The sequence below is a fragment of the Amphibalanus amphitrite genome, unplaced genomic scaffold, assembly GCF_019059575.1.
Source record: "Amphibalanus amphitrite isolate SeventyFive unplaced genomic scaffold, NRLGWU_Aamphi_draft 000748F_arrow, whole genome shotgun sequence".
Classification (NCBI taxonomy): domain Eukaryota; kingdom Metazoa; phylum Arthropoda; class Thecostraca; order Balanomorpha; family Balanidae; genus Amphibalanus; species Amphibalanus amphitrite.
In genome coordinates this window covers 109148-233803 of record NW_024882242.1, presented here as the reverse complement: position 1 = coordinate 233803, position 124656 = coordinate 109148, and the positions used below count along the sequence as shown (strand labels likewise).

General features: G+C 49.4%; 4 protein-coding genes across 8 annotated transcripts; 1 reads left to right on the top strand and 3 right to left on the bottom strand.

Annotated features, from left to right (window-relative positions):
• The first annotated feature begins 19327 nt into the window (after positions 1-19327).
• On the top strand, positions 19328-89205 carry LOC122365552 (adenylate cyclase type 2-like). The gene is made up of 19 exons (XM_043336842.1): positions 19328-19491; positions 27996-28195; positions 33378-33710; positions 34552-34701; positions 35044-35192; positions 52141-52252; positions 54974-55101; positions 57452-57610; positions 63275-63407; positions 63617-63748; positions 66217-66275; positions 68651-68821; positions 83230-83431; positions 84737-84838; positions 85028-85390; positions 85709-85855; positions 86510-86720; positions 87055-87179; positions 87556-89205. Exons 2-19 carry the CDS (start codon positions 28076-28078, stop codon positions 88222-88224), a joined length of 3465 nt encoding a protein of 1154 aa, XP_043192777.1. The 5' UTR covers positions 19328-19491; positions 27996-28075; the 3' UTR covers positions 88225-89205.
• LOC122365553 (leukocyte elastase inhibitor A-like) lies at positions 77285-79790 on the bottom strand. Of its 2 annotated transcripts, none has more exons than XM_043336845.1 (3): positions 79557-79790; positions 78930-79198; positions 77285-78666 (listed from the first exon to the last, which is right to left on the bottom strand). In XM_043336845.1, the coding sequence occupies exons 1-3, from the start codon at positions 79573-79575 to the stop codon at positions 77551-77553; spliced, it is 1404 nt and encodes a 467-aa protein (XP_043192780.1). In that variant the 5' UTR covers positions 79576-79790; the 3' UTR covers positions 77285-77550. The 2 variants fall into 2 exon arrangements, with proteins under 2 accessions (XP_043192780.1, XP_043192779.1); XM_043336844.1 differs by having other exon boundaries at positions 78930-79201; positions 79557-79732.
• A 73-nt stretch (positions 89206-89278) lies between the features above and the next one.
• On the bottom strand, positions 89279-107285 carry LOC122365551 (proline-rich protein 36-like). Of its 3 annotated transcripts, none has more exons than XM_043336839.1 (9): positions 106974-107285; positions 98761-99357; positions 98090-98341; positions 97414-97638; positions 95467-95626; positions 94661-95040; positions 94263-94373; positions 93341-93546; positions 89279-93040 (listed from the first exon to the last, which is right to left on the bottom strand). In XM_043336839.1, exons 1-9 carry the CDS (start codon positions 106974-106976, stop codon positions 89569-89571), a joined length of 5406 nt encoding a protein of 1801 aa, XP_043192774.1. In that variant the 5' UTR covers positions 106977-107285; the 3' UTR covers positions 89279-89568. The 3 variants fall into 3 exon arrangements, with proteins under 3 accessions (XP_043192774.1, XP_043192775.1, XP_043192776.1); XM_043336840.1 differs by lacking the exon at positions 106974-107285 and adding an exon at positions 102603-102717; XM_043336841.1 differs by lacking the exon at positions 97414-97638 and having other exon boundaries at positions 106974-107237.
• Positions 107286-108572: 1287 nt separating this feature from the next.
• LOC122365555 (AN1-type zinc finger protein 5-like) lies at positions 108573-120090 on the bottom strand. 2 transcript variants are annotated; one of them, XM_043336847.1, is made up of 5 exons: positions 119852-120090; positions 116207-116523; positions 112276-112436; positions 111566-111680; positions 108573-109454 (listed from the first exon to the last, which is right to left on the bottom strand). In XM_043336847.1, exons 2-5 carry the CDS (start codon positions 116349-116351, stop codon positions 109306-109308), a joined length of 570 nt encoding a protein of 189 aa, XP_043192782.1. In that variant the 5' UTR covers positions 116352-116523; positions 119852-120090; the 3' UTR covers positions 108573-109305. The 2 variants fall into 2 exon arrangements, with proteins under 2 accessions (XP_043192782.1, XP_043192783.1); XM_043336848.1 differs by having other exon boundaries at positions 119981-120063.
• Between the last annotated feature and the right edge of the window lie 4566 nt (positions 120091-124656).

Genomic DNA, 124656 nt, shown 5'->3' with positions numbered 1-124656 from the left:
CTGCCGGTAGTGACATCTGTATGCAAGGGCGAGCTTCAGCCGCTCACCATCAGAGGTCAGGATAAAGGCGGGAAGGGAGAGAGGAGAGGAGTGAATGTGCCGATGAAGAGGCCAGTAGAGAGGGAGGTACTGGTAATGTATCATTTATACTACACAGTGCACCTACTATAACAGTGGCACAATTAGACCCTGCAACGTGACCGTGGTCTGATCCAGAAACGGAACGGCAGGAGTGCCTCTGCTCTCCATCCTGTACTCTAACGTTTCCATGCGTCACCTCTCGGTCACAGCGACTGGATACCTAAATATAGTAAAGCAGGGTCGGACAGCTTGCCAGAAGAACGGAGGTCAACTTTCCTTTCTGTTTTCAAGACCATCCCATTTTCACCTCAATCTATTTTTCACCATTGCACAGTGGGGATTTTTCCGATCTAGCACGTATTTATTCGTAGAGGGCAAACCATAGGTAGAATTGTAGCCAGATTGTGCACAGATGTTGGCTGGTGTGTCCTGGTGAGAATTTTACCTGTAAATGTGCATAATCAACATAGTATAGGGGGTTCAATTGGACCCCCCGCTCAGCCGTTTGGCCCCTAATCAAGCTAGAGCTTCGCGGAAAAGTCAAGCGTGCTGCCTATGACGAAATTAGGCCGAATATATCCAATGTCAAAGTCCAAGGTCATAAGCTGACTTTCCAAATCAGTTTAATGACCCAACTAAAGTTGGGAAATCGAGACCTCTTGAAACTTCGCAAAGTTAGGGTGTTACGGGGTATTTTGGGGTGCCGATCACGAATTTCATGTTAGTTTTGATCACAGACGATGTCTTTATGCATTTAGGCCAGGTCGGGTCAGGTCACGTTAGATCAATTAGTAGGTGTCCTGCCGGCCATCCATAGAAGTGTCACCTACTACTGATAGCTTCGTAACATGGAACGAAGGCACTAGAACTACTTCGTAAATATTCAAATGGCTGCTAAAATCGAAATCAGCACCAAAAACTACCCTAGAAACAAGTAAAACTCGAAAAAGTGAACCAAGGTCATCAAAAGGCCAATGACCTTGACTTGACCTTCACGTGAACTTGAATCCCACCATTATGCATGGCACCAACATCATTTCACATATTTGAACGTTTAAAACCACAAAAAGACTGGAAACCGCGGATAATGTGAGCTGGCATACGCCGAATCGCGATTCCGGCCAAACATGGTCTCGAGAAATATGCCACAGGTCAAAGGTCAGTTGGGTCAGAGTCATGAAATTTTTAGGTTAGATGTAAAATTGATGATCTCGAGGGTACCGAAAGTTTCGGCGCGATCGGCCGCTTTTTGCGCGAGTAATTTGCGGAAAACCATGGGGTTTTATCCGACCCTTCCCCCTCCCCCTCCCCACAAGTGCGATGGTTAATAAGGTTACGGTATGTATAATTAACGCTTGTCATCCTATTCCTAATGAATGTGTCTCAGAAAATATGCATCATATAAATCACGAAGTAAAATTATTCGCCTATGTCCGGAACATACCTATATCGTGCTGTTTGTCCTAGCGCTCCTCGAGTGGGGTGTTAAGATACTCTAATGTGAATATTCCGTGTTCAGGCAAGTTTCGGCAGCCAAACTAGGCGTTGTCTTGTGCAGAAGAAAGTGGCGAATTCGATAGGATATATTTCGGAGTGGAAAAGTGTGGAGAACATTGTTGATTTCCTACATTTATTTAGAATACCATTCCTTCAATATGGTGTCTGTAAGGGGTTTTTGTAAAGGGCATTTTTGTGACCTTAGTAAGGTTGTGGCATACTTTCTGTTTGCCATTCCATTCCTAATAAAGGTGCCTTTCAGACGATATGCAACTTTAAGACCTCGCAAGATTAAAACCAACAGGACAGGACAATGAAATTGAGCTATACTTTCGGGCCTTGCTGAGCCCATTGAGTAATCACGCATGTGTGTGAACTTTGGGCGCATTTTTCCTAGTTTTGCTGTGGACATACAGATAAAACAATGCCATATATGAAAAATTCAGACATTTCTTAGCCCTACTGACACAACAAATAAACAAAAATCCAAAAAATATTTTTTGAATTAACCCGCGCCCTGGTGGGGGGGGGGGCTATTTTTTGCCCCCCCCCCCTCCAGACTTTTTGATATATCTCCAGAACCGCTGCGCCGATCGTCACCAAACTTTCAGTACACTGTAAACCAAATTGACAAGTCTTGTGCAATATAACCAATCATCTCTTGGTATGTTTACCAACTGATACTTTTTAAACAAGCCGTTGTCTGGTGCATTGCTTGTCAGGTGACAACTACGAGTCAATAGTTACTATGCACACCAACTTCTCAGTATCCAGACCAACTCTACATTTGTTTCAACGTTTGTTTCTTAACCAGTTTTGGAAACTTGTTGCCGCATGGTTATTTAACCGGCGCCTAACTTGTACTGGTCAGCTGGTCAGCATACACATGGTCAGATGCGCCTATGACGTCAGACTTGGCGGACCAATCAGCGGTCGCCGCCCGCCGTTAGCGGGGTTTCGAACCAGCAGTTGTCGCGCGGCCGCCGTGCAGTCTGGAGCAACGACGAGGGCTGTTCCAGCATTTGTGCAGTAAAAAGTGAAATCTGTGAACTGTGGTGTTCGTGCTGTGAGTGAGGCCCCCTCTGGCCTGCGGGACGCACTAATCGTCCCTATACCCGCGGTCGAGACGCCTCCCTTCCCCTGCGCGCGCAATGTAAGTGGGCCAGACCTGTGCATGCACATGTGAGCAGATGTTTTGCGGTCGGTGTTTTTTATATATAAATACATTTATTTGCCTTTAATTCAACTCTTTGTATTTTTAACTTAACTGATGATCATACAAGGGCTGTAAAAGCTAATCTGGTTGGCGATCATGATTTATTCGAATTATCTGCGTGATCGTGCAACTGCATGATTGTTATGCTTAATGTTCAGGAAATATTCGTCATACGGGCATGTTATACTTCTGGCTTGATGCGGTGCACGAAACCATGTTCTTCCACATACGCAGCAGTTCTTGCTTCAAAGACTTATATGCTGACGGTGCACGATAGGTATACCTACTGGGTATACCTACCTCATGCATTTACCACATCCATTCGAAAATATGCACTCGGAATTGTCTCCAGTCAATAGTATTAATTACGTGACCGTAATAAATACTAATGATTCAAGAAACTTCCGAATGGATGTGGTGTATGCATTCATTGATTATATAACCCATCAGTATTTCGTTTCTTGTCAGCGCAAGCCTTTGAGCAATAACTGATGCCAGTCATGGTTTTTTGCACCACTTCCAGCCAAAAATAACCTGTCCGTATAGAAAATATTTCCTGAATCAGTATCGTGGCAATTGAAAACGAACGCGAATCGTAAGTTCTTAAAGGAAATAGTTCACTTTTTAACATGGGTTTTGAACTGGAATAGCAGTTCCGTAGCTTGGGCTGAGACGAGCATAAATCAGGAGCTTTTACAGCCCAACGATCACCCTAGGCAAAGATATTCTATTTCTCGTCCCGAAAAAGGTGTCTTGCGTTGAGGATGTGTGCCTTGCATATATTTCCATCCAGTATGAAAAGAGCATGGGTCCCGAAAATTCTTCAGAAACTAGAGAAATTATCTACGAGAACTCTAGAGAAATTCTCGTACTGATCAATTAGGACATTCAGGGGAACATTATCAGATCGAGCAGATCGTCCAAATGCTGGTGGCTGCGATAATTTCTCTGTTTCTGAAGAATTTTCGGGACCCATGCTCTTTTCATACTGGATCGCGTGTGCCTTACAGAAACTGAAAAGTTCTTCCTATATCAAATTATAGAAAAAAAATCTTTTGTTATAAAAAGGTTTTATTTTCTTTGCTGATTATTTTGAACATAAAAAATCATAAATCGTTGCAAAAAAAAATAATTTCGTGAAAGTGAACTATTTCCTTTAAGGCTATCAACGCAAACAAAGCGATTGTAAGGAAGAAAAAGTTCGAACAGAGCGTTAGTACACTTACGTGTTGACAATTTGTAAGCTAGCAATGCCCAGTCAAAGGCTAGTTCATCAACAAACCAGGGGTTGGTGAACCGACAAGGAAACGACTATGCCTATCCAGAAGTTGGTAGGTCCACAAGGCCCAAACTAGCACTCAACAAGGTGACGCCTATGCGAATTGGAACCAAACTTGTAGACAAATTGTTAGTTTGTTGGCCAACAAGCCTGGGGTTGGTGAATCGACAAGGTATCGACAAGGTGACGCCTATGCGAATTGGAACCAAACTTGTAGACAAACTGTTAGTTTGTTGGCCAACAAGCCTGGGGTTGGTGAATCGACAAGGTGACGCCTATGCGAATTGGAACCAAACTTGTAACAAGGAGCCAACTTGTAGATTTGGTTTACAGTGTACCCTCCCGGACATCAATTTTACACATTGTGACCAAAAAATTTTCCAAAGGCTATGATAGGTTGGCCGGAAATGACGTCAGAGTGACGTCATGTTCTGCCGTTTTTGACCCAAAAAAGGGTTTCGCGGGAAGAGCTGTCAGGCCTATAGCTTTGCAAATACAGAAAAATGATAAAGACATAAAAGCTGTAGAATCAACAGGGCTACAAAACTGCTATCTCGGATTTTTGAAATTTTTGGATTTTGACCCCCAAAAATCAAAAAATAAATTTTTTGCATATAATAATCGAAAAATCCAAAAAGTTTTTTGAATTTCGCAAAAACCGGAAAATATGTGATAGTCCTTACCTCCTTCCATCCACATACCAAATTTTAGATCGATACCTCTTTTTTTGGCGAAGTTATAGCGAAAAAACTGTTCAAAATTGATGACGTCAAATTGTCAAACTCAATTTTTAGCAATTCTAGACCCCGTAGCGCAAAACAAAGACCACCATTAGACTCCCCGTGACGAGCTGCATCGAATCAATACCCATTTTATGCAAAACTATCAATTTTAAAATTTGACCTTTTTTGGCCTGACCTTGACCTGACCTTGACCTGAACTTCACCAGAAAGTGACCTAAGCCGTACCTGATAGTCTTATAACCAATACCATTGAGTTGGAAATGAAAAATTGGCCATAAAACATGCATCACACAACCTTAGTAAAGTTTGGCTCATGTGACATGACCTGTGACCCTTGGTGACCTGACCTGTGACCTGACCTGGTATTGTCAGTGACCTCTAATAGTAATATATCTACTAGGCAACTGACGCCCTATCGCTGATTCTCGACAAAATGCGTTTTCCTCGGTGTTATAACGCATTCCCTAGAAGACCCGTGAACGGTGAAACATTTCATCTTTGACCTGACCTGTGACGTCATCGGTGACCCCGAGGTCAATGAAATTTGGTTTTCCTCGACAAATTTGACAGGCCTTTCGAACGCCGTTTGAATTTTGCGGATCCGTCTAGTAGTTTCGGAGATACGAGGGGGGGGGGCAAAAAATAGCCCCCCCCACCAGGTCGCGTTATAAACAGACCCCACCTGGGCGCGGGTTAATAGGCGCTAGATCGGAAAAATCCCCACTGTGCATTGGTTAGGCCCTTCCTTGCCCGGGCTGACGCCTGACGGTCACCGCACCCATGGGTAGCCGGTAGGGTAGTGGTGTTCAATTGCAGCTGTCCTTCCGGTGCAACAGTTAAATTGGCCGATTGACCTGTCACATCGGTAAGTGCATTACCGTCACAGCGAGATAGGCTCAACCATAGAGATCTTATATACATAGAGATGACATGCACTTAAAATCGTGGCGATTCAGTGGGTCTTTTTAAGCAACTTATTTTCAGCCAGTAGCGTGCCAATATGGCTGAGGCATTGTTAGTCTGAAGAAATCATTACGGAGCGAGCGAAGCGAGCGTAGTCTTTCGTAGATTAACGGAAATTTCTGAGTATGAGCGGCCGGCCGGCTGTGGTTACGCTTTTGCGAGGCTTATATCTCAGCAATCACTTGACCGATTTACATGCAATAATTTTTGTACGGTAGCTTCATTCCTTCTACCAAGTATTGGACTATTCTCGATGCATGTGGGTGACCGCTTATGCACGTGGCACGTGCAAAACGAAGAGGTGTCAGTTTTGTAATTGTTGCAATATCTTGGTAACTACTTGGCCGATTGTGCTGAAACATGGTATGTAGGTAGGCACCCACTAGGCAATGCATATCCATGTGCCACAGTTGGGGTGCTGCTGCACGTGCGCACGTGCAGGGGTCGATTCCAGATCTCGAGAACGGCTGAACCGATTGTGCTGAAATTTGGTACATGGTTAGGAACCAGTTAGTAGGGTGCCGTGAAAAGTCGGTTGGGACCCACTTCGCACGTGCGCACGTGCAGGGTGCCGCTTCCAGATCTCGAGAACGGCTAGGCCGATTGCGCTCAAATTTGGCGCTAGGGAGCGGTTAGTAGGGTGCAGTGCACAAGTTAGTTGGAGGTGTCCCTGGCAATTTCACTTGTCCAAGGCCCACCCTCTCGCTCGTTCTGTTGGTCGCCTCAAAAGGCGTTTTACTGGTTAAAAATATTGCTGTTCTTTCCTCGCTGATTTCATTCCTGAGGTGAGCACTGAAATTGGTAGCATGATTTCATTTTGTGTTTTTATTGAATTCATTAAAAGCTCGCCTAAAAACATTTTCTCTCATTCAGGCTCTCATCAACCGGGCAGGCGGTGGACCTCCCGGCCACCTTCCGCGCGGTGGGGGAGGCATTTTTTTGTCCCCCTCCCGTATCTCCGAAACTACTGGACGGATCCCTAACATTCAAACGATGCTCGATAGCCCTGTCAAATTTGTCGACGGAACTCCAATTTCATTGACCTCGGGGTCACCGACGACGTCACAGGTCAGGTCAAAGATAAATGTTTCGCCGTTCACAGGTCTTCTAGGGAATGCGCTATAACAAAGAGTAAAACGCATTTTGTCGAAAATCAGCAATAGGGCGTACGTTGCCTAGTTACGAGCGAGCGAGCGCAGCGAGCGAAGCGAAGTCTTTTCAATATAACGGAAAATATCAGTATGAGCGGCCCGGCCCGGCCTGTAACGCTTTTGAGAGGCTTACATCTCAGCAACCGCTGGACCGATTAGCCTGCGGTCTCTTTTGCTGGGTAGCCCCATCCCTTCTACCCCGTAATTGACTACTTTTGATACATCTCAGTGACCGTCGTGGCACGTGCCACATGAAAAGTCAAGGGTGTTCAAGCAGTTTTGCAAAAGTAATTATTTTGAGAGGCCCATATCTCAGCAGCGGCTTAAGCGATTGCCTTGCGGTAATTTTTATAGGGTAGCTGCATCCCTTCTACTAAAGGTCGGATACTTTTGATCTATGTGAGGCACCCCCACTGCACGTGCAAAATACAAAAAGAAGAGGTGCCAAATTTGTTCCCATTTCAGTAACTCGGTAATTACTGGGGCGATCTCGCTGAAACTTGGCATACAGGTAGGCACCCACCAGGCAATACATTCCCATGTGTTGCGGTTAGGGTGCTACTGCACGTGCGCACGTGCAGGGGGCGTTTCCAGATCTCGAGAACGGCTGGGCCGATTGCGCTCAAATTTGGTACACCGCTAGCGACCGGTTAGAAGGGTGCTTTGCACAAGCCCGTTGGAAGTACACTGAAAAAAATTTTTACTCACTTTTCTGAGTAATGACTGAGTTGCCATTTTGTCCAATGGTAAAACTCACTCTAAATCCGCGTACTCAGGTAAAACTCAGGGCGGAACGCAGGTAAAACTCGGGCAAAACTCATTGCAAGTGAGTAGCATGTGAGTAACAAAGTGAGTTGCCATTTTGTCCGATGGTAAAACTCAGATAAAACTCAGTAAGTACTCATGCGTAACTCATGTCCTACTCAGACAACTCAGGCCAAACTCAGGTATTAGTAAGTCATTACTCATGAAAAACTAGGAAGTAACTCACATGTAACTCAGCTGGTACTAATGTATAACTCAGGTGGTAGTACGGCCATAACTCAGTTGGAACTCATCGGTTATTCAGTGAAAACTAGGGCTGTACTCAGGACGTACTCACGTCGATAACTCATACGATACTCGGGTGTTACTCAGGCGCCGCCTGAAACGGCTGATCTGATTCGTTTTATATTGGCTCAAGCCAATGTATAGGCTCGCCGCCCATGATAACAGCTGCCGCATCAGCATTATGCAATATGCATGCATGATGCTGATACAACAGCCACTACCAGGCAGCTAGTCTATATATTGGGATTGGCCAATATATAACGAATCATTGCCCAAAACCAGCATACATATCTGTATTATACCATGCCCGACCAACGTCTAGTCTTGCACTATTCGCCCCAGCCCTTACAAGAAATACATGTTTGTAGAAACGGTCGCATTGCGCTGTATTTCAATTCTGACCCACGCCAAACTGCGTCGGGGGGGGGGGGGGGATCGACTCCACGTCAGCTCGTCAGCTCAGCTTCACTCTTTTGCCAGCTTCTCGACCTCAGTCTTCGCGGCTACAGGTGGCTGGCGCTCAGCATTGAATGGTGCGTGGAGCACATGGATACACACAAACCACAGCGTGTTTCGCACTTTGTGCGCCGTTTGTTGACTGAGCACAAAGTGCGCCGTCGCCCACAGCAAAAGACTCCCTTCCAAACCATGGATCCCCACAAGACTTCCGTTCGCTCCACGATGAGGCGGCACCGTTCGTTTTCTTCGGACTTGTTATGATAGGGGTGATCCAAATTTTCGTCACCCGTGTACGCCACCACTGACGCCTTCTCCGCCAAGATGCAGAGGAGGCTCAATGGGCCGTTCCCTGAAAACACAATAAAAAAGTCATTTTCTTTTGCCAGTAAGAGAAACGGAAGTTATAGGGCATGCAAGGTGATTGAAATATCAAAAGTTATCAAGTTACTTCAGCTCAAAATTAATGTTAAACCGCGCCGTGCTGGTGCTCTGAGTTTACCGTGATGTACTGGGGGAGGGGGTCGTCTTAACGTCCCCTCTTCTAACTCGGCTGTTGGGGTTGGGCCACGTAGCGACACGCCGTAACCGGCTTTCGAAAAAGCATTAAAGATATTTAAGGAAATACTTGGGTAATTTTAAGGTCAAGTCAAGTGCCAGGTCACCAGAGGTCAGAAAAGGCCAAATTTTGCTTACTTCAATATTTTCGAAAAACTGGTGCTTAACTCGGAACCAAAAGAGCTGCCCGCGGAAAAATGCAGTCAAAAGCCCTTTCGACTTTTTTTTTTTGCTGGCGTTTGATCTCAGATTTGACCTCAGGTCAACAATTAAGCCTCCAGAGAGCAAAAACTCTAAAAAAGCCGTTTTTACCAAAATGTTTTCTGTAATACTTTCCACTCAAGAGTCACGACATTTATTTTGCCGTTAGCATAGTGTTCCTCTCGTCGGGACGAATGAACTATAATTAGACCTTGAAAGGCCATATTTAAAACTTGACCTTAGGTTGACCTGACCAGGTCATGTTGCATATCAGTCGATCCAAACCGTCAAGCTGAACACATATGAGGTGTTTTATTGCACTAGCAAATATATTTTATACATGCCGTAGGTTGATACTTGAGACATGGTGATGGGACAGTATCAAAAACGCTATACAATGAAATCCGTTCGATATTTTTTTGACATTTTACCTCAAACTGGTGTGAAATCGAGCGGTGAATTCCCTGAGCGAAAATGACAAAAATATCGAACGGTTTCCATGGCACGTTGCGAACGGTGCGATCGTCAGCGACCATTGAAATTTTTCCGATGTTAAGTCATTTGACGTGACCTGACCTTGAACGACCTGGGTCTAAAATTTCTTCATATGCAGAAACAAATGTATGAGCAGGTGTGCCGAAAATGGTGGCGCTGCACGCCGCCGTTCTTAGATATTCGCGAAAAACCTGAGGGGGCGGGGTGGGGGGCGTAAAACGCCACCCAGCACAGCGCGGGTCAAGGTCGGATGGTCACCTTAACCCGGCACCGCCTGGGCTATTTCCGTACCCACATCAGCCTGGGGGGGGGGGGTCGGATCCGACCCCCCCCCCCTGTTATCTCGAGAACCAATGGTCGTATCGAGCCCCGCGAGGCGGCGTTCGAAAGGTCTCTTCGAGACCTTCCCAAAGCGCTCTTAAGATTTTAAGATTGAGGTCAACTTTCGGGTCAAGGTCAGGTCAAAGGTCAAATTCAGGGGGTTTGCATGATTAGGCTTATGGACAGCGGAATCGATAGCTGATGCTCGAAACTCACCACAAATGACCTCAAAGACCTAGTGAAGGTACCATGTGCGTATAGGGGTCATACTAAGTACGGGTCAGGTCAGGTCAGGTCACGAAAGGTCACGGTTTTCACTTTCTGCTACATGGGCGTGCGACACATGTTTTATGGCTTATTTTTCACGCCAAATCCGATGGTAATGGTTATATGTGACCCCAATTCACTGTGCTGGTGATAAGTGTGCATTGAAAGCATAAAAAATCGTTTATACCATACATAACTAAACGAGGGCTAAGAAAAAAAGTCAATTTTTTAACTTTTTATTTTTGACATAAAAATGCACTTTTCTAGACGAGCTTTGTCCCAGGAATCTAGTGGTGCCATTTGTTTTCTCATGCGATGTTCAGAAGTGCCTCTAATTCGCGAAAATGCTTATGACGTCACCATGCCCTATGCATGTTGGAGCTATTTTTTACAATTTGGGGGTCAAAAATCAAGATAGAAAGTTGAAATTTGGGACATCTAATGTTCTAATAGAGCTCTTTAACATATATTCCGGTTTTTTGGAAATTCTCAAAATTTTGGATTTTATTAGCTGTTTTCCAAAAAATATAGTTTTTTGAATTTTTAGGGGTGAAAAACGCATTTTATGGAAAATCCGAGATAGCCATTTTAAAGAACTTGTTGAGCTGCGTCTTTTCATGTCCTTAATTTGCAATTTGCTTAAAACCTCGATTTCTGGCGATTTTTTAAACATTTACCATTTTTTGGCTGAAAACGCCATGTAGTTACATCACTAAAATCGATATATCTCAGAAATTTTTGAATTTTTTTTTCTTGAAAATTGCACAGGAGACGTCAAATTGATGGGGGAGAAGGTATGCAAAGTTTCAAGTTGATAAAATTATTTCAAGTGTGGTCGCTGAACGTCTTAAGTCTGTTGCGACGTTACTTGTAAGTCCCGACCAGACTGCTTATTTGAAAGGCAGGTTTATTGGGGAAAATACCAGGTTACTGTACGACATTATTCATCACTTTAGTGTCCAAGGACTCGATGGAGCTGTTCTGGCGATTGATTTCGAAGACGCATTTAATTCTCTGAATTGGCAATATACCAGATGTGTGTTAGAATTAATGGGATTTGGAAATAATTTTATGGACCTATTTGAGATGTTGTACACTAATAAAAACAACTATTCAAGGATTATCCTCAATGGATATCTAGGAGAAAAAATCACGCATAGTCGCGGCTTTCGTCAAGGTGACCCTGCATCTGGTTTGATATTTATTTTAGCGGTAGAAATCCTAGCGAATTTCCTCAGAAAGACGCCATTTAGAGGCATTAAGCTACCAAGCGGATGTGAAGCTAAAATTTCACAGTACGCAGATGACACCATTATATTTTTGGAAGGTAGGAACCCCGATATACGTATAGTGATGCAACAACTTGGAGAGTACAGTAAGTTCTCTGGTTTGAAACCTAATATCAACAAATGTAAATGCATGTGGCTGGGGCCACCAAAAAAACCTGTATGCGAGAGTCTCCCCATCACATGGGTGAAGGAACTAAAAGTTTTGGGCATTATTTTTAGTGCGGATCCAGATGAGGTAGAAGAGTTAAACTTCCCGGAGAAAATTAAGAGCATGCAGGCATTATTAGACTATTGGCGAATTCGGAATCTTTCTCTCTTAGGTAGAGTGACAGTAATCAAGACTCTTGCCATATCAAAATTAGTTCATTTATTTTGTTCACTTCCAACCCCACGTGTGGATACCACGAACAAAATAAAGAGCATGTTGTTCAAGTTTTTGTGGAACGGAAAAAATGATAAGATACGAAGGACAAAAATTTGTCAATCATATCAGAATGATGGAATAAAGATGATAGACATTGACATATTTGTAGCCTCACTGAAGTGTTCCTGGATAAAGCGTCTGCAGGACAATAGTGCTGTTGACAGAAGGTGGGCAATAGGAAGCAGAATTAGTTTGAAGCAGCATAGTGATAACTTATCTTGGTATGGTGCATCAATGCTTAAAAGTCTGGCAAACAAAATCGAAAATAAATTTTGGGTTGATGTTTTACAAGCATGGGCGAGATTTGTAGAAAACTATGAACACAAACCGGAGAGTGTAGCAAGTGAAATGATCTGGTGTAATGATATATTAAGGTTTAAGTGCTCAACTAATAGGAACTGGAAGTCAAGAGGACTATTTTTTGTGAGTGATTTGCTTAAAGGCAATAGCCTGCTGTCAAAATCGGAGATTGAGAGAAAGTTTGAGGTCCGCGTAAATTTCATAGAGTATAACTCAATCAGGGTAAAAATGAGGACGGTACTTGACATGATCGAAAATGCTAAAGATGAAAATCCCCTGCCAGCGATACCGCCAAGGACGTACTTAGTTTTACATTCAGAAAAGCTTAGTCAAGTGGTAAGCCAACGATTATTGGAAAAGTTAAATAGAAAAAATGATGACATCCGGGATAAAATAAAAGAGAAATGGCTGCGTGAAAACCAGCTGTATCGGAGAGGGACATTGATCGCAATCAAGCAGGTTAGTCAGTCCTCTTGGCTACAGTCCTTTTACTATAGGATTGTCAATCGTATTTTGCCAACTAATACTTTCTTGTTGAGAGCTGGTTTGGTAGTGTCGAGTAAGTGCACATTCTGTGACTCTGCTGAGGAAACGTTGGATCATTTGTTCAGGAGTTGCGAGAAGGTGCAGTCGTTTCATTTAGCCGTGCAAGCCCTTCTGAGACAAAACTATTCTTTTTCGGTCTCAACGCAACAAATTAGCAATGTGTTTCTAGACCCGGATGAAAGAAAAATTATAGGCCTCATTGCAATGCTAGCAATGCAGTGCATCTGGTTCGCCAGAATGGACAATACTGAGCCAGAGGCGAGGCGCTTCGAAAACACCCTAAAAAGCCATTACATGATTGAAAAATACGTCGGCATTATGAATGGTTCGCATGAGAAATGGCACTTAAAGTGGGACGGTTTGCATGGGATGGGGGGCGGGGCGGCTCGGACCACATACGCTCTTACGTAATCATAAACATTTACACACATGCACACACACAGCACGCCCACACATAAACGGTCATGCAAGAATACATATATAACATTACAGACACATATACGCACACCCTCGGAAACAAGACATGTGTCGCCATGTGCGGCGAAAGCCCCCGCCCCTAACCCATCCGGGCCAACCCGTGCCTAGCCTCCCATCATATGACGGGAGGCTGGGCCGCCGGCCCGCCGCGCGCCCCGCCAAACCGGCTCGACTGGTGGGCGGGTCGCGTGGCGGGTCGGCGGGCAGGGGCGTCGCCTCGCGAGATGGCAGCATAGGGCGCGAGGCGGCGCGGGCGGGGGCCAGCGGCCCGTTTGGAGCACCGGGGAGGCTTACGGCCTCCCCGGGGCCGGGGCGATAACAGGCATGTGCCGCCCCGGCTTAGCCAGGCGAGCAGAACCGGCACGGTGCCCTTAGTGGGGTGTTGAGGCTGCGGGGTGTGCCCGTGTGGTGTGATAGTTGTGGGGTGCGTGGGGGTGTGGTGAGGTTGATGTAATGATGTGATGATTGGTCTTATGTCTGGATACTGTGTTTTGAATATGCAATAAATTGATTGTGAAAAAAAAGTTTCAAGTTGATAGCTCAAGCGGTTCATGAGTTATTCAAGAAAAACGGAGGGGGGGTCGGATCCGACCCCCCCCCCAGGCGGTCGCGGGTTAACAGTCGGGTTTTAGTCTCGCAAAACACTTCCATGGGCGTCCAATATTAAAATCAGCTTGAAACAATCACATAAAATGTGTTATACTTAACAGTAATGGAAATAAGTATGTCACGTCCAAACGCGTCTCGCCGCGGTATCTAATAATCTAATATGTAAGGAAGGTTGAAAATGCTCGCTGAAATCGAATAGTGTACGAAAATATGTGTGTAGGCATTAAAAAAAACAGTCGGAAAAAATAATAACAGTGGAAAAATAATAAGCACAAACGAGACAAAATAATCTTAAACGGTTCAGCGAGCGGAATTAAGACCATGGGCTCCACCACCGGGGGGGGGGGAAGGGTACGGGGGACGTGTCCCCCAATATTTTACATTTTTAACATTGTGCCTATGGATGCTGCATGGAAAGGATCGACTTCAAACAACCTTCGCCCCCCCCCCCCCAAAAAAAAAAAAATCGGGTCGTGACGGAGTTCTTGTTTAAAGAAGTAAAAAGGGTCAAATGAACGTTCTTTTAGGATAAGGACAACATTATCCCACAAACATGTTTTTTTTAACCCTCGCATGTGTAGGGGGGGGGGGGGTCGGATGGACCCCCTTTCCCCATGGTTTTTCGCGAATAACTCGCGTAAAAAGCGGCTGATCGCGACGAAACTTTCAGTACCATCGCATTGATCAATTTTACACCTACCCTGAAACTTTCATGACCCTGACCCAAATGACCTTTGACCTGTGACCTCTTTTCCGAGACCATGTTTGGCCGGAATCGCGATTCGGAGTATGTCGGCTCGCATTAGCCGCGCGTTTGCAAGCTTTTCGTGGTTTCAAACGTTCAAACATGTGATTTGATGTTGCTCCCATGCATTAGGGTGGGTGTCAAGGTCACCTGAAGGTCAGGTCAGGTCATTGACCTTTGGTGACCTCGGGTGACCTCGGTTCACTTTTTCGAGTTTTACATGTTTCTAGGCTAGTTTTTGGAGCTGAATTCGAATTTAACAACCATTTGAACATTTACGAAGTAGTTTTGTTGCCTTCGTAACATGTTACGAAGCTGTCAGAGGCGGTTGACACGTACTACGAATACCCGTCACGACGCCTACTGATTGACCTGACCTGACCTGACCCGACCTGGTCTAAATGCTTAAAGACATCATCTGTGATCAAAACTAACACGATATTCGTGATCAGTACCCCGAAAAACCCCTTAGCAGCCACACTTTACGACTTTCTAATAGGTCCCGATTTTCCCGACTTTGGGTCATTGACCTGACCTGGAAGGTCAACCAATGACCTAGGACCTGAAAATTGGGTATCATCGGCTTCCTCTCGTCACGGGCAACACGCTCGTTTTTTCCGCGAAGCTCTAGCTCGATCAGGGGCCAAACGGCAAGGGGGGGTCCAACCGACCCCCCCCCCCTACACATTAGAAGCTGGAAAACGCCGCACACATGCAAGGGTTAAATTTAAATATAACATAACTCACCTCTTCTTTTTCGAACTATGCCGGGTAGGTATCCCTCAGTTTCTCGATCGATCTGCTCCGCCGTTCACGGTTGGCACCGACCTCCTGACGCCGGCGGGGAATGTCTGCTGGTCCATCAGTTCACCTCCCTGTTCTCCGCGGCGCATGCGATTGATAAAAGCTTCATCGACAATCACCGAGCTCTTCACAGATAACTTACTCGTCCCATCCTTCGCTGCACGCCTTCCCCGCTCCTGCACTCTCCCGCACAATTTCACAATAGCCTCAACAATTCAACGTGAACTACGCGAGTCACCGCGCCACAACGGACTGAAGCGCGCGCCGCGGTTTTCGAACGCAACGGCTATAATACTCATCACGCGAACTCACGCATCACGCAGGAAACTCACCCTGCCGCGCATGCGCGCATCTTCAAGCCGGGGGTACCTCACGCACAACTGCACGTGAATTCGCGAGAACTCATGCATTGCGCAGGAAACTAGATTTGCCCAAGCAAAACTCATTTCCGACTCAGTTCGAATTCACGAAACTAAGCACTCAGAACTCACGCATAACGAAGTCACCCTGGTGATGTGAGTTAGATCAGCCAATAAGTGAGCACCACTATCGTATTCACTGAGTTTCTTCATGAGTTATTACTGAGTAATGCCTGGCCTGAGTAAAAAATTTTTTCAGTGTACCCTGTCGCCCTTCCGCACGTGCAGGGCTCACTATCTCGCTCGCTCGTTCTTCGCCCAAAAGGCGTTTTACTGGTATGTATATATGTTGCTATTAGAGGTCACTGATAATACCATGTCAGGTCACAGGTCAGGTCACCAAGGGTCAGCACATGAACCCAACTTTACTTGGGTTGTGCTATGCATGTTTTATGGCCCCTCGACATGGTTCCCCCAAAAAAGGTCACAGGTCTAAGGTCATTTGGGTCAGGTTCATGGAATTTTCAGGGTAGGTTTCTTGAGATTTGGTCAAGTTTGGCGCTTTCGGTCAACCGTCGTGAAATCGGCTGTTCTGAACCTTTCTGAGCACGGTGCAAGCTCAAATATACATATGTTACATGTTCCCATTCAATGATACATTAACCCTCCCCGGACCTATTGGTTTTCTACATACGCGCCGTCCGAGGGGGGGGGTACGATTTCCCTCGCCATTTCGGCCCTGATGAAGCTTCAAGCTAGAGCGTCGCGGAAAAAAAACAAGCGCGTGCGCCGTTGCAAGACGCAGCGAACCCGATTTTAAGGTCTCAGGTCAACCGGTGCCTTCTGAGGTCAGGTCAAGTGACCAAGGGCAAGGGTTCAGTTTTTCATAACTTCGCAAAAAACGGTCGGAGAGCCGCGATTTTGGCATCCTCGTGTTCACCTCGCTCAGGCGCGTCGAATGGTATACTTTTTGTTCGGGTGAGGTCAACTTGAGGCCTCGGGGCTCGGGTCAAGGGCAGGTCAGCGCCCCCAGATCACGAAGATGATTGAAAGAGGTCATGTTACATATTACTCGAATCGGCAGGTCTTCCTGAGTTTTTTTTTTTTTTTTTGGTGGCCTTCCCGACTCGCTAACTCAATTTGATGGGGAGTTATTGATGAAAAACTCTAATGACCCAAGTGACCATAAATGACGTCACGCAATGTCAACAATGCAAAAGTGAAGAATCGGACGTTGCAAGGCGTGCAAGAAATCACGATTCCATGTGCTGGAGACAGTTTGAGATAGTTCTCGGCGCTAACATAGCAGTTTTCATTTTTCCCCATTGAGTTATACCTAATGGTGATTATTGGTGAGGTCACGTGGCCGACCTGACCTCATGTGATTTTTAGGGAAAATCCGTGATATACAAGCTGTGAGACCTCTGGAGGATACTACATCCTGTATGTAAGTTTCATCTCCCTGTGAAAGTTCCTCTGGCACTGACGGCGTTGCGAAGTTGCGACATCTGAGGACTGTGCAGAGGTTCACTTATGACGTCACAGGTCAGTGACCTGACCTGACCTGAAAATGCGGTTGGTGTCACAAAATGCGGCTTGGATCAAAGGTCAGGTAGGTATGCCAAGTTTCAGCTCTCTATCGCCGGCGTGTTCGGAGCTATCGTGAAAAACCCTATGGGGGCGGCACCCCCCCCCCCCCCCCCGTCGGCCGGCGAGGGCCGAGGGTAAATGATACATGTAGTGCCTGATACGAGCATAAGGTTAAAACATGCCTAATTTCATTTCAATAATAACGCTCGAAAGCGTCACAGCTAGACAAAAAAGAAAAGCTGTACTTAAAAATAAGCGGATGTGAACACAATCTCCTTGACCGAATCCTTACAAAATGCAAGTCACGGGCCATGGCACCCCAGAAAACCTTGCTTAAAAAGACCCACTGAATCGCCACGAAATCAAGTGCTTTAACATAGGCGTGTCATCTCTATGTATATAAGATCTCTATGGGCTCAACTGCTGCGGCGCAACAGTCGGTGATCGAATCCCAATCAGCTCAATGAATCCATCCTTTCATTCCACGGCTTTAGAATGGTCTCAATAGTTCGCTAGCACAATTGAACGCAACAGAACATAACTAGTTTTTTTTTTCTTAATAATTAACGGTCATTTTTAGTCAGCTCATTTGAAGTCAAACGATTACTTTCTCCCGGCACGGGTTTGAAATTTGTCAAGCACTTTTATTTACTCAATGCTGCTCGCAGACGACCTAAAGATACTGGATATAAGAGTCTGCATTTCCCCATGGGCCGGCTAACCAAACTTAAGCTCGCAAGTCGCGTATATTCCGTTATCATCATCATAGTTACTCATGTAGCCAAGAGAGAGAAGGAGACGTGCTTGTATGTTTATTGTTTCAATGTTGCGCGGTAATTTATGACTCACGATGTGTATAACACCGGACATGGACAAACGGTGCCGTCGCGACGCCGGAGGAGGCGATGAGTTTAGTGTTTTCTTTGCGGTGCCTATGAGCAACCCTTGTCTGTGTTACACCAGCCAGTGCAGGTCCGGTCCAAAGGACTACCGGAGGTCAAAGGACAGGAGGCGTTGCGTTAGGTGAGCGTTGTTTGTGGCCTGTGCAATGTGCATTATGTAATTGGTTTAGAAGGCAGAATTGAGAATAGGTTTAAAAGACAAAGCGCCTCACGGCATCTTCAGAGTGAAAACGAAGATTGTCTTCCAAGGAAAATATTAGGTATTTTCATGGAGCTTCTAGCTCTCAAATAACAAAAGGTAGGCAATAACCCTTCTCTCATTTTAGTCGAAAAGATAAAAACAAAAAAAGCGAAATACGGTATCGGGAGCTTTCGGCTTTGTGCCATTATCAATCACTTATCGGTCACCTAACGGTTGATAAAGTCACAAAACCAGGCTCCCGATACTGTGTTACTGTTTTGTTTTACTTTTTTGATTTTTTTTTTCGGTTAATATGAGAGCTTTGTTTTATGCCTTTTATAATTTGTATAATATCTTTAAGTATACTTTTTCGTGGAACCACGCTTCTGATCCACCAGAAAACCATTTCAAGACATTTTTAACTACCTGACTGTTCGAAGCATCTCAGCTCCATCCTAGTGCAGATGAATTTACAGGCGTAGGCAATAGGATAGGTAGGAATGGCATAAGTAGCAAATGATGCATACTAATTAGCTTTTTCGTATGTCGCATTTACAGTGCAATGGCTAAATAAATCATCTATTCCATTCAATATGTCAGGGAACTTGCAGAATGCAGAGTGTTTCAGCTATCGTCACAGAACGTCAGCAGAACTGTTCACTTCAGCCATTTCTTCCCCGGAGCTGCATTCAATTCGCATTCCCCAGTCCCGAACTGCCTCACGTCTCCATGCACACTTCCGTAGTGCCAACCTTCCGCCCGTCCCTGACCTGTGTCTCCGGGGAGGGGGGCGGGTCAGCGGGCGGGGGGGGGGTCTCGTCGGCGCCGGCCGGCCGACTCGCACCGCCGGCGGCTATCACTTGTTGCCGTGCCCCGAGGCGGTGTGGAGGTACCGGCCGACGGCTGAGGTGTGCCCTCGGGCGAGTGACGGAGCGGCGGTCAGGAGAGGGCTGGGCGCGCGGAGGGACCGGCAGACGACCGACTGAGGTGAGTGACAGTGACACGGGGAGTGTGCTGAATGAGGTGTAATTTGGGCAAAATGTTTATCTTTGTTAGATCAAGCTCAACGTATCGTATTCTGTCAATTAGGCATTATAACAATTGAAGGATAAAATGCGACTTTGCCTAAAATTGCGCAACTATTTCTACCATTTTCGAATAATACACGAGAAGAGTGCGTAAAAATTAGACATTGTAAGGTAAGCTCCCTTCTCATACGTGCCATATCACAAATCCAGTAAATAATTTTTAACTGACGATTTAGGTTTCAGCTGTTCGTCACGAGCCCGGTATCACTGGAAGACATGCTTATTGCCTACTATTCTTTACTTTTCACTTATTCATGACATTCTTGACATCCTCTAGGCATCTACACTTAAAATGCGTTCTTTCATTTTGGCTGAGCACGGATGACTTTCGACTGCCATGCAGACAGAAGGCTTTCTTGGAAACTGGTGCCCGCTGAACCGATCTAGAAGGTCTCCAGGTGTGATGGCCGAGATTGGGGCCTTCCCGTGATAATCCAGGCCATCGCAGGTCGGTGCCACGCTTGCTGAAGCGTGCCCGTCCGATGCAGCCGGTCAGCTCTGTTTTAGGCCGGAACGGATGGCTTTGTGGCCTGGCTCGGCTCCATGGATGGGCTGCATCGCACTTTGGTGGCACGTGGTGATGATAGGAACTAGAGGTCTGCACCGGCCGGCTGCAGCCGCGGCTGGCTGCAGCCCCACGGCTGTGGGCCGGGGCGGCTGCAAATATCTCCAAGAACACGGCTACGGCTGTGGCCACGGCTGTGAGATTTCAAGCTCAATCTTAAGTACTCCAATATAAAATTTTAAATCCTTAATCTCACATTCTGATAAGCAGTCTAGCCTGTAAAAATCATGCAAAGGATGCCCAGCAACATTGAAAGTGGTGAAGCCTTTGAAAACCTGTAATGGTTTTACCATTTGTTGTAGGGGAGTTTGCACTCTGGTACAGAATACTAATTATAGGTACCAATTGTTCCTTCATCATCAAGAGCTTGACAGTTTCAGAAAATGCAGCATGTTGCATTGTCACATCCCTCTCAAATCAATCTCACCTGGTCATTAGGAGAGCACCTTACAGCTATTGAAGATGAGCGTTCAATAATTCTTTCAGGTAATAGAAAAAGAAATCACGCCTAGGTAAAGGCAGGTAAAGGCTTCATAAAATATTATCTAACATAACTCTTAGATGTATTTCTGGATTTTCGGCAAGTCCAATTACATAATATAAAACTGGCGCTTTATGTTCTAACTGGTGTGTGAGTGACCGCTAACAGAAAATGCTGATCAAATAAGCCAATGGAATTAGATTATAAGTGAACATGAACCTTACTTACGGTTAATTCACATGATGGTGAAAACCCTGAACACGTAATTCACATGACGGTGAAAACCCTGAACACAATATTTCTTACGCGAGCTGTTGACTTTACTAATAAAATGACGTCTTCTTCTGAAAATGTATAAATTTGATACTTACTCTTTATTTGAAAGCAAGTTTTTGACTACGTAGCATTATTATTTATTAATTATAATTTTTATGGCTGTTTATAGTGACACAAAACAATTTATTGCCACTTCTTTGCTATTGACGTCATTAAAAACTCAAGTAAAATTTTTGATTAAAAGAGGTAATTGTGGCTCGCACGTCCTTGGGGGATTTGAGCGAAGATCATTATTTGGAAAAATCAAAATAGAAGAATGTTTTTCTTTCTTGGATGCTCACTAGTGTTTTGATGCCTTGCATATCAAATTAGTTTGAGACTTGCCCAGAAGGCTGCTTCAAGTCTGGCATATCACACCCCAGAAAATATGCAAGGTAAGAAAGAAGCAAGAGTTTTGACTAGACAATCTCTGTTTGACAGTCCATCAACTTGAGTTTCATTTTCCATACCTAACATTGATAATGAAAAGCATCATGGTCTGTTGTTCTGTCCCACAACCATGCTTCAGGATTTGGCATTAGATGTCTACACTGCTAGTGCTTCTATTCTGGTTCGTTGTTTATTGTTTCTGTTGTTGTAGGTACCTAGGTACCTACCCATCTTTCTTAACCCCTTGCAAGGGCTTGTGTAGGCAATAGGCATGCGTTGCGCATCAGGCTTCAGGCCTTCGGCCTAAAGCCAGATACACAACCACTTAACCTATGATGCTTCATGAGCTTGAGAATCTATAGCCGATTGCAATGTGCTTTTGGCTATATGTTTCAACTAAAAACAACTTATTATATACTATTTGGTTGCATTTCATTGAAAGTATCCACGGCCGGCTGACGGCTGGCTGCCCACAGTTTGCCACGGCTGTGGGCGGCTGTGGCTGTGGAGCCATGGCTGCGGGGCGGCTAGGCTGTGGAAAATTGCAGCCGTGCAGAACTCTAATAGGAACGAGGTCAATCATTGACGGTTTCTGTCTTTGCGAAACGTGTCATCTCGTCGCCTCTAAAGATATTCTGGCTCTCAAGTGTAATATGGCTTTTTCATGATTCATAATTTCACAGTTCTTACTTCCTAGATACCGACGGCTGTCTTGCACTGTCATGCACAGACATGACTGGTTAAAGGCACAGTTTATCGCGTTTGGAAAGTATCAAATGGACTTCATTAAATAGTTAGTGAAGTACAAGAAGTATAATGCATTATTTCACCTTTCACCTTTGTGCTCGATTTTATTATCAAAACATTAAATTAATTTAGCCTCAGACCCGATATAAAGTTATACAGAGATATGCAAATGACTTGAGTCTTGAAGAATGCCATGTTAAGTTCTTGAACAAGTTAGGTCAAACGGTCGCCTTTTCTTTAGCAAGCTCCAGACAATCTAACTCTACAGCTGTTTGAAAAGTCTGACCTTTCTCTGACAAAGAAGCTAACTTTGCTTGTGTTTCACAATAAAGACGTTTCAAAACGGCATTGTGCCCATATCAGAATATACACAAAGCGGTTTAGCGCATAGGAAGTCTTTGCTTTAATCATAAAAATGGCGTGTGCGTTAAAAATTCTGAATTTGTGTTAGACAACGGCAAACTGCAACAGATTTTCGCCGTGGAAAATGCTATCAGCCGTTTTCACGACGGGCTTTTCGGCGAGTGCACCTAATTTGACCAAATCTGCACCTAATCTCTTTTACAGCAAACATCTTTATTTTATGAATTTATTTCAGTGTTTCAACCGATGATACTCTCTGATAATATGACAAAGCAGGCATATAAGCAAATAGTGCAACCCTAGCTGATAGCTACCAAGCGACACACTGAACCTAATTTGACCAAATCTGCACTTAATCTGCACCAGATGTGCACCAAATGTGTACCAGATGGCCGTCGTGAAAACGGCTATCATCGTCCGATCCGTCTCTGCATGCGGACTCGCCCGAGTGGAGCCCCATACGTCTGACACCGATCGGGGACTGATCTCTAGCCGAGCGGCACACGATGAGATGCGGGTCCGACTCCGATCTGCGAGTGCAGTGGCTCCGACGAATCGCCGACATCCATCCCGACCCGCTCCCGACTTTGACCGGAAAAGAACGGCGCGTGGGGCGACGACCTCAAGGATAGAGCTTTTTTAAGACGTCGGTGATTTGTTCGGCTTGATGCAAATGTGATTAGATTGATGCAGTCTACAGGCTACTCGTGATATTGCGCATGTTATTTTTTACATGGTTACACCACACAGTATGTAATGTCCGTTTGACGTTGATATATTTATTTGTGGTAATATTAACGAGATAATGATAGATAGTTGTTGCTATGTTTATCCGGTGATTGACGAATCCCTTGAAAGCTTTTAGGGCGAACAGTATTATTTAGTAATGTAGTGGCGATATTGGCAGCAATTAAGTAGAGCTCTTCTCATCGATCACTTGTAAACGCACTTTAGTGCTATATACTGGACTACCAGATCTGCGAGCTCAGTATAGGAGCGTGAGCATGATGTCAATTTTGCCGAGTGCCCAGGTGCTCCTGACTTTCTGGACTTCTAAGTAACTAACTGTGACCTTCATTGGTTTTAAATGACCGCAATACAAAGCTAAATTGAGCAGCTCAGTTCCATTGCGCCCACTTAGCGCTGCAATGTGACTTTTTTGCCACGGGTTCAGTGCCTTGGGCTCCATTAATTCGTTGAGAAGAAGGGGAAGGGCGGGAGACAGCTACTCGTAAGAGTACCCGGTCAAGGCAGAGGTCGAGCGTTGAAAGACGGTTTCAAATTGAATTTGTTTATTTTTTCTCGCACCGAAAGACATTAAGTCCCCCGAGGGTGCTCCGTTTTTATAAATCAAGGCGGAGAGGGGGGAGGCGTTTTTACACCCGTAGCTGATGCATGCGGATTGCCGGTCCTGTGACGCCTATAGCGACAAGCGGTAAGCCGTATGTTCGAAAGAGCATCAAAATTCCTGGGAAAAGCTTGATAACTTCTAGGTCAGGTTAAAAGTCCAGTCACCATCGGTAGGTAATTAAATGCCAAGCTGTCCGTATTTTAAAATTCTTGTACAAAGTGTTATTTTAATAAAGCTTGAACTAATGCAGCTAAAGGTCCGCGAAGTTGCGTCTTCATAGATTGTTTGGCGTGGAAATTGGAATTATGGGACTTCCCTGCTGCGCTGCTCGCTTGTGCGTTCCAAGCATGGCTGCTGAATACGACAGACATACGGACCCTGCCGGCCATCTGACGGCTGTGCTCTAACGGCTGACGGGCTGACAGTCGTGCTAAGGTAGCTGACAGTCGCGCTCGGGCAGCCGCTGACAGCGACTGACGAGACCGATCGGCAGCCAACTGCCCGGACCGCGTGCCCGCCAACACCGCACCTCCATCAGCGACGGGAACACGAACGACCGGGGCAACTCTAAACAGTCGCGCTCAGCCGCCTCCGCTTTCGTGGCCGGGGAAATGAGACGCGTCCGGCCGCCGGCACCGACTTTTCCACTAACGTGTCCGCCTGACAGCTCGAGCGTTGCGTGTTTGGCTTGCCAGACTCGGGTCTGACGGAACGTCGACACGACCGTCGCCGGTCGCCGTCCCTCCCGAGGTCACCGAGCCACCGGCTCGCGCTGTGTCAGACCCCCTGATTGGACATTGACGACCCGCAAACAGGCTGCCTTATTGCGTGTGTCGGCGTTGGGTCAGCAGTTAATTTCCTACATACACACGGGACACACACACGCGCACACATCGCGACATTTTCCTAAGGCACACATGGGTATGTAGACGTAGCATCCCAAGTAATTTTCTGGGTGTTTATACTATAATTGCTTTGTATTTTTGGCTATTATTTTCATAGCATGGCTTTTTATCTTTTGGAACTCGTTTTTCATGTTATTCAGTAAACCTTTTGTGTATCGTTGCATACCCGTGGTAACCGAAGGCACCCTTCTAAGGCGTTCTCATGCTTGTATTGGCCCGAGTCTAGCTTGTCTGGCGTTAAAGCCCTGCCGCTGTGGCTGAGCTGATGTTGCGATAGCAAATTTACGCTGCCAGAGAGCCGGCTTTCGGCGAGCCGAGAGCTTGGAGTGTGTTTTGGAGCATCTGCAGAGAGCCTCGAGTGATGTATGCGCCGGTGGAAATCAGCTCCTGTGTGCTGTTGTTGACCATATGTCAGCCACAGTAATATGGGCCGTCGGTACCGGACCTGCTGAAACGTGATGCGAATCTCGCCATTGAAGCTGTCTGCACATTGCCCTCACAGTCGCGCCTGATTTAGACGACAGAATAAAACGAATCCGGCATAAGTGGAAAAATCAAGGAAAATCCATTAACGTGGAATAATGTGATTTGGACTACAAAAGAAGCAGTGAGATTGCTTGTTAGGAATTGATAATGGATAACGAACGAGCATATTGCGATAGAAGGCATAAGCTAAGACGTTTTCTTGAACGCGACCAACACTTCTATGGCTCCGGTTCCTTTCACAAATTATCCTCTTACATCCGAAAATGTGGCATAAATAAAAAATAGCTTATTGAAAATCCGTGACCCGACACATGATTTGGTTGACATCAAGGTCACCATTACGTGACTGGTCTGGTTAAAATTATCGTTTACATTAGCGCCATGTTCAAACTTAATTGCTCTGATGGGGCTAAACAAACAATGGCATCCCCAGTCTTGGCTGACAAAGGGAGGGGCAATCATCAACCGAGCGATGGACAAGTTAGCATAGCTTTCCTTACTACGTGGGCGTTACGTTAAAATTGCGTTAAGGTGGACACAGACCCCCAGTTCTGAAGACAGAAAAAATGGCATGACGTTCGCGACTAGTGTATCTTATCTATGCTACCTGTCCATCGTCATAGTATGCAACCTACCGCCTGTTTTTAAACTCTCCCGTAAATTTACGCAGTTTGTCAGGATAGGCTGTGCGTATTTTGATAGCGATGGGGCCGCGTGCGTCAGCCATAGCAGCTCGTGATGACGTCACTAGTTTTGCCAATCTGACGCCCGTCTTTGCCAAAGTCAGCGATCGGGGCAGTGATGTTCCGGTCGTTGCGCCGCGCTGGGCTCACTGTCGCTCGTTATGACGCTGCGAAAGATCTGCTGGTTTGGATCACCGATCATGGATGACATGTTCCCTGAATTATCTGACGCTCTCATCTGGTACAAAATCACGTTGTGACCAAGATTGTGACATTTTACTCATTGCTTTCTGTTTTTTTTTTTAAATGCCCGTGGCTTGTGTTTCTTTTGTTATACACTTTGATGCTTATATTTTGTTTTATAGCTTAAGTTGTGCCTTATATTGATCACTTACGAGTATTGTCTGAGAGTAGCAGTAAAACGGTAGTTCCCGCATCAAACTATGGAACAAAGAAGCGTCCAAATGGTTATTGCATATTCTGAAGCATAGACCACTATATATCTGTATATAGTGGTCTATGTCTGAAGCTATGCAATTCGTAAAAAACAGAGATAAGGACTGTTTCACATATGTAACTAGTGGTTTCCGAATTATACTAACATCATCTAAGCCTCTGTCAGAGATGTGAGTTTAATTAGGTACTTGGAGAAGTCGGCCATTTACGTGTGCTTTTTGCTCTCTCTCTGAGAGTAAGACTGTTGAAAAGGACGGGGACGACATCTCTACTGCTCGACGAGTTCCAAGAACTGGATACGAGTCCGATTGTTCTACGACATGGGCAAATGTCACATATCTTGACATGGGTAGGACGTGCGCGCGGAAAGTTGTTATCAAACGTCAGACCCAGACACATCGCCAGGCGCTGTATTGTGCAGGGGAAGGACTTTTGTGCGACATACACCTGCGACATTATACATGTTATTTAATTAAATCCAGCCTCTTATTGAAAGTGGATTACGTGCACACTTACGAACATGTGTGTATCGCACCGTCCTTTGTGCTCCAATTGATTAGATTGCGACTTAGCTATAGGTGCAGAAAAGTACAAAGATTTATGTAATAGCAACTGTTCTCCTGACTGACAATCGTCGATGCGTACTTGTAGCGAGCCCGAAGCATACACGATTCACGTCTTTCACGAACAATGACATTATATCAAAGGTTACGTTATCAATATCAATATCAAATGACATTATATCAAAGGCTGCGAGTAAGCACAATTATTGCAGCGCTACGAGTTTAAAACAACAGCGCCAAAGGAGCTTGAGACAAGGCTAAAAGTTGAAGTGTTTGTTTTTAACCCTAGCCGGCACAGGCCATTTTGCGCCCTTTTACGGCACGGGGGGGGGGGGGGGGGTACGACCCCTTTGCGTTTGGCCCGTGATCGAGCTAGAGCTTCGCATAAAAAAACGTACGTGCTGCCCGTGACGAGAGGAAGCCGATGTTACCCAAATTTAAGGTCCTAAGTCATCGGTTGACCTTCCAGGTCAGGTCAATGATCCAAAAGTCGGCAAAAACGGGACCTGTTAGTGCAGCCTTTTATGTGCAGACCATCGCAACTTTGCTCTATGTTGTAAGTAAGACGTATATGTTTTGGATTTTCTTTTCTAGCAAACTGTGCTACTTTAAGGTTCGAATCTGCACCGAAATAAAAGCGCTATACGTTGCGCGCCTCGCAACAACTTCTCAGGGAACGCACGGCCGACCAAAGTGGTATCGGTGCTTCCATTTCTTCACTGCGGCAACTAACCTTCGATCGATACCTACTCAGGCTTTCATTTCTTGCTCGGGTCGCGTCGGCTGGATGGAATGACTCATCGGAAATGTGTTGAAGCCTCGGCCTTTATGCCGATCTTTGTGCTACGCTTTTTACAAAGATGTAATATTGGTACGCGTTAGATATTTATTTCATTCTTTGAAACTTTTTCTACGAGCAATGAGTCGTGCCCTGGGTAACATTGAGCGGCGATGTTTTTAGGCTGAATGAAGCAACAGTCCCAGACGGTAAATGCAGGTCCAACCAACCAAACAATGCGTTCTCAATTCGTAACTCTTTTTAACTTCCGCTGCAAAATATACGTTGGCGACAACGTCTAACCGGAGCTTGTATTTCAGGCTCGGATCTGGATCAATGGTGGCCTCTGCTGACCTCCGGTGACCTCTGGTGACCTCTGGTGACCTCTAGACGCCCAGCGATGGACATGGACGCCCTGTTCTCGCGTTATCTGGCGCGGCTGAGACTGACGCTGTTCGTCACCTACCAGGGTGTCACCGGCGCCTCCATGCTCAGCTGCGTCCTGCTGCTCCATACACAGGTACAGTGACGTCATAAGTGTATCCTGATCCACACACAGGTACAGTGACGTCATCAGTGTACCTACTCTGCTCCATACACAGGTACAGTGCCGTCATCAGCGTTTTCTGTTTTACGTACATACACACAGCTATATGGTGATTCGTCAGTGTATTATATAACACATACAGGACGAGGTATGGTGACGTCATCAGTAACTGATCCACATCCAGAAAAGTGACGTCACCAGTGAACTCTGATTCACACACGGATATGGTAACGTGATCAATGTATTCTGATCCACATACAGAAAGTGCTGCGTCATCAGTGTCTTGTAACACAGACACAGTGATGCCATCAGCTTACTTTGACCCACACATCGGTTACGGGTATAAGTGACAGGTGCATGCAGCGGTTAATGTATCTGTTTTGCCGCTCAGTCTTGGCCAAGACCTGCAGGACTTGCCATTGCAGTATAGGCATGATGCCTACACACATGCACATATACCATGCATGCACGCTATTCACAATGTGTCTTTGTGACTCAGCCGCAGGTAGACAGTGGCTTGAACGGTGACCTGGCATTGATTTGGGATACTCGCTAATTGAGCGCTGAATCATTGAAAAGTGTTTGTGGCCGTGAGTGACAGCGGATCGATCCGGGTTGTTTGCAAATGCAAAGGACATTCTGAAGGAACGTTGTAGACGTGACATTGGGACACTATTAGTACGTTGGAGAGTATATCGATGTTTAAAATTTATTTATATCTGCATGTTTTCTGTCCTACCTGTATTTTCAGTGCAAAGAAAACCTTACGGGCTAGTTGGTGGCTTCCATACGATAATACCTATGCTCTACACGATACCCGTTACGATATATACCTATTACCTATATTAGCTATAGGCTATAGCACTGCAGATGAGCTGAATATCGGGCTCCCTCAATTTGGTTTGTCGTAGCGCTCGTGGGTACTGAAACGGTCCTTTGAACGAGGCGTACTTATTTGCCTTGATTCCAGTAAGGACGGAACACGGTGCCTATTTCAACCCCAGTGTCTAACCCCAGTTATAAATAGCTGTTTAACAATTATAGTAACAAGCATAGACCATGGAGAACAAAAGACATGTCACGAAAGGAAACCTGAAATAATATTTATTTCACTTCCAATTCGGTTGTCATGCCTTCAAACAGATTTTCTACATGCGGCGATCAGATTACATCGACGTTGACATGAAACACTTGCCTATCTGTGGCCTGTGGTCGCCAATATACGGCATACGATCTCCTTCTTTACATATTAAATTCCGCATGGATACTGCTCATTATATTTTTCCGATCACATTGAACTCACCGCATCTGGGGAACAGCACAAGAACCAGACCTCTGCGCACGCTCTGCCTGCTAGGAAGTTGACGACCAACCAGTGATGAGTTTGTGGCGTGCACTGGCTCCAGCTCTCTCCTAATTTCCGTTCTAGCCGGGGCCGCTTTATCAAGCTTTTCTCGCGTGCTCGGAGAGGCGCGATTGCCGCGAATCGGGTGCATACATTTCGTCTCCGTCTGTGGGTGATGTTTGCTGCTGACTGCCGAGCTCATCAGCCTCGGGACGGATGTCGGGGCGAGATAGCCGCGCTCAGTCCGGAGGGAGCGCTCTCGGCTGCGGAGTAAACGGCGCCCGCTCACTGGTGAAGGAGCCGGCCCCGCAGACCACCTGATTAATGGCCTGCTCACTGCTCACTGCTCAGGCTGGGCGGTGGGATGTATCGTGAGATGGGACGGGACGAGACGGGATGGGACGAGACGAGACGAGACGAGACGAGACGAGACGAGACGAGACGAGACGAGACGAGACGAGACGGGACGGGACGGACGGGACGGGACGGGACGGGACGGGACGGGACGGGACGGGACGGGACGGGACGGGACGGGACGGGACGGGACGGGACGGGACGGGACGGGACGGGACGGGACGGACGGGACGGGACAGGATGAGACGGGATGGGATAGGACGAGACGTGGCACTATATACGGTGGAGGAGTCCATCGCTTTTAACATTGGGCTATTCTGCGATCTTGATGTCACGTTATTACTTCTATGTTAATTTTGTGTTAATAACTGCGACCATCTAAAGACGCTCGTTACCCTTGTGTTATGGCCTGTGTTGGTGTGGAGGACATTAATTCTGCGAAGAGAAGTTATCAAGCTTCCACGTAGAGCTTAGCCAGCCTCTAAACGTTTTGTAACTCGAGCTTAATTTCATGCACAGGATGAATCGTGGTTTAATGATTATTTGGTGTGAACTGTGAATGGTAATTGATGGTTTAAAAGCGAAAAAACACAACAGCGTTTAAATATGAATCATATTTTCGTGAAAATCAATATTTGTTATGGTACTTAAATTTTCCATTCCAAGCGGTGCCTGAACTTATAAACGTTTGAAGATATGCACAATGCTGTAATTGTTCTTTTATGATGTTCTTGGCTTGAACACGTACTCGTACAACAATTATTTATTCGCTTCAAAATAGAGCACTATTCACTTGTAACGTTAACTAAGCCGCGGCGAGGATAATCATTGTGTTTGCAGACTCGCACCAAGCTGCTTATCTGAATTGGGTTACTGCGCTGGCGCTCTAAACACCTAAATTTGATAAAGTTATATAATTAACCCGTACCAGCTGGTCTCGTGGATTTCCACGCCTTGCTGAGGGGAGTATTTGAGAACCCCAGTCTAACTCGGCTCCTGTAATAATAATAGGCAGTAAGCCGTGTTCGGGAGAGCGTAACAAATCACCCAAAAACATCTCTAGGTGTTAGAAAATGACCTGATGCTCATGATTCAATGAAATGAGAGTGAAATAAGACCAAAAATATTAGGTATACTTTTTTATAATATTTGTTTGGCCTTATTTCACTCTAATTTCATTGTGCAGAAGGTCATTTTTTAACACCATAATACCTATTCATAATAATGCTCAAACTAGCCATAGCTTATCTTCAACAAAAAATATCTGGTCATTTTTAGGGTAGGCCAAAGGTTTGGTCACTAGAGGTCATCGAGGGTCCGAATTCCCCGATTTTTTTTTTACAGATGGGCGCAGTTTTGTTTTCGTGAACGAACAGAGTTGCAGTGCTGCGAAAGCTGATTTACTTGCTCCTTTTGAAAGTTCTTTCGCTGATAGGGCATCAGGTTTGACCTAAGGTCAACGGTTTAGTTTCCCGATGAAAAAAAAAAACAAGTAGTTTCGCACTCATTACTCAACATACATGCTGGGCAAATTTATTCGACTGAGGCTGGCACCTATGCCCAAACCGCCCGCATGCTCTGAAAGCAAGTGGTTGTCGATGATTTATTTTAACAAGGTATACTCGTAAGTCATAGGTACCGATGAGGTATACATCACATTTCCAGATAGTCTGCCTTACATCTGAGCGTAGACGCCTTCTAGGAAGGCTGAATATGACAGCTGAAATCAGCCAGAAAATTCGCTAGGAACTCTCGGCGCATTTACTGTCAGCCGCACGTTTCATTGGCGAGTGGTGCTGAATAGACCCACTCTCCTCGTGCAGGCAAGGCGGAGGAGCGTTAGCACGCAAGCGTTATCAAATATCCGTCATACCCCGCAACTCCCACCAACATATCCTCACACCAACATCGCTGCCAACCGCGCATATTTCAGTGGGATCATGTATATGAGCGGCCCGTGGCTGCTAGCTTTGATGGTCTTGGCATTTGTCATGAAATGTCCGGCACCGCACCCCTAGGCTCTGCGGGTCTCTTTCAACCGGTCTGCTTATGACTACATTCGACGTCGCGCTAATTAGTGGCAAAATTATCGTGTGCGGTAGGCGATATGCTTCACTAGATACGAGGTGGGCGTTTGGTTTATTTATGAGCTATATTGCATTTCGTTTCACTGGATCGAAATGGTAACGTGAGTCAAGCCATGTTGGCTTTCATTTTGACCGGGAAGACTGAAGACCTGAGCTGCCGTGGCCCTGTGATGTTGAACGAACGCAACGGCAAGGCCCATGATTAGCTTCTTTCAGCTTTACGCATGTCCACATCACCACTATAAGCTTGAACCTTTGCTGGAGCGATACCTATTCTGCAGCAGATGTAGCTGGATCTAACCTAATATTTAGAGCAAGGCTGCGGAGTCGATGGATTTACGGCGACTCCGACTCCGACTCCGACTCCGGCTTTCAAAAACCAACTCCGACTCCGACTCCGACTCCGGGCAGAAATGTCGACTCCGATCGACTCCGACTCCCGACTCCGACTCCGCACACCTGGCAGGGCTGCGGAGTCGACAGATTTTCCGTGACTCCGACTCCGACTCCGGCTGGGGTTTCCAATATCGACTCCAACTCCGACTCCGACTCCGGTCACAACTGTCGACTCCGACCGACTCCGACTCCGACTCCGACTCCGACTCCGACTCCGCAGCCCTGAATTTTAGAGAAATATATTTTGTGTTCTAAATTTTATTCAAGAGATTTTTTATTCTAAGAGATTTTTTTCAACTTACGTTTCAGTCCTTCAGCATCTATGCCCAGGCACATGTTTATGTAAATACCGAGGCCGGAGGGTCTAGCCTAAATGGCAGGCATCACACTTGACTTTGGTCAACGCCGAGCGATCGCCCGTGGCTATTTGTCGTTCTTCCAAATAGCCGTGAGGAGCTCAAATGGTAGCTTTCCCGGACATCCTGCGAACACGCGCAAAATTAAACGGTAACTCGACGCCGAGAAGCGAGGACTCCAGAAGTGCGTCAAAGTTGTGTCTTCAAAGACACTGCCAAAGACACCAGGCCGTTCAGCCTGCAGCGGCACAAATGACGGGAGAGGAACGTTTAGAAACAATATTTTCTCCTCACGCATCGTAACGACCGTCAGATTAGCATTATTCTCTCACGACTAATGCCGTCGACACATTTTTCCCAAGTTTCTGGCATAATTTCGTCCAACGTATTCTCTCCTGTTTTCTTCAGAGTAAAACATTGTTGCTACGTGTTTCACTACCTGTTGTCGTCGAGAATGCTGGTTACTGCTGATGCTGATGGTGGTGCTTCTCTTCTCCTCTAATGTGTGCCAGGACGACGTCACTCTACTGCCCGCACTACTGACGCTGGGTATTCTACTAAAGTTGGGGCTGGTTCCGCTGACGCCTCTGTAACCTCTGACCTCCCCATTCCCCCAGGACGACGTCACGCTGCTGCCCACGCTGCTGACGCTGGGCGTTCTGCTGCTGGTATTGTCGGCGGCCGGCTGGCTGCTGCGGCAGCCCTCTCCCTCCGCCGTGCTGGCCAACAGCCTGGTCTCGCACGCCGCCGTGCTGGCCGGTCTGCTGGTGGCGCTGACCGGCGGCGCCGTGCCAGCCGGCCGTCTGCTGGCTGCCGTGTGTCTGCTGGTGCTGGCCCAGCTCACCATGGCGCCCGGGCCGACGCTGCTGGTCGGAGGCCAGGCGCTGGCCACCTCACTGCTGTACGCCGGGTTCCGGCTGGCCGAGGAGACCGCCTGTGGGAGGCATCAGGTCAGTGGGGGAGGGGGAGAGACAGGGGCGAGGTGGGCCGATAGGTACGGTAGGGGGAGAGGCGACTTAGGGCTGAGGGACGATGATGAGGGAAGCATCTGATGGCGATGGGTTTGAAAAGAGAGGATGAATTCGGGAAAACGTGCAACCATTTTACGGTTGCTAGAAATAAAACGTTGTCATTTTTAAAGTGCTTCCTCATGGCCATCAGCTTAACAGTTATTTTGACAAAGCCGGGCTCTACTGTTCCCCTCAGGACAATAAAATTTGCAATCCGGACACCCGGACATTTGCAATCCGGACGTTTCATGAGAAATGTTTGAGGATCACTGAGCTCGTACAAACGCAGAAGAGTAAAACAGCATATGGTCTCTTAGATTTCCCTCCGTTTCAATGTTAATCGGAAATTGCATGTCTTGGTAAATATGGCCTGGAAGCAAAATACATGACGGCAATATGTGAACCAGCCATTTGGACAGACGACGGACTTCAAAGAACAATGTAAAACAAATGTGTCGGTCTGGAATTGTGTAAGATTAGGTATAGAAGTGTTCCTACGTTGAATATAGTTATATTTATATCTTACGCGTTATATCTCATGTTTGAATGGAAAGCTACAGAGGCTGCATTTGTATATCTTCAGCAGCTGCTGTCGATCGTTAACGGTTTGTTTACATTTGATAGTTTACGGTAGCCGCCAAAAACCAACTGGGCTGGCATCTTGCCGCCTACCGATTATCTTTGTCCACAGCATGCGCTATTGCTGCCTAATCATTTCTGTTTCATGTCTTCTGCTGCCTTATCACACTGCCGTGTATTTTCTCGTTTCCGTCGTTGTCAGATCCTGGTGGACTCTGTGTTGCTGACCTGCGCGCACGGCGTGGGCCACTACTACCGCCACATGACCCGGTCAGGTCATATGGCAGCGCTGGTGGCCACCCGGCGCTGCATCGACTCCAGGGTGAAACTGGAGTGTGAGAGGGAACACCAGGTGAGGGATGGCTGGATTGGAGTGTGGATGGCCCCTGGGGCCGAGAGGGCTACGTCAATGAGATAAGAGGTGGACCTGGGGGCGGGAGTGGAGTGGGAATTAGGGAGCTGAGTGAAACGCTTTCGAGAAAAGCTGCTGTCTAAAAAAAAAAACTCTGCCTGTAGTAAACGAACTTTTATCTAATCGAGTCTCGAAACGAGCTTTCTGGCGTTCAGGAACTTGACACGCGCTTGTCCAGCTTCATTCAATATTTGCGCCTGCTGGAGTTAAGGCTCGTAACTTTTAAAGAAGCTCAATCACAGATGTGGGCCTCACACTCCGTTCTCGTCTGACACTCCACAGGAGCAGCTTCTTCTGAGCGTCATTCCGGCCTATATCGCCGCCGAGGTCAAGCGCGGCATCATGGTCAAAATGGCCGACGTGCGAGCCACCGACAAGACGGCCAAGAAACAGTTTCATGATCTGCACGTGCAGCGACACAACAATGTCAGGTGAGTTACTGCATGGTGTGGGACGTTATTAGATTAGCCGATATTTACCGCCTCATACTGAACGTTCGGTAACTGACGGCGTGACACCAGCTGCGTGACTGCCGCAATTATTACATACAGTAGGCACATCACTCATTGGAGCCACTCCTTTCACCCGCTCAGTTTTCCAACGACCAGCATTGCATTATGTTTTCAGCAGTTTTACTCGGTTGGTCCCTTTGAGCGGAATATTACTAATGTATTTCGGCAAACATCAATTTGATTCGTGTTCGAAGAATACCTGTTATATTTCCTAACATGACAAACATGTTTTTGTGCCTGTAAAACGTCAGCAGTCGGCGCAGCACCGTTTGATGATATGGTTCGCCTGGGCAGTATCATTTCTTAGCCGCCCACCAGTGGGAGTCGCGGCCTTCCGATCTTCACCTTCATTCCCGGCTGACAGTCACATAGGCCGCCTGACGTCTTGGTCTGACAGGTTAACGAGCAGCCGTCCAGCGGACAGCCCGTGAGCGACGTGCCACGGCGGACGAATCGAACAAATTAGTGGAGACAGAGCCTCAGTACTCTGCTGAACGGAAATTATTACCGGTTACCCAGCTCTTTGTAAGCGGTGTGCTTAGCACTGAGTACATGGGCTGAAAGCTTATAGTTTTCAGAGAGAAGTTGCTAGAGGACCGACATCAGTTTTCCAGCACGGCGAGGATTTGACGTGACTTTGATTAAGGTACATTTTCATAGTGCTGGCAAAAGGACTGCCTAAATGGAATCTGGGACTAAAGATCACTGCATTTATATTCCTTTTGACCTTCTCAAAATCCAATGATGAACGGCTAGTATTGCTATGAAATAGCTTTTAAATTGCTTTCATGTCCTCTATGCGAGTTGAACAAGTTCAGCAAGTAGTTCCGTTCAAAGGGAAATATGTCGGGATACAGTCGCTTATGAAGCACTGCGCTGCAGCGGACTGGGCCCGCACAGGTCAGTGCCCCCGGTAGCTGGGTAACATTCGCCGCCAGACTCGGCCCGTCGATAAAATGCCACGGCCAAGCCACGGCTCTGAATCGCACCGATTTCAGGAACGACTCCGGGAGCGCCACTCACAAGTGCCGCTGTAAAGTTTCTGTCGCCCGACGGCATTGAACTCATTTCTATTATGCAGATCTGGCAGGAAGATCCTAATGTCTTTTACAAACTGAATAACTGGTTTGGAGAGGGAATCATGAAGTGGGCTTTCAGTTATTCGATGAGAATCCAACTGAACCTACTCACTCAGAACCAATGGAACAGTCGATATGCCATTTTATGACTGGAACACGGCTCTTATGAACCCCGAATGTGCACGTCATTGCAAGCTAGCCGCAGCGACTCACTCTTGCTCGGCTGTTTTGTTCACACCGTGGGCGGTTCGTGACGCCACAAACCGGATAACAGTTCAGTCTTGCTCAGTGTGCGTGTGACCCCGAGCCTGGCGTCCATTTGTCTGCTGGCTGTTTACTATGCGCCGTCCGTGTCCATTTCTGAAACCATCAGCTGCCCGCAGAATGAGACGAGAGGGAGAGAGCTGAGTGAGTGAGTGAGTGAGTGAGTGAGTGAGTGAGTGAGTGAGTGAGTGAGTGAGTGAGTGAGTGAGTGAGTGAGTGAGTGAGTGAGTGAGTGAGTGAGTGAGTGAGTGAGTGAGTGAGTGAGGGGGGAGGGAGGGAGGGAGGAGGGGAATTAGGGAAGTAGTGAGAGGAACGCGAGAGTGACTTAGTGGTCTGGGGATTTACTTAAGACTCTGTTTTTTTTTTTCGGGTGAAATCATTGAGGGAAGTTGGAAAAAGGCATAAAACAACATTGGACTTTAAAATTCTGAAAGTTTTTTAGTGCGAAAGCGGGTCCAGTCATTTTCGAGCTCGGTGCTCCATTTACGTAAAGTTCAACCAGCAGCAGACGTGCGCCACGGCCGTTCTCTGCTCTGGGCACCAGGTGGCACAAGGAGTAGCGGTATCGTTCGTAGCGGACAGCGTGTAAGGGTCGATATGCACAGCGGTGGGTGGCCCCGGCGGCCCGGCTGGCCTTCACACTGAGCCGCGGCCCGGCCAAATGGCGCCGGCCTAAGTCCGAACTGTGTGTCAGCGTAAGCGGATTCAGCCATAATCCGACCTCGTGTTTTGTCATCGATCGGTGTACGGCACGAACACATTTTGCGCCGGACGCTGGTGTCAAGTGCATGTGGGCTGAGTTCCCGGTTGGAAATGGCCCCCTGAGTGGCGGCCAACTGTCCCGCTGATACCGCTGCGGTCTGCTCGGTAATAACGCCGTGTCCGTGCTCGAGTGTCGGACACGACTTCAAAGGCCCCGCGCTGACGAGTTACGGATGAGGCTAATCGGAGTCCGTACCGCACTCATAAACGGGCTGGCTTTGATGTGATGTGTATATTTCATTCGTTAAGCTATAGTGCAAGACTCTTGCTCACTTCATCGAACGGCTATATTGTCTTGAAAGAACTGAAACACATAGCACAATGCCCCGCACAACATAACTTAAACACAATTTTCGCATAGAACGGCACGCACATTCGATGAGTACGAAGCCCTGAGGAAGACTGTCTCACCGTTCCGTATTTTCTTTTGACCTTAATTAAACGGTCAAACAAAGGGACAAAGATCAATATCCGTGGCTCTCGGGAAAGCATCAATAGCGCTGCCTCATTTTTCTTATGCACATTTATAACAATGCCTCCTGATAGGCGTGGTTCATGCAATACGAGTACCAAATATCTAAGACTGGCATAAAGCTGCTATTTGATATATTTCTAACAGTGACAAACTGAAACAACTAAAGCAGATATTAACTCCTGTTACAACCCATGCCCCGGCTCTGTTGACCATTGTTCGTCGAGCCCCGATCACAGCGATATACTGGCACGGTTCGGTCACTCTCGTTCTCTCGCGCAAGGCTCGTATGCTGTCGCGGCACTGGAAGGTCGATTCCTGTCCTGGACAGGCACCCGAGCCAACAGCACGGGACAAACCCTCGCGTGCGGCTCCGACGTGTATGTCAAGTGCCGTCCTCGTAACGACCCTTTTGTAGGACTCTCGCCTTAGCACTTGTGTGTGAAATACTGCACGGGGCCGGGCCATATGTGGAACTCTACCCTGGCCCTCACATCACCAGTGTTCGAAATACTGCTTGGAGAGCGACCCTTGTGTGGCTGGCCGCCGTGGACGTTGCCCGTTTTGGTCGGGTCTGACCGCTCGCACCGAACACAGTTCCAATCGGCCAGTCCGTTCGGCGACCACGTCTCGCCACGTCTCTAATGAAGGCCCGTTCTGCGGCCACACCTCACCATGTCTCCGAGAAGGTCCACGAGCTGGACTCGGTGCGGGGCCGCAGCCAGGGCAGTGAGTTCGGTTTGGGGAGGGGCCGGGGCCGCAGCGGCCGCCGGTGTTCACGCGGCGGGGACGGGCCGGTGCCCTGCTCCTGCTGCACCACCCGCGCCGTCTCAGCTGGGGGTGGAAGCGGCGGCCGGAACAGCACCAACAGCAGGCCGGCCTCCAGCAGCAGTCCAGCGTCCCGCAGCGCGCCTGCTGAGCCGGCCAGCAGCCCGCCGGGTGACCGGCCGGTGACGAACGCCAGCAGGAGCAGCTGCCCGCAGCAGCCGGCGACGCGCACCACCGAGACCACGGCCAGCAGCGGCAGCAGCCGCTCCTGGCGGCTGAGCAGCAGCAGCGGCAGCGCCAGCAGCAGCGGCGCCGCCGCCGTGGCCGCCTGCACCCGGCTCTGGAACCAGAGCGGCGCGTCCCTCTCCTCCTCCTCACACCCCGTCAGCGGGGCGGGAGGGGCCGACACTGCGCCGGCGGCAGCCACAGCCGCCGCTATGGCTGAGTCCAGCGCGGCGGCCCGCGCGGCCTCGGCTGCGGCGCGGTCCGTGGTGCTGGGTGCGCTGGTGGCCGTGACGCTAGCGAACTTATCTCCAGCAGTCGCGTAGTCTCGACCGGCTTCTGCAATAGCTTCATCAATGATGATACTGTCACGATACACGACATGCTCACCCTCCACGAACGGGCCGTCATAGGGTGCCCCAGCTGTCACCCGCCAGTGCACGTGGCCGAAGTTGAGTCCCGGTCCCAGCAGCCAGACGACCAGCAGCACGACGGCCAGCAGCAGGCCGGGCGGCCGGGTCAGCACTGTCAGCAGGCCCGTGGTCAGCAGGATACTCTGCGTGGCGTATAGGGCATCGGTGGCGGCCCGGCCGAGCCGACACGTGGTCTCACCCAGCGAGCCCACTCCCATCGACCACTGCGCCAGCGGGATCACGTGCAGCGTGCTGGCCAGCAGTCCGACCAGCGCCGTGTGGAGGAGAAGCAGCCGCGCGGCGCCCAGCTCCTGCTGGTCGGCGGTCAGCCGCGCCAGCCGACCAGCGGCCAGCGCGTGCAGCGCCGGTCCCAGCACGGCCAGCGCCACCAGAGCCAGCAGCCGCGACGCGTCGGTGCTGGCCAGCGCCGACTGCGCCAGACCGTCGGCCGTCGGGACCGGCGGCGGGCCGGTGTCGTTCATGGTGCACCCTTGACCTCACGAACCAGGACGGCCCATGTCGGCGGCGTGACCGTCTCCGAGCGCACCCCATCCACCGCCGTCCCGACCGTCCCCACTCCCGGCACTGGACTGGCGCTCGTCAGCGGGCAGCACGGAATACCAGACAGCGTGCCTGGCGTGGCCGCACGGGCCAGAGCAGGGGCGCCGCCAGGGTACGGCGGTGCAGGCCGGGGGCTGAGGGCGGACTCAGGGCAGGGTATGTTGTGGAGTAAAGGTCTCCAGACGACGCCCATGGGTATTGGATAGCTTGGCTTTGGGTATCTGGGTGAGGCTGCCGCTGGTTACGTCAAACGTTGCAGATCTTATTTCCATCGCAGCACGATAGTTTGAAAGGCAAGTGAACTGAAACTAACTGAAAAAACTCACTCAGTGACGGGCTAGTTGAATCCGCTTCTGGCCAGTTCCAGCCCGCTGATATTCAGGTTATCGGGTCATTTGTCATTCCACCGGAATAGGCGACAGAGAGCAGTTCACTTATGGGTTAATGGTATGAGTTAAAATAATACTTTTAGTTTTAAGTTTTATTTGCAGTTAGAAACAAGACTTTTTGTATTTTGAAGTGATTCTGAATATCTAATCTTTTTTTACATTTTCGCTGAACCAAAATTACAATTACACATACAGCACAAACTCAAGTATTGTGTGCACCTCCGCTCAGGGATGTGGGTCACCACAGGTACTTCCCCACCTAGAACGGAGTTACGTAGTGTGCTGACATTGTGCCAATCAACGTAACACGTCACAGATAACACAATCTGAAAAAATCACAACTACAGCATCGTTTTTCTGGGTTCCACCTCAGCTAAATATAGTCGCTGGATCCACTCTGAAACGAACCCTTCTTCCACTTCTGGTACGTGGTGACTCTGCTTCCGGCACGACCTCTGGAGGGACCGATTCTGCTGGACCGGGCTCAGCGGCACTGCTCGGCTGTGGCTGCTCCTGCTCCCTGTCCACCAGCCGCCGGGTGTCGTCATGTCGCGGGAAGTAGGCGGGCTTCAGTCGGTCCACTGATACAGTGTCTATCGCCCCAGACGGTAGTTCTATGCGAAAAGTCTTTGCTCCTCTGTGAGCTACACGTAGCGGTCCCTGGTATGGAGCTTGGAGTGGACGTTGGATCCTGTCCACTCGGACCCACACATGCGTGCATGTCATTAAGTCCTTGGGAATGTGCTCCTGGACAGCACCGTGATCGGTTCCGAGGGAGGCCGTGGTGAAATCCAGTTCCGTCATGTGCTGGGCCAGCTCCTGGATCATCTTGAATGAAGAACGTGTTGAAGACTGTTCTCCTAAGCACAGTTTTGGACAGAGCAGCATGCCACCTGTCACTGCTGTGAACGGTGAGGCACCAGACTCGTTTGGCATTGCACGCAGACCCAAGAGAATTATTGGGAGTGACTTCAGCCAGTCTTCCTTCCGCGCCTTCAGTGCTGTCTTTAGTGTGCGATGAAATCTCTCAATCATTCCATTACTTTGCGGTCTGTAGGCGCATGTCCGGAGGCGATGAAATCCTATCATTTCAGCCAGAAGTTGGAAGAGCTCGGCTTCAAACTGGGCTCCACGGTCAGTTACCACGTAGAGAGGGACGCCGAACCGTGCAATCCAAGTCTCGAGGAGCGCGTTCGCTACTGATGTGGCAGTGATGTCGGTAATGGGCGCGACCTCTACCCATCGGGTAGCGCGGTCGATGCAGGTGAGTAGATACCGATGTGTCGCCGGGAACGGTTGCCCATGCTGAGATGAAGGTGGTAGCGGTCCAACTATGTCGATGTGCACCGTTTCAAAACGTGATGATGGCAGGTGAAACTCTCCAGTTGCGGTCTTCGTGTGGCGATGGACCTTGGCTTCTTGACAAGCCACACATTCCTTCACCCACGTCTTGATCTGTCGATCCATGTCTGGCCAGAAGTATCTTGCCTTGATGAGCCGAAGTGATCCTTTCAGACCAGGATGTGAAAGATTGTGATACCTCTCGAACACACTTCGTCGACATGACAGCGGAACGAACGGCCTCGGCTGTGGCGTAGACACGTCACAAAGCACTGAGGAGTCATTCTGCAGCGGCACAGTTTTGAGGCGATCCTGGTATGTTGCGATTTCTTCGTCCTTCTTCTGTTCCTCGGCGATGGCTGGGAGGTCACAGGCGTCAACCTGAACGGCGTTCACAGGGCGCGAAAGGCAGTCTGCGACGATGTTGTCAGCGCCCCTGATGTATTTGACGTCTGCGATGTACTCGGTGATGACGCACCAGTGTCTTTGCTGTCGATCTGACTTCGCCACATGAGGACTGTGGAAGGCTGTGACCAGGGGCTTGTGGTCTGTAAAGAGCGTGACGTTCCGCCCTTCGAGCAGATCTCGGAAGTGCAGCGTGGCGAGATAGGCAGCCAGCAGCTCTCGGTCGTAGGCTGAGTACTTGCGCTGCGGTGCAGACAGCTTCTTTGAGAAAAAGCTCACCGGTACTGCACTGCCGTCGACCATCTGATGAAGGGCTGCACCAGCAGCGACTTGGGAGCAGTCTGTGACAAGCTGGAAGGTGTCGCTGTTTGGCTGAGTGTGGTGGAGAGTGCAGGCGGCCTCCAGTGCTGTCTTGATGCCGTTGAAGGCCTTGGCTTCGCTGTCGCCCCACGGTAGTTCCTTCGACTTGGGGTACAAGCGCATGAGCTCGGTCAGTGGGAAGACGATCTCCGCAAAATGCGGAATCATTCGCCTGTGGAAGCCGACCATGCCCAGGAATCTGCGTAGATCATCCGACTTCTTCGGCGCGCACATTTCTGAGATGCTCTCCACCTTGCTCTTTGGAGGACGAATTCCAGTTGATGTCACCAGCTGTCCCAGGTAGGTGACTTCTGGCTGGTCAAACTCGCACTTGTCTAGTGAGATGCGAAGGTTGTGCTCGTGCAAGATGCGGAACACTCTCTCCAGGTCCGCATGGTGCTGTTCTTGGGTCGCAGATGACACAAGAATGTCATCGAGATAGATGAACACGCAGTCCACGTCGCGGAAGATGGTGTCCATGATCCTCTGGAATGTGGCTGGAGAGTTGCAGAGGCCCATTGGCATGAATATGTATTCATACAGGCCGAAGGGCGTGGTCACTGCAGTCTTCTCGCTGTCCGCTGGGCTCACTGGTATTTGGTGATATGCTCGGAGCAGATCGATCTTGCTGAAGCGCGTTTTTCCGGCGAGCTGTGTCGACAAGCTTTGAATGTGAGGTAGAGGGTAGCGATCCCTCTTCGTGATCGAGTTCAGAGCTCGGTAGTCCACTGTGACGCGCCATTCACCGGGTGTCTTCTTCTCCACCATGTGCAGAGGAGAGGCCCATGGAGACTTTGAAGGCCGCACCACCCCAGTTTTCAGCAGTGTGTCAAAACACTGTTTGGCGGCTTTGAGCTTGTTTGGTGGCAGTTGTCTCGGTGACGCAAATGTCGGTGGTGCACTGCCTGTGTCAATGGTGTGACATCCTGGCAGCTGTTTCATTGCCCCCTCCAGGTCACCTGGCTGGCATGGCTCTAGCACTGAGCGGTGTCTTTCCAGGATGTTCTTGATCGGAGCTGAAACTGTAGACAGGTCGTTCACCACCAGGTTGGCCTTCGATTGGTTACTGACTCGGCACTGTGATGACAAATCAGTAGATCTGTCAATCAAAGTCTGGGTACCGCAGTCGATCAGGAGTGAGTGCTGACTCAAGAAGTCCTGACCCAGCAGTGGTGTAGTGACGTCAGCCACCACGAAGGTCCATGTGAAGGTGCGGCGCAGTTGAGGGATTGTGACATCACATGTGACTTCTCCCACAACATGAAGAGACTCACCGTTTGCGGTTGATATTCGCACTGCTGAAGGCTGCAGGATAGAGCCAACCGGGACGGTTTTGGGCAGGAGGGAAACACCTGCTCCGGTGTCAATGACAAAATCAACTGATTTTTGGCCAAGTGTTGCTGCTACTTGCATGAGTGGCAGTCCATGAGCAGCATGAACTGGGATCTGCCCCTCTAGTTTCCCGACTGGGACGGCCTCGGTGAGGAGGAGCGAGAACGGGGTTGCATCTTGGTGTGTGCTTTATCAGGCCACTGACACCACGGCTTGCATGTGCGCGCTTCCACGCCAAAGTAAATGTGCGCTCGGCAGACCTTGGGGCGCTGTCCTTCACGGAACGGCTGAAGTCCTGCTGACACACCCTCTCGATGGTCCCGATCCGGATAGGGACTGCGCTGTCGCGAGCTGTATCGCTGTCCGGTACTGTGCTGTCTCGATGGGCGCGTGTGTCCGTCTGAATAGTATGCGCCGCGGTCCGACTCATAGCGCTCAGATGGTGACGGTGACCGTGCTCGTGACTGCCGGCTACTGTGAGGTTGTGCCACCATGCACGAAGACTGCATCAGCGGCACCAGCTCATCAGCTAGTTGACCTAGCTGTGTCAGAGTCAGGTCACGCTGGGCTGCCAGCACGGCACCAACGGAGGGCGGCAAGCTCTTTATCATCTTGTGGCGCACGAGGTCTTCACTAACCCCGACTTTGCACGCCGTGTCTCGGAGCTCATGCAGGAATGCTGATGGACGTCCGGTCATCTGTGTCTTGCTTATAAGACGCTCGAATAGCTCCGGCTTCGATTGAGCATACAGACCGATCACGGCTTGTTTCAGGTCATCGAATGACGTTTTGGAGAGTACGTCTGGGTCGAGGCGGCTGACCGTATCAGGAGGAAGGGCCGCCAGAACATGGTAGAACTTGGACTGAGTGCTTGTGATGCGAGCCAGGTGAAATTGTGCATTCATTATGGCGAACCAACCTTCAACGGCTGTGTCCATGAACGCCGGCGGCTTTACGTTAGAAAGCATCACGGAACCTGCAACCTGTTCCGGTTCTCCTTCCATTGTTGCTGTTGTGGGAATACCTATTCACTATGAACTAGGAATAGTATTAGGCAATGTAGCAATGTAAAAATCACGTCGGGGTCACCAGTTTATGGGTTAATGGTATGAGTTAAAATAATACTTTTAGTTTTAAGTTTTATTTGCAGTTAGAAACAAGACTTTTTGTATTTTGAAGTGATTCTGAATATCTAATCTTTTTTTACATTTTCGCTGAACCAAAATTACAATTACATAGGGCCTGTTCCAGCGCCTCCAGAAGAAATTCTTGACTGGAGGCTCTACCAGAGGTTTTACTGGAGGCGCTGGAACGCAATCTGGAGATTTCTGGAGATTGGCGTCATAGATACCAAAAGAATGACGATTGTTCTCTCTTGAAACGCAAAATTTGTTTTCAATTTTAGTTAAAAAGATAAATAAAATTATAGCAATGTAATTTTCTTAACATTCAAGTTGTAAAATAATCAGTCAAATGTCCTTTGTTTACATTCGTGATTGTCACATGTGCACCATAATTGTAGACCAGAGCCTCCAGAGAAATTTGGACCTCTCAACTCTCTGGAGGCTACTGGAGGTTTCTGGAGCTTTGGCGAGAGCTTTCTGGAGCTTTCTGGAGGCGCTGGAACGCTCTCTGGAGGATTCTAGAGCTTTCTGGAGCTTTCTGGAGGTTTCTGGAGGCGCTGGAACAGGCCCACATACAGCACAAACTCAAGTATTGTGTGCACCTCCGCTCAGGGATGTGGGTCACCACACACTCACTGTCACACTTGTATGTAAGGGAAATGGCCCACCACCGCACTGTGTGGATTGTTTATATCTGAACTTGGACTGTCGGCTTCCAGCCATCCCCTGGCTTAAATTAAACGTAAATCCATACGAAAAAGCACAAGCTGCACTCACACCGACATCACTTCGAGGAAACAAAGCACTCCTGCCACTTATGGCACGTCCAGTAACGTAATTGCCTCACGTCTTATGGCACGTCCAGTGACGTATACGGCGACGTCCGCGTCAATTGTTCAGCGTCTGGAGCTGCCACGTCTGGACAGACCGCTGTTTGTTTCCAGAGCAGCCGCTGTATGCTAGCAGATTTCCTTGCTTTGTTAGATCCAGTCAGAATCAGGTCATTTGCTGGAAATAGCAAAGCACACGCGACACTAACTTGTCCAGATGATCTTTGATGATCTTTTTGTTGGGTGTGATGTCTTTTGTCCTTGCTGACTGAATGAGATCCGAGAGCTATTTGTGGAGAAGCATAGGGACAATCTCTCTAATCTCTCTAGTGAATGAAGTCGCTTTGTTTATCAAGTAACACTGACGTCACAAGCCTTTCAGTCCGGAAACGATTTGCATGTTTTCACTGCTTTCAGAAACTTGACTAGAACTGTGCTAAACAAGTGCAGTATGGGAAACGAAATTAATGCCAGAAAACGAATGTTTGTTATGGTGTCTATATACATAATGCTTGCGGCACATCCATGGTAATCTGTAGAATCCTATTTCTATTTGTGGAACGTGTGCATCTGGTTATCTTCCTCTGGTTATTTTCTAAGAAATATTTATCTTAATGAGGTAGCAAGCCGAACAAACATTTTCTTTCGATAGAACCCTGATAGCGTTGACATGGAGCAGGACATCGGGCCAAAAATAGCGCCGAATGTTTTTATATACGCCAGAGTCCGCGAGTCCCACAGGCCACGAGGAACACATGTTGAGGTTTGTCCGCTGCGCCACGCAATTTCACCGAGCTCCACCGAGCTCCTCCGCAATTTCATCTCCAGCGCCAGCAGTGCGGCATTTAACTCTATTGGCGTCACAAAAGTTTACGTGACGTCAGCTGGGTTCGATTTGTATCTCAAACAAATACACAGAGCTTCTGTCGCGAAAGACGGCTGTCTTCGCCGCGTCGCCTGCACCGTTCCTAAACAAACAAACGCCCAGACACACATGTCTCTTTTTTACCCGGAAAACAACTCTGGTGCGGGCGCCTTTTCTATGTTCGGAGCACTGCCGGCCGAGTTTCACGGTGTTTTCCTTTGGGTCGGCCAGGTGCACGCATCCAATCACGACACGACCCGCGTGACCAACATAGCAACAGACAGCAGACACGGCCAAATCGGCGATCAATAGGGCGTTTAGTTCGGGACGCCACGATAGACACGAGTCCAGCCCTCACTATTGACCCGTAACGGTAAAGGGTGGAGTAGAAGGGACCCCATGCACCCGTCTGGGTTTAACCAGGCGATATAGCCATACTGGCTAAGGGCTGTGGTCCGGGCGTCTGCGGCCCTCATTCAGCGGTCAAATGTATCGGTGGTTAGTCTGCACGTCCACTGTCCACCGCGCTGGTCGGTATAATTAATGCTCAGGCCGCTGTGGAGTTTATCAGCGTGGATCGCTCTGCAAAGGCATCTGACGTCTGAACATCAATTGGAACCGATCGTTTTCCGTGCTGTTCCATAATAATGCGCCGGCCGTGAGGCATTATAGCAGTGAGCGAGACTCCGGACGTCACAGCATGTCTGTCTGGCAATAACTCGGTAGTCGGTACCTACATTCCATCGATGTCCATCAGCGATATATGTGGTAGCTGCGATGCCTCAGATTGTCGAGTCGCGTCGTGCTGATTGATACCATCAGGGACGGGTCAGCGTCTTGTGAAGAATTATGGAGACTGATGGACTTGAAATAGATCTAGATTCTAGCACGGGCAGAATCAGTGGACAATAAATGATGTTGCAGTCTGCAGAGTTGAGTGGAATGTTGGCGATGTGGTCAGACTCTGCCGAATGCTGGTTTACTAGGAGCTAGTTGTGATATGATTATTAGATGCCAATTAACAGCCTGTTTACATGATAGTAACTGTTCAAAAGTTTCTTACCCATTGATTATGCTACCCATTGATTATGCATCTAGAAAGCAGGGATATATGCTTATTCTTTTTGGACATAAAAGCATATCGTGTCTGTATTGATAACATGGCTGTGCATTTCTGCGTGTAACTGTATATGGTATAGCACGTGGACAATTTCTTATCTGCAGTGTAGGCGCTTAGCACACCGACCAAAAATGACCAAATACGAAGTGCCGTCTCTTCTACAAACGCTGTCTGGAGGTCTACCATGTCGTAGCTCGGTACCCTCTGAAGGGGAGCATCTCTCGACCTATATGTACTCCCCCCCCCCCCCAACCCACTCAGTTGTGGAGTGTGGGACCACGTTATACGAGAAGACTGGACTTGGAGCTGGAAGGTGGCAGGAGTATGTAGTGTTCCCGTCTGCGTATCGTGCCCGCAACTCTCCCTTCCCCAAGGACGGAACAGATCTGCCAGCACATGAGGCTCAGAATTGAATGGAGAAAGGAAATTCGTATTCAACGCAGAGTATTGATATGATTTTGCAGCGCGAAGCAGCGTGATATTCGCACCCTCTTGGTCTGAGAATTCGAAAAAGTTTTGTCACCCTGGCAAAAAACGAAAAGCGATAAGAGCCCGACAAATGCAGGCACCATATATGTTCTAGACATTTAAACCCTTCCCGACACATCAAGGCTGAAGGTTGTATGATGCATATGTTTCTGTGTAGCTGTATAGAGGCCAATCGTAAGTGGAGGCAACTAAAGTAGCGGAACGGCTCGATTAGTTTTGGCAGGACATGTGCTCCGCCAGTGGCATATTGTTATGAACTACGTGTGCCTGCATTGGTTTTGCCATTGGTGGGACGTAACCTACCCATTCATTGTAATCAAATGCTAATGGGAAACTTTGCTGAACTCTTTTAATTAAAAACTTCAAGCCCGGAAGTCCTGATGATCAGAGCATGCATGCCTTGATGCAATCAAATACATCTTCATAACACTCATCTCATTGCATATGCCAGTAGACATTCTATTGGCATAGGCATACGAGTCCCTGTCTCGCAATTGTAACGCTCTATTGTAGCGCCACAGTCTTCCGGGTCCCTTCTTTTCTTTCCCCGATGGTTTTCCAGAGTCGGAACAGAATTGGCTGCCGCATCCAAAACGGCTGGTCGGGGACCGTCGAATCATTTAACTGAAATTTAAATGCGTCGGAGGCAGTGTTTGCCGGAATACGTCAATTGTGTATTCATTCATAGATTTCACCAAAACGCCCCCGCAGAAATGCAGAGGCCATGCCGATATTGCCGCCCTTAGGTTGACAGCGTACCCAGCTAATTCTTAAACTGATGATGCCTTTTTCGCTAGATATTGTTTACGCCACAGTTTCTGAAACGCGACAGAAATATTTAGGCGATATCGCGGCCTTGTGTGCATATTTTAAACGCCGAAGCTGGTCTGAAGTTTAAGCCATGCAACGCTATTAATTAAATATCAGCTCCACTTTTATCTATCCCCGATATTCAATTAATTCTGCGAGCCTTTCTCACTTTAAATTGTCCATTTCGGCTATTTCGATTCCATTTTTACCGCATGTAGTAAATCCTGACGGAATAGTGACAGCTTTTTCTGGATGGATACCAATCTACCTTGGTTTGCCCAGCCGGTCTCGTCTCACCCCAGCGTTTACCCAGCCTGCTCCCGACTCACAGCCTAACCGGCCCGGCCCCGACTCACAGCCCAGCCTGCTCCCGACTCACAGCCTGACCGGCCCGGCCCCGACTCCCCCTACCGTTTATCCGTCGGCCTCGCCCCTGTCGGCACGGTCGCTTCATCTCCAACCACGTGGGCCGCGGATCAGGGACGACCGACCGACTGCTAGACAAATAAACCAGCTCGGTGCAGACCGTGTCTGTGGCTCAGGAGGCCAGGGAGGGGCAAGGGCAGCAGGAGACGGGCGGCCAGGGTCGCAGGGTCGTGAGAAGGGAAGCTGGGCGTAGGAAAATCTTCGGACATAGCTGTTAGCCCGTGTGACCAGTGACTGTCACGTCTGTCACCCAGGTGACGCGTGAAATAGTTGCAAGTGCGACAAACGCAGTGTCGCCCTGCCACGGTGCTCACAACAGCAGAGTCCGTTTCGTTTTCTCGGTCGCCACACCACCTGGAAGGAGCTTATAAACCGTTTGTAGGTATATGTATGCATTATGTAAAGACAGGCCTTTAAAACAGGTGCATATGACGCGACTCCAGACTCAGGTGATGGCGCCGTTCCTTCCCTCGAAGGAGCCGCCCACCTGGCTGGTTAGGCTAAAAGCCCCTCCAGTGCAGCTCCGCCCGGTCTGATGGTAATTTAGTATTCGGCACACGCACGGCAGCATTCTTGTGTGCCAAGAATTTGGGGCGTATTAGCCCGCCAGGACGGAGCAGGAATGTGCTCTTACTTATCATAAGTTTTTGAGCAAATGCATATCTTTTGATGCTTCGGTGGCCTTCCTGATATTGATAGGCTAGTTGATTAGCTTTACAGAACTAGCAATGAATCATTTTGGCAATTACATAGATACTCAGAACGGCAAATGAACTGCAAAACAATGCTTTCAATTATTTGTTACACGTGCGCTCACGATAGTCACATGCTAATTTTGACATCGTTTCCTGTCCCCTGACATAACGTTTTGATTTCTAATGCTAAATATGATTGACACGCAAAACAACGATCGTGCACCTCATTTTGACCTATACGAAGCAGTGCATCAGTGTGTCTGGAAGCCACGTGGGATTCTCGACATGAAGCTCTGAAAATCACAGATGACAGTAAAAATCCCGGCCAAGAACACTATTACTTCTGTCGCAGTGAGCTGAGTTGAAAAGGTGCCCGATGTCAGCTCGATTGGGCTGGAGCGACACTGTTATTAAGTTAACTGAGCGGCTGTTTCCCCTGAGCCGATCACTGAACACAAGTTGGTCGGGATGTGACACGTGGAATTGAACGGGTTTCATAGATGTGGGGAACCGCCGAGTCACCGACGATAGATGCAATAGGTGGTTGGCAAGGGATTTTTGCACAGTTAACAATGAATAACCTAGTCAATTCGAACTCACTCAATATAAAAATGCATGTTCGGTGTGATAGATAATAAGAGTAAGAACGTTTGACCACATGGAGTGTTGGATGCAGCGATAGGTAACAGCTGAAGTTTGATTTTGACATGGTGAAATTGAAATTCCATGTTTGATAATTGGTTTAAGCCCTTCTAGTTTTTTTTCGTCTTAATCCCGACTCTTCCTTCCTCTCACTTTATCCCTCTTCCCCCTTCTATTCCTCTCTTTTTCTCTCCCTCTCCCCTCTCCCCCTCCGTTGCTGAGAGCCAATGATCCAGATAATTATCACAGCGTCTGGTCAATACAGCTGCCCGTTGAAGCCACGGCGGGTGGTCTAACAGCCGCCCATTGCCGGATCCCAGCGGAGATTGGCGCCGCTACACCAATACCCTTCCAGCCGGCCGGATGGCGCTCAGCGGCCACATTCAGCTGTAAATAGCGCCAGAGTCGCCCCCGGTCACAAACCCGATACCGGCAGCGGACATGCCGATATGATTGTGTGAGCTCGCGCTCCTCGGCGGGAGCGGAATGGAGCGCTACTGACGGACAGATTGGCCGCCCCCGCCCCCGCCCCCGCCCCCTCCCCCGCCTCAGACCAGGCTCACCACGGTCCGATCAGAGCCACGTATTCAGCGGCATTGATGGTGAGAGGCCTGTTGCTGACGGATTTTGAGTGGAGGTGTTTGGGTCCGCAGGAGCCGCCTGCGGCGGTGGTGGTCTTCCCAATCGGCTGAACCGGTTTGTCGGTTTGTCGGTCTGTTGGTTGGTCGGCTTGTCAGTCTGTCAGTCTGTCGGTCTGTTGGTCTGCCTTTTCGCCCGCCTGCTCGTCTGTCGGTCTGTCTATCCATGTGTCCGCCTGTTAGTATGTCGGTCTGTCGATCTGGGTCGGTCGGCTCGGGGAGGGTCGCGTGGGGTCGGGAGAATCGGGGAGGGTCGCGTGGGGTCGGGAGACTCGGGTGACGCCGCCAGTTTCCGATAGTTAGACGGCGTGATTAGCCGGCCTACCTCGTCTCGACGCCTATTGACGGTCGCGAGGCTGGCTCAAGTTAGACGCGTTGCCGTAAGTGCGCGGGCTGAGAGCTCGGGCTTTTGGCCGAAACTAGCCTTTGTGCGAGCGGCCACAGGCGCGACAACCGGGTCGGAATGGAACTTTCTCAGTCCGGCTTAGTTGCATTCGTTTCACGTCATACACGTCACGTCATGTAGCACTATGTTCGTGTGCTCGTATACATAAAGCGAAGCGATATCAGTCAGTCAGAACGGAAGGGCTCGATTTCGCGAGAGGGAGAGTTCCAGGGCTCAAATCAGAACTCGATATGTGAATACATTAATTTAGTTGTCACAAGCAGGAGCACCTGCCGCACCGCAGGTTTCCCAGGCTAAAATAAAGTCAGTGTATAACTTGCTTCAGTGTATAACTTATGTTCTGCCCATCTCGTGACTCGTCTACTGGTGCCTGGTGTGGCTCCTGTCCCACTGCGCACACCTTGTTAGAGAACATTGCGCCACGACTGACCGTCCCACGCCGTGTGTGCCGCAGCATCCTGTACGCGGACATCGTCAACTTCACGCCATTGTCTGAGCAGCTCAGCGCCAGCGACCTGGTGCTGACGCTCAACGACATGTTCGGACGCTTCGACCAGATCGCCCAGGTGAGACTCATGACGTCACACACTGCCATTGTGACGTCACACACTGACCAGGTCGCCCAGGTGAGACACACGATGGCGTCATGCACTGCCAAAGTTATACGTCACACATTGACCAGATCGCTCGGGTGAGACAAATGACGTTACGCATGAACTAGCGGGCTGTATGTGATGGAGCGCCATGATCCCAACTAAAAGGCCCGTCGTTTTAGAAAAAATTGGCCAATTCATTCACTGCTCTGGATACCTCAGAACAATAAATCGCTCGGCCTCAGTAATCAATAACGTCATTCAGAGCTGTCACATCCCATGGCCGAAGGGAACGGTGCCGGTGGGCGATCGTGGATCGTGACGCCGACAGAGCCGTCAAGGGCATAGCGTCCTTCCGCCGCGGGATGGTGGCTTCGACATATAGTTCCCGTGCGTGTCATCTGAGAGCGCCTCTCTCCAGCCGGATATTAGTCGATGCCGAGACATGTCACTTGTCAGAGTACTGCCGAGTGCCGAATACAGTTGCTGAAACCCCTGGCTGTGACAAGTTCGGCTTTGAAAATTTCATCGGAAAGCTGTTCCTAGCGGTACTTTTTGGGTGATCTTTGCTGGCATTCGTCTATAGAAATTGTAAATGAAAGTTGAAAAGAAAAACATCTTACAATGGTATAAACTGCAGGGTTAAATTGCGGTACGTATCTAAAAATATTTCCGCTATAGCTGGAGTTCACTTGAACTTTTCGCTTGGCTCGCAACAGCTGTAATATTCCCGGGATAATACTGAACCAGTGCCGTCTTTGGCGTCCTACAATCGTTTTAAATTGGACAGCCCAGTGTGCTTCATTGAATTAAACTGCAGCATAATCCTGGCCAAATTGCAAATGCCGGTCCATTCCACGTTATTCTACGTGATATTTCTGAGAGTATCGAGTCCATAGCCAGAATCTTTAGATGGGCATTGTAGCTTCTCACTTCGATCTAATTTCTGTTTTTTTGTATGCTTGCGCAAATATGATTAAATTCAAATACCAGCGACTTAATTCTGGTGCTGACCAAGCCAGAGCTTGTTAGTTTGAGCCTGAAAAGAAATCTTGGAAAAATCCTATTCCCGTGACTTGACCTGACCCCGAAATATGTAGATTCTAGAGACCTTGGCCGGACGAACGGCACTAATTCCTGTTTTGTATGCTTGCGCAAATATGATTAAATTCAAATACCAGCGACTTAATTCTGGTGCCGACCAAGCCAGAGCTTGTTAGTTTGAGCCTGAAAAGAAATCTTTGAAAAATAAGAATTATTCCCATGACTTGACCTGACCCCGAAATATGTAGATTCTAGAGACCTTGGCCGGACGATCGCTAACTGTTGGCTCTGGCAAGTCGAGTGGATGGCGGCTGTCCGGAGGTGTTATGTCAGTCTAAGAATTTAGCTACTCTGACAACAGCCAACGAAGGGAGATTCCAAAATAACTTTCTGGCTCGGTGAAACTAGTGACCACGTGGATAACATTATAAATCGTGGTCCCCGGTAATTTCCAACCCGGCGATACCTCACCATGCGTTCTTTGAATTGAGAGAAGTTAAAACCTTCATATATCCCGGTTGTTTGCATACGTCATGTGGCCACCACTAATTAGTGGACGTCACAACACGGAGCTACGAGTTGTGAATGTTTTCCACAAACCGGCACGAGCGTAACCATGTTTGTCAGAAGTTGGCGAAGCTTGTGGTGCGTTGTCACCTAGTGCGGCACGTTATCGCGTGCGCTGGCCTCCGGTCCGGTCAGGCGACCGGCCAAAGGGACCTCCGTTGTGGGCTCTCACTTTATAAACATCAAAAATAAAAATCTAGATAACTCTAGAATATATGTAGATTGTAGGTAGTGTAGATGGGTTGATCATTTATTAATTGTTTCGCATTAGGTCCTTCCAATGTTGATCCAAAGTTGTGCCATTCCAGTTTGAGATTATTTATGCAGAAAGGAGGCCTCTGACACACCATTTTGACGGACATAATCCGTCTCTGTCACTTTCCTAATGGCTGAACCCAACACCCTACATAGTACACTCCACACTTTCGCTAGTCTCTATCAAATGCTCTAACAGATGGACCGTTTTACCATCCAACTGAAGCGGCGGGACCCGACCACAGTCTCTGCGAAACTTAAGCGGCTGTACTTACCATGACCCGTTTTGATTATCCGCCAATACCACAGCGGGTAATCCGGAGCCAGAGACAGCCACTGCCGTCTGACAGCCGATGTCAATATGAGACGTCCTCAGCTCGATAAATTGGCCTGTCGCCAGATTGGTCACAACCCTTGTAACAGCTGTACAAAATGCAAAAAACCTTATCGAGTTTTATCGCCTTGCCCAGTGGAGGCATCGCCAACGGCACTGCCTGTTTTACGTTGCCCTTGAATCTTGATGCTTTGTAGGTGATAATTATGGGTTCACGCACGGTACCTACATTCTTAATTCCTGTAACTGTTATTATGCAAGCGTAGAAATTCAACTGTTAGCATCATCTAATCAGGCAAAGCAAAGTTTTCCTTTCATTGAAATCAACATTACTTATTAAAAGTTATAACTTCTTATTATGCAGACGCAGTTGACAAAAAAAAAAACTCATTTTGCTCACTCGCCTATCGCCGACGGAAGCGTTTAATTTTTAGATACATGACGTAGGTATCTACTATCACCGCCATCTCCTTACCGGTCCAAATATTTCTCAGGAGAACCAGTGTATGCGTATCAAGATTCTGGGCGACTGCTACTACTGCGTTTCGGGACTGCCGGTGTCCCGACCGAGCCACGCCAAGAACTGCGTCAAAATGGGGCTGCAGATGATCGACGCTATACGGTGGGTGACGTTGGGGTGACGGGTCAAATGTGGGTCAATGGTGGGCGAGTGGTGGGTGAGTCAGAAGTGAGTCGATGGGTTAGTGGGTCAGTGGTGCGACTTTGACGTGTCAGTGGTGGGAAGTGCGTCTGTGGGATGTCAGTGTCGGCCAGTGCAAGTGGGTCAGTGGTATGTCAGCGGTGGGTTAGGCTGTCGGTTCAGTGGCCGGTCAGCGGATAAGGGTCAGCGGCGGTCAGCGGCGGTCAGTCTGGCGGTGACAGCTCCCCCCGAGTCTCCCGTCTCCCTCTGATGGCCTGTCTCTGGGAGCTCTCAGCGCGGGCCGACTGACTCGGCGGCTGTCAGGCCGCCGGCGCTGACTCCGTGGTAACCCGGCGCCTGTAGCCTGACCCGGCCGGTGACCTTTCTGGCCGCGGAGTCTGACCACGCCCCCTGAGCCGGTGACCTCGCCCCCACCTCGGTAATGATCCTGTCGGGTCACCAGGCTCGAGAAGCTGCTACCCCGATAGCAGGGTGGCGCGGGCAAGTCGAACGGAAGAAAGGCAGGGCAGTGACGTAATGCCTTGGCCATTGGCTTCGAGTCCGTTGGGGTCACACACAAGTGGGTAAAATCACACCAAATACGATCAACTCACGCAACTGTCTGATCAGTTATCGATATGGGGTGAATATTGACATTCAATTATAAATTTTGCTTTTTATCTGCTGAACATGTTGTAGGTATGTATTTTATTCACAGCTATCCACTGCGAGTTATATAAGGTTTCCGCGTGCCTATATATAATTAAACTTCAAAATTTCAGCTACACGGTTTTTTGTTTTGTTTTATGGCGTCTTTCAGCTCCGAATCATCACCTGGCCATTGTATTCCGGAGTGTGATTCACACTGAAAATGGCTAGGCATTATCTTCGTCATAACGTAAATTGAGCTAGGTTTTTACTGGTGTTAGCTCAGTTGAAGTGTGTTGAGCTGACAACACTGGTTGACAACGTACCAAAACAGCTACCGCCACCGCAAATGGTCTCCTTTAGGGAGCTACAGCTGCTGTGGCGATAACGCGTCTGTCCCCAAATGCGACAGTCGCCGTCGGCCGTTCCCTCTCATATGAAGCTCCACTATACAGCCGGGTCGGCCAGGGGACAATGACCAAGGCTCAAAGTTGAGCCCAAAATGTTTCTATTCATTTCGAGAGGTAGTGGTGTCCATGTTTATGCAAACCTTCGAAAAAGGGTTGATCAAGACCTAGCCTTAGGTAAATCTAAATGCAAGCAAGTAAACTGTTTCTTTTTACATTTTTACATTATTAATCTATCAGCATATCATAATAAGGATATCTTTTATGGTAAGCGTATTCGATGATCGAAAAAAAGTTTGTGAGCAAATGTCAGTAGCATATTTTGTTGATAGTTCCGAAACAATTTGCCATCACAATGTTTTATTTTGTCATTATGTTTTTTTTAAACATTCAACGCATTTTATTGTACATTGTAGGAACTACATATTACATCCATGACCATTTTATTAAGTCATTGTAATTTTGTCTGTTTTACCTCTTTCACGATGGTGTTTACGCTGGCATCTGGAACAAACTTAAATTTTTTTGCTCATTTTTTGTCGTACCTTCATAATGACGTATACATCTATACAATTGTAAAATCACACACAAAGTCGAGGAGAAGGGAGAAAGTTCTCGAGCCTCATAGCACAAATGCAGCCCGCTAAGTAATCGTCCGTCAATATTTCTTCTGTTGTATCTTGCCTCGAACCTCTGTTTTTTTTTTGCGGGAGGGATTAGGGCTAGTTCCCCAGATGTCGGCCGGCCAATCAAATAGTCCGGCCAAGTCCGGCCTTCTGATCATTGCCGCGGGAATCGGACTCCTCCGAGAATCGTACGTTCCCCTAACTGGCTCGACGTCTTGGCCTGTTAAGCAATCTTCATCAAACAGCGTTCTCGTGTTGGGTAGACGGATGCTACTTCGACAGCAGTTTCTACTGAAGTCTTATGATCTCTAAGGAGACGCTGAATTGAGATCGAAATGGCGCTTAAATCAGACGCTTGCCTAAAACATCGAAGAGAAGAATTTTCAGGGCAGCAGTGAACATTGGAGGCTCAAACACGTAATTTCATTTCATACTTAGGTAGAAAAAATAGTATTGCTGCTGTTGAGGAAAACATTGATAAGATTACAGCTATAGCCTTTAAATATTACAGTATTTATTTCATTTGTATTGGAATGTGATCATTACCTCCTTGTTTCCTGTGGGTCGCGATGTCATTCATCGTCTCGATTCCGATTCCATATTTTTAAGACAATATTTTCATAGCCTATTTCCCACTCTCATACATTTCAGGACGGTGCGTCAGGCGACCGGTTTCAACGTGGACATGCGGATCGGCGTGCACTCTGGTAACGTGCTCTGCGGCGTGCTCGGCCTGCGCAAATGGCAGTACGATGTCTGGTCGGACGACGTCACACTTGCAAACCACATGGAGTCGGGCGGCGTGCCCGGGTGAGTATAACGACAGTGTGACGTCTGATATGACGTCACACTGGCCAACCATATGGAGTCGGGCGGAATGCCCGGGTGAGTATAACGACAGTATGACGTCACACTGGCCAACCACATGGAGTCGGGCGGCGTGCCCGGGTGAGTATAACGACAGTGTGACGTCTTATATGACGTCACACTGGCCAACCATATGGAGTCGGGCGGAATGCCCGGGTGAGTATAACGACAGTGTGACGTCACACTGGCCAACCACATGGAGTCGGGCGGCGTGCCCGGGTGAGTATAACGACGGTGTGACGTCTGATATGACGTCACACTGGCCAACCACATGGAGTCGGGCGGCGTGCCCGGGTGAGTATAACGACGGTGTGACGTCACACTGGCCAACCACATGGAGTCGGGCGGCGTGCCCGGGTGAGTATAACGACGGTGTGACGTCTGATATGACGTCACACTGGCCAACCATATGGAGTCGGGCGGAATGCCCGGGTGAGTATAACGACGGTGTGACGTCACACTGGCCAACCACATGGAGTCGGGCGGCGTGCCCGGGTGAGTATAACGACAGTGTGACGTCTGATATGACGTCACGCTGGCCAACCATATGGAGTCGGGCGGCGTGCCCGGGTGAGTATAACGACAGTGTGACGTCTGATATGACGTCACGCTGGCCAACCATATGGAGTCGGGCGGCGTGCCCGGGTGAGTAACGAGAGTTCAATGATTGATCTTTTGACGTCATACTGGTGCAATGATGTGGAGTCGAGCGGGGCTCCAGAGGGTGAGTGAGGATTTGGGCTGATAGAGGGCTGGGTGCTCACTGCCCAATGTGTTTTTGGGACAAGGTCTGGTTGGAAGTCGACACGGGTGTAATGATAGCGTATTGCTTAGAGTCAGTATGCATGCCGACTCATGCCAGTTTCACTTTAAATGCCAGTTAATGGTAACGCCGCATCCTTGCTCAAACGCGTATCCGCGGTTGGCCTCTAGAGCCGCGCCGGCCGGCACTGTCGAGCGGTGATCCGACCTGACCTCGCCGGAGGGTTCGTGACGTCACCAGCGGGCCGCCGTGAGCGGGACGGCTGAGGTCCACTCAACGCGACCCGGGCGAGTGAAGCGGACCAGCAGCGGTCGCTGCTGAGCGCGTTTTCCTCCACCCACCCCTCCAACCATATGCGTTGGTTTTACTTACCTTCATTTCCTTACCTCGTCGACCGTCTCCTCTCTCTTAACGATCGCCTGGAAGGTGAATAGGATATAAGGGAGAGAGAGAGACGGCCGGCCGATAAACAGCCAACACATGAGTATGGATCAATTGATGCCGAAGCGTTACGGGATTATCTAAAGATAACGCCAGTTAATGATGCCGAAGCGTTACGGGATTATCTAAAGATAACGCCAGTTATATAACGTTTAAAGCCAACATTGCATTTAAATCTGCCGGTCCTGCAGCTCAGTCGGTATAGCGTTGGACTCCGCGTGGTGAGAGCACGCTTCCCGGTCATAACAGTCCGGGTTCGAAATGCGACGGGCGTTTGACGTTTATGGGCCTGACAGGTATGCTTGCGGTTGGTGGCAGGCCGTAGCCAGGCGAAGTCAGTTAGGGGACCGGCCGTGCGCGGCTATGTGCGCTGGACTCCAAATTCTGCCATAGAACCGGAATTGCACGATCGGAAGGTAGAGGGCGGGGTCAACGCAACAAGCTTCGCTTAGCGGGGACTCTGTCCTTGTGAGTTGTGAATTCTTCCATTCAAAAGGTTCGGACTAAATTTATAACACAAATCTTCCACTTAACTCTAGGTTAAATCATTACAGTGTCATACATTTGCTGACTTTCTGGCATCATATATATGCTTACCAAGTATACAGTTCTGAATTCATCCCTTTAGCTAAGTATATCCTAATCGTAAGCGCAACTCACAGTATTCGCACCACACTGCTGTTCTGTGTTTTCTCCCTACGGGTCACAGTATGTGCACGCACACTTCAATGTTTGTTTTCGCCAAGTTAACGGCGCTTATTTCGCACATTTCACATTGCGTTTGTTCGCTGTGGTCTGACTCGGATTTATTTGACGCCCCTAAACGGCTTACGCTGCGGATACCCGCGCCGAGCCGAATGAGAAGCTGAAAGTCGAGCCCAATGCCAGCTCTAAGCCCATCTTAGGAGCTGCCAAATTGTTGCTTATGTGCAATATCAGTAATAGCTTCACATCTTGTAAATATAGTTTGCGGACATAACATAATTCTACAGACGATTTATGAACCTGAAAAATCATGTCGTATTTACCGGTGGTTTTCTCGTGATTGCAGCTGGTAACGCGTTGGCGATATAGAGAGATGAAATTGGCATATAGGCCTGGCCTTTGATTCAATGCGGATCTTGAGACAACATCCGTTTTTCAAGTTGGGTCACCTCGCTGACATATGACGTCATATGTAAATTTCTGCATGGTACACAAATTGGAATACAGCAAATGTTTTCGCTTCTAAAGGGCAATTACCTGGCCTGCCGCTGCAGCCAAGCTGCGCGCAATCTTACCAATTTCCATGTTAGTTCAGTTTATCCTAGGGTCTTGGTTTTGGAAGTGTTTAGATCTTCGCTCATTGTCTGAAGTTCGACGCTTTGGTTACCTGTCTTCTCCGAGAAGCTGAGTCGCTTGGTCTTCCAAGCGGCAAGTGCAAACAGCCGTCTGAGGACATTTAGCGACATTCTGGGACTGTTTTCGGGAAGGAGAGTCAACAGGCCTGTGTTTATCCTCTCGAGCCGCTCCGAATTACGAAAGATTACCTCCAGCTGTAGATGAAATGTTGAAGAGATGTCCACAGCTGCCTCGACATTATAAACGGCGGGCTCTCACATCCGGCCAAAACTGCAGTTGAAAGATGAACAGTGCGTCATCCTCTCCATGGCTTCTTACCTAGCTGCACATACACATATAGTGGAACACTAAGCTACAACCTATTCACAAAGAAAGCTGCATTGAAGAAAACAGTGAACATTCTTGAGGTCATTACGCTTATGTGCAGTGATGCGCGAATATGAGGGTGCTTAATTCCGCATTTTTCTTTTTTTTGAAATAAAAAGACATATACGATAATGACGCAGTTACTATATAAATAAAAATGGAAACGAAGGCACGTTTGCTTTAAGTTGTGCTAGAAAAGGGAACGATAGTCAATCAATATATCATAATGCAGCCTTCCATGGCAAAGTCGACGAAGCTTTGTGCTCCTCATTTGGCGCACTTGCCTGTTCCCATCTTGCCACCAACAACGCTGCTATATTTTTGTGGTCAGTGGTGCTTTCTTTTTCACCATTTTTCAGCACAAGCCTTTCATCTTGTGTCGAGAGGTAACTCACGTTCGAATGTTTACCAGCCGATGTCGATTTGTATGAGGGCTGCGCAACAATGCGGCTCTCCTCACGCTAACGGGCTGCGCCGAGGTGTTCCAGCAGTCCACTCGGCGGCCCGGCGCTCTCCCCCGAATGGTATCGGTAATCGGTATCGAATAGCGCTGATGATCGCCACCCGCCGGACATGGCCAGCTGACGACTGCCTCGGGGCATCATGTGACCTGTCCCGTGGGTGTGTGGTGGGATCACGTGTTCGGTGACTGTTAGGGAGACGCGAGCTCTGAACAGTGAACAGAAATGACAGCTTGAAAAGGATTTATCATTTCTTATATATGCGGCCTTGTATCTCCGACTGAAATACGTGTTAAGTACAATGATTGTTAAAGTCAAGTTAAAGTTATTTGAATTTCGATCAGATGCTATCTCTATGTTTATTTAGTAGGTATACAAATTTAGCAAGGCTTTGGTTAAATTGAGCGTGACAATTTTATGCAACTTTTATGATATTTTAAGGTGCCATACGCTCAATAAGTGTGTCTTAATTTCAATGTGTGGCCATGGTGTGGCCAAAAGATTGCATCCCAAAAAACTATATGAACATCGGAATGCGTCGTGGAGCGGATGAGAGATTCTCTGTTCGATATTAAGCTGCAGCGCTGGTGGTGTTCTGCGCCAGAACCATCAAACTTTCAGAACACTGCAGAGAGCAGGTATTCTCGGAACACTGCGGCAAGTGTGAAGTATAGGCACTCACCAAACTTCTGAACACCACCGTCTCATAGTTGTGAACTTTGGTTCATACATCCCTGAGATATTCAGCGTATGCAAATGATGGGTGGTTTGTGCACACCAGCCCATGTATAAATGATCTTCCCTTGCAAAGACAAGACTTCACCAGCATTCGGAGGAAGAGAAGCCAACTTAAATGGACGGGCGTGAAAGGATAAATGGCCGATGACGGCGCTTAAATTTCGTACTAAATGTATCGAAGGTTACATAACGTAGTTCAAAGCGGCAATCCTCCTATATTTGACAGCCTATGATGAGTTCTATCGAATGTAGCTACTTCAGTCTTTTATTTGAAATGTTAATGCTGAAGTGGCAAGAGGTCATTGTAGTAAGGCTTTGTCGTGAATATTGTAAAAAGACACGCCCAAGTAGATATTACAACCACAATTGAATCTGAGGGGGACTCAATCAAACTGTTGAAGCCATCTGAATCAGCTCAAGATTGCGTCACCACCTGCTGCATTGCTGAAGGAGCACTCAACTTCGAACTTTAACATAGTTTCAATTGAAATCTGGCGTGCAAAAAGCTTGGAGCTGTATGAAGGCTCTCGTTCTACGAGTTGGATCGCCCACGATTGCTATAATGCCAGCAAAACATTTGCAGTTCACTACCTTGGTTCGAAACCTCTTGAATACAGGCTCACATGTTGAATACTTTTAAGTGGTTGACCGGTTGATTATTTTATGATTTACGTGTATAACCTGCAATCAAACGTATGCCGCTATTTCTGCTCCCGCAAAGCTATTGTTTACTAATATTTTGCAGTGATAAAAAGACACATATTTGAAACGCTCTCTCAAAACTCTCTTTTCAGCTTTTCGGGATCACTGATACCATTTCTAACATAATGTACTCTGCTGTTTCTATATCCGTAAAATCGTGAGAGAATATGCTCCCATCTTAGCTATTTTACACCACTATTATTTATGCAGTCTAAATAGGTATTACTCCTATATCCACCCTGCAACATGGTTTCAACATCCCCCCGCCCCGCCACCAGAGAGGGGATAATGGCTAGCTGAATTCCGACCGAACGTGCCTAACTTATCATAGACATCATTCAGCGTAACATAGTTGACATGGAAACAACCAGCTGATAGGCATCGAACCGTGCTTAATTGGTGTTTTCTTGACCACGCTACCACTCGATGAAAACATTTGAAGTGCTGAACTCAAAGTGGAATTCGAGCTATTGCAAGCTGACATCTATCATTACATGCAGCTGAAGGTGCTGGAAAGAAATCTGAGCTATTTTTCTGTTACATGATTGAAAACTCGAAGAGCTCCATCTTTTCCTACCTCATCTTCCGTCACAACTACAGCGATATTACTGCTATCAACCGGCGATCTGTCGTATCATAGTGCCTTGGCAAGTACCAGCCCTAAGTCGTTCATCAGTGCGGTTAAATACCTCGGTTCTGTCACCCTAACCAGTTTGGTACTCCAGTCAGAGCAATCTTAGCCCGACGCGGTATTCTAACCCTTCCACTCTGACCCATGTGTATCGCGCTTTTCAGCCGGGTTCACATCACGCACGCCACGCTGATCCAGCTGGACGGAGCGTATGAGACAGAGCCGGGCGACGGTCACCTGCGCGACTGGTACATCGCCGAGACTCGCACCCGCACCTACCTCATCGTACCGCCTCAGGTGAACCGCGGCGCGGGCTGGAATCGGCCGTGACGACAGGCTTCGGGTAGCAGTCCTCTGTAAGGCTATAGAATGAACAAGACACGGATGTAAAACTATAACGGAGATCGTTCTTTTTGCGTTGCATCTGTGACCAGAACCAGTTTTATATCATTAGTTCATCAAATCGATGATTCAGTCACTAATGTGTTGATGGTGGCGTGTTGCAGACGTCGGCTGTGAATGACACGGCTGGCTACAAGATGGCGGCCAAGCGCAACAAGTACGTCGAGTGCTGGGGCGCCGACAAGCCGTTCGCCAACATCAACGAAACGGCGCTAGCCACCAACATTGGACTGGCGGTAGGTGACCAAATAAATAGCAACGAAAAATACACGAGAAGAAACTTTCATTAGGTAACTGAACCTCTGTGCAGATTCGCGGAAAACATTGACATTGCATAAAGTGCAACCTATGCCTGGGTCCTTGAACGTCATAAAGCATGGATGTTTTTTTATTGAGTACCTCTATTCGATTACGATACACCTAGCATCATCGAAAAAAGAAGTAGCGATTCTAGGCGGTTAAATTTAAATGAAAGACGAAACAAAACAAAAACAGCCCGACCAAAACTACAGAAAACAATGAAAATACGGTACCGAACTTTGGCATCTTCTGAACTAAACTAATTGAAAGGCAGGGGAAGCTAAAAATCGTTATCCAACTGTCCGTTGTAGGTAGGTGCTGTGGTTACGGGACGCTCCATTGTGTTTCCGACTGTGCCGCAGTGCTCCCGGTCAGTGCGGTGCAGTCTACCCCCGCAGTGATTGGCCTCTACACACAGAAAAATATTGACACCGTTAGCGGTGTAATTGCACAGTACATATCTGAGCACTTGAGAAAAGTTAATTTAGTCCCTTCCCCGCTTAAATTACTCGCGCTTCTAAATGAACACCAGGAAGAAGGTAATAGAACACTGATAGGAGGGTTGGGTGTTTTACTACATGTAGCAAAACACCCAACCCTCCTAACAGTGTTCTATTACCTTCTTCCTGGTGTTCATTTAGAAGCGCGAGTAATTTAAGCGGGGAAGGGACTAAATTAACTTTCCTCAAGTGCTCAGATATGTACTGTGCAATTACACCGCTAACGGTGTTAATATTTTTCTGTGTGTACCAGCGCTGACTCGGCGCTATACCTGGTGGGCGAGGGCTGAGGGCTGTTCAGTTCGCTATTCAGTACCCAATGTTCAGTACATACATACGTCCGTCTGCTCCGGCTGCTCACTGCTGCCAAAGTCAAGGTCACATTACCATAGCATAAACAGCCTTCGGAGGCTACTTACGGGGTGGCGAGCTAAACACTTCACTCTCTTGTGTCTCCTCATAAAGTTGATTATGATTGCTCGAGTGTTTTGGCAGCAGTAGGCAGCAGAACACCAGCAGACTCCGAACAGCCCTCTTGACTCAAGGCAAACTTGTGATATATTGCTATGGTCTGTGAACTGTTCCAATCGTTTTTTTTTATTACTTATTTTGAAGTGCACTATTGAGAGTGTCTTATATGCCTAAATTATGATTTTCTAATGAATTCCACAGTAGTCTCTTAGAGTCTTGGGCAATTAATTGGATTGATTCTTCCTTCTGCAATTCATTCGGAGCTCACCGACATGTGTTCGAACACCGATCAACTGTCAAACTATTCATAATTTAGAGCACGCACCAACTTCGAGCAATAGTCTCACGCACCGCCTGCAGCGGTTCTGATGTTATTGGCCAGTCACAATATCGGCCACCGGACTCGTTGTCACGCATAGCCGTATTTGTGGCAGACGACCCACAGATAGGCCGACGTTTGTTGACCGTGTTCGGCATAGCGCAGCTGACACCGGGCCATTTTCGTCGCATCTGACAAAAAAGTGTCAGACGTAGTGTCAATGTTTCCATAATAATGCATGTTTTCGATGTCCTTTTTGTGAGTTAACGTTACTTTGTGGAATGCTTTGTTTCCGTTTTTTTTGTCGATCTGTCATATGAAAGTTAATAAGCCCCAATAAGACGAGGGACCAACATTATATAACCGCGGGCGCAGCGTTTCTCTGTGCTGTCGTGTGTTGTTTACCAAATACACCTGACAGCATGGGAGTGTAAATCACATTCCGTGTCACAACTACACCCAATTTGGTCACCTTTAGCCAGTGCAGTGTGCTAGTGTCACTGACCTGGCCTTCACATCCTGTGCCACCGTCCGAGTACCACTGCACCGGCTTCTGATACGGTCAGGGCAGACTAAAGGGTACTGTCTCCGTTCGGTGACAACGGCCCGCTGCCGACAACCGGGCTGTGTCATCCCATCCTCTTTCCGACAGCTGCCGATTGGTGTCGGACAGGGCGCTCTGACACTCCTGCGCTCTGACCTTATCCGACCAGTGGTTACACCTAACGGGCAGGAGATCCGATTGACCGAGTCGTTACCGTTTTAGGTCTAACAGCCTCCTAACAATAATTTTTTATTGATTTCACGTTAATCACAACGTGAAAATAATCGGTCGTTTAGTACAAAAAAGCGCCTTGAATGCCTAGTTGATTTTGACACTGTATTGACGTTGAACAGATTGCATACAAAATTCAATGCACCGACTTAGTTGCTCCATCCCTCTCCTCTCTCTCTCTCTCTCTCTCTCTCTCTCTCTCTCTCTCTCTCTCTCTCTCTCTCTCTCTCTCTCTCTCTCTCTCTCTCTCTCTCTCTCTCTCTCTCTCTCTCTCTCCCTCCGTGCCTCTTTCCTCCTCGCCCCTCTATCTCTAAGCTGACCGTGTGCCACTCGTTACAGAGTTTGTCGTCAGTGGAGGCCAGCCTATTTCCACTGGGACTATCCACCATTGACTGCGGGTGAGTCTTCCCCAGAGTCTTGTCCCCCTGCATCTGGGAAGGAAACTATCAAACTAGGATCCGACTGCCATGAGCTCCACCTGGTCACAGGAATGTAACATCTACAGAAGAGTGCCTGCATGAACATTGTATCTCTTGTTATGTTGTTTTGTTCTTGATTATCACTTATTCATGTTGACAAGCCTTCTAATTGCTGTAGACACCGCAATAGACTCTTTTTATCCGCTCCTTGTTACCATTTTACAGCGTAAATGAGTATTGACAATGCGCCGGCAGTTTTCTCACCCCATTGTTATCGAGGTGACGAGGACGGACGTCGTTCCGCGATGCCACAACGGTCGATCATAACATCGTTTCCCAAAGGCACCTCGAATGACGTTATTGCGCGCGGCGGAAGCGCCCAAATTGCGTTATGAGGTGATTCGGATCGCCGCATACTATAGCGTTCCGCTGCATCAATTGCCCACGCCCGAATGAATACGAAATTAGCATGGAGTCAAGATTGGCCTGGCTGATTTACAGCCTGGAATGAGTGATTTATTATGCCACCAATAAAAGTTAATCAGCTCTTGCGGAGCCAAAATAGCTCTCCTGACGGGAATGGAGAGCTGCTGAATCACGAGGTCGTAAAGCACTCAACCGTACCGTCTGTTCCTTACATCCCTCTCGCTCTACCTAACTACTTATGTAAAAGCTGCCTGATACTTGTGCGTGTAACGTAGCAATTGATTGTCTTAGACTTATCTCGAGAATGTGCCACATGACAACGTTAGAATGTGCCATGTGAAGGTATCCAATATCCACGTCTCCACGTAGTAATAAGTCAAGCCGTAGGTTTAATGCCCAGCTGTAAACCATCTCCCAGGGATGCAAGCTTCGTGTGTCGGTTTCCTTGTATCGGAGTCCCCGGGCCGTGCCGTGTGACGTCGTCTCGTGTGACACCGTCTTATGTGACACCATCTCTTGTGACGTCGTGCCGTGTGATGCCGTCTCGTGTGACGCCGTGCCGTGTGATACCGTGCTGTTTAACCCGGCCGGGCCCGGGGGGTAATCCCAACCACCGCAGCCCGGGGGGGGGCGTTTTTCGCCCCCCTGTCTAACTCCGTAAATAAGGGAGCTACGGAAACAAAAGCGATACCAAACGAAAGGTCCTTACGAGACGATTCTAAAGCACCTAAAATTTTTGACCTCAGGTCAATTTTCAAGGTCAGAGGTCAAGGTCAAAGGCAAAAACCGGCACATGTGTAGTGATCTCAAAGTAAGCCTTCTAGAGGACGGCAGGCTGCATCAAACCGGCAAAATTGGGTGTCAAACGAAAGAAAAGAATCTGAGGATTTCGAAAATGTGCTCAAAATCAAAGGTCAAGGTCAAGGTCACGCTCAAAATTGACCTCAAACTTGGCACTTTTTCGCACATCTTGCGTGCCAACTTCCAAGATGTTTTGAAATGCTTTGAGGCTTATCAGTTCCCTATTCGTGGTTCATCTTACGATACAAGGCTGCTCAAAGGTCAAGGTCACTGAACAGTATCCCTGCTAGAGGCTATTTCACTAATTCAAGTTAGTAATAATAAGTAAGACAATTTTGCCATCCGGAAGCTCTAAATGAAGGCTTAGAGGAAAATAGATGCCAGATTCGTGATCAGCGGGTACAAATCCATCAGAAACGACCTTTCATGTGTCAAGGTCAACCAGAGGTCATTCGAGGTCACATAAGGTCAACATAAAACTTGACCTTTTCCGAACAAAATGTATATCATTCGACGTGGCTTGACAAGGCGAATGCGATGGTACCACTGCCGAAGCTCTAGGACCATTTTTGTAGAAGTTATTTGCGAAAAACTAAAACCACATTTCGGGGTCGTTGACCTGACCTCTGACCTCAGGTCATCAAAACTATTTTTCTATTTTTCTCTATGTCAAACGCTACACAGCCGTGCTCATAATTTGTCTTTATCTCCAAAACTCTATTTTTAGCAGCTATTTGAAGTTTGCGTCTGTGACGCCGAAGTTTGCCGTGCAGAGGTCTAGAAAAATGGACCTTGTGACGTCATCAAGGGGGCTAGGTCCAAATTTTTTGCTTCAGAAGATGTCAAATTGATGGGAGAAAAGGTACTGAAAGTTTCGCTTTCCTATCCCTAAGCGTTCGGGAGCTATCGCAAATATTCGCCAGGGGGGCGAAAAACGCCCCCCCCCCCCGGGCCCGCGAGGGTTAACACCGTGATGTGTGACGCCGTCCCGTGCCGTATATGACGCCGTGCCGTGTCGTAAGACGCCGTTCCGTGACGTCTTGCCGTGTGACGCCGTGCCGTGACGCCGTGCCCCCGTGTGACGCCGTGCCGTGACGCCGTGCCGTGACGCCGTGCCGTGTCGGCAGCCAGTGTTGTAGCCACTCGGAGGAGCTACATCCGGTGACGCTGTGGTTCCGGGACGGCCAGCGCGAGCTCGAGTACCTCCGGCAGAGCGACCCCGAGTTCCGACACCACGTCACCTGCGCCCTGCTGCTCTACCTGGCCGGCTGCTGCGTCCAGCTCGACCACGGCGTGAGGTCAGTCCGGGGTCACGTGGTGAGGTCAGACCGGGGTCTCGGGATGAGGTCAGACCGGGGTCTCGGGATGAGGTCAGACCGGGGTTACTGGGCGAAGTCAGACCGGGTTCTCGGGATGAGGTCAGTCCGGGGTTACTGAGCGAGGTCAGACCGGGGCCACGGGGTGCAGTCAGACCGGGGTCACGGTATAAAGTCCGGTGATGGCGACGTGGCGTAAGGCCAGTCCGGAGATCACCATGACGTGAGGTCAGGGCAGGCCGTGCATCTAAAATAAATAATTTTCTTATGATCAAACGCTTATATTCTCTCCACATCTAACGGCCCATCAGCGTTCGTTACTTTCCGTGCTGTGGAGTAAGTGATAGCTCTTTCAACAGCTGCGTCCAACGTAATTGTCCGGAATCTTGCGCCTCGGCAATTAGATTGTCTCTTCTCTCAGTCAAGATCTGACATCTCCGCCTGCCGGAACGAGTTTTCCAGAGGAATTGGCGGCAGAAATGACAACCTCTGTCGGTCTGCTTGTGCATCATATTCAGCTGCTCAATGTCTCAATGTTCGTGCTTTTATATGGCAAGTGCATCAAATTTCTTGAGAGCCTAACAAATAAGTGACTGCATATAGAACTATCATCGACAACCTGGGAATGTAAATAATCAAAAAGGCTTCATTGACATGCCGTATAGAAGGTTTGGCACCTTTCAGACCATAGATCATATTTATTGTTCAGTTAATGGCCACAAAGGCTATAGACTAAGGCCTACGAATTCGGAAAATGAGCCCATTGACGCGGTTTTCATGAGAGCACACCCATTTAACTGCTTTAAGAGCATAAACCTCTCGTATTCCGAAATCTATGGAGTGGTTATCATTTTTCTTTGGTACTGTACTTTGTCCTTGTTCTTTGCAGACAATTGTACATTTTTGCCGTCTTTTATGGAGTTACCGGCCAGTGTGATGCTCGTGTGAATTAACCCTCGATGTGTAGGGGGGGGGGGTGTCGGATGGACCCCCCATGGTTATTCGCGAATAACTCGCGTAAAAAGCGGCTGATTGCGACGAAACTTTCAGTACCCTCGCATTGATCAATTTTACACCGACCCTGAAAATTTCATGACCCTGACCCAAATGACCTTTGACCTGTGACCTCTTTTCCGAGACCATGTTTGGCCGGAATCGCGATTCCGCGTATGTCGGCTCGCATTAGCCGCGCGTGTGCAAGCTTTTCGTGGGTTCAAACGTTCAAACATGTGATTTGGTGTTACTCCCATGCATTAGGGTGAATGTCAAGGTCACATGGAGGTCAGGTCAGGTCATTGACCTTTGGTGACCTCGGTTCACTTCGAGTTTCGAGTTCGAGTTTTGCATGTTTCTAGGCTAGTTTTTGGAGCTGAATTCGAATTTAGCAACCAGTTGAACATTTACGAAGCAGTTTTGGTGCCTTCGTAACATGTTACGAAGCTGTCAGAGGCGGTTGACACGTACTACGAATACCCGTTACGACGCCTACTGGTTGACCTGACCTGACCTGACCCGACCTGGTCTAAATGCTTAAAGACATCATCTGTGATAAAAACTAACACGATATTCGTGATCAGCACCCCGAAAAACCCCTTAGCAGCCACACTTTACGACTTTCTAATAGGTCCCGATTTTCCCGACTTTGGGTCATTGACCTGACCTGGAAGGTCAACCAATGACCTAGGACCTTAAAATTGGGTATCATCGGCTTCCTCTCGTCACGGGCAACACGCTCGTTTTTTTCCGCGAAGCTCTAGCTCGATCAGGGGCCAAACGGCAAGGGGGGGTCGGTTGGACCCCCCCCCTACACATTAGAAGCTGGCAAACGCCGCACACGATTCCCGGATGAAAAGTCAAAACGTTAAAAGTAAACGGATAAAAAGTCAAAGGACATTAAGTCAACAGACAGAAAGTCAACATCGCAAGAAGTCAAAGGACAAAATGTCAAATGAACAAAAAGTCAACCTGCCAAAAAGTCAACACGCCAGAAGTCAACAAGCTAAAAGTCAACACGCAAGAAGTCAAAAGACATAATGTCAAAGAGACAAAAAGCCGACATGTCAAAAAGTCAACGCGCTAAAAGTCAGCACGCTAAAAGTCAACACGCATAAAGTCAACACGCAAAAAGTCAAGACGCTAAAAGTCAACACGCCTAAAAGTCAACACGCCTAAAAGTCAACACGCTAAAAGTCAACACGCTAAAAGTCAACACGCGAAAGGTCAGCATGCTAAAAGTCAACACGCTAAAAGTCAACATGCTTAAAAGTCAACACGCTAAAAGTCAACACACAAAAAGTCAACAAGCAAATAGTTTATAGGTGCGCGAAAAGTTGATGCGCAAAATGTAGTCAACAGCAAAAAGTAGTCTTCAACAGCAGTCGTTAACTAAGTCGGTACAAGTACGCCGCAGCCCGCGTCTCCGGTCGGCGACTGACCCGCGCCGGGCCACCTGATCCCCGGCCGCCGCCCGCTGGGCGCCGGCTGCACCGCATAGAGAGTCTCGGCGCGTCCCCGTGCGTGCCCCGACACTACCGATAAGAACGCTCCTACCTATTTTTACTTTGCTTTAAAAAGTATATTGGGAATGTGAACTTATCTATATAAAGTTGGCGTACTGTGCCTGCTGGTGGCGGGGGGGGGGGGGGGGGGCAGTTCCGATAAGGAGACGTAGGGCGGAGGCGAAGATGAAGGAGAGGGACAGTAACTGGTGGCCACAATGCGCTATACTTGTCACCTCTCTTTGGACGTCACAGCTCCGAGGTCCTAAAAAATTGTGTTTTTAGCAATCGCATCCCGATAACTTAATTGACCTATACATTTCGATGAAAATTGGTCACCTTAATTGTATGCAGTCCGTACCTTTCGATGAAAATTGATCACCTTAATTGTATGCAGTCCGTGAATATTAACAGGTTGTTGTCTGTTGATGCTGATATGAGCGTTCCTTTCAAGGCAGGACAATCCGACAATCACACCATTGCCTCTCGTTCCAACTTCCACCTATTTAAAAGAAATTTGTTTTGTTTTGTTGGGTTAGGCCCTTTCGGTCCAATTAGACCATTTCAGAGCCGGAAGGATGATAGGAATTAGGGGGAGACATTGGTCTGGGCAGGCATCCTAGTGAGTCACCGGCAGACTTGTGCCGTGACCAAAAATCAAGATCCAGGATCCTCAAGATCCCACGGCAAATTCAATTTCTAGAATCCAAGGTTTCCAAGGTCCCACGGCAAATTCAATTTCTAGAATCCAAGGTTTCCAAGGTCCCACGGCAAATTCAATTTCTAGAATCCAAGGTTTCCAAGGTCCCACGACAAATTCAATTTCTAGAATCAAGGTTTCCAAGGTCCCATGGCAAATTCAATTTCTAGAATCCAAGGTTTCCAAGGTCCCACGGCAAGTATACATTGCAGGATCCACAGTCCCTAAGGTCCCACGACGAGAATGCATTGCAGGATGCACAGTCCCTAGGGTCCCACGCCAAGTGTGAATTTCAGGATCCACAGTCCCCAAGGTCCCATGAAAGTATACAGTTCAGAGTTCAGGGTCCACACTCCACAGTCCTCAAGGTCCCACGACAAGAATACATCTCAGGATCCAAAGTATTCACGGCCCAACAACAAGAACTAAAACAAACTAACATTCTGATGAGCAGACTTACTTCTAAATATTCTGCCAATGGATGCCCAGCAACATTGAAAGGGGCAGAACCTATGCAAACCTGTGGTGGTTTTATCGTTTACCAACATAGGTAGGGGGAGCTTCAACACAAGTTAAAGATGATCATAATATCGATCTCTCCTTCTCTAGCCTGAAAAATTCATAAAAATATAGGTAGGTAATAGGTACCTTGCAATTTGTATTGCCATGTCCCTTTCAAATCAATCTTACCTGATCAGTAGGAATGTAGGATAGCACCTTACAGTTATTGAAGACAGACATTCAAGTATTCTTTCAGGCAATATCAAAAAGCCAGAAATAAAACCTACAGGCTTCATAAATATGGAAAAGTTGAACTGGATAGGTATATGCCTTCGATTTTCTGCACAATCAGGTACATAATACCTAGGATAAAAACTCAAATATGTTCCAAGTCTTGTTTGCGCTAGCGCTCACAGAAAAACTGAGCGATAAAGCCAATAGAATTAGATTATCAGCGAGCGCAAACCTTACTTACTGTTCATTCACATTAGCTTGAAGGATCTGAACAAAATTCCATCTGACAATTTTTTCGTCAGATGGTTCTTGGTCGGCAGATTTTCGTCTGACTTTTTCGTCTTTCATTTTTTCGTCTGTACGAATTGATTTGGTGCATTTTTCGTCTGAGTATTTTTCTGTCCGGCATTTTTTCGTCTGGACGAGGCGGAAAATGTCCCTACGAAAAAAATGCGCGGACTTAAAAATGCACAGACGAAAAAATGCAATAGACGAAAGTCTGCGGACGAAAATCTGCAGACGAAAATTGTCCGACGAAAACCTGCTAAACGAAAAAGTTGAACCGTCATGGAATCATTGCTTATATTGAATGCTCATTGTTCAATGGTGATTTGATGACTTTCAAAACAAATAAGTTTGACACTTACTTGGTCAGTGGGTAGCTTCCAAGTAGCTTCAAGCCCGGCATATCACAACCCAGAAAATATGTGAGGTGAGATTAGAAAAGAACTTTCCAAACCACCACTGTCCACTATTTGACAGTTTCATAATCCATAACATTGGTCATTGATAATGTAAAAAACTACCAGGTCTCTTGTTCCAGTTCTGCCTCACAGCCATGACAACGATTTGGCTCTATATATGTATGTCTACACAGTCTGGTTCGTTTTCTCTTCATGCATCTATCTTAGCGCCTTGCAGCTGGTCGCTCAACCATATATACTTATTGAAGTGTTTACAGACAAAACCTAGTGCAGGGTCCTTAGTGGCCCATGTGCAACATAAACCTCATGGTCCAGCTTCCAGGATTCTTGAGGTCCCTCAACAAAATCATGGTGTAGGTCCTGACCGTTCTACTAAGATTCCATGACAAATAATAAAACTGGGACTGAAGGTCTGCATTCTGCAGGGTCTTGCAGCATACCAAAATTTTGAGGTCCTGACCCCTGGGTTTCCATGGTTTCACAGCATATGAAATGTTGAGGTCCTGGGTTTCTAAGGTCTCATGTCACATGAATTGTTGATGTCCTGGGATTCCAAGGTCTCGCGGCATTTGCAAATGTTGATGTCCTGGGATTCCAAGGTCTCGCGGCATATGCAAATGTTGAGGTCCTGGGATTCCAAGGTCTCGCGACATATGCAAATGTTAAGGTCCTGGGATTCCAAGGTCTCGCGGCATATGGATGGTTTAAGGTCCTGGGTTTCCAAGGTCTCACGACAAAAATGACAATGCAAGGTCCAGGATCCATCAAGGTCCCAGACCTTGGACTCTGCGAACCCTGGATCTCGGATCTTTTTGGGACCTTGGCACAAGTCTGGTCACCGGGGCTGAGCCCATCCCGAAGGACAGGCCGATCAGCCCCAAGGTACTCACTGCACCCGGCTACGGGGTGCGCTCCCTCGGGAGCAGCGGTGCCGCTCCAGCAGCCCGCATGAGATAAAGTTGCCTGTCCAGCCCGGAGGGGGTTGCGGCGTGGAGGAGAAGGATTTCCGTATCCTGAGGATAGAAGCATGGAACGGTGATTTAAAAGAAACGACGCGCTTTACTAATGTACCAATTGTACCATACAATACGCTTGAACTATAATAAAAGTGTGAAATCGCTAATAGAACCCGTGACGGAATCAATTGATGAGAAACGTCTCCCTACACAATATAGGAAATTTGAACAAGCGAAACTTTTCGTATCGATAACATTCTGGGCTACTATATTTGTTGAAATAATTCCAGTAAACTGCGCCTGGGACAGTCAGTTGTCTCGAAGGATCATGTAACGCTGCCTCATGACAACCTTACGATGCGAGCGAGCTCCCACCTAGCACGTGTCAACGGATGTGTGTCAGATTTCAGCCAAGCATGCCCGTGTGACCAGCTGAGTCGCGGTTGCGGGCCATGGGAATCCCCATCAGTCGTGCAATGGAGGCAGTCTCGCTTCAATGTCCAATGATGCAGGTTATATTGTGCAGCATCCTGCTTAATTGTGTACAGCTGTTTGTAAATGTTATCTCATGTATGTAATGACTGATGATCCAGGTGTCATTGACTTTGTCTCTTTGACTTGTCCTTTTGAGTTTTTGGATTTTGGCTTTTTGTCCTTTGGATTTTTTCGTAATTTGACTTTATGTTCTGTTGACTTTTCGTCTTTTGACCTTTGTCCTCTTCACTTTTTGTCCTTTTGACTTTTTGTCCCTTTGATTTTTTGTCCTTTTGACTTTTTGGACTTTGACTATATGTCTTTTTGACTTTTTGAACTTTTGACTTTTTATTTTGACTTCATGCCCGGTTGACTTGTTGTTTTTTGACTTTTTGTCCTTTTGACTTTCTGTCCTTTTGGTTTTTTGGATTTTGACTTTATGTCCTGTTCACTTTTTGTCTTTCGACTTTTGTTCTTTTTACTTTTTGGCAATTTGACTTTTTGCCGTTTTTACTTTTTGTCTTTTGACCTTATGTCCATTTGACTTTTTGTCTTTTGACTTCTATGCTAGTTGGCTTTTTGTTCATTGACTTTTTGGCAATTTCACTTTTTATCTTTTGACGTTTTATCCTTTTTGACTTTTTGACTTTTGACTTTCCTCTTTGTTGACCTTTTACCTGTTGACTTTTAAGATTTTTGACTTCGTGCTTTTGACGTAATGTCTGTTGACTAATCATCCTTTTACCTTTTATCATTTGACTTTTTGTCCGGAACCCCCGCACACATGCGAGGGTTAAATTGCCTTTCAATATTCAGGTTTCAATGCTCTATATATGTAATATGTGTCGTGTCATCATAATTTACATATTCTGTAGCGCTGAAGAATAGCTAACCTTTTGAATTCGCTATCACTAATTCGGTGCTGAGATCAACCTGCTACAGACAACACCATGTGAGACCCGCTCCGCCCTATACCGTCAGACCCGCTTACAGCGAGGTCAAACGGTATCATCTGCATGGTTTGGAGCCTGCTGCTCTTCCGCCGTATAGTTCCGCCGACCTTCCGCTGCTTGAGAGTCGCTGTTCCGGCGCCGTTCCGCCGTGTTTCCGCCGCCGTTCCACTGCTCGGGAGCCGCTGTTCGTTCCGCCTCCGTTTCCGATATTTCCGGAGATGTGGGTGGCCGATATCCGGACGTCGATTTCTGAGCTTTGACGGGTCGGCGGGAGCTCGATCGGAACCGGCGAGGGAAATAGCCAATAGTGGACCAGGCGTGTCTTCAAAGTGCGCTGTTTTGTCGGCCGATCCCGGACGGCGACTGCGGGGTTTTAGATTTCATCCGTCTGCCTCGGTTCAAACGGCTAACAGACGCCGGCTGGTGGCCCGGCACTGATTGCTCCGGCGGCTCGGGTTTGAAGTGGATGAAACGCGGCGCCGAAGGCAGTCAGATGTGAGCTGCCTTGTAACACACGGACCTAAACGGAAACTAATTCTCACTTCAAGTCAAGATCACTCGGGTGATTTGTCTGAATTTCCGTTGAAAACGAACATTTTGAATGCGGGGCATTGCAGTGGTCCGATAATTTTATAGGATCATTCGATTTATTTACTTGCTAATAGTTCGGTTGAGATGGTAACGTCTAGTCATTGGGAGACGCCAGATAAATAAACGTTTTTATATAATATTTGAGAACGTAAAGATGACCGGCAGGGGCGTTTCAGAGCCTCCAAATGCTAATTTACTGATCCCCAAAACAATCACGTTATCATTTTAGGAGCTTCTAGCTTGTCGTGCGTCTCTAGTCGTTTTTCAGTGCAAGTAAATAATGACCTGTCGAATGCGTATTATTAGTTTCATTTCTCAGGTGGAATCATATGTGCGACCCATCACTGGCAGCTATTCTATGTAAGTAATATCCACATTCCGCATCTAGCCTCACCATATCTTAGGCCGTCTCACCAGATTGGACCTTCATTGTGGGGGCAAAACCAATGCATTTTTACTACCCTGATTGCTGACGAATGAAGCTGTCTAGGGCCGGCGCGGCCCTAAATTAGCTTGTGTTTGCCGGTGTCGGCTCCGCGTGTTGGACTGATGGCGCCGATTGTTGCACCCGCTGCGGCTGGGTCAGATCGATCACACGGTAAATAAGCCAGCCTGCTGGGACTGCCGCCACCGACCAGTGTCATAACAGCCCACCGGCTCGAGAGGGCCCTGCCCTCCAGCGCCGTCGGCGAGTTAATACGGCGCCGGATGTTGTCATTAAACGCATTTGGACGTCATTAACAACAGACAGCTGAACCTGACGCTGGGGCAAGCTTGGATCCGTCCCGCATTTCATCAACAGCCTAAATTGTTATAATTGTTTTATAGCGGGTGTTTTATATTATAGTTTATTTGACAAACATGTAGGCAAAGCCTGCAATATCCCATTTCCGGCAATCGTTCTCGCTTAGACACGTTGACACTGCACTGCCGATGGAAAAGCCATGACATATTGATAGATCCGGTTCGCCTGACCACCAGTGGTGAAGTAATCACGGTTATCGCTTTCTGGGCCACCTACCAACGTGCCCTTTTGGTCAGCGATGCACTGTCCGAATGGTCACCCGCCACTAGTCGCGACTTTAGTGACGGCGTGCTTTTCATTCTCTTTGACCGAGCAGCCGCGATGACGAAAAGAACTCACGAATCCGACTGCCATCGAAAGTGTTGATCGCGTTGCGCCTGGGAAACTGCGATAAGAACTTGGGGAGCTGCGGTCGGCTGTACCTTGTGCGAGCGGCGGGCGCCGGGTCCGCAGCCGACTCTGGCGAGGCCACGTAGGCGGAAAACAGGTTCAGCCCAAGCGGTCGGTTGTACACGACGGCAACGAAGGGTCTGTCCACGATGAAGTTCATCGGCATGGAGCGTGTGAAGAAGACCGCACCGGCGCCGGCGGCCTCTGTGCCTTCCTCAGTTACCTCGATGAATACTTTGTGGATGATATCGCTGACAAAGACGCCTCTCTCGTCGGTCATCTGAGAGAAATCGGCGCCCTGAGAGAAGATCTCCTGGATGCCGAGCGCCGTCAGAGGCTCAGTCAGGCTGTAATCAGTCTCGATCTTGAACTTGGGCATGGTGACGTGCATGCTGATCTCGTACATTTGACTGTAGATGTCGGCCATGTCCAGCGTGTCTAGCATGTCGAGCAGTGTTTGTACGGACTCCATGCTCCTCTCGGCCGGCCGCAGCAGCAGCAGACTGTATTCAGGGTCCGAGTACGGCAGCGCCACCGCCTCAAACTGCGTCAGGTTGGCGTACAGCAGAGACGTGGGGTCCGGCAGGGACATCATCGTCAGCCGGCGCTCTCCTTCAGCCGTCAGGAACGGCGTCGGCCTGTCGTCGGCCACAAACGGGCGCTGCCAGAGCGCCTTGAAGTAGAGCGCGCTGACCAGCACCAGGTCAACACCCTGCAGCTGGTTGGCCGCCACCAGCTCGGCGATCTTCCCTCGCGTCACCTCCGCCACGGCCGCGTTGATCTCTCGGGCCGTCTCCTCCGGGGAGGTGATGGACAGCGCGTCAGAGCCGTACACCCGGCGCAGTGTGCTCCGGTAGGAGGGCCGCACAGAGAAGCCCGGCCGCACGTACATCCCGTTGAAGGTGGCCACGGTGATGTTGGTGGTGTTGGAGGAGAGATGCTCGATCGCCGACTGGTAGCCGCTGAGATAGTCTAGCTCAGCGCCCGTTTCGGGGTCCTCCAGGCCCAGGATAGGCATCATCTGCGGCACACGACAGCAGGGACTGTTCAGTCATACACAAACAGACTCCAGAGGTTTGTGTACGTCATTAGCTACCCTTTCTGTAAACATTAGCCTTTAGCGTGAAATACGACTCGCTAACAACAGTTGTCGCTCCGCAAAGGTCAGTACTATCCAATCGGCTGGTAAGAGACCCCTTCTCTCCACCCACACACACAATCCTGGCTAGCATTCCTTCAGCTGCCAGTCTCGTGTCCGTCTCCCGATGTCTCCCAAATCCTCACCTCGTCTCTGGTAGTGCCGCCGGCTCCCAGGCACACTTGCGTCATCAGAGACGACATCACGAACGGCGAGACGGCCTGGTTCTCGGCGGGGTCTGCCACTAGCTCCTGCAGTAGCGGCAGATCCAGCGCAGTGGGCACTGACGGCCGCGGCTCGGGCTCCTGGGGCGACTCTTTGCGCCACCAGCCTGGCTTAATGCTGGCAGAGACCAGAGCCGGCAGCAGAAGCAGCAGAGACAGAGATAGAGGCAGTGTCGGGCACCGTCGGCCACCTGCTGGCGGACACAGGGCAGGAGGATCAGGTGCAGCTCGTAGTAATGGCAATTAGATTTTGTGGAGGCATTTCACCAGAGACTTGGGAGTTCAGTTCGCGCAAACTGAAAGTCCAGCGACAACTAGCTCTGCATATTTACGACCGGAATCGTTTCCAATCGCTTGGACAGGCAGCCACGCCGTGTTAGGATATTACGTCAGAAATAATAGAACACGTCTTTCAGTCTAGCCATAGCTGGTCCGTTTTGCCTTGCTCGCATAACCAATTAATTGGTCGGGCCTGGTCCGACAAGATAATCGAGAAATCGTCTGCACATAGCATACACGCGCACTTCCAACGGTCCACGGAGGTCTTACCTCGACTGACAAGTGCCATGGTCTCTGATAACTGTAGGAACAGCACACAAAACTAGCACCCACGAACACCGAATCAACGGATGCCTCCCCGCAACGGCCACTCAACTGTGAGTGCCTACTGAGATGTCCTCGCTCTGGCGCTATGGCCGTGTCGTAAGACGGCCTCCCTCTGCCACGGGGCCTTGTGGCTGCGGCGGCTGCAACCCCCCAGTGATGGCAATTCTCGCAGTCACTGGCTGAGAGGAGTTATGATTTTCTCTAGGAGTTGCTTGCATCTCCAGTCTGGAGAGTGTCAATGTCGTCAGTTGAGCCAGGGAGCTGCCTGGACTTTCCATGTTTATATTGGTGAGGTTTGCACACTGAACAGTTTGACGATTTCTGTCTGGAATTGAATATTGCAGTTTTCTAGCAAAGTGCGTCTTTAAATTCCTCTTAGTAGTTGAGCCGTGTGGTCAGTAATTGTTTTCAGGGAAGAACATGGTTTCCAAATGGCATGGACCCAATATTCACCTGATTTTGAAAGTATCTAATGTTTTGCTAATAAACCCTAGCCTAGGCTTTTATGTAGAACACCTGCAGGAATGGTCACTGCAACTATTTTTAATCCTAAACGAATGACAGGAAAGGGACAAAACATTTGGCCGTTCTCTTGGCTACATTGCCGCGTGTTCACTACATACTTCGATCACTCAGCACGATGGACGTATGTACCTATAGCTGCGAGACATCCACTTATGCATAAAATCAGTGGCTGCGATGGATGCCTCATCGTATGGTACCAGGTGCTTCGTTATTTCTGGAGCAATGTCGACTCGTCATACTTCATTGCGTGACAATCTTCTCTATTTACCCTAACCTCAAATAGTCATTATTGCCCTGAACTTACTTTAAACGGCTTACTGTAAGCCAGGGAATAGATCACCAAAAGGTTAACACCTGCATGTAGTGTAAACAAGTGATATTTGCGTGGGAACGTCACACAACACCGCTGCAATAGGTCAACTGCTCGTGTCAGTTTATCCCTCACGTCTAGTAGGGTAAACAGTCACAGACTGACCTGTTATGGCAAACCCCGGTCAGAAGGGCGCCGCGGTGTACTAACCGTTCCGTTGATTGCTGATCATGTCATGTTGACACTGTCGTAGGTCGTACGATTCGTGAAACCAACAATCGATCGCGTAAACCCGCGGTCAACTCAACTTACCCGCTGACGTTTGATTGAGTAGTGAGTGCGGAGCGATAGTGTCGTGACATGAGTTCACTTATTTGTGCCAACCGTGCGACCCGCCAGCCGCTAGGTCACGTATAAGATGACCCGCCTGATCACGTACACAAAGGGCCCCGCCAGGTCACGTACGGGGCTGTTCAGGAGTCCTTTGGGGTCGGCCGGGTTTCAAATCAAAAGGAATACTAAAATCACGTCCACAGCCGAGCCGCTGAGAGCCTGTACGTGTAAGTTCAAATTCTGCTGACAGGGACATTCCTTGGAGACGGATCTCTCTGCTTGATTATTCTTACATCCATCCATCACTATCATAGTGTCCAGTGTCAAAGAGCGTATTGAATGCAGCAGATCAACTGTTATGTAAAGGCATACCGACCTATTCATTTTACGTTTGCTCAATTCCGGTTATAAGAAAAAGATGTTTTCGTACGCTGTCGCTTATATGATATATGTTTAAGGCTCAAGACGTGACATGTACGTGCGTGACTTTTACTGCTAATAGAATATTGTTGATCAATCGATCGATCATAAAGCCTTTGTTTTGTCCAGCACCAGACATCCAAATAAATATCTTTCAATCCAATAGTTTATTAAAGTGCAGCTCTTCATTCGTGAGAAATAATAGCATTACATATTGCTGTCCCTCTTAGATAAGGCTTCGTCGCTTTCGACCATTTCCTATAACCACTGTATCATTTGTGCAACTGACTGCAGTCAACACGGCTGAACAAATCCCACCAGGCGTGCAGGCTCTCAAGCAACAGTGTCCGTCTCTTATTAGTTGTTTACCGTCTCCAACTATCTTCCAACGAGATCATCAGCTTAACCATTAGTGCTAAATGTTTGTGACGAAGAGGGTGCTTCGTGTGTGGAAAGTTAGGGCATTTTAGGTCATACCTATGTGAGACGTTTAGGGACACAATACGTACCAGTATAACGCCTTTTGGGGCGATTAACGGAGCGAGCGAGAGGGTGGGCCTTGCACGTGCGAAATTGCGAGGGGGTACCTCCAACTGACTTGTGCACGGCACCCTACTAACCGGTCTCTAGCGATGTGCCAAATTTGGGCACAATCGGCCCAGCCGTTCTCGAGATCTGGAAGCGGCACCCTGCACGTGCGCACGTGCAAAATGGGTCCCAACTGACTTGCGCACGGCACCGTACTAACCGGTCCCTAACTGTGTACCAAATTTGAGCGCAATCGGTGGAGCCGTTCTCGAGATCTGGAAACGACCCCTGCACGTGCGCACGTGCAGCAGCGCCCCAACTCTGGCACATGGATATGCAGTGCCTAGTGGGTGCCTACCTACATGCCAACTTTCAGCGCAATCGGCCAAGTATGTAGTTACCGAGATATTGCAACAATTACAAAACGGACACCTCTTCGTTTTGCACGTGGCACGTGCATAAGGGGTCACCCACATGCATCGGGAATAGTCCAATACTTGGTAGAAGGAATGAAGCTACCCTACAAAAATTGCCGCGTGTAAATCGGTCAAGTGGTTGCTGAGATATAAGCCTCGCAAAAGCGTGACCACGACCGGCCGGCCGGCCGGCCGGCCGGCCGCTCATACTCAGAAATTTCCGTTAATCTAAGGAAAGACTACGCTCGCTTCGCTCGCTCCGTAATCACCTAAGCATTATTGTTCATGATTATCTAGTTATGCCTATTGCCTATTTTGTTGAAGCATATACTCGAATACTTTTAATTTGACATTTTATTTATTTAATTCGTCATTTTTTAGTCCTACGTATAGTATATGCTCAAATTCAGTTCACAGGGACATCCCTTTGCGACGGATCCGTCTACCCGATAGCCATTTATGCATTATTATGCAACGTACTATGGTGAGCATGGCTCTGAATTCTAGTCTGGAACCTAACTACACATATAGCGGTCCCGGGCCGCAGACGGGCTCCGAGAGCAACGGTAATGCAGTACCAGGGTACAGGTAAATTACCTAAACCACCGAGTCATACGTACCGTCCGCAGTCGGCAGCATGGGCTGGCTATTAGGAGCTTTAGCTATCTATGTCTATCGCATAACTATTGGTACAGGTCTGGTGAAATTGTATGGTGACTGTCATATTAGCCGTTATCGTGCTGAAATGCGCCGCGACGTAGATCGCACCTAATCTAATGAAAACGCGCTCACCAACGACAATTATGGGAACGAATTGCGTAGTCTTCCAATTTAGCGCTGCTGACGACAGCGCGAAGCGAATAAAGTTCAACATCAACTATCACGCAGCCCATCCTAAAGGGTGAATTTGCCTGCAACAGCTATCAGCTTTAATCATACATGCGTCATGCGTGGCTGAACAGCAGACTCGTGCGTGGCTGTTTAGTTGGTGATGTTTCTTATTACAGCTGCCCTGGCTGTCCATGAGTGACCGTCACCGCCCACCCGGTCACCCACTGACCGCTGTCTCTTTCCGTGCCCACAGGTCACCGCTGGCGCTGAGCACCTTCTCCGTGACTCTGGCCGTGCTCGGCCTGGCCCGGCTGGTGCTGGGACTCAGGGCCGGCCCCGGCTCGCAGTCAGAGGCGTCCTCTGTCGGCCACAAATCGATACTGAGTGTGGGCCTGCAGACGGCCCTGGTGGTGACCGTGTCGGTGCTGGCGGCCGTCTCCGCCGTGGTCACACTGGTGGGTATGGCTGTAGTTATTACGCGTGACTTGGGTATTGTACGCATGCACGCTAAGCTCTGACTGGCTAGGTGGTTAACAGGCCAATATTGCTGACAGGTCATGTTGTTGAAACGTTTTGTGGCGATGCCGTAGGTATACAGGGTGATCCAAAAAATTTGGAACCCCTAACTTAAAATGTCTGTAAGTCCGAAAGTATTCACTTTATTGACAAATTGCAAACACAATTAGAAAGAGCATTAAATCCTCTATAAAATAACGTCAAATTAGTGCATGTATGTTGTAAAGCATTGACACACAATTAGCTTTTGGAATGAGCGTCAGAAAACTGAGTGAAACGAAATCGCCAATTGTTAACAATGCACTGAAGTCCGTTAGCACTCCATCTGTTGTTTTTTGCGAATAACACCACATCCAATTTCAATTTTATTACATAAAAGTTTACACAGAAGCAGACAATAGAACAGATACACGCGTCCAAGCTTCCGCTGTTCATCACAGCATGTGCTCAAACCGAGCTCCGTTGGCCGTCACGCAGGCCTGCAGTCGCTTCGGGACGGCTCCGACGGCGCAGGCCAGCAGTCTCTGGGACAACTGATCCCAGCAGGCCGTCAGCCTTTCCTTCAGCTCCTCTATGGTGCTGATCCTCTGACCTCTATACATAATTCGCTCCAGTTCGCTCCACATGAAGAAATCCAAAGGGTTGAGGTCAGGACTCTTCGGTGGCCAGGCATCTGGCTCGATGAAGGCCGGGCAGGCCTGTTCCAGAAACTCGACCACTGAGTGGGCCGTGTGGCACGGAGCACCGAATGACTATTTTTTTGTGCTCCTGTTGAAATTTAAGTTCCTTACAATAGCACGTGAATGAGCTATTTTTATTCATGAACCTCCAACATGCGACTTGGTCAGAACAGCAAACTGCAAATCACTGATTTGCGCATAATGTTTAAAACCGTTTCAGTGAGTTTCGTGACACAAATTTTATAAGCATATAACTAGGGCAATATTTATAGTAATAGTTCAGTTCAATCAACTTGGTTTTATAGAGAATTGAACGCTCTTTCTAATTGTGTTTGCAATTTGTCAATAATGTGAAAACTTTCGGACTTACGGACATTTCAAGTTAGGGGTTCCAATTTTTTTGGATCACCCTGTATATCCGTTTGCAACGGAAAAGGGAAAGCTAAGGAAGCTGTAATGTGCCTGTTGCTCGTTTAGTACCGATGCTGTTTCGTTTTCAGCTAATCGTACATCTCTTACTTTGTATTTGGTTACTGATCAGGTGCTGTTCCTGTGTGTGGACAGGTGGACAGCCCGATGGCGGTGGCCCCACGTGCGCCGCCCACCCCGGGCAATGTGAGCAGCGAACCGGTGGAACTGACTGACACCGCATTCCGGCGGAAAGAGGTAAGGTTCACTGGACGGAGGCGGGAGACGGGAGGGTAGGGAGGTCTCAGGTCAGGTCAAGGGAGTGGGACACGGGGACGGAAGGATTGGTTTGGAATGAGTGAGTTTGAAAAGGACTTTGGTTTGGAATGGGTCCCGTCCTCTTCTGTCCCGTCGCGCCGCTGACCCTGCCTCCCTTTCCACCGTCAGGTGGCGCTGTTCGCCACTCTGCTCTCGCTCTTCATCACGCTGGTGTTCCTGCGCACCAACTTCCTGCTGAAGCTGGTGCTGATGGTGCTGAGCAGCGCGGCCCACGTGGTGCTGGTGGCCGGCTGGTCGGGCGCCGGGGCCGGCTGGCCGGCGCCGCTGCTACTGCTGGCCGCTGGCTGCGCCCTGCTGCACACCCTCGACCGACAGGCGGAGAGAACCGGGCGCGCCGACTTCCTCTGGCGCATCAAACAGCGCGGCGAGCAGGAGGACGTGGAGACGATGCGCGGCATAAACAAGGTGCTGCTGGAGAACATCCTGCCGCACCACGTGGCCGCCCACTTCCTCAACAGCAGCGCCATCGAGGTACGGGTCCGCCTCCGACCGCGTCATGGGGGCTGGGCCGAACTCCGGCGCAGCGACTTGTGCATTAATTTTTCGATATGCATTTGCGTTCAAGAATGCTTGAGCTTCATGCTATAAAAAATCACGTAAGAATGCAAATATCGCGCTAACTATCGCCTGAAGCATACTGTAATAATAGATCCATGTATGCCTAAAGGATTCTCTGCCGTCCATCCTTGCAGCCATAGCCTCGGTATCGCGATCTCTGTTGCCTGTTCCATAGACAGCATTTTTCAGTTGTCTGTCCCGGGACCTGTATCTCTCCATTGTCTTCCGCAGGGTCTGTACCACGAGCGGTACACCTCTGTGGCGGTGATGTTCGCCTCCATACCCAACTACCGCGAGTTCTACGGCGAGACGGACGTCAACAAACAGGGACTCGAGTGTCTGCGACTGCTCAACGAGATTATCTGCGACTTCGACAAGGTCCGTCTGGGCACATACATTATGCATATATATCGCGGGAAACACCATTTTTAGCGTGCCTTGAAGTTGGTTAAAACGTTCCTTGAATGGATGTATCTAACGACTGGGGGACGCTGTCACGCTTGTCAGTGGCAACGCAAGACGATTTTTGCCGTCAGCCATATTGCGTCAATAAGAACGGTAATAAACGCAAACGATATTCAACGAATCTTTGACCGAACGAATATTCAAAATTCTCGATAAATGACAGTATGCAGTTCAAGGAATCCATGTCTAAAGGCATTTCTGTCCCTAGATGGCGTTACTCGTATGCGCCTGCAGTTAGGCTGTTCCGCAAAACATGTCATTCGCCGATATGCACAATAGATGTCGCTAGTAGTCGACGCCTGAAATGTATGCTGTGCCGCTGGGCTCTGATCGTAGCGGGAGGCCGCTCACGTCTCGCAACGAGCAATTTAGGTTAATTAGCAAATTAGTCTTACAAATACCATAACTGAGACTCTTGCTTCTTCAGCTGATGCGTGTAAAACATAGAACGATAGGTATGCTGTTCTAAGAAACAATTGGAGAGATCTATTGCAGCTGATGAATCGTGACCTTTTTGTCGTTTGATCTTATTGAATCATCTTTATTCATTTCCCTGTACCATTCCAGCTGCTTCTGAAGCCCAAGTACAGTGGAGTGGAGAAGATCAAGACGATCGGCAGCACCTACATGGCGGCGGCGGGCCTTCAGCCGGGTCAGGAGAAGGACCGCGCCAAGCACGAGCACAATGTCATCACACTGGTGGAGTTCGCCACGGCGCTGATGGCCGCGCTCGACTCCATCAACCGGGAGAGCTTCCAGAACTTCAAACTGCGCACCGGTCAGTAAAGGCGGCGACGGTCCGACTGGATAATTACCAGGGGGCTTCCTTTCCTTTGGGGTCATCGGGACTCACAAACTATTGATAGTTATGAAATAAATGCTTTTCCACTAAATTGCAAATTAATTTTGGTCCAATCGTCCAATAGGTATTTATACTTTTGCACCATATTGCATTTTGCAAGATGACGTTTAGAAGTAAACTATTCCTTTTATGAAAAGAGGGTCACTAGGTCGCGGTAGCATCTCATATTGTGTTCCGAATCTTGACCATGACGCATTGACACATCCTACTCCCCGGAGGTCTTGACCACTGAAGTGCTGTTTGTCCCCAGGCATTGACCAGGGCGCGGTGATTGCCGGTGTGGTGGGCGCCACCAAGCCTCAGTACGACATCTGGGGGGACACGGTCAACGTGGCCAGCCGGATGGACAGCTGCGGCGTCATCGGACGGATCCAGGTCAGAACGGGGCACAAAGGTGCAGGTCAGGCCGGGCCACAAGGGTCCATGTCAGATTAGGTCACAAAGGGATTCAGGGTAGATTGGATCACAGGGTGCAGATCAGATCGAATCATATAGTCCATGTCAGACCGGGTCACAAGGAATCCAGGTCAGAACAGATTACAATATCCAGGTCAGGTCAGGTCAAAGTCACAGGGGCCTCAGGTCAAACAAGGTCACGGTGGGTAAGGTTGCAAGTTATCTAAGGATTAGGTCAGGCCAGGCTGCGTCACAGGTCATACCTGGGGGGAGGAGGGTCTAGACTGGACCAATTGAGGCAGAAGTTCAGGTCGGGACGGGTCTGGTCTGACCTCTCCTGTGCATCTCCCGCCAGGTGACGGAGCGGGCGGCGCAGATCCTACTGGAGGCCGGATACAGACTCGACTGCCGCGGCTCCATCCAGGTCAAAGGCAAGGGCGCCCTGGTCACCTACCTCGTGCGCACGCCGTTCGACCCCAGCTTCCCCGCGCCGTCACCGGTGCTGGCCTGCCCTCCGGTTCTCCCCGCGGTACAGCAGGCAGCTCTACTGGCCCCACCAGGCGCTTATCCGATCTCGTCCGCAGAAATATCGGCAGGTCTACCGGCAATGTCCTCCATATCTCCAGCAGCCCCGCCTGACACTCAAGTCAGTGATAGTGGTTGTAGCATTATAGCACCAGAGGCACATGTGAGCTCCCCAGTGCTAAACGCTGCCGCGCCAGTCATCGAATCCAGTGCGGACCGATCAGAGTCGCCAGCGACAGACGAAGTTCCACCAGCGCCTGAGACGGACGCCGAGAGCGACGAGACCACGGCTCTGATGGGTGTCGAATCTGCGACGGCGGGGAGGCGGAAGAGCACGGAAAGCCGCTCTGTGCCCCGGACTCTGGCGCTGACAGGTGTGGACGGAGCGGCGATGCCATCCGTCCAGCCGCTGGCAGCCACCCTCACCGTCAACGGCAGCGTGCACAGCCAGCTGGTTCCCGAGACGGCCAATAGGCGGCAGCACCGGCCGCCCAGCTGACGTCTGGAGCGCGGCGAGACGCTCGTCTGAGGGAGACGACTCGTCTCGGGGAGCTGATAGACGCAGTCGGACCCTTGTAGACGGTGACGGCTGGTCCAGGAGCGTGGAGGTGCCAGAACTGCAAGAAAACTTACTCGACGTGTCAGAGCGGCGGTGCTTCTACGCATATCTCTTACTCGTTGCACCCAAAATCCTGGACCAGGCGATCGAAGCTGCACCTCTTTTCTAGACTCGACGGAGGCCCGTCACCCGTTCTTCTCGTGTCCCGTCAATGGATTATGGGGAACTGGGAGCTGGGAAGGCAACTCCATCCCAAGCCGTGTCGTGAAGCTCTCAGCTCAACCGTTGCCCTCCTCGAACCACACCTCTTCTTCTATGTGTTTCAGTGATCTATGTGCTTTCAATGATCTGAAGACCTCTGGCGATTCCTCCACGCCGACCACCATACACTATCAATGTGAGCGTCAAGGCTGATAAGGACAAAGAGCTGAATGCGAGATTCTGACGTGGCGCTGTGGCGAACTGGCGTTCATGTTACGCCAGTCTGAGGTCAAGGCGGTGACAGTGATCGTCTACTCTGACTAGCACTGATTCGGGGCGAGGACTGGTAAAGCTGCTGACACCGACTGAACTAAGCATCGGTCTCTCGTCCGTGGTCCTGTGCGGCACCGCTGGGTTGGAGGCAGTCGCCAGTCACCACCTCTTTCAAAGGTGACGGCGTAACGGGATTGTGACTCGTGTGCACGCGGGAACCCTGTTCAACGAAGGTCCTTACTTCTAACAGGGTATGAAAACGAAGGACAACCGTGGGGTGCGCGCATAGTTGCCATAGTATTAGCGCTTTGTTCGCTCTAAATGCATGTCACCATTGATGTGCTTCATGTGAGAGATTGTTGCCGAATCTGAATGTCATGCTTAACGTATCAATATCATCAGCATCATCGAACGACAATCAAATAATACAGCTCTCATTTTGTTTCATGTCAACTCTTTTCATGTTGTCTCCTTCAGATATTACGTACTTACTGTGATAGTGAGTAGACTGACAAGCTCATAAAACCACGAGCAACCGGGTTTATTATACGGTACAACATATGTGCATTGTTCGTGATGCATAATCAACACGTCACTTGTTAAACACAAAATCTGATATCACACCATTTGTACCATCATTTACAGAAGAGGCTTGGCTATCCAGATCACACGACGCCATCTAACTATGGCACTAGGGCCGATATGATCACTTGGCTGCGATATGTGTGTGAGGTCGGGCGGGACGCAGTCCGCCAGTCTCTCTGCCTCACTCACTGACCTGGCACGGCAGCTGACACGCTATGTCGTCTCTCAGTGCGGGACAGAGCCGGCGGACAGTCCCCGCGCGGCCAGCACGCCCGTTGGCCGGCTGACCGGGGTGGCCAGCAGCGGCGGTGGACGGCCCAGCAGCGAGGCGCCGGGCCGCGGCAGCAGGCCGCCGGGCGGCGTGCGGCCGGCCGCAGCCAGCAGCGGGCGGGACAGCACCGGTGAGGTGGCTGCCGATCGTCGGCCCGGGGGCAGGCCAGCCGCCAGCAGCGGGCGGGGCACAGCCGGCCGGGTCGGGCTGGCTCCCAGCAGTCCGGGGCTGCCGACTGCTCGGCCGACTCGACCGGAGGCAGACACGCTCAGAGCCGCCTGGCTCGACTGCGACTGCTGCTGGTTAACAGTTTGCTGGCTCGGCGGACGCTGGCGCACAGACTGCTGCCTCGGCACTGGTTGCTGCTGCTGCTGTGCAGACTGCTGATACAAAGGCTGCTGGCTTGGCGGCGGCGGCGGCGGCTGCCGTGCGAGCTGCTGGCTCGTCTGTGGCTGCTGCTGAGCCGACTTTGGTTTCGGCTGGGTCGGAGGCAGCGGTATCTCATGTACGGATTGCTGCCCCAGCGGCGGCTGCTGATGGCCAGATTGCTGGCTTGGCGGCGGCTGCTGATGGCCAGATTGCTGGCTTGGCGGCGGCTGCTGATAGCCCAGTTGAATGCTCGGAGGCGGCTGCTGGTGTCCAGGCTGCTGGTTCGGCAGCGGCGGCTGGTGTACGGACTGCTGTTGTATAGGCTGCTGGAGTATCGGCTGTCGGACGCACAAAGGTTGCGGACTCGGCGGCGGCGGAGGCTGACGAACGGCCTGCTGATACTCAGGCTGCTGACTAGACGGCGGCTGCTGGTGCCCGGGTTGCAGCTGCTGTGTGGATTTCGGGGCATAAACAGACTGCTGCTTTGTTGACGGCTGTCGCTGTGCGGTCTGGGGTCCAGGCTGCTGGCTCGGCGGCTGATGCTGATACGCTCGGGACTGCTGGCTTGTTGACAGCTGCTGATGTATGGGCTGCTGTAAGGACTGCTGGCTAGTGGGTGGCGGCCGCTGATACACCGGTGGAAACTGGTATATTTGCTGCTTCTGCTGCGGCGGCGCCGGCTGAGACGCCGCGATACCGACACCATTCTGCTGCAGGGCGCTCTGCTGCTGACTGGTCTGCGGCTGGTACACCTGGTGACAGTGACTGGACGGAGGGCCAGCCGGCTGGGGCGGAGCCGTCTGGGGAAACTGGTGAGACTGAGCAGACGGAGGGCCGGTCGGCTGGGACGGGGCAGTCTGGTGCGGTCCCGCCGACGGCTGGTGCAGCTGGTGAGACTGAGTGGACGGAGGGCCGACCGGCGGGGGCGGAGCAGTCTGGTGCAGCTGGTGCTGAAAAGGCGGCGGGTACGCCGGGAACAGATGTTGGGTCGACGGCGCCTGCTGGGGCTGGCGCTGAGCCGGGATCTGGGGCGGCTGGTGCTGGTGATTAGCCAGCGGCTGGTGTAGCTGGTGACTGGCCAGCGACTGGTGCTGTTGAGCGGCCAGCGGCTGGTTCAGTTGGTGCCCCTGCAGCCGATGACTCGGTACTGGGGGCGGCTGGTGCAACATCTGCTGGCTGGGCGGCGGAGCCGGGTAGAAGAGCGGCTGCTGGCTCGTCTGCTGGCTCGTCTGCTGGCTCGGGGGCAGGGTCTGGTAGAACGCCTGCTCCGGAGGAGGGTGACACGGAGTGCACACCGTCTGAGGTTGAACCACAGTAGCCTGTGAACCGCTCCAGGTCTGCTGAGAAGCCGTCATCCATAGCCGGTGGCGTGGATCGGTCATCCCGGCTGCTTGGTCCACTGAGGTTAGCTCAGTTAGCTGGGGGACCCCCGGCGGCGGGGGCTTGGCCAGGAGCGACGCTGGACTGGTAGGAACGATGCCGCACTGACTAGTGTCCATGGGAGGTAGGTGTGGAGTTGCTGACTTTGGACAAGATCCCATCACATTCGCTTGACGAGGATCCACCGGTGACCCTTTAGGTGCGTTTGGAACCTGACGAGGATCCTTAGGAATGTTTGTATCCAGTGACATATTCTGACAGAGACCCGTCACATTCGCTTGGCGAGGATCCACAGGTGCCCGCTTGGGGTCATTTGGGACCTGGCGTGGGTCCCTGGGCGGCACGTGTGGATTCTGGGGGACCTGACGAGGATCCCTTGGCACGCGAGGGTCCAGGGGAGCTTGGCGAGGGTCTCTTGGCACGTGTGAATCCTGGGATGCTTGGCGAGGATCTCTTGGCGGCACGTGTGGATCTTGAGATGCCTGACGAGGGTCTCTTGGCCTCGCGTCTTGGGGCGCCTGGCAAAGATCCTTTGCAACGTGTGGATGCTGGGGCGCCTGAGGAGCGTCTCTTGGAACGTACTGATGCTGGGGCGCCTGACGAGGGTCCCTCGGCTTCTGAAGAGGGTCACAGATGGGCGCCATGGTCTGCCCCGCTGTGGACGCGGCGGATGGCGTCTCCGTCCTTTTGCCGTTATGCTGGTCCATCGCCTGCATCTGTCCCAGTGTCGGGCCCTTAGATGTCACGTTGCCGGAGCCTTCTTTACCACAGGTCTCTCTATCGTCCTTTCCCTCTCGGTCTGGAGCTGCGCGTTGTTCCGCTTCCTCTCCGGACCGCCGGCGCTGCTGCTGCTGCTGCTGCTCCCTCTGCTGCTGCGGCGGCGGTGGCGGCGTTCGCAGTCGGGGGTCGGAGCGGCTGGCCGCAGCCGGCGGTCTCTGCCGTAGCCGGGCGTAGTCTGTGCCGGAGGCGAGGACACCCGTCAGGCGCCACGGTAGGCGGACGCCGCCGGTCGCCACCGACGCGTCGATCTCGACACACGGCTGGAAGTGAACGGGTGCGAACGGCAGCGACAAGTCGTCAGTGCCCGGCCAGCGCGGCGTACCGGTCAGGGGCAGGTCTCGGTCTCCGAGGGGGAGGCATAGTGCGGGCAAAGGCCGGGGAGAGCCCTCGCTACAGAGGCCATTAGGGTGCAGCGGGCTGTGTCCAGCGCGCAGGCCCTCATCTCGGGAGGAAACGTCCATATCCTGGTTTACGAACTGGTCACTCGAACGAAGCTTGGGCTGCGTTTTGGCGACCCTCACTCTCCAGTCTTCGTCTTTTGAGCGCGAATCCTCGTCTCTTGGATACACATCCCCGCCACCGAAGCCGAACTTGTCTCGAGAGCGTAGATCTTCATCCTGCAGCCTGAGGTCTTCATCGTTCGCCTGCGGACGTTTCTCCGTCCAGTCGTTAGTCGTATCCATCTGACAGGAACTGGAATGGTCGCTGTCGGCCGTCCCTGAAGCTGCAGCATCCCCCGGCAGGGAGCGATGCTGGCCGATGTTTCGTGGGGAGCCCTGATGACCGCTGTAGTCGGTGTCCGTAGTCGGGCGCTGCTGGCCGCTGTAGTCGGTGTCCTGAGGCGGGCGGTGCTGAACGCTCGAGTCCGGATTCTGCGACGGGTGCTCACCCAGAGACCTGGCGATCACAGAGACGTGGTGAGAAGAGGATGCTCTGAGAGAATGGTCAATGGAACTATTTGAAACGGGAGACCCGCCTACTTAGTCTACACTCTACATCACGTATTGCTCAAGCGCAGTTTTTTCGATGTTATGTTGGACCGTTGATTAGAAACATACATTTCTATGAATAATGAAAGAGGATAAAAAAGGATCAGACCACATAGAAATCTCTACACATAATTACTAGTGTCTTGGTGCAGAGTTCGGTACCAGCACAAGATGGACAGCCCACCCACACGGCACGGCCCCCACCCACCTCCAGTCTTCTTCAGTAGTGCTGTTCTGAATAGCCTTCAACAGCTGGCTGATAGCCTCCACCGGGTCCATGGTGTCGTCATCAGCCGTGCCAGTGACGTCATCCGCCGTACCAGCGACGTCATCGGCCGCTGCGTCACTGCCGTCGTCACCGCTGGTGGGCGTGCCTTCCTCGCTGGTCGCCGGGGAGAACTTGGCCTCGATCGACTGCGTGGCGGTAATTGGGTGCAAATCACCTCTCGGGTTCACGCAATGAGCGGACCAGTGCAATTATGGCTTATAATAGATCGGAACGATCGATGAACTAAACGTATGAGTCATAAGTACTACCCCAGTGGGGATTCCCAAGGGTTTCCTTTTCGGATCCGGCACAAGCAACGGAAAACTAATGATCATTCTGCGATAACTGAAGTTCATTGATGCGGAATCATATCGCCTATGGGCAAAAAAGGTACCGTGATGGAGCATATATAACTCCATATGTACACTCGGGGGCAGATTGATGTTCCACCACTCCCTACCCATCGGGCCCCTATGGCTCAGCACTGGCTGCTGCCAGTGTTGCCTGCCCTCAGCACTGCTCAGCACTGCCTGCCAGTGCCAGTGCTGCCGGTGCTGCCGCTGGCAGCAGCCAGTGCTGAGCCATGGGAGCCCGATGGATAGGGAGTGGTGGAACATCAATCTGCCCTCGAGTGTACCAGATAAATAAACCAATTTACCACAAACATCTAAGGTAAAAATGGAAAACGTCTTATGACGTCAGCAGGGAAAGGAATCGGCTAATGACAGAAAGAACAGTCTTGGATTCAACAAAGCATGCGTGCGATTAAATCCATTCATTCCCCGTGGCTCTAAGCGGGACACCGTTCACAATATGTGCCGACCCCTCCCGTGCCTACCCTGCCGCCCTCAGCGATACCTACCTCCTCACTGATGCGTCTCAGGACGTCAGTAAGCGGCGGACCGTCCTCATCGCTCGAGTACCAGTGCTCGTCGGCCGGAGGCGCGTCGTCGTCGGTCGGCTGTGGCGTCGGCTGTCGGGAAAGGACATCGCACCAGTTACGTCCGGTATGGGACGGATGGAGACCAGTTGTGACACAGCCAGGCGGTACCCCGAGCAATCGAGCATAGTCATCATTTCTGGCTGAAGGTGTGTCGGGGACGGTTACGTTTAAAACTTCTGCTCCATGGCTAGATAATTCTTCGATGTTTCTTGCATTATTTCCGGCAAAAGGTTGGCGTTCGTGGGAAATTTATAGCACATTCACGATGTACGACATCGCAACCAGTAGCGACATTCTCATTTCTCAGCCATTCTCACCTCTCTGGACCCACTCAGCTGCTGCTGCTGTAGCCGCAGCTGCCGCAGCCGCCGGTCCACCGCCTGACCGAGCAGAACATCATCTGCTCCGGCCGCGCCTTCCACCGACACTCCTCCGTCCGCCGGGATCTGGTGCTGCTGCCCCAGCTGCCCCTCTCCCCGCTCCCCGTCCACCTCCATGGGCTCCGCCGGCTCGCACACCGTCACTACCCGACGGTCCCGCGGACGGCGACGCTCGCCGTGACGCCGTCGACGCCGTCGCTCCGTGCCCCGGCCGCCCCGCTCGCCGTCGCCTGCCTCCGTCGCTGTGTCGCGCCGTGACCGCGACTCGCTCGACCGTCGCTCACGATGCGGTGGTGTCGCGGAACGCTTATCGGTGGCTACCAAAGGAAGACAGGGGCAGGTGGAGAATAAGAGCAGGGCTACATAGAGGCAGGCGATCGGTTTAGAGGGAATAAAACGCTTGTTATATGTAAATGACGCGAATCAGGTTTGTAATGGTTAATTGGGAATGTGGATCGACAATACCACTATACTACGGTCAGCGATCCTTTATCAAACGACACAAATACACATTTTGCACTGGGTGATGATGAATGTGTGAATACAGTGACAAATCGCCATGTCTTTATGACTCGATGAAAGCCATTCACAATGATTCAAAGTCATTACAACGAAATCGTCCCCAAATCTGTGCAACAATGACAATCACGTTTAAGGAGCAACAAAGCACGATTATCGTCAGCGTATTTTCAAAAATTTCCGGCTGAAAAGGATCGTCATCCCGACAGACGCGCTGAACTTACCGATGTGCGCGTATCTGGTCCGCTCCAGGTTGGGGAACGTGAAGTCCGGCTCCAGGCCCTTGCGCCGCTGGGCGAGCGCCACATTGATGCGCCGCTGGGCCAGAGTGCGGTACATGCGCGGAAAGTCGCCCAGGATGTCCTCCGGCGCCGACTCGATGTGCTGTAGGTGCGCGAAATGGAGGCAAAACGTCAGTACAGAGCGGAGTAGGTGTGCGGAGAGTGGAGCTGAAGAAGATATACGAATGAATGGCCAAATGTGTAAAAATGCAAGTGTCAGCAAGGCCGTTCCGTCGCAAGTGTTTTTTACAACGTAATGAGCGACGGAATGGCCAAATGTTTTGGACTTTGGGTAGGGTGGGGTAATTTGAACATGTGGGGCAATTTGAACATAGTATGAATAACACAAAATTACGGAAAATCCATAAGTGGGATGACAATAAGACCATTGAGAGAAATTATCGTAACTAAAAGGGCTATCATATGAACGGGGTTTAAAGTTTCAGGGAATGAAGATGTTGACGCACAGTGTAAAAAATCAATTTCGCAAGGATAAACGCCTAACAACACGTCATTGCAACTTCATAGCAGCGCAAAATCTTGCATTGCTAGCGCCTAATACGCAACGGCTTTTGTTGTACAATGACCTTATCAGTGCCTTTAATCCAAGAAATTTGCTTTTAAACCCTGTTTTCAAAAATGGCAAAATAACTTTTAGCGTGGGGTAATTTGAACATAGTGTGAGAATTTCAATGAAGACAGGGATAGCTCCGAAAAAAAACAACGCTCCAAGTTTTTTTTGCCATTATTTTCGACCCAAAGCAGTAGCAGATAAGTGATGCCAGTTTTAGAAAATTTACGTCTAATATCCGTCTAATGTCCGGCATTTTCGTTAATTTTCCGTCCAAAAATGTTACAAGTCAACCATAGATTCATGTTATCTATGAGTCAACTATTTGTCCAAATATGTCCGAAAATTATGCAGCTATAAACACTCAAAACAGTCATTTATATTGCTTATCATGTAATTTTACCAGCCGAAAAGTGTTCATTATATTTAGAGCTTAACAAGCTTTCCATTCGCCAATCAATGCTACGCACGATTACCTACTTGATAAAAATGCTTAAGTGTGGCAGGCCATCGTCCAACGTTGTCCAGACTACTATACCTTTGTGCAATCAATTCCGAATTGGACATTATAAAGAATCGGAAATCCGAATGTCCAGGTTCCGATTGGCCCCACTATAACAGATGAAGTAAGGTTTGGTAGAGTTTTTATCGAACGGAGATTTTAGGCGTTCTGTTAATTGAAGAGAGGCGAATTCTGTCAACTGACCGGTGTGCAGCGTGCAGATATTGATACTCTGCAACTCTTATTTTTGTTGTTGTGTTTATTTTTCAAATGATGGTATGTTTAGAATTGCTCTGCCTATTCGTTTATGGGTCAAACAACATCGGCGCTGGCGAGACTATCGTTTTTATGGCAGGTAAAGGCAGTATGTTCAAATTACCCCACGGTGGGGCAATTTGAACACACCGTGACTTGGTGGAGAAGTGATGCTATGCTATTCAAGGTATGCTCGGCTCGTCCAAAAATGAGATTTGCATGGTGAAAGCAAGTGACACATGCGCTACTGAAACAGTTTTTCTTCATCCAGGGTTGAGCTGGAATTTGGTACAACGGAGAAGACGTAAAAATATGTTCAAATTACCCCACACTACCCTAGTGATTGAAAGAACTTGGCGACTACAGTAGAAGGTACGTACAAATACATGCTTCAGCAAGCAATGGTGCAAATAGGCAATGGTTCAAAGTCAAATGATGAATGATTTGTTACGAAAGATAGCCTAATCGAGAAGTGAAATAAATGCAACCGTAGAGCTCGTCCGTGGTGTTAATTATCTCTAGACGTAACGAAGTCATAAATATGAAGTAATAAGTGGTTTACCTTCAGCAAGATGGACCGGGTGACGTCTGTGAGAGGCTCGTGACTGAATTTGCACTCTGAGTCGGTCAAACACTGCGCTCCAGTGTGAAACAGTTTGCAGGGAAACGACTTGTGCAAGTAGGAGCAATGGTCGCGCTTGAAACAGCTCTCCCTGGCGTAAAATTTACATAACTCCATCTTCTGGTATGGTGGAGTAGCTTTGTGAGAGAACAGGCACTTCTTTCCCTGAAAGTAAATAGCACATGCTTACCTCTTAAGGACATGATATGAAGTTTGTTAATGTCATAAGTGAATGAGGACTTTACTCCACAATAAATCGTTCGGGTCAGAGGTTTTGAATTGTATTTACAAAGCCCGAACCCGAACCCGATTACGACTCGCTGACGAAGTTTTGTAAATGCAATTCGAAAGCTCCGACCCGAACGATTTCTTGTGGAGTAAAGTCCTCATTCACTTATTACACATGCTTACCTAGTAGTATGTCATAATCTCCCGCAAGAGGTTATGTTGCTCAGGGCAGTTAAAATGCAGTTGAGAAACAATAAGACAGGAGAGGAAAGAAGGTATTAGCATAAATCTGCAGTTAAGAAAAAGAAATGGACATGCATTAGAAAAAGAAGGTCGGGCGTGTTAACCAGTTTGCTAGAGCACTTCTAGTTATATCAGATGCGCCTACCTTGAAGCAGCTGCCTTGCATGAAGAAGCTGCAGATGGAGTCTGACTTGCGTTTGTGTTTGTCCAGGCGCCGTTTCTTGGGCCGGTGTCCGGTGGCGCCGTAGCCCCGCTGGTACTGCTGGTAGTATGTGTCGTAGTCCATTGTCACGACGGGGTCGTAGTCGGACCACTTCGGCCACTCGTACTGCACTGGCGAGGCACCGCGCACGTATACACTGGAGTCGTCGTCCAGCAGCTCGGGCGAGCAGGGCCGCTGCGCAGACACCGGCCGCGGGGGTCAGCGACAGAACACGGGTAACAAGGCAGACGGGTGACCTGCGTATACGGGATTCTGTTCTGACAGCTACCGCCACGGAACGTGAGAAATTAGCAAACGCCACGCGTGCGCCACACGTTCAACAGCGGACCCGATGACTCTGAAAATGACCACCCGTTCCGGGTGCTGCGGCTGTCGCCCCAGGCGGTAACTGGTCTGCGTTGGCCGTTGGGGTCACGTTCACCTGCGCCCCGGACAATTCACTGACGCCACGGAATATTTACCGGTGATCGGTCAAACATGGGTCATATAAGAAAAACAAACGTGACAATTTGATGAGGTACGGGACAACTGAAGAAACAAACTTATGTATGCTTATGGTATGTACTGGTATGTTTGGCGTAAATCGTACTCACCTTTTCTGCATGTGCTTCTTTGGAGCGCCTTTGCCGCTTTTTGTCACTTCCGGTCTTTCTTGTCACTTTATTTGGACTGGCATCACGGCTATCTCCTCCACTGATAGCTTCCAGTTCTTCCAGTGCGGGAATTACATGCTTGGCGACCTCCAAAAACTCCTCTTCGATCACAGCGTCGTCATTATCGGCCGCCGTTTCGACGCTGCCGTCCTCTCCACCTGCCTCCAGTTCTCCGTCCTCCAGCTCGCCCTCCTCCAGCGGCCCCTCGCCCTCAGTATCAGCGCCGCTCGCCGGACTGCGCCCCGGTCCATCAGCGTCCCCGGCAGGTGAGTCGCCGTCCAGACCAGACCACAGCACAGAGTCGTCCTCCCTGGAGCCGCCGTCTCCGCCCCGGTCGGTGCAGAGATCCTCCTCCTGCGGAGGCCGGACAGGGCTGGAGGGCAGCAGAGCGGCCCGGCCCTGCCACGGCCCGCTCTCGGCACAGCGCAGACCCCACTCGCCGCCGGCGCCGCCGTCGGCACAGCTTGGCTGCGACGATGGCCCGTTGGACATGTCGATCTCCAGTCTCTCGTCGTCAGAGTCCATCGCCGACAGACCCTGTCACAAGATGCAGACACAATAGGCATTCCTACATTGCTTAATTATGTCCAGGCACTACGAGTCAGCAGCATTTTAAATCCAGATTTTTCGTTTTCATGAAAAACCCTAGGCGATGTCTCTGTTTTTACAATAAATAACAAAAAAAGAAACTATTGATGAGACGGCTTAACTGATGAATTGATAAAAGGTAACGTCAAAAACAAAAGCTTCAAGAAACAATAAGATTCGGCAAATAGTCTCTTCGCCAAATTTGGCACAGCCTATGGGGTAACCTTTTTACATATGACCTGAAAATTTCAGGTCCGGATGACCTTGGGTCAGGTCACCAGGTCAGAGAAACCGGTACAAGGTCAAGGTCAAATTTCAATTTTCTTTTTGCACCTGTCCAACTCACAGTTTTGGACCGATTTCCTTCAAACTTTCAGGATGTGCTAAGTTCACCGAGTTGTATAACATATAGTTCGTTTTTTTTAGGTCACTGACCTGAGGTCAGTTAGAGGTCAGTACGTCGTAATGTTAAGCCTATGGGAAAATACTTAATTCGGAAAATACTAGAGATATCCGCTTAGTTCTATCACTTTTGTACTTTGAAACCACAGTAATTAACAGCAGGTCACTTGGTGCTCCTTTGTTTGGTGTACTTATCCATGGGTCAGGTCAAATGAGGTCAACTGAGGTCAAATGACGTTTTTGCCAATAACTTGGCACATAATGACGCTAGATCTTAACAAATGGTGTCATTGTGTTTCTGGTGATCAGCCAAATCGAATGATATGCGATATGATGCAATTTGGTCAACTTGAACTTAATTAATTAACTAAAGTTTACTTAAAAATTAAGAAAAACTCTTAAGTACACTTAAGCAAGCTAAAAAGTATATCATTCGACGCGCCTTGACGTGCTGAGTTCACTGGTGCCTTTCTTTTTGCTCTATCTTAATTAGATCAAAAGTTATAAGCGAAAAACTTTTGACCTGTTTTTAGCGAAATTTGTACATTTATACCCCCCAAACCCCCCTAAACCCTCGCATGTGTAGGGGGGGGGGGGTCGGATGGACCCCCCCCCATGGTTTTTCGCGAATAACTCGCGTAAAAAGCGGCCGATCGCGACGAAACTTTCAGTACCCTCGCATTGATCAATTTTTTACTGTATGCCTGGCCTATTCAAATACATTAGCCAGAGGGGTGTGGTAATAACTGGTGTAAGCAAATTGACCACGGTCAAAAATGCATTACCAGAATGCACTAAAGCCAACATTTTGGGATGGTCTCGTTCCTAAGTCGGCTAAGAGCTTCGGTCCAGAAAATAAATTTATCGTTGGCATACAGTAAAATACATACCAAACTCGGCCGGTGATAAATTTTCAAGACCTCAGTCCTTACTGATTTTTGAACTCGGCCTTCGGCCTCGTTCAAAAATCCAGTAAGGACCTCGGTCTTGAAAATTTATTTACACCGGCCTCGTTCAGTATTATATAACACCTACTCTGAAAATTTCATGACCCTGACCCAAATGACCTTTGACCTGTGACCTCTTTTCCGAGACCATGTTTGGCCGGAATCGCGATTTCGCGTATGTCGGCTCGCTCTAGCCGCGTGTTTGCAAGCTTTTCGTGGTTTCAAACGTTCAAACATGTGATTTGATGTTACTCCCGTGTGTGTCAAGGTCACCTGAAGGTCAGGTCAGGTCATTGACCTTTGGTGACCTCGGGTGACCTCGGTTCACTTTTTCGAGTTTTACATGTTTCTAGGCTAGTTTTTGGAGCTGAATTCGAATTTAGCCACCATTTGAACATTTACGAAGTAGTTTTGGTGACTTCGTAACATGTTACGAAGCTGTCAGAGGCGGTTGACACGTACTACGAATACCCGTCACGACGCCTACTGGTTGACCTGACCTGACCTGACCCGACCTGGTCTAAATGCTTCAAGACATCATTTGTGATCAAAACTAACACGATATTCGTGATCAGCACCCCGAAAAACCCCTTAGCAGCCACACTTTACGACTTTCTAACAGGTCCCGATTTTCCCGACTTTGGGTCATTGACCTGACCTGGAAGGTCAACCAATGACCTAGGACCTTAAAATTGGGTATCATCGGCTTCCTCTCGTCACGGGCAACACGCTCGTTTTTTCCGCGAAGCTCTAGCTCGATCAGGGGCCAAACGGCAAGGGGGGGGGTCCAACCGACCCCCCCCCCTACACATTAGAAGCTGGCAAACGCCGCACACATGCGAGGGTAAATATTGACCTAAAGCAACTAAATTTGCACAGGGGTGAGAACTCCAGGGGGCCCACCTACCTACTAAATTTGGTGTTTCTAGGTGCCATAGAAGCCAATCGCGAGGGGTGGACGTCGCATCGACCCCCCCCCCCCTGCCAGGCCGTGTTATGAAAAATGCCCTGCCAGGGCGAGGGTTAATGAGAACTAATTGGTCTTTCTAAGTAACGGTCAATGGTAGATCATTTGCGAGTAAAAAAGTAATTCATTAAAAAATCGGTCCATGGAAGACTGATGATCTTCGTTACCAAAAACATAACTGCCGTTTTCACGACAGTCGACAGGTTATCTGGTGATTTCCAAGACAACTCAAGTTATCCAAGTTTGTTCTATTTACTTTGCGTAGATTTACTCGTACTGCAACCCATTTAGGCTGTAAAACAAATGAAGGTAGATAAGGACGCCTGCAGGCGTTAGCATTCATCAGATACCATGTAAGCCTCTGTAGACGTTTCAGAGATCGCGTCTGAGCCCTTCTCTGCGTTGCAAGTAGACGTCATGTGCCTTCATGCCGGTCTCTCTTCGGATGATTTGTTTCATATGGAACCCGACTATTTGATGTTACATGTCGGCGTAATAAAGCCTTAATTCTTCGTGTTTCTCTGGTCAATTACCTGATAAAGTGACTCATCGTGCAGTATCCCCCAATTGATGTCAACGGGTTACCAGCGGTTGCATACGATCGACAAAGCCACCACGATAACGTAACGCACCAGATGTAAGGCCTGCAATGTAGGCCGATGCAACAGAAAACAACGTAAAAAAATAAATATAGGATAAAGACGGGCAAATCTGATAGTGACAATCAGGGTCCGCAGCAAACACCTAGCGGGTGATCTGAAAATAGTCATATGCAGTCTAGGCTAAGCTGAATATGATCACGAACACTTCAATAGAATATTCTTTACGGCCCATTCTCGCATGGCGTGGTGCCGTAAAACACTGGGGAGATTTCTTACTTAAAATATCCAAAGTCTTCGCTATATATAAAAGTTGGATACAGATTTCTTTTTGTATAAAAGCTTCAACAATCAGCAGTAAAGATAGACGACAAATAGACGACTTTCGAAATGCAGCCAATTCTGTAGAGACAATTTTTAGTGATGAGCGCGAGACTTTTCATCTCGAGTCTCTATACTAACAATACTTCTTGCTGGAGATAGCCAAGTAGATACATGAATTCAATCAACAAGAGATAACCCGGTATAAGAACATGAACATTACTTTTCCATAGGGTAAATGTATTATCTATGAATCCATGAAGCCGTAAGAACTAGAGGTGGCAATAGGTGAAAATTTTGGGAACCAGATTCGAACCAGATTCCCGACTGGACATTTCTGGAACCAGTCGGACCCAGTCTAAATTGGAATCGGAAGCAGTTGGACCCGCTCCCAAAAGTCAAATAATACAAACTATTTGTATAGGTATCATTAGTTGCATCACGTAAAACACCTTTTTCCCACCATTGGAATACTCATAAGCTACAATGTGCAAAGAAACATATAGGTACCGAGCAAATGTTTCTTTCCATTCACTTTATATTTTGCAATCATGTGTCGTGTGCAAGATGTATGGCTCATGGTAGCACCCGGTTGGACCCGTCAGAAAATATCCAGGAACCGGTCTCGACCCATGTGGGACGTGGGTCCACACTGCTTCTTTGGACTGGGTCCTCGGGTCCACATTTTGCCACCTCTAGTAAGAACCTAATGTCATTCAGTTGAGTCCGATCCGAGTCCGATAAGTCCTATCAGAGTTCGATGGGTCCGATCAACCCTCGTATTTATAGGGGTGGGATGTACCTCCCCTCCCTCCAGGGTTTTCGCAAATAACTCGCGAAAAGAGCGACCAGTCGCGACAACACATCACATTTAGTACCCTCGAGCTTATCCATTTTACACATACCCTGAAGACTTAATGACATTGAATCAAATGACCTTTGACCTGTGATCCTTTTCTCGAGATTTGGCCGTCAGGCCGGATTTGCGATTCGGCGATTGTCGGTGCACATTATCAGTGAGTTTCCAGACTTTTTATTGCAATCCAGATTACAAACGCACCCCCACTCCCCCCCCCAAGGTTTTCGCGAATGACGTAAAAACGGCGGCGCGTAGCGTCGCCATATTTGGCATACCCTCTGGGGCAACCTTTTGGCACCTTTCCTGTAAATTTCAGGTCTCTGTCATTTCAGGTCAGGTCACCAGGTCACAAAAACCCGTACAATGTCACTTGCCAGGGTAAAATTGGAGTAGGTATATCAGCGGGAAAGGAATCGCTGAGTTTATCGTTAATACTTAATAGCGTAAGAACCGTAAAATATAGGACCACCAAAGTTCAGACACAACTTAACCCGCGCCCTGGTGGGGTCTGTTTATAACGCGACCTGGTGGGGGGGGGCTATTTTTTGCCCCCCCCCTCGTATCTCCGAAACTACTGGACGGATCCACAAAATTCAAACGGCGTTCGAAAGGCCTGTCAAATTTGTCGATAGAAACCAAATTTCATTGACCTCGGGGTCACCGATGACGTCACAGGTCAGGTCAAAGATGAAATGTTTCACCGTTCACGGGTCTTCTAGACAATGCGCTATAACACCGAGGAAAACGCATTTTGTCGAGAATCAGCGGTAGGGCGTCAGTTGCCTAGTATGTAGATATGTTGCTATTAGAGGTCACTGGCAATACCAGGTCAGGTCACAGGTCAGGTCACCAAGGGTCACAGGTCAGGTCACATGAGCCCAACTTTACTAAGGTTGTGTGATACATGTTTGATGGCCAATTTTTCATTTCCAACTCAATGGTGTTGGTTATAAGACTATCAGGTACGGCTTAGGTCACTTTCTGGTGAAGTTCAGGTCAAGGTCAGGTCAAGGTCAGGCCAAAAAAGGTCAAATTTTAAAGTTGATAGCTTTGCATAAAATGGGTATTGATTCGATGCAGCTCGTCACGGGGAGTCTAATGGTGGTCTTTGTTTTGCGCTACGGGGTCTAGAATTGCTAAAAATTGAGTTTGAAAATTTGACGTCATCAATTTTGAAGTTTTTTTTGCTATAACTTCGCCAAAAAAAGAGGTATCAATCTCAAATTTGGTATGTGGGTGGAAAGCGGTAAGGACTATCACATATATTCCGGTTTTTGCGAAATTCGAAAAACTTTTTGGATTTTTCGATAATTATATCCAAAATATCTATTTTTTATTTTTGGGGGTCAAAATCCAAAAAAATTCAAAAATCCGAGATAGCAGTTTTGTAGCCCTGTCAAATCTACAGCTTTTATGTCTCTATCATTTTTCTGTATTTGCAAAGCTATAGGCCTGACAACTCTTCCCGCGAAACCCTTTTTTGGGTCGAAAACGGCAGAACATGACGTCACTCTGACGTCATTTCGGGCCAACCTATCATAGCCTTTGGAACAATTTTTGGTCACAATGTGTAAAATTGATGTCCGGGAGGGTACTGAAAGTTTGGTGACGATCGGCGCAGCGGTTCTGGAGATATATCGAAAAGTCTGGAGGGGGGGGGGGGGCAAAAAATAGCCCCCCCCACCAGGTCGCGGGTTAAGGCAGCCATTTGACACATGTATGAGTTTTGTGTTCCAGTAACCTCAGGTCAGGTCACCAGGTCACACAAACCAGTACATTGTCAAAATGACACTGAAAATACGCTGTTTTGTCAATGAAATCTAAAGTTGTTCATCGATTTGATTCAAACTGGCAGGGTATGCTAAGCTCACCGGGTTGTATACCTACCCTACATCCAGTTTTTTTCAAGTTCGGTTGACCTGAGGTCATCTGAAGGTCACGACAAATTTTATGAAAATGTCGTGTCCGAATAGCTCACATTGTAAAAGCATGCTCCCTTTCAACCTTTTTGTGTTATTTTAGCTCCAATAAGGATAAATTCGGTGTTTGCTTGCAGAAAAAAACTTAGGTGTCATCTGAGGTCAAATGAGGTCAATCAAACTACGTTTTTGCTAATACCTTCGCACACAATGAGGCTAGAGCTTCAAAAATAGTGTCATTGTGTTTCTTGTGATCAGCCGAATCGAATGACATGCGATATGAGGCAATTTTGTTAAGTTGAACGTAATTAATTGATTTAAGTTCACTTAAAAATAAGGAAAAATTCAAGTTCGCTTAAACTTGTAACAAAGCATACCATTCGATGCGCACAGACGTTCTGAGTTCACAGGTGCTTTTGTTTTAGCTCTATCTTAATTAGATCAAAAGTTATAAGCGAAAACTTTTGGCCTCTTTTAGCGATTTTTTTTTTTACACTTATTCCCCCTAACCCCCTAAATATTGACCTACGTCCTACAGCAACTACGTAAATTTGCACAGGGGCGAGATCTACGGGCCCACCTTCCCTGTAAATTTGGTGTTTTTAAGCGTCATAAGAGCCAATCGCCGGGGGGGGGTGTATCAACCCCACCTGGCCGTCCGCGTTATGAAAAAGGCCCTGGCCTGGCGAGGGTTAACATGTGAAATGAGGTTTGTTCCATGCATTATGGTGGGTGTCAAGGTCACTTGAAGGTCAGGTCAATGATATTGACCTTTGGAGACTTCGGGTGGCTTTTTTTCGAGTTTTAGATACTACTTTGTAAGGTATTTTTTTGTTGCCGAGTTCGAATTTGGGATCTGGAATATGGGATCATTTGAACATTTGAGGAGTTTTGGTGTCTGTGGAACATGTTACGAAGCACGAAGCAGTCAATGGTGGTTTCTGTGAAACATGTTACGAAGTACGAAGCAGTCAGTGGTGGTTCCCCTACAGCACGTAAGATATCGACGTTTGGTGGGAGGGTAGGGGCCAGGGGGCAAATCAGCCATAGGCAACACCGGCCACCTGCAGAGTTGTGTACTGGCCTTGGAGGGCGTCTTCCATGTAACAAGAACCATGTGACAAGAAACTGAGTTGACCGCCGAGCACTGATCAGTAGAACTGGAACCGAATACCGATGCACTGAGCAGTACAACCAACTCGGTCACCACTCCACGCTACCCTCGCCCCTCCCTTCCCCACACACATACCCGTAACCCACAGGGAAAGTGGAAACACAGCGGCATTGATGTTCGGCTGGTATGGTACAGCACATTTTCTGAAATGAGCGTGAAAACACATGAAAAGGGACACAAACATGTCACTGGTAAACAAAATCGCCACAAATAACAGTCAGTCTTGTTCTCAATTCTGGAAAAGGAAGGGCATCAGCATGCATCTGAATTCTGACTGAGTTCCTGAGCTGAACCCTGTGGGAGATTGGTCAATAGGCTCAATTTGGCCAAGCCGCAGTGCACATTCAGATATCGGTAGGTATCCGTTTCCTATTTACCATCCTCCATGCTGGATTCCTTGCTCCAAACTGCTCCAGCCTAGGACTGAAAAGTCACCCCACACGCAGTCAGCAGTCTTGCGGCCTCGTGACGAGCGTGGTGAGGAGAGCTGCGCGGCCACGCCACACACGTGGCGCTCGGCGCTGTAAGCAAAGACACAGACTGCAGCCTACGTGACTGCCTATTATTGCTGGTCTAAAACCATCGCTGAGTGCACATTGCACATTATTGTAAGCGAAGGAAAGATCCCCCAACCCCAACCCTTCACTCGAGAACTGCCATGCCACGCAAGCTGCCACGCGCCGCGTCTCAAGAGTTCAGTCAAGACGGACACAATCAGCTGATTTGTTTACAGTAAAGAAAAGATGAGCAAAGTCCTGTGGTGTAAAAAAAGCAATGTAAATGACCATGGTTATAATGGATCGTTTGAGAAATCCTAAATAAAATAATGGAATAAAAATATGTGATACATATAAAAAATCATTGTATTCCTAATCCCCCGTAAATCCCATGTCGCATTTTTTTTCTGGAAGACTTGATAAATTAGAGTGGCAACTTTTAGTGAAAATTTCAGACTCAAGGCGATGAGCCTTCGAATCACGTCCGATGATCCATTCGATCACCGATTAAAGTATCCACGAGAGCTACATCTTGAGCTAATGAACTGAGCAAACAGCGCCGTGTAGGTAGGATGTGTGTGAGTCTTTCAAGAGTTGTCAGCGAAAAAGACGAATTTCGCCGTCTCAAGGTTCCGCGAGTACTAATTTGCAGTTTTTCTCGCTCGATACTCAGCCATTCCTCAGAAAGCGTCCTTCCAGCATGAGCTTATAGTTGACTATCTAATCTAGTCACCCTAGCCACCCTACCATACCATTGCTTGGTGAGAGGCCTTTAACTGGTGGATCCAATGGAGCATCTAGGCCATATGACTCCCCGCCGTGTCGGATAATGACATCACCGTTTCCTACGCATAGGAAGCAGATAAGCCCATTTTGATTTGAAAGTTGGGTGAAAATTACACACCATACAGCAATGCTTGAGAAAGTAATGCTCGAGGATTTTTGGAATTTGTACGAACCTTTAGGGGGCATGCTTTGAGCATGCTCAACATCACATACCTGTAGCACGGCATTTGCCCGTACATTCACCATCGCTTTTGGCTGGTTCCGCCAGCGAATCATGGTAGCTGGTGCGCCTGTGTTATCCCCCGGGACGACACAGTGATTCCGTAGGTCCCATGCGCGTCGATCCATGCAACACCTTTCAGCCCAGCGATGTCTCCACACATTGTCCAGTGACGTTCAAACTCTCCATGTTTGTGATCGGTTGCCACCTCTCACACGATCTACTCATGAAATCCGTGGAATCCGTATAATTCGATAGGCTGAATATAGGATTACTGCACTAATATTCCGAAGCACAATCTGATACTGTATGTCCAGTTCACTGTTTCTTTCGTCGTCATCTCGCGAGCCCAGAGGACCGTGTTGACTTTCGAGATGAGTCTGTTAGCTCTCCATGATCCGACGCAACCACACCAATGCAGTCCGGTACTCGTGTATCGGCCATCGCCCAGCCACCCCGTCAAACTCTCGGCGTATCAACACGTTACTTTATTGACGCCTCATACGGCGCGCGTCGGCCGCCCGCTGCGCTGACCCGGCGCGTGCCGCCGGACAAAGTTCGGGCGCCGGCGGGACGCGAACCCTCGACCTCTCAGTCGCCGCGCGCGTGCCGCCGCAGTCGGTAGGACGGCGCCGCACCTGCCAGCGTCTGCCATTGCACATCTACATCCGGTCGGCGCGCGTGGCGCCCGCGCGCACATGTATAATATGGATCCCTCCGCCACACGGGTGCTCACAATATCGCTAATTATGCACGCGATTTATCAACAGAACTAAGAACCGCCTCTGGCAGCGTAAATCATCACTTCCCGTCGGCCAGGTCCGATTTCACACACCCCAAACAGGACCGCGCGAGAGCGCGCACGCCAGCACGCTTCTGATGAGAGGCCCGCGCCGCGCGGCCCGCCCGCCGCGGCCGCGCGCATCTTGAGCCACACCTATGATATAGCATGTGCGCGAGTCGAAAGGCTCGCCCACGTCCGCGCAGAAGCAAGCACCGCGCCGCTAAGCCTATATCAGCGACACAATCGCGTTAGTAGCACTGGGGATTTGCACGTGGCTATGCGTATATGCGTGTGTCCGTCCGTTTATCTCTCTCTGTCTCCTCCGGGGTGTGGGTATGCGGTGCAGCGTTCTTGTATGTATCTACATCACCGGTCTCGCGGTGGCAGCGCTGGCTGTGACCCGGTCCTCCAGCCGCGGCTCCTCAAATCTTGTTGACCTTTTCGCCAACGATGACGGGGTTGTTTTTGCGGATCTCGTGTTGGCCGTGCACGCGGTAGTCGAACGAGCAGTCGTGTTTGTCGCTGTAGCGGTGCAGCGAACAGAACAGGCCGTCACAGCGGCACGTGAATCCTGCCGGAAGGGGGGGGGGGGGGGCACGGGTCAGTCACAGTCACCGGCGGGTCAGCGGGCTCCACAGTCTAACGAGGCACGCGAGGACACCCCACACTGCACTCAGTGACTCACAGTACAGTAAACGGACGGCGCCGATCGCGTGGCTAGGGTGGGGTTATCCAGGGCACACGGGGTCATCAGAGTCAGACTTTCAGGTCCAATGGAGTCACGGAAGTCACACAGGGTCATCAGGATCACAGGGATCACAAGGGATTATCAGGGGTCACCCGGACTGGACGGTGAATGACGGGTCAGGCTGCACGGTGCATGACAGGTCACCTGGCTCATCTAGAGTCACAGATCGGTGAACAATGGGTAACCAGGCTCACCGGAGTGAATGGGACCACACGACAAGCAGTCACAGGGTCATACGGAGTCATGCGAAGTCAAGGGAATGGTACAGGATCAGACGTGGTTACTAGTCATGGGTGTCATACGGGATCAAACATCGGGACATAACGGAACACCGGGATCACACGAGGCCACAAAGGGCTGTAATGATCACAAGGAGTCAAACACTAAAATCCGGCGGGGTCAATGGGGTCCCGCGGGGTCAGCAGGTCCACGAGGGCCACCGGGCGACACTCTGGCGTGGTGCCAGCCGCCGGCGTCACCGACCGGCAGCGGCGGCGGCCCTCGTCAGCTGACGAAACAAACAGCGCCCACCGGCGCGCCGCCGGCCAGGGGTCAGAGGGAAGCGCCGGGCGGGCCGGCGGCCGGCGAGACATTCCATCCCGGGGGCCGACCGGGGAGTCGGTGCGTCACAGACGGGTGAGGCCGCGCCGATCGACAGGTGGCTCGCACGTGACGAGGAGGCGGCTATCGTCACATTCCGAAATAACGGCCCTAATGTGAGATCCGACACGGAGCTGGATTACACTTCACCGAACAGGCTCCCGGCCTGAACGGTAAATGGCCGGAGGCGTTACACTGGTTATATCTTGGAACAAAGACGTGCGGATCGATGGTCACGTGTAATCCTCACCGAACAAAACTGAGAACCGTGTCGGAAACGGCCGATGGAGGGATGGGAGGGGTCACAGAATACCAGGCCGGCACGCTCGTAATGAATCACAGGAGCGGCTAATGGTTCCAGCTACCGGACACCCGACCTCGAGTGTAGTGATGACACCGCCCCGAGCGGTGCGCCTCGGGTCGGACTGGTGACCGGCCACGGCGAGCACAGCGCTGCTGTGGTTTTAGTGTTGGACTGTGCCCTTTCGAACGTCTATTGAGACCATTTCAAGGCCGTGGGATGAGAGGACTAATGGGAGACATGTACTGAGTCGACCAATGACTGCTGTACTGCAACGATTGAGTCCATCCCGTTAAAACGACATACCATGGGTGACATGATTCCTATCCGCTCAAACGGCTGCCTCGTTGGGGGATAGGCTCTCACTCGCTAGTCTAGTGGGGTGACAGTTAGCCCGTAACAGGGAAGTATGATCAAGGATGCTGAAGGTTTAGTCCTGAGTATAACGAATTACATCCAACTCACAGCCGGCGACTGAGGTTGCTCCAACTGCAACGTGTACCGACACAGACATTTGTGACTTGTGAGCCGTTTTGGGACACGTCAGCAGGGAAAGGCCAGGGACCCCACACCATGCCCCTGCCTCTCCGCGGGTGACCAGGGGCATGGGGGGGGGGGAGAGGCACGCCCGCCGAATGGCGGGGTTTACCGTGCATGCTCGAATAACTTGGGCGATCACAATACCCTTCCCCATTCAGGATGATATGGCACCATGATACAGCGGTGATACAGCGGTAGAGGTACCGACTGTTCCACGAACACCAACAAAGGATACAGACGAGATGAACTAACAGGAAATGATTACACAATAAACTTCACCAGTGTGTTTGGCTCCTGACTCAGTGACTAACAAACAAACATGACTCAGCACTCGCACCTGTAGCTGATTATCACTAAAAACACGAATGTCCTACGCAGGAAGCCATCAAACACCGTACAACAACACAACTCCAGAAGACATCACAACGTTACACTTCCGCACCACCTGCCACCCAGTGGCCAAGAAGTACAGCGTGTCGGCACATTCACTTACCGGTGAGGCCGACCTTCTTCCTGCAGACGTCGCAGCGGCTCTTCTTCTTCTTGGCAGCCGGGTCAGCGGGCGAGGCGGCCGCAGAATCGAGGCCCGACTCTGCCTGTGTAGGGACCTGGTGGTGTGACACGAGAGGACACGGAGTCAGTGAGGGCAGCCCAGCGGATGCACGTCATGGGGGGAGGGGCACAGGAGGATACGAAGCATTTTGAAGCATGATCAAGATAGAGCATGACATAGTGTCAAGTCAGTGACAGACAGTGGCATAAAGCGAGTCACAACAATGGTAAATGCGCCATTGACCTCAGTTATTTCAGGTGACAGATCACGTGACAGGGCGGGGGGGGGGGGGCAGAAGGCTATAGGTTAACACGTAACTGCGCGGCAGGCGGTGTCACCACAAGCTGCTAGCTACGGTATGTCATCAGCCGGAACAACGAAGCCAACTTGCGTGCCTAGCTTAGCCATGTTTGGCTCTGCTCTTGTAAAAGAATATACCAAAACAGCATGGAAAACATACTGGACCGCTAAAAGCATCGCATTATTAGGTTGTGTAATGTTTAGCTAAAACTACATACCTCAGTGATAAGTGACAAAAGTGATACTGAACTGCGTCTCTAAAACTCAAGGCATATGAATCGCGCAGCCCACTGGTGGGCCCTTCACAAAGACAGTTCTCTGCCCGTCTCAGTGTTCGGCGTGCGTCTCACCTGTGCATCTGGCTGGGGCGAGGCGCTGGCGGCGGTGCTGGCCACGGCCGGCAGCACGGCCACCGTGGGCTGCGCCGTGCTGGTGCTACTGCTGGCCGCCAGCAGCGCGCTGGTCTCCTGCAGTACCTGGCTCAGCGGCGCGCCCGAGCCGGACGACTGGCCTGTGGACAGAGGGAGAGAGAGGTGTCATGGTGAGTAGCGCCCAAGCCGGACGACTGGCCTGTGGATAGGGGACAGGTGTCATGGTTGGCGCGCCAGGGCCGGACAACTGGCCTGCGGACGCATAGGGTCTGTTCCAGTCGCACTTCCTAACACCTCTAAACTCCTCCAAGAGTAAGCTAGAGGAGGTTGGAGCAGGTCCCTCCTTGGTTTTGTAGGGACTAGAGCTGCCACTGGAACAGGGAAGCAATCTTGGAGGAGTTTAGAGGTGTTAGGAAGTGCGACTGGAACAGACCCATAGAGAGAGGTGGCATGGTGAGCGGCGCCCGAGTCGGACGACTGGCCTGTGGATAGGGGAGAGGTGTCATGGTCGGCGCGCCCGGGCCGGACGACTGGCCTGTGGATAGGGGAGAGGTCTCATGGTTGGTGCGCTCGAGCCGGACGACTGGCCTGTGGATACAGAGAGAGGTGTCATTGTAAGCGGCGCCCGAGCCGGACGACTGACCTGTGGACAGGGGGACAGGTGTCATGGTTGGCGCGCCCGAGCCGGACGACTGGCCTGAGGAGAAGGGGGGGGGGGGGGGACAGGTGTCATGGTCGGTGCGCCCGAGCCGGACGACTGGCCTGAGGAGAGGGGGAGGGGTGGCATGGTCAGCGCGCCCGAGCCCGACGACTGGCCTGTGGATAGGGGAGAGGTGTCATGGGGACTGGGGAGGACTGACTGCACGGTGGCGCGAGTGATGATACATCCACAGAGAGACAGTTGTTATAGTGACAGACCGCCGGCAGTCAGACTGCTATACGGGGTCACACCACACATACGGCAGAAGGTAAGCGACTTGGGCGCACACAACAGTGGGCAAGTGATCTAAACGACATTCTGAGACACATAGACGGCGTCAACGACAGTCAGAAATCCACAAGATGGGGAAAGGATCTTCACATCTATCAAGGACAAAGGCCCAATCCAGGAAGATTCAGATGGTAGCTGTAGTAGCGGTACCCAAGTCGTGTAAGCCGCTTCAATCCTAAATGCACTTTAACTAGCTTCGGAGTTCTTGGATGTCTTTACTGATATGAATGTAGCTGAATGTCGTCCTGAGCCTCGATCTAAATGAAAATAAACGAAATAAATGATAAACCAGTGACGAAATCCCCTCTCCGTTATGTATCGGAGACCGGCCATGCAGCTCCCCGCTCGAGTAATCCACACCATCCCGCACGCCGCATCTCGCCGCCATACCGCTTCAGTTTGAGCCCACGCCGGACGTCCACGCCAACAAAAACGCACATTCCGCCGCGGTGCATTCACAATCAGCCGCGGACCCCTCGGGCCGGCCCAAATGGCAGGGGAGGAGGGCAGAACGGTGTGATGAATGGCACCAGCCATCCGGCTCCCCTCCGCCGGCTCTTGACGCCCCAACGCCGACCGGAGTGGAGTGGTCGGCGGGAGCGAGGCAGATCGCTGCATTCAGAGGCTGTGAGGACGAGAACAAACCAGCCAGCAACAGCCAGAACATGACACACGGAGGCATTGGCAAATGCAAACTATCAAGCCTACATAAAAATAAAATATGCCAATTATCAAACCGTTACTCTTATCACCCAATCATAACCTTCAACCGTGCTTTCAATCACCTCCCGGTCACTTTTCGTGTCCGCACTGCCCTCACGCCAAGGTCCCTTGTGTTTGAAGAACAGATAAAGGCACCAACCATTGCACGAACAAAGGCCAACGACCGTTTCTTCGCAAGGTAGCCAAGTCCAATGTGGTAACCATGGCAACGCTGCACGCGCCGCACAAAGCGCCTAGCTTCCGACCGAGCAATTCCAGCTCAGTGGGGAATGGGGAGGGGTAGATGAATGAAGCCAGCCCGGTCCAGTGTCTGGTGGCGGCCGACTGCGCAGCGGACAGACCCCCCCCCCCGCTCCGCCCTCCCCTCGCGCCGAGCCGCCCGACAGTGGGAGCTCGTGTTCCGTAACACAGGGCCACGGCAGACCCTCAGTGAGGCAATGACTGTGCACAGTGTAATGGTCTCCCCGCAACAGTACACCAGCGTGTCCTCTTACGGGAGCCTGTCGCCATACTGTGACGTCACATCGTCCATGTATGACGTAAGCGATCGCAGTGGACTCGGCCAGCTGCGCCCGGTCCCAAGCTGAACTCAGCAAAAACGGCGACAGGACCCGCAGCAGTTCACATTTCCTCAATAACAGCCAGTCAAGGACAGGGGCTGTTTTCACCGCAGGAAAATCGCCCGCAGTCCGCACCGACTGCGGTGCAGCTGATCAATTATTCTCACCCCTACCAAGATGACTCATCCCGAGAAATGGCATCAACCCGTAGTTTAGAACAATGTCGTCATCATAGTGGTTCTAACGATCTCAACAGGTATCCCAAGTTCCTTCGAGGCGGACCATCCTTTGTAACATGGCCGACCTTCTAGATCCGCGTCGTTCATTACACACGTACGGATGAAGCCGCTCGATCTGCCACTCAACGTGCCAAACATAATACGAACAATCACGTGGCCACACGTCGAGGTAATGACATTTCTCACGTGATGCAGCGTTTTGCCAATATCGCGGCGGCGCACTCGGGCGCCGACACGAGACGGTCGGCCGGTCAGAGTTCAGCAGGCGCCGCCAGCTTCATCGGCTGTTTACACAATCAGTCGCGCAGTAGTCGGGCCCTACCGCAGCCATCACGCCACACTCGCCGGGTGACGTCACGCGCCGTGTGTGACGTCACACCACACGCGCCGTCCGCTCTCCGCGCACGCACCGGGCGAGTGGCGACCCACATATGGCCGGCATCGAGAGCGTCACTGCCAGCGCACTGCGACCTTTACAAACAGAGCCGGTGGCCGCCAGTTGGACCACGGCCGCCGCGAGCGGCGCCAACTCACGGCGCCGTCGGAGCCTCTCGTCTGGCTGACGCGGCCCGCTAGCCCTCGGGGGCCTCCCGGCAGAGTGCGTGCCGCCTCCCGGGAGAGTGCGCGCCGCCCTCTCTCCCCAGAGGTCTACGCACGAACCCACGAGCGAGCGAGCGAGCGGGCGGCCGGGAGGCTACCGATTTCACAACGCCCAGTCAAGGTCGGGGTAAGGCGGGCGCTGAGCGAGGCAAGGCCGGCAGACGCGGCACCGACCCACCGGCCGACACGCAGAGGAACAATGGCCGGCCGCCGAGCGGTGTCGCACCGGCCGCTGCCCCCCCCCCCCAGGGAGGAGAGGGGGAGGCGACACGTGCCGAGCTGAGCAGCCCGGGCAGCGGTGGCGGAGCAATGACCTTGTCCTGACAGCTGTTCGGAGGGAAGAGGCGAGAAACCGGAAACCTCAGCCTTCACTTTGTGCCGACCTCGCTGGTGTTCTATTCCACACGCCGGCGGATCTTTCTTTACAATGTAACCAAGAAAAACGTCTTATTTATCGTTGTCACTGAACACACGCAGATCAGTAAGTTAGTTGAAAAGAGGTTGAAAGGGGATTGACTGACTAGGATCCTGCCTGTTCACACAATAGACAAAGAAGACACAAGAAACAATCACAAGTACACATTGTCCTAGCCATGTGGAATCGTTAAAAAAACGCTCTGTCATACACACATACAGTACGCACGGTACAAAGAGCTCAAAGAACTTCGACACACATGAGTGGAGAGCAGCTGATAACATCCACGGGAAAAGCGGACACTCATATCCGTCCCAGGGCACCTGGCCACCGCAGATGCGCCAGCCAGTGGTGGCACCGGGACTGCGGCAGCTGCACTTACCCTGCTGCGCCTTATCCGCCTGGTTCTTGGCGATGTCCTTGTGGCACTTGGAGCAGAGTCCGTCGAAGGACGGGCTGCCGTAGAAGCCGCAGCCGTTGCCGCACAGCTGCGGTGCCGAGTGCATCTGGTTCTGCTCCTGGTCCATGGCTGTGGCTCGCGCCGGCCGGTGGCCTCTCTCTCTGAGGGTCCGCGCGCCGCCTCTCCGGGCCCGCTCAGACGCGCTGCTGCTGCTGCTGCTGCTGGTGCTGCTGCTGGTGCTGGTTACTGGAGCACAGGCCGCCACTGGCGAGGCCGCTGACGCGGTCGCCGGTGCGCCGCTGCAACACCCAGAACACAAACTGTTAGAATGTAGGCATGTGAACACTACCCAGCAGTGCGGCTCCATCGGCTGCACCATTTTGATAAGTCCAGCATGGCTGTGACTCTCAAGTCAAAACCCAGCCTGGCATTGACTGTCTGCAATGAGTAAGAGCTTTTAGCTGTCAAGGATGATGATAAAATGAAAGTAGAACTACAAATGTGTAATCAGATCTATTGATAATCACTGAGAGGAGACAGATAATAAGCTTCAAAAAGTCTTTTCTACCTGCCCTACCATCACATCTGAGGTCCACTGGATGCTTTAGCAGATGTAGAGGGAGGAAAAATATTTAGTCAGTTTTACCAATGCATAGGCACATTCCTATATTGCAGACATTGGCTAGTTGGAACAACTTGCATAATGCTCCTGATGGTAGTTCCTTGCCTCCCTAATGCTGACACACCTTTAGGTATAACATTCATTGGGTACTGCAGTTTTAGGTCACACTTTTGTATCTCCTAACTTCAGACAAGATCAGAAATTTCTTATGCATGATGATAACTGACAGGAAGGTACCTGTCAGTCCTTTCAAAATGGAAAATCCTATGATTTGCAGTGGAGGAATAGCATCATTATAGCAGTTTTTGGCCAAAGTAAAGAGAAGACACCTTAAGACAGCATCAGCTAACTACCCTGAAAAGTGAAATATGATAACAATGCCAGGATCAGGATCAGGATAGGTTTACACCAAAGCAGCAGTACACCACTAGGCAGCATCATTTGAGATGAGCTTCACCATCCAGCTAGTGGATTATAGGAACCAGTTAATTATGTGATTCTCAAACAATGGAGATGCTTACAACAGATGGGTCTGCTATAGAAGCTGTCAACAACACCTGTGAAGAACTGCAGGAATTGAAAAATAAAACATAAAAGGAAAGACACCTCCTTCTTACCCTGAAAAGGAACACAACACATCAATATACAATATTTTTACACAACATATTTATGAATTACACTCAACTACCCACAAAGTCGGGTAAGGTTAGGTTGCATTAGGTAAGGTAAGGTAGGTAAGGTATGGTATGGTATGGTAAGGCAAGGGTGAGTTAGGTTAGGTTATGTTTTAGCATTTCTGCTTTTAATGCACCTGTTTTTAGTGGTAAATGATATGCATGGACACAGATAACAGTAGTACTGGATTGGAAACAGAATATTGGCAGTTGCAGTAAGAGGCCGAATGTTTTTATGCGACGGCGCCAAAATGAGATTCTCGCGTGCTGCTGGGTGGATAATTTGTATGTTGTGTATTGCACGAAATCGTCTTTTTTGCGTTTTGTCGTTTACGTTTAAAATCGAAGCATACCAAAGTTACTTTCATTTGCTTAAAAATTAAAGTATTTCACTTTTAATTTGATCATTTAGACGGCACAATGCGTGGTGTTCTTTTGAAAAAATTGTGGTGCAAAGCCTTACATACGTATAGGTACATCAACAATGGAGGAGGAGAATGAGCGGTAAAAACCTGCCGTTCTGGCTACAACCCAACGAACCAAGAGGAACAAAAGATTATAACAGGAGATGTCTCACATGCCACCTATTCGCTTTTCTCACCGATACTCCGGGTCACTGGTCACGTTTCAGCCCCGCCGAAGCCTCCGCCCGAATGGCACCATCACAGCAGGAGTGACAGCAGGATGGTGCTCTTGTCATCCAGGAGCTAGTGGCCGCGGTGGCGAAATCCACTGAAATGGAGGACCTGAATGACAGCGCCAAGACCTCCCTGGGACACAGCTCCGGCGCCTTGGCACGCTCGGCTCTGCGCTCGGCCACCAGGCGTAACAAGTACGGTGCCTCCGCCAGCCTGCTGATCTATCATGGGGCTACGCCGCTGGAGGTACGACTGGAGAAAGACGAGGAAGACATCGACCTCACCGTGAGGATCTGCCAGATTTGGAGGCAACTGCCGAAGATGGAAGCTAACAGGAACCAGCTGCTGGTCTGCGATCAACCAAGAAGTGACGCAGAAGTGACGAAGATAGTCGTAAACCGAGATGTCGAACTGACCGGAAGTCGTTTGCAATGATAGCCACGACGTCCTTAGGAGCCTCCTTCCAGAGATGTATGCGACGGTTTTCAATCTATTTGCTGGAAAGTGTGGAAACGTGGTAACTGATGTGGAAAACTGATGCTGTGGTAACTGATGTGGAAAGTGTGGAAAACGTGGTAAGTGAGACAGACACTCAAGACAGTGCTGTCCGTCGAAAGTCAGGAAGCAGACACCCCAGCCACTGGTGCAACCCGATCGAGGAGCGACAAGAGGCCAAAGCTCAGCAGGGTTAAGAAGATGTAAGGCGGGGAAGTAAGGTCGCTGATGAAATTGGGAGGGCAGGCGAAGCGAAGTGACACTTGAAGGGGTGCTTTGTGACGTTGGTTTGAATCGTGACGTTTGGATGGTTCGTTGTGACAGGACTGGTATCGATTAGCATGTAAATAAAGAGATCAAACTCCCATGTATGCACAAGTACTTTTTGTGGATGAGAGTGAGAAATCATTATAATCAAATCAGTGGCATACGTTCCCTCACCACGGTGAGGAAAGTGTAACCAGCAACGTTTAGTAAAATAAGTTGTCATTATGCAAAAATGCAGCAATAAACACGAGCACGGCTAGTCGATTGCTTCTTTATAAGTTTCATTCACATTAACCAATATTTTTTTTGTTGCCTGTGAGAGGAGATATCGAAATATGGGCACGAAATATTCGGTTCTGTTTTCGGCCTCTTACTGCAGCCACCGGAATCCTGTTTCCAATCCAGTACTACTGTTATCTGTGGCATGGACAATTTTCCAAATGGTTTGTGACAATATGGTCTGCTATTATCTAATTTTTAGCACGATTTAGCAAAAGGTGATTCACATTTCACACCAATCGGTGGGAAACTCAAATCATCAAGGGAAAATCAAAATGTATTAAGACATGGTTAAATCATCAAAATTCAACAATTACAATAGGCCAAAACAAAGTACACAGCACAACTTAACTGCCATGAGGAAAACAGTGTATATGAGAAACATTAGAACCATTTTAGCTGTAAATTTAGATAGGTTTCGCAAACAATACATTGTTGGGACAAAGAGCTGATATTTGAAGGTCACTCAGGTCTACATGAACACCTCATTGTTCTGTTTTTTTTTTTTTAATAGTCAGTTCATTCATCTTAAACAGTACCTGCAACAGACCATAGTGCCAGTATTCAAGATCATTTGAAGTTAGTTACAGTCGACAGGAAAAATGTGCAATACAGCCAGAAAACAGGACTGAGGAACATGGCCGTCGCTTACCTGGCACTGTGGACGATTATAGACGTAGGACGGAGAAAACAGCCGTCACCGACTTCTGAGAACAAATTGAGGCAGCATGGAATTTCGCATGAGCGTTGCCGATGTCAAGTGAACATTAAAACAATTTACCTATCAGCCTAGCAGCTTTCACCGTTTCGCCAGAGGCAGTACACACACACTTCCTCTCTCGCATACCACAGCTTCACTGATGAGATCCCACAAATGACGAAAGAGATGTAACGCAAGTACCAGTGCTGGCACTCTCTTGAAGTACTTGCGTACTCCTTTGCCTTTCCAGAAGTTTAAATTTCACAAACTTGGCACCAAATTCACAATTTTTTAGATCGACAGAATTAGAAATTTTGTTTTAAAGCTCGTTATAAGATTTATATACCAGCGGTCAACGAACATCATAGAAATAAATGAAGCTCTTAGTACTTGAGCGAGCGAACAGCTGATAAATGGAAATGAGTAGCCAGGAATATTGTCCATCACTATGCTAACAAGTAAACAAAGGCAGATGTAGCGCAGCATACAATTATATATACGTATTGCATGTGGTTATATACAGCCATGGATGAGAGGTAATCTCTCATCCATGATACAGCTCTGATGCCATTTGCATGGGCGGCGCCACCGTGGGGTACGTGGGGTACTAGTACCCCACAGTCATTTGACTGTGGGGTACTGCATATACCCAGTACCCCACAGTCAGGAGCCCAGTCTGAACTTTTTCAAACACTTTTTCGTAGTCGTGCAATGGCCCTCTAAAACCATTAAATATGTTTTAGCAGTGGTCAAATGACTAATGCCAACAAAGGGCCAATATTGACAGATTATAACGGTCCCCTGCAGATCGGTAGGGCCCTTTGAAGGCTGACAGAGGGCCCTCTTGAGATCAGCAGTGCCATCTAAAAGCCATCTGAGGGCCCTCTGTAGATCGGTAGGGCCCTCTAAAGACAGACAGAGGACCCTTTCAGATCAACAGATTGTTTACGTCGATCAGAGGGCCATACATTTAAGCGGCGTCTTCCGAAAACCGGTAGAAGGCCCTTTGTTGATCGGCAGATCACTCTTAAGACGGACAGAAGGACTTTTTTAGATCAACAGGGATTTCAATAGCTCAGCGGGCTCCTACCTGGCGCTCAGAGAACCCTCCCACGCGCTGTCAAGGGGCCCTGTCATGGCTTAGAGGGCTCCGTCAAACAATCAGGGGCTCCGTCGTGTACGTATAGGTCTTCTGTAGCTCAGAGGGGCCCCGTCAAACGTTCAGGGGCCCTTTATGCGTTCAAAGGGCCCTTCTGTCGCTTAGGGAGCCCTGCACAACGTTCAGGGGTCCTTTATATGATCTGATAGTCTTATGTAGCTCAGAGGGCCCCGTCACGCGATCAGGGGCCCTTAATGCGCTTAGAGAGCTCTGTCGTGTACTCAGAGGGCATTTATGTAGCCTAGATAGAGGGCCCCCGTCAAGCGATCAGGGACCCTTCTCATGTGTTCAGAAGGCCCCCGTCAAGGAATCAGGGGCCCCTTCATGCGTTTAAAGGGTCCTCTCGTGTATTCAGGGCTTTTCTGTAGCTCTAGGGCCCTCGTCAAGCGTTCAGAGGCCCTTTAAGCGCTGGGGGCCTTTCTGTCGCTCAGAGAGCCCTGTCAGGCGTTCAGGGGCCCTTTATATGCTCAGAGAGTTTTCTTGTAGCTCAGAGGGCCCCGTCACGCGCGATCAGGGGCCTCTTCATGCGCTTAGAGGGCTCTGTCATGTACTCATAGGGCCTTTTTGTGGCTTAGAGGGCCCCGTCAAGCAACCAGGGACCCGTCAAGCGATCAGGGGCCCTGTCAAGTGATCAGGGGGCCCCTTCATGCACTTATAGGACTCTGTTGTGTATTCAGGCCCATTCTTAGCTCAGAGGGGCCCCGTCGAGCGTACTTTATGCACTCAGAGGGCCCTCATGAAGGGATCATGGGCCTATTCATACGCTCAGAGGGCCTTGCATATTCAAAGGGCCTTTCTGTAGCTCAGAGGGACCCAGTCAAGTGTTCAGGGGACTTCATGTGTTCAGACTAGGCCCTTTCTAGGCAAAGGCAAAGAGGGCCCCGTCAAGCGTTCAGGGGGCCCTTCAAGCGCTCAGAGAGCCTTTCTGTAGCTTAGAGGGTCTTCATGTAGCTCAGAGTGCCCTGGTCAAGCGATCATGGGGCTCGTTTACTGCATCTGAAGGGCCCATCGGACGTCAATAGAATAAAATAACCCTCAAACATATAGTGGGCGAAATCCGGACTAAAACATGGGTGTATATGTGGGTCCACGCCCCCCGATTCGGAATACCCCTCCCCTGAAGATTTTCTGAACCCTCATCTGTACCGTACTAAGTAATAACCCGCGCGGCCGCGCCCCGCTGGGGTTCTGGATTTCCACGCCCTGCTGGGGCGTGTTTGACCCCCCTCTAGCTCGGCCCCTGGGCCACGTAGCGACATGCGGTAAGCGGCATTCTAAAGAACGTCAAAAGCGATGATGAAAATACTTCAGTCATTTTTTAGGTCAGAGGCCAGTTTTACCAACAGAAAAATAGCAGCCCGGCGCAATTTTTCTGTCAAAAACCAGCCGACGAGTTTCACCAACCAGGCGAAAAAATATCCGCCGGTGTGAAAAAATATCAGCCAGAAAAATAGCCAACGAGTTTCACCAACGGCAAATGCGGCATTAATGGAGTGTTTATCTGCGCCATTATATGTAGAAAAACAGCCCAAAAAAATAGACAGGCGACCCCGTCTATTTTTTTGATGTCGTGTGGGGATAATTGGCCTCATTTGTTACTAATTATCGTGATTTGCGCTTCTCAGTTGATATAATAATTTAGTATCATTCATGGCCAATTTGTAAAGCATCTGGGCTTCAAGATTAGAAGAGGAATACTGATGATATTGCGTAAAGAAAGAGCCTTTGTCACCAGGCAGGACCAAAAGGAACCAACAAGACGGGTGTTTGGTGTTGTGGTGTTAGTTTTTTTCGTTTTATATTATCTTTTTGCTACCAGCACCCAACAGCAAGATGATAGCGCATTAACTAGTGGTCAGCTTACAAGTTCATTGCTCGCACGGAAGTGGAAAATAATGATGGAAGGTCATTTTCGAAAATCGAAGGTGATTGAAGAAATGCTGGAAGGAGAGGCAGAGAGGGTAGGCTCATTGGACTCAAGATTTTAAATAAATATGTCACTGTTTTCACATATTCTTCTACATTTGACATTGCAAGGTGCCAGCTACTGATACCACTACTACTTTTGTGTGGAACTTACTCGAGCTGTGCGGCATGGTGCATTGACATTGCTAAGACCAAAATGGCAAGATTTTCAAGATATAATAATTCAAGAAAGTAATTCAAGATAATTCAACTCAAGATAGAATAAATTTAAAAAAGAAATTGAATAGCATGAAAGAAATGTATAAAGGCCTGTTTTTTAAGCAAAACGTGCAAAGTTTGCATGGTTGCGAACCCGAACAAACTTGCTGAATGCTCTCATAAGATTGTGCCACTGAACTCAGCAAGTCATGCTGCCAATATTGAAGGAAAAGAAAATAATAGTAATGTTGTAAAATGTAAATGAATCCATAACTGATGTGTGTGCAGTGTGCACTGTGCTGATATTGAATGCATGTGTATCTTGCATGCATGAGTCATGCAGGGATCATGTTAAAACTGGCTGTAAGTATTGTGAGTTAGTTTTGCTAAATTGTGGAGGCACCAGGCAAATTGCGGTCAAAATGTTATTTGTTCACCTCAGCGCTGAAATTTCTGCACACAGAGTTTTCAGATCATGCGCCGAAATGTTCTTATTGTTCATGCAGCCCGTCCGTTACGCTGGTCATGTTGACAGTGACAAGGATTTTTTCCCAGTCTCATGTTGAAATACAATAATAGTTCACTTAGCTTGATTTTAGCTTATGTTTTTCATGCCAGTTCCTAGAATAAGGCAGCCAATATTTTCTGTCATGTGAGAAATAAAATGACAATATGCACAATTGTGGGCTGTGGCATGTTGTGATGTTTTTCCTTGTTTATTGCTGAGGTTTTTCCAGTCTCTGCTGCAAAAACGGTGGTGAATCCACCGTCGTCCGACGGTTTCGATGACGCCAATCATCGGCGAGTGTTGCTGTGATGGCCGACCTGACTGAGCGCACAGCGGCAGCCGCCGTCGCCAATAACGACAGTGAGGACACCTCCGAGTCGGACGGAGACGCCGCCGCGGACGACTTCACCGTGCTGGACGAGGTGGAGCGCTCGAGCCGACAGGCCGTGCACCGCGTGCGCTGCCCGACTGGCTGGCGCACCCGCAGCCGATTGGCGACCGGCGGCCGGCGCCGGCCAATCTGCCGGCGCTCTGCCCCGAGCTGCGCGCCCGGCTGGCCGCCGAGGGCATCGAACAGGTGTTCCTGGTGCAGGTGACGGTGCTGCCCGAGTTGCTGGCGGCCGCAGAGTCGCCGCTGCCACCGGCCGACCTCTGCGTCTCGGCGCCGGCCGGCCGCGGTAAGACGCTTCCGTTCGTGCTGCCGCTGGTGCAGGCGCGGCGCCGCGGTGCGCCGGCCGCCGGGTGCGCGCGCTAGCTGTGCTATCCACACAGGCGCTGCCCGCTCAGGTGCCCGCCGTGTTCCGCCAGTACGACGCCGACACGCCGCTCTGCGTCCGGCTGCTGGGTGGAGACGAAGTGGCACGAGGGGGGGGGGGGCACCAACTGGTGGCGGTGGGGCCGCGCGGCCCGGTCTCCCTGGCTGATCGTGGTGAGCACTCCTGGCTGGCTGATGGATCACATACCCAG

Excerpts from the sequence above, each read along its gene's own strand:
- LOC122365553 (XM_043336844.1), bottom strand. Across the intron at positions 78,667-78,929 it reads GCGGCACTACCAGAGACGAG|ATGATGCCTATCCTGGGCCT; the intron begins GTGAGGATTTGG and ends CGTGTGCCGCAG.
- LOC122365551 (XM_043336839.1), bottom strand. Across the intron at positions 95,041-95,466 it reads GACCAGATACGCGCACATCG|CCACCGATAAGCGTTCCGCG; the intron begins GTAAGTTCAGCG and ends TTCCTTTGGTAG. Across the intron at positions 93,041-93,340 it reads ACTACTGAAGAAGACTGGAG|GTCTCTGGGTGAGCACCCGT; the intron begins GTGGGTGGGGGC and ends TGTGATCGCCAG.
- LOC122365552 (XM_043336842.1), top strand. The coding sequence starts at position 28,076 with ATGGACATGGACGCCCTGTTCTCGCGTTATCTGGCGCGGCTGAGACTG. Across the intron at positions 57,611-63,274 it reads GAGTCGGGCGGCGTGCCCGG|CCGGGTTCACATCACGCACG; the intron begins GTGAGTATAACG and ends CGCGCTTTTCAG. Across the intron at positions 85,391-85,708 it reads TCAACAGCAGCGCCATCGAG|GGTCTGTACCACGAGCGGTA; the intron begins GTACGGGTCCGC and ends TGTCTTCCGCAG.
- LOC122365555 (XM_043336847.1), bottom strand. The coding sequence starts at position 116,351 with ATGGACCAGGAGCAGAACCAGATGCACTCGGCACCGCAGCTGTGCGGC. Across the intron at positions 112,437-116,206 it reads GGCGGATAAGGCGCAGCAGG|GCCAGTCGTCCGGCTCGGGC; the intron begins GTAAGTGCAGCT and ends CTCTGTCCACAG. Across the intron at positions 109,455-111,565 it reads GAAGAAGGTCGGCCTCACCG|GATTCACGTGCCGCTGTGAC; the intron begins GTAAGTGAATGT and ends CCCTTCCGGCAG.